Here is a 125,157-nt window from a genome sequence, read left to right on the forward strand (position 1 = left end):
GAGAATTATTTTTTATTAGTAAGTGCAGTATCCGTGCAGGATTATACAATGATATCACGGCCCTTTTCACTTCGCTCCTGCTAAGCTCACTTATCTAGACCGCCAGTTTGTGCATTGGCGCTGCAGGGGGGATTTTGTCTGCCTCTCCAACCAATTTAAACGTGAGGTTGCAGATATTTTTAGCGCTTAAACACATTATTCTTAGTCAGCACTCAACCTGCTTTTCAAAATGTACAGAGCATGATGTAAGGGACTCAGCTATGATGATCTAAGGCTGCAACTGAGTTTACACTGTACCTTAGGTGTGGACATGACCATGACCTCGCTGACTGGATGCAAATCTCATTTGATTTTGACAGTAATATAAGATAATGGCTGAGGATGTAAAATCCAGGAGTCACATAATTTTACATGTGAAATCATGTTTTTCTCAACAGTGGTGTTTCTGCCCTTTTGTTGTCGTAAGTTTTTTATAGGTTGTTGGTAATCTTTAATGGTTTGGTCTTATTCTGTATATAAAACTGAATATACATACAGTACAAGGCATGCTTGTAATGACATTGGGTATGTCATCAGATAACATGTTATCTATTTGAAGCATGTATGTATTTCCATATATTGCTGTTTTATAGACACATGTAACACATGTGTAATGCACGTTCCATTTTCTTCAATGAAGTATATATATATTCATGTGCTTGTGAAGTTTCTTCACATTCCACCCAGACAAAAAAGGTAAATCCAATAATGATGTAATCCAATCATCCCTTTTCTGCTTCCTTTCTCTACAAAACACCCAAACCTTACCCAGCAACACAAACACCCGAACATCATTCACGTTCCACCGCTGACACCTCACACACATTCCAGAGCCGTCCTTCTCGCACTATGAGACACAGATTGTTAAGACGTGTGATTGGCAGGAAGCCTCCGGGGACAGCTGCAGGTGGGCTAGAGTGTCATCGGGTGGCAGACAGGCTCTCTGGCATGTGAGCCTCAGGTCTTCCCTCATGCGCGACCACTGTGCCATACTGTAAACTACGTCATGTCTGACTGAAATGACGGAAGGTCACCTGCCTCGATGCCTCATTCGTATGATGAGAGTGCTTTACACACGTTTTTCCCCCAAAAAATAAAGAATGAGGATGTTTGTTGCACTAACACTGATAATCAAAGGCAAAGACACCTGAGTCTGGTCACCAAGGCATCCAGGAGTCTGGCTTTTTCAGATTTATGAGTGTGTGAGCAGGACTTGTGAGGAAATGCTGCGTTAATTCACTAGACCCAGCTGTTGGCCAGGAAATTGCTTCTGCATAAGCTACATACAGTAACTGCTTTAAAACAACATTGCGTTTGCAGCTTCTTCTTTCTGTTCTGAACAAATGAAAAAGAAATCTTTGATAGTGTTTGAAGGCATTTTTAAGCAGTGACTGAGGCTAACTGTTCCCCTGTCTTCCAGGCCTCGAGTTATCTCTTTACTGCCTGCAAAAAGATGGAAATGGAGTATGTGCAGCCTGAGACTTCACCTCATCACTACCATGACACGCCAACTGAGAAGAGTGCAGAGGAAATTCTGACTCACCACCTGTTCCTCTGTAAAATGTCCATCAGTTACTTTCCACCGGCTCCTGTGAATAATAAACAGTTTGCCCTCCATATCTACTTTGTCACTTTCATCTGATGCATTGCTTTTACCTGAACTACTTTTCTGTCTTTTACTTATTTCGCTGCACTGTTCCTCATTTTAAATGCCATCTGCACCTTCTGCTGCCCCAATTATGCCTGATTCATGACAGCTCCCATTACTTATTTAGGCCTTTTGAATGAAAAAAAAAGAAAAAAGGTAACATTTTACGACAGAGGTTTTAAAACAAAAGGATATTGGACTCTGATAAACCCTCAGATGCTGACTGGTCATTGAAGTCCACCGTAGATCATCATGATTTCTCTCTGACCGCTGCAGCAGGCTTTGAAAAGAAGTGCTCATTCAGTAACCCACATCCGCTGATATTTTTCACTTTTTATTTTTCCATGTTGATTCGGGTCAGGGAAGAAACGCAGACACTTTACACGAAGGGCATGTTCATGGTCCAGAAGGTAGCCTGTCAGCAGTTTTTTTTTATCGTTGCAGTCCTAAATGAACCCTTGACCTCCTGGAAATTTGGGATTTTACAACCGAACGTCTCCAGCGGCCCCAGACAGGCGAGTGCGACCGAGCTGCCAAGTTTACAGGGAGGCCACATGCTAGCCAGGTGTTTGGGTCTCACTTCTGATTGTGGGTGGGTGTGTTCGGGACTTTTCAGAGGAGGAAACTTTAATCATCTCAGAAGGGCCTTTGGGGAAGTCTCAGCTGCTCATATCTGGATAATTACAAGGATCTATTGTCTGTCGTTATATCACAAGACTTATCTCTTTTTGGATTACCTCTGAAGGCCTTTTTGACAGCTGCGTCACCTGGTACGTCTATCTATCTATCTATCTATCTATCTATCTATCTATCTATCTATCTATCTATCTATCTGTAATTTTTATTTCTGATATGGTCAAGATGAAGGAAAGAAAAGGTGATTATTAAAATTAAAATATGTTTATGAACTGTACCAGACCTTACATAGTGAAGAATATTCTATATTCAAAAAAAAAAAAAAAAACAGAAACAGATGGTGAAAATGTAACAAACAAAATACAAGGAGCAAGTCATAAACTCCAAAAGCATGAGTAAAAAGAAAACAAGTCAAGTCAAAAAGCTATAACCAGTGTGGAGGACATATCTATCTATCTATCTATCTATCTATCTATCTATCTATCTATCTATCTATCTATCTGAGTCATCTGTATAATGCTAATGAGTCAAACACAATTTGTTAGTCAGCCCTGTGGAAGCCATGTACTGACAGCAGAACAGCAGTGACTACGTAGAATTTGCATTTTGACCCAGCTTCCTTGACCTACATGAGATGAATCATTATCCCATCTGAGGTGTTTCTGCTGGACACAGATATAAATATAGGCCTTCTGGAGGATAGGTAGTCACGCGAACTTCAGGGGAATGAAAGCGATGGAAGGGCGGGAGAATTGCAGGAACAGACATCCGGACCCCTCCGGTGAAAATGTGAAATGATAATGAAGACTGAATGTTAATGATGCACCCACACTCAAACAGGGGAAATCCTTTACAGTAACCAGCACAAGACTAGTGTTGGTAACCCTCCTCGACACATGGCGGCCTGTCTCGGGTCTAAAACTAAGAGCGATGACACAGTATCTTACAGGACACTGAGGGAGGCTCATCTGAACCTAAAATTAAGACCATGCCAACAATTCCTTTAGCATGACAGTTGTCAAAAGGAAAACTGAAGCCAGGGTGTGTATGAGGAGTCTTGGGTTTCAGGATGCAGTGACGGTGGGATGAATCACTTGGGGAAGTTGTGTGAATGTCGGTGGTGTCGCTAAGGGGAGGAAGTTTGACTCCTTGAAGTGGTCAAGTACAGAAGGGCTAGACGTTTAAGGAGAGGGAACAGAGTGTGTAGGAGGCCAGAGACCCATCTTCAGCCCCCGAGGGAAGCACCGAGCACATAAAACATGGGAGTGTACAATGAACAAGGGTAAGATTATTAATCCTGATGTAGAGCCTCTGTGCTGGTATGTTTAAGAGGTGTAAAGCTGATTATGAGGTGTGTTTTCCATCATTTGAATTAATGAATCATCTTGTGCGTAATTGCTGCAATATAGTTAGCACTTGGGGGAAACAGTGTGAGGTGATGTGACCGTGCATCATGTATTATACACAGTGATCAATGAAGTCATCTTTGTAAATCCTACTTCAAGTTCGTAGTTAATTCTAAATGAGCATGTTAATGAACACGGGGACCTAAAATTTTGTTCTCATTTGTTGGACATTTCTAAATTTGCTTAATGACAACATTTGCTGAATAGTTCCCTTGAGAACAAGCCGTGACCTTGTAACCACTGCAATTTGCTCATGTCTGCTCTCTCATTGTATGTTTTAGGGCAGCCCTGCAGGAACCAGTGCCCCGCCATACACTGATTAAAGAGAGGAAGGGAAGGTCCCCCCGCCGTCGCCGTATGGCAACCCCCCTCTCCCTTCGCAGACAGCTCAGCAGACTTCCCCCCGTAGACCTCAATGACATGATGTTTGTGGGTCAGTGGCTGCACTGGTGTATATCTGTCGAGCAGAGTTTTGTGATTTTGGTTCAAGAGTCCCAGTAATCCAAGACACTGAGACCAGAACTGAACCCGAGGAAGCTACACAGAATGTTTTCTGCAAAAGAAGGCCTATTTTTGATCTACCTTTCATTAAGTGAACAAATTAGTTTTTCATACCTTTCCTGTCCAGCTAAAACTGAGTATCTCCAAATTTGGTGATTTTGAATTTAAATGTTTCTGATAAACTGAAAGATTATGTGTTCATTTTTTTTTCTTTTTTCTTTTTTGCTGATAATACTTCCATGCTTTTATACACATTGTGGAGCATGTTAGCCAATCATTACAATAGAGGGACCGAATCCATGACGCCTGTATAAACTACATCTTCGTCTAGAGGATTCAGAACAACCGTGCATCCCCTCCATGCAGAGGCTGACGGCATGAATCAGCCTGCAGGTGCAAGAAACTGGGCACACAGAGCAGCTCTGCAAGGACGGGATTACATACTGGATCAGAAAAATCAGCCTACAGTGCTTAAGGAGACTGTTGATCATATCTGAGAAAGGGAGGGAAGCTGGGGACTTAAAATGCAAAAGGTAAACCACAGTGGAGCCCTCAGTGCCTTTAGCAGAGAAAAACATACAGACAGAAGAAAAAGTAAAGGACAGACCATAATAACTGAGTGGAGAAACAGGACAAATGTAAATGCATGGGTGCACTGAATGTCGGATGAGTAGAAAATTATGTGAATCAAATGCTATGGCCTTCGCAATCAGCAGATCTAAATTCTACTGAAAAAGAATGGGAGATTTTGCACCACCGTGTTAGACAGCCCTCTCTACCACCATGATCAAAACCCAAAATGAAGGAACACACTTTGGAGGAGTCCCAGAGACTTATCACTTCTCGGCCAAAGAGCGCCGAAGCTGCTCCGGCGGCTCGTGGTGGCCAAACACCTTACTAAGACACTTAATGTTGCATTTTTCCTCTAATTTGTTACCCATCTGTGCATTTGCAGTCTGATAAATTACTCATAAGTTTGAGTTCACTTTGGCGTTTTTTCACTTTGCTAGATCACACCTCTTTCTGGCAAGGATCGCCATGGAAGCCAGTCAAAACAGCTCAATACTATTGGATCTTTGCCTAAATTTGCCTTGTTTACTGCTGCTACTGCATATAGAGAAAGGCAAAGAGTGAGATATGATAGAAAAGAAGCCAGAACAGGAAGTCCTGTAAAAGAACATTTTCATGAAAAGGGCATCTTTTTTGCTACTGTCTGTTGTGGATTGATGTTAATGACATGCATTTTTGCAGTTTAAATATTCTGTAAGAAGAGATGTATTTTCCCTTTATGGCAGCACCATATAGGAGATATGTTTAGATGAGAACTGCAATAAAATAACGAGTGTCCTGTTTTGTTTGGTAGTCGGGGGATGGACCAAGGAGGACCCATCCTGTTTGGTAGAACAGTTCTGTGCTGAGTACAATGAGTGGAGAACAGCAGCACGCATGGTCAACAATCGTGGCAACGTGGCTGTGGGCACACTGGATGGCAAGATCTACACAGTGGGTGGAGAAGATAAGGTCCGATGTTACAGCAGTGTGGAGAGGTGAGAGCCAGCAGTGTCAAAATGTCTTGCACGGAGAATCTGTGCTCAGGGGTCCTCAGTTTGCAATCATTTTGTATCTGAAAATGTCACACTGTGGAATAAGTTCAAATTCTCTCCCATTAGAGTTTCACTTGATGCTTGTAGGATTTCTCGCTGCGAGAGCCTCACACGTTTGCTTTGTCACACGCTCCGTTGAATTTCATATCCCAGTTAAATGCAAACATCCAACTTTCACGGGAGGCCGTAATTGAAACTGTTCCATTTGGTTTGTGTCGATTCTCTGGTGACATTTCATTACCTCACACCAGTTATCACAGCGTGAGAGAATGGGAGCAAGCATGCTGGCGCTGGTTTGAAATACCAGTCATGTCAATAAGCATGAGCTACTTGGCTCTGACAGTCAGAGGATTCCACCCAGGTTGAACTGTGGAGGATGAAGTCACGTAAATGTAACTTAGATGCCTGTCAGTGACTCGTGGCCTTGGTGCTGAGTGCTGACACTGGGATGGAGGGTGGCGGTGAATGTGCTGTGGCTTGAGAGAACCAAGGAGGTACTGTACATGGATTGTACCGTGTTTGTACAACTTCATCTAACTGGGAAAGGAGCCTCGCTGAGATTAAAAATCTATTTTTCATGAGAGTTCTGACCAAAATAGCAGCAGAAAAAAAGGCAAGGCAAGGTTTTATGGCACTTGGATGAGTTCCCACAGACCCAGACTGGAAAGGGATATCTGTATGTAGAATGTAGACATTTTCCATATTCCTGACAGAGAAGAATTACAGATATGTTCAGTGAACACAGAGGAAAACATTGTACAGGAGGCATTTCATTTAACCCAAATAGACATGAGCAAAAAGACCCCAACAAGACGTTTTAGCTGATGGTGAAAGCAGTTCTTTGAGCTTACTGGCCTTCATCACCAGATGCGTTGGAGGAAGGAAAGCTCTGTATGTATTTGTTGTTGTTTACATCACTGAACAGTAGAGGTCAGCCTTAAGGCAGAAATTAGATGTGGGCCTTGTGACATTAAATCCAAATTCTAACCTGAAGCCATATTATTGAGCAACAGACCACCCAACACCTACACTTTATGGGATTTCCCTCATCTTCGCATGTTGTGAAGCTCTCATTTTGGTTACCTAAGCTCTGAAGGGCAGTTGCAGCGCTGTTGTGACATTTCAAGGGAATTTCTGACATCCCACTCCTGCAAAGATTTGCCAATTAGCTGAGAAGTGTCGCTTTGGGGGATGCGGGTTTTCATCTAATGGCCTTGAATAGAGAGAAAACAGTTTCTAATGGCCTTCCGGTGGAGAGGATGCACTCTGTGAGACGTTTACACAGATGCCCACATGTCTCACATACTTTGTCCCAGTGCGAATTGTTCCTCAAAAGCACACAATACAAAACACTTGAAAAACGTATGTTTCTAAAGAAGCTCGTGTCTGTGTTGGCTCTGCTCAAGCCGTTATTACCACCACCGCATTTTATTTCCACACTCTGACATCCCCGCTCCTTGACCACAATCACGGCAGGTACAACCCAGACACAGACAGCTGGAGTACAGATGTAGCACCCTTGAGCAGCCCCCGCAGCGGAGTGTGTCTGGTGCCGATGGATGGATACCTGTACGCTATTGGAGGGCACGACGGCATTGCTGCAACAAATACTGTGGAGAGGTACTGCAGCGTGAGTGATACAAAAGATCAATATCTGACATTAACTGTGACTCCTCTTAATACATACTGTAATCAAATGAGACTTCAAGCCTTCAAGATATTAATTGGCATGCCTATTTATTATTTTCCCAACGAATTCCCACAGTCTTCCATTCCTTCCACCATCTGGTGCAACAGAAAAGCTTTAGTGTACTTTGATGATACAAAGACAAATCTCCCTTTAAAAATGAACATTGAATGAAAGTGGAACGAGTAGGCTGTGTCTCTACATACATCTAGAATGAAAGTATTAACAATCTTACTTACCTGACATCTCACATTAATTTGAAAGCAATCTGAAGTGGCTGACTCAGAGGAAGGAACAAAGTAATGGTGAACTGAGTTATGCAGAAACATCAGTGATTGACAGGCCATTTGGTAAATTGGACTCGGCAACCTTTGTTTCATTGTTCAAGGTACGATCCAAAAATGAACGCGTGGAGCAAGCAGGCACCGATGCTGGCCAGACGCACCAGAGCAGTGGCGGCAGTGCTGGGGGGTCACATGTATGTGATCGGAGGGAGCGACGGTGATATGGCTCTGAGCTCAGGTGAGGCTGTCGATCCTCAGGCACAGACACATCCAGCCAGTGTTTCACAAAAGGCTGTAACTGCAGATTACTTCTGTCATCCATTAATACGTCAATTCATTTTTAAATCTGTGGTCTGTGGAATGTAAGGAAACAGTGAAAAATGTCCATCACAAGTTTAGTATTGAATCTGCGATGACACAAAAACAGAAAAGCCCAGCAAATCCTTGTTGTCAATTTTTCCTCCTTCAAATTTTCACTGGAAAATTCAATTCAGGTTGTAATTACACACGTATCCTAAATGGGCTTGAGGTGCTTTTTGTGTTTTTGTGTGACAGCATGACTTGTTACAGCTGGCACAAATTATACCAAGAAGCACAACTTTAAAAAGAGTCCTTAACAAAAGGCGTCTAGACAGATGCTGATCATTTATTTACATTGGAATATATCTTACCAATCGTGAACCAAGTGTTATTTTGTGCTTGCAAGCATTTTGTGAATTGACTTGTTCCCACCACTATTGGAAAAAAAAAAACTCAGCTTTCTGTGACAGCTTTTTGACGTGTGACAGGATTTAAGTCACTCATAGCGACGAGCTCGACCTTTTATTTTGTGCAAGTAGCCCATGTACGCACACACACACACACACACACACACACACACACACACACACACACACACATTCTTAAGCCCCCTGACCTTGCCAAAGATAAACAAGGGTTATGTTGTGCTGACACTTGTCACAGACCATTTTAGTCCATGAGAAGTGCACGTCAGTAAAATTCCCACAACCTTTTTTGGTTCCCATCAAGTCCACGGTCCTTGCTTACGAAAATGGTTGGAAATTACATTATTTTTCAACAATTCCCACCAGATTTTTCTTAAAACATAAATAGAAAATATATTCCTGTCATTGGTGTGTTGCTTTCTTTTGTCTCTAGGTGTTTCTGTACATCTAAACATGCAATAGATCTATACCCTGGACATTTTTGCTTATAAATATAAACAATACCTGTCTGTAAGGTAGTGTTACTCATACAATAGTTGTGTATTATATGGTGTACATGGCCTTTTCTGACTTCTGCTATCCTCTAAATGTCCCCCAGTGGAGCGATACAACCCTGTAGACGGTACCTGGTCGATATGCGCCCACATGCTGAGTCCCAGGGAGAACGCCGGCTGCGCTGTGTACCTGGGACACATCTATGTGGTTGGGGGCAAAGACGAGCTAAACCTGGAGCTCTGTGCCGCTGAAAGGTTTAACCCGGACACCATGAGGTGGGCTCCTGTCAAACGCATGAGGAGCAAGAGGGACAACGTGAGTAATGGATCACTGTGATACATCAGATGTTGGGCCTCCCGGCTGATTTAAGGTCTGGTTTATTTTTGCATCCAAATGATAAGAACAGGAATGACGGAGAGAAGAAATACTGCTGACGTGACTGAGGGAAGGACATTACTCTCCTTGACACATTACCTTAAATATTCCAGTAGAGATTTAGGGTCTCATTGTTATTTTTGGATCCCCTAGTCTAAATGCTGTTTTTGTTTTTTTTTTGTTTTTTTCAAAATCTTGTCTACACAAGAATATATTAATGAGGGAAACACTGGTAACTTGCTTTTCCTCTGGTTGCCACGGATGGACGGGCAGGTATGATGTTTAACGTGTTCAGCATCTTACTTACATCTTAAATATTTATGTATTTATGAGTTTGACCTGATGATGGCGCTAGATGAAACATTAAGGGGTCGCTGAAGTCATTAGAATTCATCTTCACAGTGATATGAATGTCTGTACCAAATTTTATGGCATTCTGTCCGGTAGTTATTGAGACATTTCACTCAGACCTCATGGTGGTGCCAGAGGGAAAGTCAGGGGATCACCAAAATCACTGCCTGAGCACCATGAACATCTATAAAAAAAAAATTAAAGGATTTTCTTATCTTAAAATGTCAGGCAATCAGGATGGCACATTGAAATTGTTTCACTCATTAAGGAAACCCCACTGGGCTGGTTTGCAATACTAAAATAATAAAAATAGTTAAACATGTAAAATGTATTTCATTCAAACTCATTTATTGATGCAATTTTAAAGAATTCTCTGACACCTGCTCTTGTTTATTATCAGATGTCCCTTGTAGTCTTCAACGGTGCCTTGCTGGCTGTGGGGGGCTCTGATGGCATCACCACTCTGAAAACAATAGAAGCGTACTGCCATGAAACCAACACATGGAGGTAAGAGGAGACGGCGGATGCTGTGGCTTCCTCGATGCTGCCTGGTGCTCACTGCTGTGATTGCTCATCACTCACGTAATGCTCAAAGCACTAACATATTTTTGTTTCCACTCCCTGTTAATGTGGTTTGCAGGAAGCATAAAACGACTTTAGGCTTTAAGAAACGGGCTTTGAATTGAATCAATATTGCACTGCATCAATTAACAGTAGAGAGCCACGACGCGGAAATGTATTCAGAGGGAAACATTTTGTACTTTAAATGCTGAACTCAATGTGGTGCAGGGATAACCAAGCCTTTAATACTGTAGTGCAAAAAATACAACATATTGTATGTATCCAGACTTACAGTCAATACAATCCAGTAATTTCCAAAAAAGGTGGGACACTGTGTAAAATGTAAATAAAAACATAATACAATCATTTGCAAACAAACTGTTGACTAGTTTTATGAAGTTTTCCTGAGTCAATGTAGTAACATCCTTTATATAATCATGTGTTCACAAAGTGGTGAACCTCGCTCCATCCTCGCTTGTGAACGACTGAGTCTTTCCAGGATGCTCCTTTCATACCTGATCATGATACTATCACCTGTTACCAATCAACCTGTTTACCTGTGGAATGATCCAAACAGGTGTTTTTGGAGCATTCCACAACTTTCCCAGTCTTTTGTTGCTCCTGTCCCAACTTGTTTGAAACATGTTGCTGCATCAAATTCAGAATAAGCAGACATTTTTAAAGAATCAATGAAGGTGATGACGTAAAACATTGTCATTATGCTGCTAGAATTAGCAAATGATCCCATTGTGTTTTATACAGCGTCCCAACTTTTTTGGATTCAAGGTTGTACTTTAGAAACAGGGTTTGGGTCCACACTGTGATTTTAACAGCAAAAAGGGGCTAAGAGTGAGTTTAATGACATGAATAACAATCGGATCAAAAGTCACAACCAGTTCCAGTCATACTTAGTGTGAAATTACACAGGGTGCCGTGCGGTGCAGACTCTAAAAGGACAAAGTGTTGACTCTGTGGTCAAAGTCATGCGAGACATTTACTAAAAAGCGATATGGTGCACAAAGAAAAAGAGAATAGCTTCATTATCCAAGTAATTACTCCTACTCATTCAAACTTAAATGTGCTGTTATATTAATTAATGTTACAGATCACCATTATGATACAGTTGTCAAATGAATTTCAAGCTTAGGACAAAAATACTCTATATCAAGAAAGTCTGCTGCTTGGAGCCAGACAAATACATAGAGTCACTTTGTGATTCATGCACCATGTAAGGCTCCTATACATTATATATGCCTTCAGGCTGCTTACTGAATCTGAGCGCTCCACTGTCTGAGTCTTTCCCTCTCCATCTGTTTTTAGACACTTTGGAAGCATGAAGAGCAAGCATCCGGGAGGGAGAGTGGCTGTGCTGTGCTGAGACTCGACAATGTTCGCATTATATGAACAGGACAGAGGTGTTAGAGAGAACTGGCCTAATGGATGTACGCCAGCCTCCAGGACGCATTGTTACACGGTTCGAGTGAGGCAGCGTAATAATTGAATAATTGAAGAGTTCAATCCAAAATGAGACATTGCTGCATTAGTCAAAGCTGGCAACTGCTGTTGCAAAATTACTGCGAGCATTACATTATAGACTACTGGGTTACCATTAAAGTTATGGGTCTTTTTATGTCTAGCTTACAAAACAGACCTCTTTTGTGGACATGACTCAGTGGCAGATACATTTCAGGCTGTACCCCCTCCCCCCAAACAGATATAATGGATTTTTGAGTGCGACATTGAGACACTGACGTAATATTTGGGAGTTTTAAAAATCAGATAATGATACATTGGTATGGTAATCCTATACATGGAAATAACGCAGGTGTTTGGTTGAAGAAACAGGAGGATTTGCAGGTGCAGGATTTGTAAATGACAAAATATTCATTTTTTTTGTCATTTATCACTTTCTGATGAAAGTAGTAGTTTTAACCTTGATGGGTTGTACAAGGAGGTGAGGAACTCAACTCAGGTGGCTGTTGGAAGTGGAGGAAGTATACTAAATGTTTTTCAGAGTAACACAGTAATATGTCCTGATAAAATTGCATAATGGTATAGAAAACTTATGTGTTTTACGTGTTATGAGCTTTAATGAATCGCTTTAGTCCATTTATGACATCTTACAGTATTTTTTTTTCTTTGAAATGTTCTTGTTCATCGTGTAGCCACATTTGGTGGGTACATCAGCCTCTGTGAATATCTGCGATGCTATCATACTGTACCTGTGAGCATTGACTGTAAACAAATTATTCTGTGATATTTCATTATTTAGCCTGCGTAAACATCATCAGCAATTTGGCACTGCAAACACAGAGCGGGTTGTGCAATAACAAAATCAGCTGGATCAAGTTGTGGAAAAGGAATATGTGGGAATCAAGATCCTGGGTGAGATAAGCGAGAGAGCGAGTTCTGACTGCTGGCATGGGAAAGCATAAGTGGCTGTGTGGGCTTTAAAATGATGACGCTCAGAGCTCGATCCCCTGGAGAATAATGGGCTGAGCACAAGGAACGCACACAGAGCAACACGTCTTTTTCCAGAGACGCACACGAGCCAGCGGTGTCTCCCATCCGCCCCTCTGAGCACACACAGAATGAATATTTTTTTCAATTTGAGGGGGACCATGGTGAGGCAAATAGCAGAGGAGAGAGCAGTACCAGGTATGTTTTCACATAAAAAGAATAACATCTATTGCCGCATGAGAGACTGTGAATTTCTAGAAGTTGCCAAGACTTTGCATGTGCTGTGTATGCTGCATCATTGATGTTGGATTCTGGGAAATTCTGAGACAAATGAATAAAGACTGTTGTGATCTAATTTAAATGCAATGTTTTTTTGTTTGCTAATTTGTTTATTTATTTTAAATGTCTTCAATAGCCATTTTAATCCTTGGTCTGACAGATTACTGTGTTTACTGACTGATATGTAGGTGTTACAGCTACGCCGGTTCATTTCTTAAGTCACAATACAGCAGCAAGGTTGCACTTTCCACCTTTTACCACCAGATGACTCTGAGTGATCCAGTGTGCACACACTGGATCAACACGACCATTTCACACTGTTACATCGCTTATGAAACAGAAGAAGCAGTCTTAAAGCGTGACACATTTATTTGGCAGGGGCGCTGTGCAAAATCATGACGATGCACATTTGCAAAATCTGTTCTAAGATCATTCATTTCTCTAAAAGCCTTTTATTTTAATGAGAAGTTTCTGTCAGCATCGAACCTGTGATTCCGGAACGTTTTCAAAGTTGTCCGGCAGATGGCGAGGCACCCGTAGGTGACTCCAGGTTGAGCGCCCTCCTCCTGCTCGTTCTGGGGAGGAAAGGATGCTGATGCTGACAGGAAAGCATGGAAGCCAGCGGGGCTTAGCGGCGCGATGTCCTTACTTTAGACGCGTTAGCCAGAACAACACAGCCGAAGACAACAACGGAGAAATGAGAAGCGTTACTCACAGTGACTGCAGACCGGGGGCTTTGATGGAAGAGCGGCTGAAAACGGTACGCGGGGATGCCAGCTAATTAAAAAGAAGAAGGCAAGAGGGAAATCAAGTTTCTAATCGACAGCGTCGGTCTAAAAGAAAAAAAAAGCATCTTCCCTCCGCCAAGCAATGTAGTTCGTCAACACTGGCAAACAAAGTTGTTGCTAAGCGACAAGGAAAAGTATCGTAGGGGTGCCGGAAGTGGGGCATTGATATTTATATACGATATGACATTTAAATCAACGGTCATGTGTGCGATAAATGAAAACGCCGTCGAAGGCGTGTCACCCAATCAGCGCTGAAGACCGGGACTAATTTTTCCTCATCAACCTAAATCAACTCCACGCGAGCCTACAGACAGCGAAGTAGTACCGTTTGAAAGCTAGCTTGTCCGGAAGTGTTTGTCGCCAAGACGACCGCAGCGGGCTGACTTGATTGACCCGAACGCTTCAGCTAACCCCGTTAGACTCTTGTTCACCCCCCTGGCCACTGCAGTCGACTTCCCACCCTTTAAGTACCATGTTTCAATGATGACCGAGTTTACGCAGGCGCGCGTTGATGGGAAACATCCTCTGTCAGAGAAGCAGTGCCGTATGGGCAGCGTATGGAGGGTCACGTTAACTAAACCGAGCCTGTGTTCACGGTGATGGGACCTCGGTCTGAAACAGGAGCACAGGTAAACGCACTTAAAAAGAGGTCTACAATGCAGCGTGTGTTCCTTCAGGAGGCCTGACTTTACTCAGAGACTGTGTGTAAATTGACTTTACATGTGTATCTGTTTGTTATTATATCTCCAGGCCATGACATAGCCATTCAATCCGGCTGTTCAAAAGGGAATTGGTATTTGTGGTACTCTTACTGCCTTAATGTTGACTCAAAGTGGAAGTTAAATGATACCACCAAGGATGTGGTGGAGTTTTGAGGTCTCTTCCATATTTACCAGTAGGCCTATTATGCTATAGCCTTATACTTTTTAGTTGTTCAGTGACGCTCATATGGGAAATAACTGTACTTCCTGTCCCCTTGCTAATATTTATGATGGACATCATCGCAAATGTTTTGCTTGAAACTCTCCCGACCATTTTCTTAGAGAGCGCAAGTGAAGCTGCACTGAAATATGCCTGTTTTACATTCAAAAGTAGTCTTTTCTTTGAAAATGATGGCTGTTTTTCAGAGATGGACCCTTTTTCAAATGACTTTTTGTGTAACCATTAGGAAAACTTGCACTGCCGCCATTCAGAAGTTGTATCGTCAGAACATATGATTAGATACTGGTGATGTTAACTGGTCTTTGTAATCTGGTGTACACTAAGTGTGACATCTACCTTGATCCTTCTGTAATATGTACAGAATTTTGAAGAAGACTGCAGATATTCGCAGGCCATTTTGATTCTGTTTATTATTCTCACTCTTGGCTCTCCTATGTTTTTCTTTTAGAGACCAATTTTATCTCTGCCCTGTGTGTATTTTGCTTCGCTCCATCTGCTCTCTTTGGTCTGAATCTGCAGCATTCTCTCCATTAAGTGGAGACTGTCTCCTACCGGGAGCAACTCTCTTCCCTATTATTGTGGTCACTTTGCCTCATCCATTAAGTCAGCTCTCAAAGGTTGCAGATTCTGTATTTTAATAGAGGACAAGGAGCATTTTTACTTTCATGGTTGACTTGCAGCATCATCTCTTCTTTTTTTAATCCTGTTATCTGGTTTTCCCGAACTTCTCCTGTCCCCTAAAGTAAAGGAAACATTGAAGACAATGTGTTCTTTACACTTTTGCACTTGCCTCTTTATTTCCTGATTTTCCTTTCCCTTTCTCCCTCCTCTCCTCTCCTCTCCTCTACTCTCCTCTCCAGCACACTCATTTGTCATCTCCCCACTCTCTTTCCTATCTTTGCTTCTGAGGGTCTGTTCTTTCACTGGTAATCAAGGAGAGCATGTCTCTGGGTGCCATTAGTCCACTCAAGGCTGCCCACACTATGCTATGATGACCACACACAAATACACAACCCTGAATTACCCACTTATTATTCCCTCTGTTGAGGCTTCAGAGGGAAATCAAAGCTGTCTCAACAGGATACACATATAAATCATGTGATCGGACCTGTAAGCCACCTATGAAATATGCACAACATTGTTTCACTCAAGTAGAAACACACACCTGAATGAAGCCCAACATGTCCAGAAGAACATACAGGCAGGAATTGTACATTATAGGTGTGAAAGAAACTTCAGTGTCCTATTCTGAAATAATTTCCCTCTCCCTGTGGGGCTTTGTCGGCAGAAAATGGATTTAAAATCGCCTCCCTCACCTTGGTTGCACACATTAAAACCCATACTCCAAGGTGCCTTCAATAAACACATAGGTAGATAATAGCTAACTGACCCATCTGAAATACTGCTTTGCACTTAATCAGAATATACACTCTACATAATAAAACACCATCAATTGTGCTTGTGTGAGATGGTGAGCACATTAATATTTAACTGCACAGCTGCATTAAAGTGTGTCGGAGTAATCCTGCTCTGTTTAAAGAGCAGCGCAGAGGTCTCGCTGAACTGAACTGAGCGGAGTTAAGCTGTGGCACAGGCGGTGGATGTTAACACATTACATCCTCGCTAAGTCTTAAAGAGGTGAATTTTTAATAAGTGTGTTTAAACTCCCTCCTTTCTCTCCTCTCTCTCTGTCCTCTCACTCTCTCCCGCACTCTCATATCGCTTGAACCCCCCACAAGAGACAGCCATGAGCCCTCCACGCCGATCATCGAGTTCCCATGGTGACAGGTAATCTCCTGAAGCACTTAATTCCCCTACATATGACACTGAGTGACAAAGTGGGAACACATGTCCATGTAAATACTCCAATATGTAGCCACTGCTGTATGCACTAGACACTCAGGAACACATGCACACATACAATACTGTTATCTGCAAATAGGTTAGATTTTCCTATTTGTCTCTGCAGTAAGCTATTCCTTAAGTCAAACGTCAGTTTTTGTTTTTGAGCAATTCCTGCGATTTGTAAATGTTCATCTTGTTTTGTTTAATAAAGCATGATGCGTGTGAAGCAGGACAGTTACGTCAAATCATCTGGTTCAGTCTTTAACGCATGACTTGCTTTGACTCAGTAAATCAGGATCACTTTTTGTCATTTCTTTAAAAAAACACACCATTTATGTTGAAGCAGTTTTGCACAGCTGTGTTTGACACTGTAGACAGAACAGCTCAGGAGGAGGATAGAATCTCCATTCGAGTGTTTGCAGTGCTCAGATGGCCCACAATGGAAACATTAGCGGTTATTCTCACTCTCAATAAATGCTTGCAGTCAGTATTCATGGAGCAGATAAGAAAATGAGTCTATTTTCCTTGCGGTTCTTTTTCTCTGCACTTTTGTTTTTCATTTCTGTCCCAGATGAGCAAATTGGCATCTGGGGAGTTCAATACAACATACAGTCCCCCTGAACATCGATTGTTTTGATTGCAAACAATCTGTCACTTTGTTAGTTATTATAAAACCCTTTAGCTGCCTACAGATTTCCCATAACATTAAATCTCCTCCATAATATTGGGCCTTTCAATCAATGCCTCGTTTTCTAATATGTACAAACAATCTCAGGCGCCTCATTGTATCTGTTATGTTAAATTGTGTTCTGATGTCATCTTTGCAATGTGACCGGCTCTCTTTAGCAGAATAGTGCAAAAGCTGACATGTTGATTAACAGATGCTGCTTCCTCTCTCGTCTTGCAGGCCCTCCACTGAGACCCTGCAGAGGAACAACAGCGGCAACTCTGGCGTTATTCTGGATATCTCGGCTCTCAAGATGGCGGAGGTGGATACAGAGGTGCCTCCTCTTCCGCCTCGCTATCGCTTCAGGGACTTGCTGCTGGGGGACCAGACATTTCAGAATGATGACAGGTAGCATGGAAAAACACTGATTATGTGCTACAGTCTATGAGGGGCTGCCCAGGGATATTGCTGGAGGGGTTTGTGTGTGTGTACGTGTGCGTGCATACATCTACTTTATGTTCAATATCACACTTGGAACACTGTTTTCAACAGTTTATCATATTCAACACATTTCAGGAGTGCTGATTGTTGTAGTTTATGTTGCTGTTCCCACTTTCCCTACATTTCCCAGAATGACTTCTCACGACAAGCCCCTAGAGATGTGGCGGGGCTTGTATTCAGCTGTTAGTCTTATGTGTAGGTGGATACAGCAATTGAAATAGAAACAGTGCAGTGAGAGGTTTTGTAGGGAAAAAAAAGTCTCTCCAGTTGCTCAGACCTTATGGCTGCGTTGCCCTGTGGACCTTTTGGACTACTGCCAATTGCCACGTCTGCCTCTTCAATGATGAATTTGACCTTATTTAATTGTCATTAGTGCAGTTTAGAAAAAAGTCTTTTCTCCTTAATTTAAAGGGATCGACGGCAAAACTGATACTGTGTGGGGCCAGTTTTCCACTAAAATAAGAAAAACACACAATATAGGCTTAGAAATGAAAGTGCAGAATTGTTTTCTGTTTGAATCAGATTTCAGTTGGTTTGAGACCGCAGTTTCATCTTGCTTCTGATCTGAGCATGAAATAGCTCATCCCTTGGCTCTTGACTGGTGCTACAGTCGTTAGAGTGCTGGGGTGTTTGGGAGTCTCCTAAGAGTTCAGTTATTGCTGCGGATGGAGAGGCAGACCAACAGATGCTGTTGGTTGCCCAAGAGTGGAAGAATTAGCCGAGCATCAGCCACAGCTGAGTACTGGGGAGCTCTCCGTGGTGCTGAAATGAAGCCATCTCACTGAAGGATCAGCAGTCTCTTCCGTATTGGCTTGCAAAGAGCAAATGGAGAACACCGCTTAATTGTGGGGCTTTGTCAGTAACTTTAAATCTAATGTTAACATGTGATTCTTTCCTTGAACTTCACCACGTAGTCACATCCACTTCCCTCTGTTTGTTAAAGGATCTTCTCATGATTGTGCTGTATTTGTTGAGGTCCAGTAATGTCAGCTGCCGCCTGAGGGTGTTTGACATATCAGACATGGTTGACTTATAATCAGCCAAGACTGTCGCCTTAAGGACCAAGGCTAGCAAGCTTATTTTCTAAGAAGCTGAAGGAAAAAAGCAGCGGTCTCACAGGAAAAACTTGGCATTTGACCTGAGGGCAGTGCCTTATGTCCTACTTCACACAGAGTATTTGTGTGCCTTACGTGCGTTCTCATCGGCTCACATTGGGTTGTCGGATAAGCAAAAAAAGGTGTTTGTTAATTTATATTTGCTTTTTTAACCCAAAGATTAAACCTACAGACACCTCACACTTCATTGTAACTGGAAACGGAGATGATTTTTTTAAATCGATTTATTAAGCTACACACTACACACAAGATCATGCTGTAAAATATGTAACTGAATAGTATTAAAATATGTTGACGTGATGGTCCATCAGCAAAACTCTGCTCAAATGGGGGGTCTGTTTTATCTTATCAATGTAGTGTCTCGCATCAATACACGCCCCACTCAAACGGGCTTAGAAGACAGACTGAAGACATCAGTTTCCATGTATGTAGGTGTAAAACCAAATATACATATTATAGGTAACCATAAAAAATGTATATTCAGTATGCCTTCATACTTGACATGCATCAAATAAACTGATCTCATATTGCATGTGTGTTTATAATTCAGTCTACTTTTCTTATTTTTCTGAGCTTTAGAAATAAAACTCGTTCATACTTTCCCACTCAGTCTAACTTTACCTTTTCATCAGACCAAAATAATTCAGGGTTCACGGTGCATACAGGTTATCGTATAAAGTAGCCTACAGTAAACAAAGCACAATTTATTTCCATCCATTTAGCATCCTCACTCACAGGCCGAGACACTCACAGAGCTTGCTGAAGTGTGCACTGCTACGTCCTGCTAAACCACGTCCACGAAAAAAACCCCCACGTTTTTAGCGAGTCCTGCTGTCTCACCGCTGGTGATTTATAATTTTATCAGCGGTCGAATCTGACGGACGGCACATTGTGTGTGTTATCTCTGGACTCCAGGTGATCGGTTGTCTGGAGCAGCAGCCATGTTTAGGATAACCTTCCGTGGATGGCGTTTGTGTTTTCCAATTAGCTCATTGATATGTATCTTCTATGAATGGGCAGTGAACTTAATGAAATTTCATTTTGAACCAAGAATTTTGTATGAAAGCATGACATTCAGTTTTGCACCATCCTCTCTCGCTGTCTTCATCTTTCTGTTCACACAGCCTCTGTCTCTGGGGTTCCCTGCAGTAAATTGCCGTCAGTATGTTTTATATCAATGCAGAGCCGTTTGTCTACACATAGCATTAGAGCAGGGGTCCGGTGTTTGACCATTTCCCCTCTCTGTGCTTTCCCAAGGGACATAGTGATTTCTTGGTATTCCACTACAGATGCTTATGGCTTTGTTCTTTTTAGCTGCATGCCACTTTTATCAGTATTATTGACATGAGCAGTAACAAATGGTTTGAGCCAAAGGCAAAGTTAACTTAAGTGGCTTACATTATTGATTGGAAATGCAGTCAACACACAATAACATCTGGAATATATTTTAACAGACTATTACTTGTATACTGCATCCTGTACTGTGCAGTGCCAAAGGGTAATTACAGTCGTTGCTGGGCTACACATGTGTGTTTGTGTGTGTGTGTGCTTGTGCGTACACTAGGTCTTGTTACAAAGCTATTTACAGTAATTCACAGATCCTGACATGAAAAACGCGACAGCCTTTGTTTCTTCAAAACAAATAGCAGCTGTAAACTGCAGCTTCTCACACACACCTCTGCACAGTGTGCGTTTGGAAATGAATGAATATGCAAAAGAAGGAAACACCATTATTGATTGCATGTTACGGTGCTGCTCTATAATTGCTAGTTTCCGAGCTCTGGAGTGGAAACAGAAGCAGTCTCTGTCTCTGGGCTTTGGCGACGCTCCGTTTCTTGGTTGATGATCTGCGTGCTTATGGTTTGTGATGTTGATTATTTCCTGTCCTTATGCCTTGTCGAGTGTTAAGCCTCTAAACAAATTAACCCCCAGAGGGAGAGTCAGAGCCCCTAACCAACCCCCCTTGCGGCCCTGATGGGCTTTTGCATCTGATTCCTTGCCTCTGTGGGAGCAAAAGGCAGTGGGTTGAAGGACTCCGGCAGTGATAACTCACTAAACATAATAACAATGCTAGGAGGAGTCTCGTAAGGCAGCAACAAGGCCAAAATTATCTAAACGAAATATGATTTGACATTGGAAATAAAGGTGTGCACTCCATTACCACTGCACACAAATGTGTTCAGTACAAAAAGTTGAATTTAAACTAGGAAGCTCTGCAAAAACAATTGCTTACAGCAGCATGTCCTGACACCTTTTTGCTTTCACGTCCACAACGGAGTGGGCGATATGGGAAAAAAATCCTCCATCATGGTACACTGTATGTAATTTTATGTTGCAGTTCTGTGATATAGTGAAATTTCTGGAAAAAAGGTTGAGAAACTGCAGCAAAATAAAGGCCCGACACACTGAGCTACTTTGTGACATTGATCGAAAAATCATACAAAATGCCTTATTTCCACGAAGTTGTCCTACTTGTTGATTTGCAACATTGCCCACAATGGTCGGATACAGTGCCTCCTGACTGTTTTGTCTCCAATCAAAGGTTTGACGACTTAAAACTATACTGTGTTTCACAAGAAAGAAGCAGAGGTTAGAAATGAGGTCTGAAAACTAGTCAGAACATTGTGTAGCAGAATCTAGTTTTCTTATATCCTGTGGTGGTAATGCTCGTTAAGGAATTTAAGGATTAAACACTTCAAGGAACAGCATAAACAGTATGGCAAATCTTAGCAGGCTGACAAATTCATGAAGTCTCATGGTATGTTTGTCATTGTCACCCAACCGTACCACCCAACCTCTCGATATGTAGTTTAGATAATATGGCTGAACTGAGACTTAACCCTGCCTCATGAAGTGAAAACAAAACTAGGAAAACAAGAGTGGGCTTTTCCTTTGCAGCAAAGTAAGATAAATGCACTCATTAACTGTGAAGTCCATGTGACCGTGTCTCTTGGGCAAATGCACGATTCTCAGTGTGTGTAACTCCAATACCATTAAGGCAATAGGCCAGTTTGTGCTGTTGTACTGAGCGTGTGGGTCCTTGTATTCCCGTTCATCTTTGAGTCTGTGGTGTGGATGTGGGTGTACGGTAGGGGGGAAGCTGGGGGGGGTCTCCCTCCTGAGCTGTCATTATCTTCAGGGTTGGGTGTCAGAGGGCCATAATGACTGCTCAGCTGTGTGGGTGCTGAAGAGGAGCAATCACGCTGAAGTCATTGGTCTGACAAGCATTTGGTGTGTGTGTGTCAGTGAGTGTGTACTGTCCTTGCAGGTGTTCGTGTATGTGCTCGCCAAAGAGAGTGTGTGTGCACCTGTGAGTGTCTGATTATACATCCGAGTGTGCGTACGTGGGTTTATTTCTCAGTCTGCCAGCTAGTGTGTGTGTGGGGGGAGGGGTGGCAGCCTCAGTCAACATCAGAAATAGAAACAAACCACCAAACACTTTTATACATGCCGACAGGATTTAAAAGGGAAAGAGAGAGCAGGGAGAAAATTGGTTCTATCTGTCTTTCCTCTGTGTGTCTAATCTTGTTGGGTTTTTTCTCCAATCAAGACAGAATGCTGATGGGAGTCATGTCGACTGAGGGAGGAGTGTTAATTGGTTACTAAATCAACTTTTAACACTAGTTGTGAGTCAAGTAGAGGCTCTTGGACTGGTGACCCAGCATTGACGCATGTTCTGCTGTCAAGCAACAGCTAGCCTCAGACATGGATCGTTCACTCATTGCTGTGAAAATGTCCAATATGACAGCTTCACAGCTATCTTGTTGCTCGTTTCTAAGTTGATCTGGATTGATTCTGGTAGATTTGCAGTTGTTTAAGTTTAGGTTGTTGGTGTTGAACTTTCTGAAGCCACAGGTTTTTCTGGCAAATCAAAAAATGTCATATTTTGATATGAGGAGAGGGGTTGCATCTCTCTGAGGCCTCCGTTTATAGATACTTTTCTGTCCAGATAGACATGACAGAACCAAGCTCGGAATGAATTGTCCTGAGACAACAATTGTGAACTGATACTGGCAGCAGCTGTTTGTTTGCACTGACTCTGTGGCAGAAGTGACTGCTGGGATTTGATGCCTGGGTGATTTCCATCTGAGCGGGTTTGGGAGACTGATGATAAGATAGAGCAGAAGGAGCACAATAACCCAGAGGAAGAGGAAGTGTAGGCTGGAGGAGATGACAGATAGGAGGGAAGACGAGGGAGGAGAAAGGAGGCAGGCAAGTGAAGAGTGACACTGATATGATGATGATTGGGTCCAATAAGTCACGGAGGACTAACAGCCTGAATGCTCTCAGGATATGTTCACACAGCACGCTCAAAACCAAATTCCTGCTCACTTTAGATTGAGGATGGCAATTCATATTTATCAGATACCTGCCCAAACTCAAAGCAGTGTCAGAAATATGTTTGTATTTGTAACAACAACTAAGATATTTTCATATGATCCGTCGTACGGCTAGTTCAATACAATCTTTTAGTTTATGGTATCATTCTACAAATTTCTGTTGATGGCGACAGCTGTTCCCGGCAGATTTATCAGCTGTTATGTTAGCTCCATGGGTTGGTTGAAAATGCTGTGTACAGCTGACTGTTTAACCCTCCTGTTGTCTTCGGGTCAATTTTGACCCGTTTTCAAGTGTTTGCATATCATAACTATGGTTTTCTTTTATATAATTGCTTGAAAATGACATGGATGGTTCCATACTATGCTCTTTGCAAGTAAAATTAATTATGACTATATTCTTTGAATTATGTGTGTTTTATTAAAATTTATAGCATCTGTGGTCTTCCCGGGTCAAATTTGACCCGGCCACAATAAGTGGTATAATGGATCATACTATTGTGCTTTCCAGTACAATAACCACACACACATGCGCACACACACAGACACACACACACACACACACACACAACACACACACACACACAACACAACACACACACACACACACACACACACACACACACACAAAGTTACTAATTTGTAAACTTGATTCCATGACAACTTTTGATGCACCACACACTTTGATGTGCCACACGCTTCAAAGCAACAGGTGTTACTACTTTGCATTATGCCTCCAAATAATGCAATCATCACACCTTTGATATGCCTCAGCTCCCTCAGAGCATTTCACATTTCATTTTGAGACAGCACCATGAAGAGGAGCTACAACTTAGCACAGGCTCTTGAGCTCATTTGGAGCCCTGTCGAGGAGGAGATAGATGAGGAAGAACCTGCAGAAGAAGAGGAAGAAGTGTCAGAGGAAGAGAACATCACTGAAAATGATGAAGATTATGCTCCAACTGACGAGGAGGAATCATCTGATGAAGAGGAACCTGCTGACACTGAAAATCATTTCCAATCCAAAAATGGAAATGTAGTCTGGTCCTCCATTCCTCCAACTGACCGAAGGCGTATGTTGGGTGCAGAGAGGGAGAGAAGTCCCAGAGGGCCAACAAGGTATGCTATTTCTCGTGCTGATAGCATAAAGTCTACATTTCACTTGTTTATGTCAGAAGAAATTGAAGAGGTGGTACTACAAATGACGAATAAGGAGGGGCGTCGTGTGTATGGTGACAAGTGGGACGAGATGGACAAAACTCAGCTAGAAGGATATTTGGGTCTTCTTATTCTTGCTGGCGTCTACAAGTCCAGTAAAGAGAGTACGTTTAGCCTATGGCATGCTCAATCTGGGAGGGCAATTTTTCGTGCCACCATGCCACTGAAGACATTTCACATCCTCTCAAGGGTAATTCGTTTTGATGATCGTGACACCAGACCAACACGCCGTGCAAGAGACAAACTTGCTGCCATCCGAGAGGTGTGGGATAAGTGGTTGTGTCGCCTGCCGCTCATGTACAATCCTGGTACTGATGTAACAGTGGATGAGCGCCTGGTCCCATTCAGAGGTCGCTGTGCTTTCAAGCAATACATGCCAAGTAAACCAGGAAAATACGGCATCAAAATCTGGGTAGCCTGCGATGCCCAGACCAGCTACGCCTGGAACATGCAAATGTACACAGGCAAACCTGTGGATGGCCAGCCGGAGAAAAATCAGGGCCAGCGGGTAGTTCTCGAGGTGACGGAGGGTCTTCGGGGACACACCATCACCTGCGATAACTTTTTCACCTCCTATGCCCTTGGCCAGGAGCTGCTGAAGAGGAAGATGGCCATGGTGGGAACAGTGAGGAAGAACAGACCAGAGCTTCCCCCTGTACTGCTGGCGACAAGAGAGAGGGAAAAGTTCTCTTCCCAGTTTGTGTTTACTGACACGCATGCTCTGGTCTCCTACTGCCCCAAAAAGAGAAGGAATGTGCTTCTCATGAGCACTCTGCATCGGGACACTGCAGTTAGCTCCATGGAGGACAAAAAGCCCCAGATCGTCCTTGACTACAACAAGAACAAGGGGGGAGTCGACAACCTCGACAAGGTATTGAACTTTTTTCATGTAATATTTATTGATATTCATACAAAGCTTGTGTAAATAAGCAAATAATAAATTTTGAATGATTTGTTGTTTATTACTTTTGCTGCAGGTCACCAGTGTATACAGCTGCAAACGGATGACAGCCCGTTGGCCCCTGGTGGTTTTCTATAATATGCTTGACGTGTCTGCATACAACTCCTTCATCCTGTGGAGAGAGATCAACCCAACCTGGAATCAGGGGAAGTGCCACAAGAGGAGGCTGTTCCTCGAGGAGCTTGGGAGAGAACTTGTGACACCACTCATTAATCGACGCCAGGTACTTCCCCGCACACCAGCCTCTGCCAGCTTGGTAATGGAAGTCCAGCAGGGTGCAATGACCACTGCAGCAGCTCCCCCTCACAAAGCTGCTCCTCCTCTTCCATCACCCGCAAGGAAGAGGTGCCGATTCTGCGTGGGTGACAAGAAAACGAGCACCACGTGCCACAAGTGCGGTGTATATATTTGCAAAAGACATTGCATCATGACCATACACTGCCATTCGTGCAAATAGGAACACACACACACACACACACACACACACACAGACACACAGTTTTTCTCTGTTTATATGAAGTTCATAATAGTTTTAGAAATAAATGTTGTACTTGATTTCATGATTTTGATGTGCCCCTACCTACATGTTGACACACACACACTGACACACACATGCACACGCACGCACACACACACACACAGTTTCTGTGATTATATGAATTTCAAAATAATTTTGGAAATAAATGTTATACTTTTGAAATCACATTTGTTTGTTATTTGTATCAGTCAGTTTTGACCTGGGAATGTCCTGGCTAATGTTTGACATATACCAGTGAGTGATTATCCAAAATAACCTTTTTTTTTTTTACTTGAAAACATAATACAATAATATAATATAATTTCATGTACATGTGGTATATTGTCCATAATTAAAAGTATAGTGAAGTATAATAAAAGGAATAAGAAGTGTAAAAAAAAAGTTAAAAATTTGTGGTTATGAGTTAGACTGAAATTGGCTAAAAATATGGAACACAGAATTGTGTGATTATTTTATAATTTATGCTTCATAAACAGTCAAACCACACCGGGTCAATTTTGACCCGGGAGGACAACAGGTGTGACTATTTGCTGCAATTAAAAAAAATTACATTGTTTCAAAACACTATCCTGACTAAACTTTGACATATACCAGTCTGTGATAATACATCAACTTATGTGCCTCAGAACATAACTATATTCAAAATAGTTCAGTATTTCTGCTTTTTTTAACTCAAAAATGACGTATAATTTTATGTAAATGAGGACTATTATACCATATAATACAAAAATGAATGTAAAATTTGTGGTAATTGGTTGGAAATAAGTTGACTAAAAAGGTGCAACACAGAAATGTGTGATCATTTTATGCTTCATGCTTTATAAACAGTCAAACCACACCGGGTCAATTTTGACCCGGGAGGACAACAGGTGTGACTATTTGCTGCCATTAAAATATTTTACATTATTTCAAAACAGTGTCCTGACTAAACTTTGACATATGCCAGTCTGTGATAATACATCAATTTATGTGCCTCAAATCATAACCATAGTCAAAATAATCAGAATTTCTGCTGTTTTTTTTTTATCAAAAATGAAGCGTAATTTTTTATAAATTACATCTATTATATCAAACATTACAAAAATAAGTGTAAAATATATGTTGATGTGTTGGAAACAAGTTGACTAAAAAGGTTCAACACAGAATTTGATGATTATTTTATACTTCATGCTTTACAAGCAGTCAAACCAGACCGGGTCAATTTTGACCCGGGAAGACAAAAGGTGCATAGTAAATGGGAAGACAATACGAGGGTTAAGGTCTCTAGCTGACTTGTTTTAATAATCTTATAGAACTGGTCTTGAATACTGTATGCACTTCATGTCTGCATGCATTACTTTTAAAAAAAAACATTTTAAAGTCTGAGGCAACTAAGTCTGAGTATAGTAACATCAGAGTCATTGTGTTTGAACATATCCCTTTTGGGAAGCTTTGTAAAATGCTAATCCTTTTTTGACATACACTCAACTGAAAGCGCTATGAAGACAATGTATTTAATGCTATTTGCCTCATCAACTTTATTGATTTGATGTCAGCAACATGTTTCAAACTAGTTGGGACAGGAGCAACAAAAGACTTTTTTATATGTTTCACACAGTGTCCCAACATTTTTGGAATTGGGGTTGTACTTGTTTGGATTTCAGCATCTATTTACTTTTAATGTTACAAGAAAAAGCTTTTAGGGCGAGGACTGACGTGTTTCCGTACCACATTTCCACGTAGTGGAAAAGATAAGACTTTGTAATGATAACCTCTACATCTCAGTCAAAGGAGGAAAAACAATTTGGACTCTTGACATATTTTACATCTCAAGTTGTGACCCCACAGTTTCCCAACATCATCTCACCTGAAAGTCTGACGCGCTTGAAAGGCCGAGTGTTGTTAGCGGTGACATGTACGGTTCCACTTAGCAACCAGAGCTTGCAGTTTATACCATAGGTGGTATGAGTCACCACCATCAGCACAGAGTGGGTGGGCAACACTTAAGGGCCGCTAGACTTGTTCTCATCAGCAGCAGAGTGGCTGCGTGTCTTTGATGTGCTGCTGGTTTAAGGATTATTGTTATTGTCACAATGAAGCAGAGGCCCCAAACATGTCATCTGTTTTTTTCACACTCTGCCAGAGCAAGTTCCTTTAAGGATTTGTGCAGCCAGTAAGTAGAAACTGGAAAGTGAACAAGTAAAGGGTAAAAATGAGGGGAGGACTGAGGCATCGCACTCCTGGAAAGCTAAATCTGGACAGCGCTCCATTTCAGCAATTTCCTCTCAAATTTATTTCCCCTTAACACCGTGGAGGTATTAGCGAAAGTGGCACAGCATGCTTACCTGAACGTAGCGAGCATCCAGTTAACCTAGAGTGCTTTTTTTGGTCTTCATATGAAATCACGCAGTAGCTCAGTGCACAGCCTCAGAACGATAGCTCAAATGCGACGGACAATTAAAGGTAGGCTGTAACGAGAGAATTATTGTGCGGGTTTTGCTCAGAGAAAAATAAGATTTGTTTTGCCCGTCAGAATTTGTTTGTCTTTCTGGCAACTGTGTCTTTGTGCTTGGAAATCCCTGGTGTATTTGCCGTTTAGCCCCCATGCTCCGTCTTGCCAACTTAATTAGCATCGGCAGAGTTGGCTTGTCAGGCTTTAATAAGCAGCTGTGATGATGGAGGCATTTGGATGAGGTTGTCAGCACTGTAGAGGGGGCTCCAGTGTTGTGGGTGAGTGTCAGACGTACAGCGTCGCATGGAGGATTATTCAGGAATCACAGAATACAGTTCCTCCGACTAGTTCAAAGAGTTTCAGTCAAATATGCAAGGCCTATAGACTGAAGCTGCGTTTGAATTCAGAAATATTCACATGGGTTTGTGAACAGTTAAGAATGTGTACAGTTTCTGCCTTGATTATAATCAGCTTAAACAACAACTAATTATGACTCAAGAATGTCTCTTATTTGCATTTGTGTATTCGTAAATGCTGTGAGATGATTTTAGCTGTACTTATTTGGCCGCTTGAGTTCTGCCTGGCCAAGGTAATCAGCAAAATGTTTCATAATCAATATAGCCGCTGTGGTTCACTGATCTCGGATTTGCAGAATGATTTTAGTAAAGAGCCCAGTGGCAGCCTTTTCTAATAACACAACTGACTGCCAGTCAAATGATGTGTTGTTTTTTTTCCCACCTACTGTCTGTTTACTTAGACACTGTTTAGTAATTATCTCTCTGTTCATTTAAATACAATCTTTGTCCTCCCTGCTTCCAATATAATATTAGCTGTAAATACAAAGCAGAATAAAATATGCTTCATTTTTAGATTATTATTGTTTGTGTGCCTTTTTATCAGGGAATTGTGGTACAGTATTACAGTATTGCTCTTGTATAATTCTTGCATGCCTTGGAATTCCATAAAAGTAGAGCTGCACTTTACACAGGTTACTGAACTGATGCATAATATCAATGCTGTTAAATAAGATATGAGATTTTGGTTGTTACAGTTATCTTTAATTAGCCCAGATTTGCGTTTTCCTGGTCTTATGTGTACAAGGACAGCTTATCTGGCTGTTGGTGCTGAATGAAAGGGACTATGAAAAGCTCCATTTTACTCTTTCTAACAACATTGCTAATGAGTTATGTATGTGTTAATATTCAAAGATAAAAAAAAAATGCATGACCTTAAATCTGGATTTTTAATTTAAATGTAACACTGAAGTTCATTAACCTGATTTACCATCTTGACAATCCAAGATTGAAAGTCAGTTGATAATGAATAAAAATAATAAAAATGTATTGGCACAAAGCATTGAATTTGATCCAAGCCAGCACTGCTGATTTATGTAAGAAATGTCACCATAGCTTTTTGGGAGACAGTGATTAGACCTTTATTCAACAACAACTGAGGTACAAGAATTAATATTGTTCAGACTTCAGTTATCACTGAAGAAGAGATGAAAAGTTTCAGCCAGTGTCCAATTAGGAAATTCTGCAGCTGTTCACTTAGTTAGAAAAATTAAATATCTGTCTACATCTGTACGCACAGGCTGCCAAATAACAGACGATGGTCCTTTTTTTATGCAAACGAGGACAACACCACCACAGCTTTCTGGCACAGCATCACGCTGCGAGCAATTGTTTTATTCATGAAACTGTTGAACATGGCCTGTTTGCCTTTAATGTGGCCTAATAAACGTGCCTGTATGTTTTCAGAAAGGTTTCAAAGGGAAATGGTAGTTGTATCTGAAAACCCCAAAACTGAGTTTATTTGGAGGCATACTTTGAGTAAATGCTGCATTTCTCTGCACATGTTGAGGTAGCATTTCTTCCTGCTCTCTGATCGAAAGCACTGGTTTACTGGTCCCACTCATGGGCAATTTGAGGAATAGATTGGGGCTTTTTGTTTGTTTGGTTTTTTTTGGATGAACCATGGGTTCTGCCAAATTCATTTTACACAAGTGAACATTCCCTCAGACATTTTCATTTTTGGAGGTGAGCATAAGGTTATGACCAGTAAATGGATAGCAATAGCCTTTGGCAAAACAGCAGTCGGCCAGCAAAAGCGTCCGTGTGTGTGTGTGTGTGCGTGCGTGCGTGCGTGCGTGCTTGCGTGCGCGCGCACTTCTGCGTGTAAGCCTGCCAGTGGCATTGGCTAGACTTCTTCCTCCTCTCTGGCTATGCTGCGCACAGACAGACAGCTCGCCCACAGCAGCGCCAGCTCACTGCCTTAATATGTTTTGACAGAGGAAGCTTTATCACAGCTCTCGACACCCATCTGCAGCACGGAGCATGAAGCTGAGGCGTGCCCAATGAGCTCACCAAGACTTTTTTTATTGGGCCCATCAACAGCTTTGGCGTGTCCTCGCAGGCAGAATGTAGCTCATAAAGAAAAGAAAATCTGTCACTTTAAATGAAGTTCTCACCATTGCACATTAATAAATTATCATTATATGTAAATCTTGTTGGTACCTCTTATGTATTAACATTTTTTATCCACCAATACGATCACACGTTCTTGAGCAATGCCCTCAGCTGCGTTTTTCTGTAACTCCAAATGTGACAGCAGTGGCACTTTGTCACAGCCTGGTGTTGCATTTATCAGCTCTGTCCCCCGAACCCAGTTTCCTTTTTTCCTCGTGTCTTTTTCATCTCAGTGGCTCGAAGTTACTCATCTTGCAGAATCTGGAATTCATTCAACTTTATGTGCCAGGCATTTCAGAGTGGAATGCTTTACCAGCTGAAGCCAGTACTCGTCTAATAGGCTTCTCTGCAGCTTTATATCCCTGCATTTTTGCTGCCCCCTCAAAATCCAGCGTGAACCTAAAATAATGTATGTAAATATCCTGAATCTGAAGCCGCTCAGTTGCCTAATCATGCTGCAATAGTCCCAGAGCTCTGGGTACAATAGGAATAAACTGCAACCAGCAAGCACATGCCTGTCAATACGCCTGTCATGGCGTATTGTCATTATATTTAACCAGAGATGAGAAATATTAACCATTCCTAAATAGCTAACTGTATTCTGTATTCATGTCTGGCAAAAGGGAGTATGTGAAAAGGAATGTAATTTTGAATCATGTTTAAAATTTGAAAATCATGTGAATCCCTGAATTAGTCTTGGTTTTTCCAACTGAAAAAACAGAGACAGAGGATCATCATTGCTATAGATTTGGTTTTCTACACTCAAATTTGTCTCTTGTTCCTCAGGTTGAGGTGCAGGTTCCCCCCAGGTTTTGCACTGTGCCAGAAGCATGTAAACAGGTTAAGCATCTTATTTAATGGTGCTGCTGCACTAGTACAGATCACAGGAGATGATAAACCCAACGCTATACTGCCATCTGTGTCATTAGATCTACAGTACATTAGGTCGGCACTGGCTGGTGTCTGGTTCTTGTACTACAGCATGTTTTCGCCTTGCTGCTGCTGTCAGATCGGACTCACACAGTCTGCAGTTCTCTGTTTCACCACAAAGTGTCTCTGTGCTCAAATCTGTGCTTGTACACCTGTTTCTGCTGCCGATGAACCTGTCTGCATCCCTTTCTCTGTCATGCCCAAGTATATGGCAACTTTCTTCCTCAATACACTCATTTTCCTCTTCTTTTTATCACTTTCATTTCCTTGCACTCAACTGAAACCAGCGCACACACCCGCAAGCACTTACAGGACTGACAGTCTCCACAAGAGCAGATTTGTTTTTTCACATGATTAAATAATACCCCATTGTTCATTGATCAGCATTTTCATTTCCCATAAAATGCATTACAGTTATAACTGCTGGATAATGCGTTTTTGCAATTAGGATATGAGTGAGGGTGCAGAATACCCTTACCATCAGTTATACAGAGAAAGTTGACTTAGAACACACACATACAGCCATATACACACACATGCACACACACACACACACACACGGACCATTTGGAGTTAAGTACAACCAGAATCTGTTTTTTGTCAGGGACTGCCGAGCTGCTCCCCTGGTAGTTAAGTAGCTTGCGCAAAAATACTTTTTTGTTGTTGTTGTTGTCATCTCACCTCCTTAATTTTCCTATGCAGTCAGGATTAAATAGTAACTCTCTCTTCACAGGTCCTCCTCTCTAATCCCAAGGTTACTATCAACAGCTAATTTAATGTGTTTCCTGAAGGCTGAACTCAAAATGCCATGAGCAGTGAATGTAGATTGCATTATGTGTTTCCTAACCACATTACTAATGAGAGCTCAGCTCTTGTGGCTGCTCTGGCTACAGTACAATATAAACTACATCCTGTAAGCACATGACTGCAAATAGGCCTGTAGATTACAATAACGAACACGGGGTGAGAAATGTGATTCGATCTTTACAAATATGTTCTGAAAAACAGAGAAACATCAGAATCAGCCATGTTTTGTCCCCTGTTCTGTACACCTGACCTGCTGTACAACCAGCTTCCTTCATAATGTGAAAGTCACCTGCTAGACTACTGACCCATTTCAGCTTATGAGCTAAATTCAGGATTTATCTTAAGGTTCTCAAATACTTATTCACTGTTGGCTGATTATAAAAGGAACCATGCACAGTGGCCAGTTAACACTGTCACCTCATAGTACAGTGGCATGCAGAAGTGTGGACATGCCTGGTCCAACTGTCTGTTACTGTGAGTAGGTAATTGAGTAGCAGATGAACTGACCTCCAAAAGGCATCAAGTTAAAGATGAAACATCCTCTTCTACATTTTAAGCCAGATTAGTTTATTAATTTTGATTTGTACAATTTTAGAGTAACAAGAATGAAAGTAGCACCATGCAAAAGAGATTCAGGCTCTCAGATAGCTTTTATCAAGATCTCAGACCTTAATTAGCTTAATAGGGTTATGGCTTGTTTACAATCAGTGTTAGGAAAGGCCATCTTTATAAATACTCTGACTCCTCAAACTTTATCTTCAAAAAACACAATCACCAGCTGTGGCTTCCTCTAAGCTAACACTCTGAAGATGTAAAGCAGGAGAAGGCTAGAAGAAGGTAGCAAAGTGTTTTTCTGGGAGGTGGTTGATAGTAATGGTGGAGGTCAATGTAAAGTCTGGAAGACCAAGTCAATTTTCAGAGTGAACTGCTTGTTGGACTGCTAGAAAAGGCAAATCAAACCCTCTGTTTGACTGGAAATACCTTTATGAAGATTTACCCAACTCTGGAGGGATGGTGCTCTGTTCTACTGTGCAGCAACACCTGCATAAATATGAGCTTCAAGAGTCATCAGAAGAAAACCTTTTACTGCATCCTCACTGCAATTCACCATCAGAAGTTTGTAAAAGAACACGCCTGATGCATTTTGGAAGCAAGTCCTGTGGACTGATGAATTTAAAACACATTATTTTCACTGCAAAGAGCAAGTGTATGTTTGGAGAAAGAAGAACTTCATGAAAAGAATATCTCTCCAGCTGTCAAGCATGGGGGTGGATCGATCATGCTTTGGATTTGTGTTGCAGCCAGTGGGCACAGGGAGCATTTCAGTGGATTTAATTAAATACCAGCAAATTCTGGAGGCAAACATCACAGCATCTGTAAAAAGATGAAGATGAAAAGAGGATGGCTTCTACAACAGGGTAATAATCCACAATAGTCTACCTCAAGAGGATCAAGCTGAGGGTTTTGCCATGGTCCTCACAGTCCTCCGACCTAAACATCATTGAAAATCTGTTGCTGGACCTCAAAAGATCAAGACGGCTCAAGAATGTCACAAAACTAGAAGCCCTTTGCAAAGACAAACGGGCGAAAATACCCTAAACAAGAACTGAAAGACTCTTCACTGGCTACAAAAAGGCTTTACAAGCTATGACACTTGCCAAAGGGGGTGTTACTAAGTACTGACCATGCAGGGTGCCCAAACATTTGCCTCTGGCCCTTTGCCTTTTTTTGTTATTTTATAACTGTAAAAGATGTAATTTTAATCGAAAATGATTTAAAAATTATTTTACTTAGAATATTAAAGAAATGTGTCATCTTTAACTTTATGCTACTTTGACCAAATGTGCCCAAGCCTTTGCTGGCCCCTGCGGTACTGGTCATGGCCCTATCTTTATGGGTCAGATGGGTTAGAAAACAAATGAGCCATGGCTTTTTAAAATGCACCAGTGACACTTTTGCTGCGCTTTTTTCGAACATGGGTCATGGGGTTGGGGGGCGGTTGCTGAGTCCACCACGTGCTTCATGTAGGTTTGTACTCTGGGTGTGTTTCTATGTAAACCGGCCTGATCATGCCATGGAGTGTGTATTTAGACCATTTGCTCGTTTGTATGCGGCATCTTATCATTCTGGTGATTCGTGTGTGTAGTCAAAACGATGACAATAAGATGAACAGTGATGATCTTTGGACAGGAAGGACGATCATCGGGAACCATAACAATGTAGACCAGGTGATGGAGGTGAATGACAGGATGGCACGTTGGTCTGATCAATAGGAATCGCTGATCATTACGTTTGACCATCGCGGTTATGTAACCAGCTGGGGAGCCCGTTTGGGTTGGCCGAGCGCTTGACGTTACATCGTGACGACGAGTGGATCTCGCACACGCACGGGGACCTCACGTCTCCATCAGGGATGGAGGAGCGCTCGATAACCAGGAGACAAGCTGCTGCGCGCCTCAGTGTGTCTGAGCACCCCGTGATGCGACAGGGAGGGAGACGCTCCCCCTCCGCCCTCGTGCAGCACCAGTGAAACGGGGGATGCGGTTTTCCGGTCGGTCTCTGAGCGAGCTGAGCCCGTTCTGACACCAGGAGGAGGAAACATATTGGCCGCTCTCTGCTGGAGGTAGCACTCGGGGAGGCGGAGAGCCATGGCAGGCGCTAAGCTGACGCCCTCGCCCTCGGAGATCGACCCAGACGTCAAGACCGAGGTGCAGAAAACCCCAGAGCCCACCTGGGTCAACCCCTCCAACCCTCTTCGGACCATGGGCTCTTTTGGGAGCGATGCCGGCCAAAGGTAGCTGCCGCAGATCCGCACCAAAGTCGCATGTTTCTAAATGCTGCTCGTTTGCGCACATGCGGCATCGGCGAAATAACATGATGCTGAGAGCGCAAGGTGCATAAAGTCTTCCTAATAACTTAGCTCGCAATTATCCTCAGGCAAAAGTTGAACCGTAATCAATACTCCATTACCATTAAATCTACCCAACCGTGAATTGTGACATTATCGTTAAGCACCGGGTGGCACAGGCTTTCCCCACTGAGGATTAAGCATGAGCACAAGCAGTGCGCCTGTTTATGACTCAGTTTCATGACAAATAGCTGAATGATTGCAAACGCTTCTGCCGTCAATCATGTTTCTCTCAGCATCACTGGGGCTCATTTGATAGCTGCAGTGTATAGTGATTACATAATTTAGAGGATGCTGCATTCCCATTACAATTTTATGAATCCTGATGTTTTTATAGGATGGCAAATACCGTATTATACCACTACATTCAAAACTGAAGTGATATTTGACATGATACAAGCAGATTGGTGGATGAAATAAAAATGCAAACCATGGGGGATTACGTTGACATGCCTCTTTTTATATTTGGATAAAAAACCTACATATTTCTGCACGTCTGCGCCACTCATGTGCCTGCAGACCTCCAGAGTCAGGACACTCTCCCAGCTTTTGGTAGACAAATTAGACCGTGGTTTGTGCGAGCCGGGCTGAACCGTAACAACTGAGGGGAGACTGTGTGTGTGTTTTTTTTTTCCCCTTTCAGGAAGACAAAAGAACTTGAGATCTATAAAAATGCTGCAATTAAAACCCGGATTGGCACTCTTATCTTCAGGTTATATGAGGTTGGCTTGCCTGAAAAAAAAACAAAACAAAAGATTGTTCCTGTTTGGCAGTTTTTCAAAGACAGCGCAGCCAGTGTGCTGGTGGTGCAGTGTGTTCTCTCTCTCAGTATTCACAACACTAATTTTTCATGTCAATATTTACTTGAGGGAATTAATATTTTTGATATGATCAACAGGGGCATGGGGAAAGCATTTAAACATGTCACTGAGGAATTCAGTGTTGTCAGTCTCTTTGAATATTCATAAAATGTTTGCTCTTCCTCACTATAATTTCCCATCAATAATAGAGACCTATTAAGAAATCTGTCCACCACAAATATTGCAGTTTTAAATGTTGTATGTATTGTATTAAGCCATAGTATCCCCCAGTAAGTTAAATACATGCACCTCTGTAAAGTTTTCCTCTGGGTTAGGACACTGTCATATTATGGATGACAGACCTGCAAAGATGTCATGATGTATTACAGGGTTGCCAGTGTTATCCCTTTTTGGCTTTAAAGATGGCTCAGGATTACATGAGGTTTGAGATGACACTGGTTGAAGACAGTCTTCCTCTTCATTCATTTATTTATCATTTATTTATGTATTTTTGTTTCATAATTACCTCCTTGAGGACATTCATTGTGGTGATGCTGATGGCCCAATTTGAAACAAGTCTTGTGCACTTTTGCCAGCGAAGGTTTGCAACGTCAGTAGTGTGAGTAAGGTTTGAAACTGTATCTTTCATCTCAAGCACCTTTAAATGTGCAAAGGAGGCACTTCTAAAAGGTTGCTCATCCCTCTTCACTTTCTGATGTGTTTAATTATAATAATCACCGGTATGAGACAGCCTTAGCTCGGAGCGTTTTCGTAACACTAACAAGAACTGCAAATACTGTTGTGGTTCAGATAATGATGCAAAAAATGATGAGTACAGAAAAGATGATGTTTACTTACCTTGTACTTGACTGCTGATGGGAATGATGAACATAGGTTTGAGCTTTAGATGACAGAACAAACTCGTTTCTTTAGTTATTATCAACTGTCAACTAGTAGGATGTATAGATGGATAAGTAGAGTATATACACTGAGGATGATAATGGAGCAAAACACTAAATTCTGTTAAAAATCACAGTGATGGATGTGAAAACAGCAATGTTAAAGAGGTTTAAAGGTTGATACTTGTGAATGGAACAGCTGGTCATCACTGCTGTCAAATATATGCAACAATTCTGACAGCGATTATGAAATTGGCAGACAGGGATGATACTGACATTAATGCAAGCGATGAATGAGTGTGACAGTGGCAAAGATGGCAATGACATGTAGCCGCAGCTGCAATGATATCATCAAAAGTGAGCAATGATTAGTATGGACCATGATCAGTGCAAAGATGACAGTGATGGAGACAAAGCTTGTGGCGTTGCTGGTGTGCTGTAGGTGGTTAGAGCAACAATTGCACATCTGTTAGAGTGATCAGCCTCTTAGTCAGCTGACAACTGGTCTGAGAACAGATTGGCTGCTAATCAGTTTGAGAAGCTGAAAGATATTGAGTATGGCTATTGCAATGCTACAATGTTTGTATTGGGATCTAATGCACAATATCTGCAAATGGCTGAGGCTATTAAACCTAATGCATCAGTTGGCCAGTTGCCCTGGGCAACCAGATTTGGACCACCATCAACCATTAAGTAGAGTTGGTTGCCACTCTTGGCAATAAGTCGTTGTGTACCTTAAATGGATCAATAAATGCTTAAAAATGTCTTCCTGTCTTATTACTTTCAGAGATGACAAAATAACAGGTTTTGACGTATAGTTTAAAGCCTACACAAAGCCCCTGCATGTCGGCTGCAGGCTGACAGGATGTTGTCAGAAATCAGAGCGCTTTCTAGGTCATGAAATGTGATGCGTCTGGCTGACTCCAGAATGAGAGGATGTGGAGAGGGTGTGACAGAATCAATAATCTAGCCCATCGTACGACACTGCCTATAAAAAGTTAATCTATTTCTGCATAATTTACAACACCTGGGAATCCTTTATTATCTTCCTATCTATAGGATTCCATATACAGTATTGACAGTTAAATACTGTGGGCAGTGACAAGACTAAATAGGACTTGGAGGATTTTCAAGAACAGAGCCATTGACCATCTTTTAAACACAGGATGTGGTCAAAACAGACAGACTCACGCAGATTTATTTTGGCTTCATCCAGCTTTGCCACCACATTGCCTCGCCATGACAAATCATTTGGTTTGGTCTTTTGGTGTGCAATGAATCTGAATTTTAGAGCCCAGTGGGAACAGTCATATTCTCATTAAGGCCACACCAGTATGTTACGCAGGATGAGTTGAGGTTTTTACTGCATATAGGCCAGCAGAGTAGCGACTTGATAAAAATCAGAACTTTTGATTGACTGATATGCAGCATGGACTTCATACCCTTTGCTGATGTTTCAGCAGCACTGAGCCTTCTACAGAGTGTACATGTCTGTCAGTCTTCCATCCAGTTTTAGTACTTGTTACTGTACATTTTCTGGTTTTCATCTTTAAGTCTTGTGCAGTCAGCAATGCCTTGTCAAAGCCGATGCTACACAGTAGATTTTGATTATTGGCCATTCATGTTGTCCACTGTTTGATTGATGCTTTGATGAAGTCATTCATTATTTTTTTTATAATTTCCTGTTTTTTGCATTTTTCCTTTAATTCACAGTTAAATGGCAACAGAGTTATTACATGATACAACCCTCTGTGTCCCAGATTTTCCTTATCCTGGCCTTCTGAAGGATATGAAGCCACCTAATGGGTATATGATATGGGCTTTAGATAATTAGCACTAGATCGAGCAGAAGAATGGATTAGTGTAGGCCTGGAGGAAGAATAAGGAAGAATCTCTGTGATTTCACTCCAGGAGAATAGTCATATTTGGTCAATGGTCAATCATATTTAAAAGCATTTGTTGTCAGCACAGAATATCAGTTACTGGTAACATAAATCAATATTGACTAAAAAGATAACAATGGAACTGTATTTCTATAATTGAGGTTTATGGCCTGTGGACTGTGCAGATATGGGAACCATGACCGAATTTCAGTGAAACTTCTCTTTTAAACCTTAAAATAATTTTGTGTGAATTTCCCTCTCAGTAAATTGAGCTTTCAGGCAGATTTTATTCAAATAAACCTTATCTCATTTTTTTTGCATTTCTTCTGTGCACCAAAGCTGCATCTTATTTAGGTTCCTCCACTCCCACACACCTTTTTGTTATCCCAGCAGACACTTTGATCCAGTTACCCTCCTCAATTGGTGCAGTATATTATGTGCCTTGTACAATATCCTAAATGTATCTAATGGTAAAAAATGAACTATGAATACGCTGTAAATTAATCCAAATGTTGAGGTTCCACCCCAACATGGTAAAGTACAAGCTGCCCTAGTAGATCTTCATCAATCTGCAGCAGTTAATGAGAATCTCCTTTGGTGTAAGCAGTCGTCAGTTGGGAAATAGAGGGAAAGCTAATACACATGAACACTGTCTCAGTACTAAGATGAATGTAGATGTAATAAGGGAAGCTAATATTTCATCTTCTGTTCATCATGTTGGCCTTATTGTGGTTTCTTGGTTAATGACTGTTTTTATTAGTCCTTCATCATTAGATGTTTTGTTTATCAATCAGTTTTCCAGCTAATTGCTTTTCACAGTCTTTTCAAATTGCTGCCCAGTTACACTGTGATTGTAAATTATTGTTGAGCTTTTCTTTTTTTTATTGCACTGACTGCTGAAGTATGTGTCCTCCGCCCATATGTCTTATGTGTATTTATAGCGCCCTGCTTTCATGGAACAATTAAGCTTTCATTTTGATTTGAGTACCCAGAGTTTAATGATGGGTTGTAATATGGTCCTTGGGGTAAGTTACATGCTGTCCATCTTTGTTGTTCATTAAAAAATGAGGATGAGATCTCTCAGAAATTGACTTGAGAGTTGAAACTGGCAAATAATGAGTGCCCTGGTTGCTATGCATGCATTTAAACAAAATGAAGTTTTAAAAAGACCATCGATGTCAAGTGTATCCATCTAAACGAATGCTAGTGGCCTTGAATTGTGTCTGTAACAGTGAGATACTGTGCATGCCTGGCTGTGTATTGTACGTAACAAGTGTGCACTTTATGAACATAGCATTGTGTACAGGCATTGGCCAAAAAAATCAAACACAACCATCGTCTTACTTGCCTCCTCCTGCTTCTCGAGAGCGTTAGTTAGCTATAGAATCAATTAGAGGGCCTGAAGAATGTGGGAATGAGGGATAATTTTAGTGAAGCTGCCGAGCTCAAGAGCTTACACAGTCAGCTCTGGATGTCAGCTGAACTCAATCTGAGCCGTGCTCCAGAAAGCGCTCCCAATCTGGGCTGTGCAGAGTAGCACCAACATAGTTGTTTACAAGGAAAAGGACAACATATGCTCGGCACAGAGCTCTCTAGAATGCTGTTGTCACTCCATAATTTCTCTGAGAAAGCACTTGTGCACACTCACTCAGTAACCAGAAATTAGTATTCTGCAAATGATAGAGCATCAACAGAGGGTGACACAATATCATGAGCGCCTTTTCTCTCAATATATATCATGATATAATTACATTTCTGGAAATTCTATTGAGAAACTACATATGGAAAAATGATCAGTAATCTGTTCAGTACAGAGAAGTAAAAAAAAAAAAGTGAAATACTCTATCTGTGCTCAAATTTGGGCAATAAGAGGCACAAGAAACACAAAATAACCTGACAGGGAATGTGTAAATTAAATACCAGACATATAAATTACATGATAACATTGATGCATTGATGCTTCTTTAAATCATGAGTCATACATTTCCAATTATTTATCCATCCTTCCATTTGTGAAGGTTGGCTGTTGTCATTTTAAAGACCTGGTTGGGTCAGTTTTAAAAGTGGGAGTTACTTTGGCACAAGAGGTACAGAGGTACTGTTGCTATGGTTACCCGCAGTTTAACATACCTGTGGTCTGATTTAGAACTGAGGTTCAGCTATTGACCAGAACTATCTGTGAGATCGTCTATTATAAGGTTTTAATGGACACTTGCCAGCCAGGCAGAAATGGGTGTTTTCTGTGAGCATGGAAGAATAGAGTATGTGGGTGTTAATGATGCTGTGTCCGCCAGCTGTATGTACAGATCAGTGCTTTAACACATGCTGTAGGTCATGGGCAGAATAATTACACTACAGGGCAGTATCTTCTGGTTTGACTGCGTTCTCCTTCTTTTTGTGTGTAATGCTCCCGTTAAGAGTTCCCTCTTAACCAGGTGTTTTGTTGCTGTATTAGAACCACCCAGTCATGTTGTTGGAGTGGATAACTTGAGCTGCTTGTGTGGTATGTGAGGAACTGCATGGGAATTGTAGTTTATGAGGAAGTGTTGGCACGTTTCCTGCTGCAGGTGAACGCATTGAAAACTACAGATCCCATTTTGTCCTTGAAGTTGCTGCAGAGATGGGGTATGTGTGATAGGCCCTCCCACTTTATATCAGCCAGTCCTTGAGGCAGTTCTCAGTGAATCCAATTGAAAGCACACTTTGAAAGTGCTGGTCATTTTGCACTTGTTGTCTCAGTAGCTCAGCTCATGCTCCTGATTCCAGATCTGCTGCAAAGAGGTGAGACTCAATTTGCTTCTTCGCTGTGTCCGTTTTAACACAGTTAGACTTGAAGGGCAACACGATGCTAACTGCATGAATATTAGGATTTTTTAATTTCTTATAATGAAAAAACAGTGGAAGGAACTGAGTTAAGTGTGTTGAGTGTATCAGTTGGATGGAAGCAAAGGGAGCCTCTGTTTATCTTAGCTTCTATATTGCTAAAGCTCTTAGCAGCCAGATAGCATCTTTATTGCTCATTAAAGCGCTGTCAAATAGTCACCAAATGGACAATGAGATTGCAGGAGAGGAGTTGGTCTTGTTGTTATGTACAGTGTCCCTGAAAAGCAGGCTAATCATTTCCTAATTGCTTTATTTATTATTGCTTTATGCTTTATTTTTTACCCCCTGAATTATTTATTATTTCTTTATGCTTTATTTTTTACCCCTGAACTAACTTTTTCAAGGGGCATTTGGCATGTCATGAATCTCACTGGAAGCCTTTTGGTACAGTATTACCAGTAAAATAGGTGTTAAATAAGTGAAGTTGCTCAGTCACATATTGTGCATCAGTCTGTTACATATTCTTCAAGCATTTCCAAAATGCCCAGCAATCCATCGTTTTTGTATCTTGTATCCGTCTCTTAAATGCACTACAGATCCAAAGTGACTTGAATATATTGAATCTGGCTTTTAAAATGTGATTTTCTTTCATGTGATAGGATTGATAACTAAAACCTTTTCAGTTCAGTCAAGGTCCCTTACAGGTAACTTCAGATAATGATTATTTTCCTAACACTGAGCGTTTTGAGGTCATCAGTATATTCATGGTAGCATTACTAGAAAGTTACAGCTGAATGAACAGTGAGGACATGTTTATTTTGTCAAAAAGCCACTTGTCTGTCGTGGACACATCTGATAATTTAATAATCGACTGTGCTCCATTGTTGAAATGGCGAAAGGTTCTTGATCAATTACTGGAATTATACAGGTCCTCTCTTGTGACCTAGCTACTTCCTGGGTTTAATGGACACTCCATTAGACCTTTCAGAAGGCGTAAATGGTTTGATGATGCTCAGCGTGTGTCAGAAACTTTTCATCTATGGCTGGACTGCCAAATAATGACCTCTTTACAACACGGATTCCTTCAGCTTCTCTTCTTTTCTCTTTTGACCAGCAGACAGGCTTTGATCATTCAAGCTTCATAGGGATGTCAACCTAAATTATATTTTTATCCATCTACTTTTCCTGAAATTGATATTTTTAGATGTGCTTTGCGTTAGACATTGAAGGTATCTTACTCGCCAGAGTTACATTTATAAATTACAACAACAGTAGAAACCTACAGACATAATGGTACATGACTTAATTCAGTTTAGAATGGATTAAGACTGTAGGTTGCGTTGAATGGTGAGAAGCTTAGTTTATGCTGTAACATTTTACAGTTATGTTGAACAGCTACAAACAGAACTGTGGTGGTTTTTTAATTCGTCAGACTAACTGAACTGTTTGCAGATAATATATATGAAATTGACAACATGAGTCATAGCTTTGGAAAAATATGGATGAATATCGATATGGAAAACTAATTTCTATACAGTGAATGCAAGTGTATTTGGGTCATGCAGTTTTGATTGTACTGTATAGTACAGTATTGTACAGTAAAGATTGACTCTACTGTCCAGTTGTGGAATTACTATGAATCTGAGTGAACGGTATGCCTCTTGTTAGTGAAGCCAGACCTACATTTAATGACAACTAATCATAAAACCCTGTTGTATCGTTTAAATGAACCTCAAACAAATCAACAACAATTTTTGAATGCCATAAGATGATATGTTCAATTAAATGTGCTATTAATGATACTGGTCTAAAAGTTAAATCAATAAAAGTGTATCAGAACTGATGGGTTTTTTTAAACAGTACAGAGTAGAATCAGATGTTTTTTTGAGGAGAGTGCATAAAGCAAGAACTGCTGGCACAAAAGCTTTGCTGTCTATTCTTGTGTATCTTACTTACTGCTTTCTATACATTCTTGCAAAACTTTTGTTTTCTTTTGCCTTTACTAGACCTTTTTCACCACAGACGTTGGACTCATTGCAGGAACGGCACAAATGTAACCAGTAACATTAATTATGGCTCCATTTCATTGGCGTGCACCAATACCAGACCTCTTGACCTGGAGCACCGAAAGGGAAGGCAGCCCTAATTAATGTTCTTCACCACAGCTCTTATAGTTTCACCAAGTGAAGTTGTCCACTGTGGTGAAGTCTACTCCCTGAATCACAGTGGCTCTGTGGGATTCTGACTCAGTCGTCCTCATTGTGCTGTGTTATCTGTTCCTGTCAGGTTGATTTCATTTGCAATTTTGAAAATTTGAGATGAATGTGTGTATCTAACTCCATGCCATAGAACAAATCCTTCCTTGGTTCAACCTCAGTAATTGGTCTCCAAAGGAAGTCGTTGTCACAGAGTGCACGAGTCAATTTGTTCTGCATCAGATCAAACTGTGTGTGACCCTGAGCCCATCACAAATGTCTATTCATCATTCAAATCAATAGCTGGGTACGTCTCCCTGTCTGTCAGTTCCCTCAGTGTTACACACTCCCTTTCTCTCCACGGTCATCTCAATGTGGAAAATGAGATTGACCAAGAGGGTGTGTCCACTGATCCCCTGTGGTTTGCGTTAATTGTTCCATCTGTTCTTTAGCCAGCTGACGCATTGTTTTTGATTAACTTAATATGTAGTGTTTTCCTGCATGCGCCCTGTGAATTAGCTCAGAAATGCATTTTGTATTTCCCGTCATGCTCAGACACAGTCAGTTTCCATTGTAAATGTTTATATTTACTTGTGTGAGGAGTTTGAAGGTGACACTGTGAAGCCTTGGTGGAAAAGTCTTGACAGTAGTCCTTGACTGTGCAATAAGAAGCTACTGCACAAATATGGGATCTGATGCAACTTTTGGACACATTGAATATGTATTTAACCAATGTACCCAGTATTTTGCATGGTCTAGGTTTTTTCTGATATTCTAAAAGGAATATCAGCTCGCTAACATTGTATCAGATCACATGTTGTATCTTCTTGCTGCACAGAATGTGTTCAGATCCTCCATCAAGGTTAGAAAATGGTTGCATTCCCACTCGAGATACAAGTGAATGCACAAAAAAAAAAAAAAAAAAAAAAAATGCAGCTGCATCCTGAGTGGCAACGTTTTCTTGCTCTTTCCCCTCTCCTTCCCTTTCCTGCTTTCTCAGCCTCACTGTCTCCTAACCTGTGCCTATCTGTGTTCATGTGTGCTGCGTCCAGGTATCAAGAGGAGTACAGTATGGACTCCACCAATGCCCAGTAAGTCCCTGGCAGCATCATGCTTGCATGGCATGGAAGTTTTGGACTTTTTTGAGAGCACCAAAGCACATATGTAACACTGTTCACTTTGGATTTTGCATAGACTGGATGTGGACATACTAATGCCTTGACCTTGTCTGGAGGTTGTGTTAACATTACATGTATCAGTAAAGTGGGTAATAATTGTTGTAATAATGGTGCAGAATGCCGGGAATAATTCATTCATTTGTGGCTACCTTTTCAACAATTGCTGTGGCAAAGACTCAAAGTAAACATTTAGCTCAACACAGATTTTTGTCACATTCGATCACACCACAGGAAATGCTGAAAAGGCAGTTTGTGTGTTTTTATCAACTTATTCCAGGTGTGTTATCTGTTTCTTGAGAGAATGTGCACAGCAGTCTTCCCTCGATGTAAGATCAAGGCTTGAAGCATTTATCACGTCAGTGGAGATGAGAGTCTCTAGCCAAACTAAAATCTGCGTGTTATATTGATGAAATAGGTGCTGAAACTACCAACATGTCAACCGTTTGTGCTGTACTTGGTGTGCACTGTGCATGCTGCAGACTCTGATCGTATGCAAGTTTATAATGGAGTTTCAGATGCTGTGATATTTGGAATATTGGGTTTTTACTACTAACACTTTGAGAGGATTTTCTGAAATACCCAAGCTGCCACAATGTGGTGATAAAAGAGGTGAGGCGTGGAGGACGCATCTGTGAGTTACAGTAAAATGTTCTTTTTTCTTTTTTTTCTGGAAATAATTCTTTAAAATGCTCTTTTTAGTTGTCACCTTTCGCCTGGTTACATGTCTAACGTGTATTTCAGCAAATAGGTCCATTCAGGTCCACCAGAAAACATCATTAATCATTATCACAGAGGCCATTTTGCTTTAAAACACGCACACAGTATGTAATTTCTGCCACAAGGGATCTCTCAATCAAAACGATCACAAAAGAAGACAAGTTAGATGATGTTGTGAAGTATTGTGGGATTATGGGAGTTGTTATCTTGATTGTTAAACAACCACCATTGAAAATTTCTCCAAGGTGACTCGGGCAGAAATACATAAGTTTACTTTTTCACGATCTGACGTATCATCTAGTGTTTGCTGGGTCGCCATTGACGAACAACCACACTGTTGCCTTATATAAAATTATGGATTTCTATGGCTTTGAATATTGTTGGATACATTTAAGTGCACAGCTCTACAAAATATATAACGTAGGTCTAGTCATTTTTAGACATTTTAATTTGGAAATTTTACATATTGTGCATTTAAGTCCTAAAAGCTTGTATATCTATGACAGAATTGGTCTGCCCCTTGGTGCTCTGGATTTGATAAGTGTTTGAGTGCAATACATTTAGCCACCAGGCAGGACAAGTAAGGCATCTCTTCCTTTCTCAAAGGACATTTTGAAGGGATCGGTGACCTTGGCTGTTATTGAAGCCACAAAATCCCAGTTGTGCTTTGAGCCAAAATGAGAAGCGCAAGTCACCACAATCAGCGCTGACTGTCATCCTCCAAAACACGAATCTGTGATGTATCCTAAACAAAGCTAATAATCCTCAGAATTGCTACAAAGATGTGCATTTTTTTTCTTAAATTATATTCAGGTTATGCTGGTCCCAACCTTTTTAAATGCTCTGCTACTCTACACAGTCTATGATGTTTTTTCAACCAGCATGTGGTCAATACATGCTGGCAGTTCTTCATGTCAGTAGCAGCTTTCCCCCTGCAGCTATGGTGGGTTGCAGCTTGAGTGTAGTTTGTTGCAACTGTGCTGCTGTTGGAAAATGGACCATGATCCTTGGGGATGTGCTAAGTGGAGAACTATAAACATGTGTTGACATGTGAGTGTTCCCTTCACCACTGGTATGGTAAGTAGAAAATTCAGGCTGACACTCACACGCGCAATAAGGCTCCCTCTTTGTTTCATTGTGTGGCACTTTAACCTCAAGGAACTGCATGTTGATACATTTTTAAAGGGAATAAGGCACATAAACATTGTAATGCATATTCAGTTACAGGTGATTGACCTTGTTTCTCTACAGCAATCGTTTCTGTTTTATTTGAGTATCCAAAAAACAAAAATACCCGACATAACATGAGGTGTTTCGTGCAGCTGCACAAAAAAACTAAGCTGACTTATAAGATAACAGGAAATGTCGTTTTGGTTTCAGCTAATCAAAGAGTAAGATCATCATTGCATGTTCAGAATACCACAATGTTTGGTGTAAGCACAGTAAAGGGTGATCTAGATGCTTTCACAGTGGGTGCTTGAACCTCTCATTATGGAGGAGCCTGATACCGAGACGTCCCTGAGCAGCTACTCTAGGTAGGTAGCAGGTTTTACAACAAAATATTTCCTGGAATGCACATCAGAATGGTGATATATACTGTGCAATAGTGAAAGTGTGTAAAGGTGTATATTTTTCTTCTGTAACACAATGTGAAAGAAATGTTTATGTGACACTGCATGACCTTGATTTCTCAATCCTGGCTCCCTGCTCCTTTTTTCAAATCTCATGCCATTATTATCAAGCTGTCTTCAGAGGCTGATGTGACTTGAGCACCTCTCCTCTCTTCCTGAAAGTGGAATTTATTGAAAAGACACATTTTCCTGACAGTTCATAGAAAGTGAAGCTAATTGAGCAGTTGCAGTCAAGTGGGCTCTCTTGTGAAGGACAGAAGGTGCCATGTTTACCTACATTGGTTTCCATTTATAAATGTGGAATGGAGTTTCTTTTAAAGCATCAATATGACATCTGCATTATTCCTCTCTGCCATTTTTCTTACTTATGTTGTTGAATGTTTTAAGGTTACTGTTGCCGTACTTTCATTGCTTTATGAACAATTTCATTTTCAGGGGAGAATCGCTGCTGTCGTCTCGTCGACAGAGCAGACGATGGTGAAGGAATCTTTCAATATCAGCGTTATTTCATTGAGTTTCTATTAAGTTCTTTCTAAATGTCCTTGCTCATCAAAAGATTTTGGAGTGCAGGCCCGTGTCCTGGAGGGTTTTAGCTCTCAGTTGACACTGCTGCATGCTTTGTCATTTTCTGACACAAGGACGTGGCCTGTTGGGCTTTCTTAGGTATGATACCTTTTTTACTCTGTCTAACGGCCCATTTCTCTGACAGAGTAAGTCTAACACCTGCCGTCTAATGTAGAATCTGACAACATTGTACTTTTGTTCTTCTAACTCTTTACTAACTTTTTACAGTGCTGAGCCCTTAACCAAAGGGGGTCTCCACACATGATTCGGATCAGTAAAAAGTCTCCAAGAGCTCTAGTAACGAGGAACATCTCTTTTAGGAGAATTTGTCTTACTCAGGGACTCATGGAGTGTGATATCCAACCGTTAAGCAAATTAGCGTGCATGCTCTTGAGATCTCCACTGCAGTCAACAGGATGACTCATTTGTTACACACAAACAGTGCAGTCAGCAATAAAGTGAGCAGCACTCTTATTATAACCGCACATCATTGTGTCAGAGCGCCTCAACAGACCTTGAACGACATGTGACAACTGCTTTGAATCAGCATCTTTGGGATGCTGATTCAAATCTGAGCTATGATGAATTCTGCTGCAGTGCACTCGCTCTCGCTCACAAAAAGTGATTTAGAACAAAAAGCTTCAGGGTTGTCTCTGTCCTTGAACACATCATGTGCACATACAGAGTAGCTAGGACCCTATCCGGAACTCCCACGCACACATGCAGAAGCATATAGAGTGTATGGATGCCTCAGGAGACCAGAAATGACCTCTTCATCGTTCATGTAAATCTTGTGAGTCCACAGGCCACACAGCTCCATTAAAGTGATTATCCTCCCCCCGGCTGATTATAGCAGAGACTCTGTTACATTTGCCTCTTGAGGTTCCTGCCTTCAGTGTCCATTTGACAAAGTAATTTCAGAGTTGCCATAGTCCATGTCTGGCCTGAAGCCCATTCAACTATTTTTGCGCTGTGATGAGGCTACTAGAAAAGTACCACACCGTGGGAAGTTTTAGATGCAGCTCGGTGGAACAGAATGAGAGAATAACAAAGATGCTTCAGCTCTTGAATATTCATGTCCGAGTGTAATATTTTTAGAATCCCTGCAGCTTTTATATCAGGCCCATGTCTGAGGTGCATTGTGAGAGGTGGGGACAGAGCAAACCTGAGATCTGAAAATAAAACAAAATTATATTCCGGGTGTGATGCTGCCATCCTGTTGATAAGACAAGATGCAGTATTGGTGTGTGTGCTGCCTCTGTGCCCCAAAGCCTTGATCTTATTGTAAACCACAAATACAACGTGTAGCTGAACTCTAGCAACCTGATTGGTCACCGATAACTGGGCTGATAATTTACAAATTTTGATAGTAATTAAACAGGAAATGATTTCTGCTTACATCTGCAGCAGCAGAACATGCAGAAGCATCAGTGTAAGATTGTCCTTGCAGCTCCCACAGTCATTTTTTGCCCCAGGTGATGTTGCATTTGGCTGACTGGTACTGCTGTTCACCAGTGCTTTCCCCTGCAACACTCGGACAAATATTCCATATGGAGCAGAACACCTGGCAGCTGTTTGGCAATATTTTTTTCCCATCACTAGAATGAACGCAGGCGTTTGAACAACTCTGTTCGGTCAACCAGATTGTCCCGAGGTCAGCAAGCTGTTTGATGTTTATTTACAGAGTCTACAAAGCAGATGTAGTGTGTGTGTGTGTGTGTGTGTGTGTGTGTGTGTGTGTGTGTGTGTGTGTGTGATTATGATCATGAACTTGTCACTGACGCTCTGTCACATGTTCTGAACGGTTGTAATATATACAAAAGGCTCGACATACCATGTAGACTTGTTAGTTTGGGACAAAAGGTCATGCTCCATCTATTGTGACTATGTGCAAACACTCCTGGCTCATGCCTTGCCTACCATCTTTTAACTTGAGGGACGTGAAGTACCAACTTTCTGCAGACGCTGCCTGGCTTCTTGGATACTCAAACTGCTCATGTTTACATTTGACAGTCTGGCTAATGTCCATAGATTGGTGGTGATGCTTTGCAGGCTACAGGGATGCCAAAGAAAAGAGCGTGAGTACTTAAAAGGTATTGCCGCGGGTCTGAAGTCAAGTGTGGAAGAGGCGCTATTTGTAGCCTTTGTAGCAGCATGCCAGAGGTTTTCATCGCTGTTTATGTTCTAGGGCTTAAAGATCTCAAGGGCTCAACTTTGCCTCGGTGGTCACAAATGAAAAAACTTAACACTGTGGTCCATTAGTGTTTGACAGACACGTTTTTTTGCAGCTCTGTACTCTAAACTTTGAGGACAATTTGAAATCAAATGACTATGAATTTGTACTGCAGACTTCATGGGTGAGGGTGTTCATGTGTATATTGACTGTGGTGGGGGAATTGTACCCATTTTTATACATAGTCCCCCTGATTGTAGGACATTGAAGCTAGATACTGATCTTAAACAACAAAAAAAAAAACTAGGAGCTAAAATAAATAATTTTTAGTATAGACTGTGGAACTGAAGCGCAATGTAAAGAGCAGATCCAGACACTAGAATAAGTTGCTAACATGGTCTTGAAGTTGCGGTCACCAACATTGCAGACATTGCCATCCCTAGAGCCATGGTGCTAGCATGGCTAAAAATTCTACAATTGCAGTACCACTCGGTTCACCCAGTATGGATGAAAACGAAATGGCTCTAAGTCAGCACTTCAACCTCATATTCATTGTTCCATTTGAACTAAAATGTGACAGAGCACAGATGCAGCATAGCAGAAAATGTGTTTCTGTCCAAACACTCACAGACTGAACTGCGGGCGTCTCAGCTTACATTCAGAGGAGCAGGGAAACCCTCACATTGAAATATCATTAGAAGAGAGGACATGCTGCTGCACGGCTGTCATCTCTACCCATACAAGCACACACCAGGCTCATCAGATTTTCGTTGTCGCAGTGTTGTCCAGCAAATGCCAATGCAGTTCTTATATGACAGCACAATTAGACTTGCATCACTGAGTGTATTTTGGAGTCACATTTCAGGTTGTTTGATGTGCTCATGTTTCCTATTTGAAGTGTAATTGCAGGTATCTGCAAACAAGCTGAGAAAACATGAAGTCTATATGGCAGCTGCGTCAGTGTGGACCGTCTGAACATTGATCACCCGACTTGCCGCCATCAGTCTTTACGACAGTCTTTTGGTGGTTCTCAAGTGATAGAGAAATCAATGCACGCGGTTTACAGACGTATAGCTGTGTGTTTACATATAGCTGTGTGTTTGGGTAAGGTGGAGTCACGGGCGATGCGGTTGGTGCCTATAGATAAGAACATGTCGTTCTGTGTGTACCTGTGGCTAATTCACTGCAATGGAAACACATAACACACAAACACGTGAGTGAGTGTTCCCTGCCTTGGAAGCTGTCTCCATGGCGATACAGTGAAAAGAGGGAGAAGGGGGAATCGCTGGAGGATGGTGCATATCTCATGTTATTTCTTCCGCCTACACTCATTATCTACACATATATAACTTCCTTACGACATGGCTGCTGTAATTACCCTCCTGCTCTCTCCTCCCCTGTCTTTTTGCACCCTGTGCTCATCTTGTCAGACAAGGTAGAAGGCTCTAAGGGTCCCTCCTAGAACTGAGAGGCCATTATTCCTTCTCCTCCATGCTCATTAAAGACGACAAGCTCTCTACATTACAGAAACTGTTAATAGGCCTTTCTCACTACCTACAGTAGCTACATCATTATTTGTGACCCCAACCTATTAAGGTTCATTATGTCTGGTCAAACCTTTAACAGCTTCGGCTTTATCATTGTATGCATCATAAGTGAGAAGACAAGACTGTTTGATTTGAAATGCTGTCGTTTTTTATAGGAGGTGATTGTCAGTTATTAATGGACGCCGTTGTGTTCGTGCTCAATATGAACCAGGCTGTCCATTCATGCCCTCATTCATTAATGTGAAGAAAATAATTAATAACAATTGGTTTTACCCAAGTGGTACAAATTTTTTCACGAATGGATCAATTTGTCTCAGTAGAGCAATTAAAAAACCCTTACCTTAGCTCAAACTTACTATTGTGTCGTGTCTCTACAGTATGCATATGCATCACAGCAAGTGCACCATTAAGAGAATGTCAACGGCTGAAAAAATAGGTTGTTTATTTAATTATCCGCATTATTTATCAAGTACCAGTGCTGCACATTAGGATTCAAGCTCACATACATTTGTGGATGATTTTGTTCCACTGTGAGGGGGAGCTGTGAATAATGACTGGCAGTAAATGGATGGTAACAAAATTAGTCAGAAGGGAGGTGCAGCTTTTTCCATCGCTAGATTTGTAGAAAGCACATGCTTTGTAGTCCGTTTGTACTGGAAACCTTCACCAAACACAATTATGGCAATGACACAATTACATTTACTGTCTCCTGAAACTGGCAGAATGTGCCATTGTAAGGAAAAAGCTGCACAATAGCAGGATGAAAACTCACCTCAATACTTTTTAGGCACTGCATCAAGTATCAGCATTTGGTACTGAATGCTTGGTCACCTTCTCTTGTTTGTCATTCTTTGATATTTTCTCATCCAAATCCGAATTTGTGCTTTTGCAAATTTTATCATAAATACTCTGTACTCTCTGATTGTTTCACAGGACAAGGATGATGATATTGTGTTTAATTTGAAAAAAGGATGGATCAAGTCATAGCTGGTTTTGGTCTTTTCATGGGTTTCATCAAGAATATGAAAAATATAAAATATCAACAGATGTCATAATGAATATTGTCCACATACTCCCAGCATCTCAGGGCTTTGGTATTTAATGTAAAGTTCGTCTAGCACATTTGGTTTAATATAAAAGTTGGCTTTTGTAGCACAAAAGCCAACTTTTGGACCACAACAATTGTCACAAGTTGTTGCATTTACAGTAAGTGATGCTGATATCAATAAACCAATTTCACCACAAACATACCTGATTACATAGTCCCATGAAAATATTTACACTGTGTGGGCAAGTGTTTTCTGGTTTTTGTGTGTGTGTGTGTGTGTGTGTGTGTGTGTGTGTGTGTGTGTGTGTGTGTGTGTGTGTGTGTGTGTATGTTGGCAGGCGGTGCTGTGTGCATGCTCACCTGTATATATTCACACTGACATCGTGTCACTGTTCCCCACAGGGTGCAGGTGGAGTTCTATGTGAACGAAAACACCTTCAAGGAGAGGCTGAAGCTTTTCTTCATCAAAAACCAAAGGTCAAGTAAGTACAGCCGACAGGCAGCATCGCGCCGGTCTCTTCGCATCCTGCAACGCTAATGGTAACAGGCCTGCTGCCGCTAGTTATGCTGAGAGCTAAATGAACATATAAAAGCATTATGTAGGAAATTGCAGTTAGTGACGCATATCCAATTTCTGGCTCAGCTGGGGTTTCTTTATCTAATTCGGCTGCCTCATTGCAAAACATTGTATTTTTGTGGGGCCCAGCAAGGAAAGAAGAGCGTGGCTCATTTCATGAGAAACGAGGCAGGGCTGCAGTGTTTTTCTCAATAGGAGATAAGGCTGGCAATGCCACAGCAGCCCTCGAAGAGACATTTGTGCAGCACAGCAGTGTGGTGCATTGTGTCTTGAAGCCATTCATTTGTAGCTAGATGTAAACTGCAGGAACCCTGTGTCTCTGGTAGAACACGTCTTTGACATCCTCAGCACCGACACGTCTCTGCTGTCTCAACTTGTCATTGTCACTAAGCCAGCACAGCTTTTGACATAAAACAACAGAGTCTAATGAAAATGTCACACTTGGCTGCAGGGGTCTCTTGGTCTGTTCCGTTGCGGCGCTGTTTGTTTGTCCTGTCTCAAAATCATTTTACCATTGACGCTGGCTTCATGTGAAGAGGTCGCGTCAAGAGAGATCAGCTGCAAAGGCTGATTAGAAACGAGGAATACGGCTAGCACCACCCTCTGGCTAGCAAGCGTGCCTGCACGCAAGTTTCTGTTCCGCTCATTTGGTGATGCAGGTCGTGTGTGTGTGTGTGTCTGCTTATCAGCTTAATTATGCCTGTACTCACCCAAACAGGAAACCCTGATTCCACAAACATTATCATCCCTCTCGTCTGTTTCTGTGCAATCCCACCAGTTTTTTTATCTTGCTGTGTAGTCCTTTGTCATCTTAGTAGCCATGTTAGACAGAGGTGCCTGTGTTATTTTGTGTCATTCTTGAAAGTTATGCGCCAGAGGAAATCAGTTGTGACAGGCAGCCAGAGCAGCATGGAGCTGCGTCAGTCACGCTTCAGGGCTTCGACCGATAAAGTCCCTTTAGGCCGACCACAAAAGGCATTTAATGCACCTAAACAACTGGCGTTAAAGCAGTTTCAGCTTCCTAATGAGGAGAGATCTGGCTGCATCTCTCATCAGCAGCAGACTCGCAGTCACAGCAGTGGTCACAACACTGGAATGTGTGAAATTTAGAAAGCAGGCAGTGTGAGAAAGTGTGAGGGTGCAGAGCTTTAAAGTAAAGCCTATGACCAAAACAGCTAAACAAGCTCATTCCGAGGGGGTCATCCCAGTGAAATGATATGTCTTTTTTGGTCCACAGGCCTGAGAATCCGCCTGTTCAACTTCTCCCTGAAAATCCTCACCTGCGCCCTCTATATAGTGAGAGTCAGCCTGGATAACCCCAGGGAGGTCAACCCATGGTGAGAGCCGCACTCTGCAGTTGCCACACAATTCATCAGTTATTCCCTGTTGCAGACGTGTCTGTATTTTCTGTGTAGTTGCTGTTTATTACATGACTTGCTGTTGTCTTTTTTGTTTTATGTAATATGTTGGCAACATCTTTGATGCCAAGTAAAGGCAATGTGACATCTTTTGCTTTAGAAAAAAAATGTTTTTTGTAGATGCAGCTCTTTTCTTTCTCCATCTTCTTACACTTGTAACATTTCTATCATTTTCTTCTTCTGCTAATTCCAAACCCACCAGATGACTCACCGTATGCCAGAGGATTTTTCCAGTAATATTTTCCTGCTGCCGTGCCATGTGCATGTGCAACAAATATGAAAGATATCATGAGAGCAGAAGAACAGATTTTGCTTTCAACACTTGGAATACGTCTCAGGCATTTTCCTCATTGAGAATAACTCCTTAATCTAAAAACTTAAAATGCAAGTCAGTGGTTGTCAGACTTTTTCTGTCATGCGCCCCTTCACAGGCCAAAAGGGTTCATGCCCCCCCCACTCCACAATTTTAACAATCATTAACAGTGATAGTGCAAACAACAAATAAATAAAAAAAGGATCCAGGTTGAATTTTAGTGAAATAAAACAGCTTTTTTTCACTCCATATTTTTCCCCTGCTCATCCACGCCGCCCCTGCAGTGGCCCTATGCCCCCCTCAGAGGGGCCCGCCCCGTAGTTTGTAAACCACTGATTTAAGTCAATGACATTGCGTGGATATGATAACAATGAGATCGTCATTTTATTTGTCTTAAACACAAAAGAGCAAAGCTAAGTCGCTCCCTCTGTGTGGTCATATTGTAGCTATAAATTGCATTGTGCTCGCTGCTAGCAGCTTTTAGAGACGCATTGGGCTTGTTCTTTATGGCAACATACCAACTGATAGAAATGGTTCCCAGTGGGTATGTTTCCACTCACGCACACACATTCGCACACACCTTCACGGTCTTTTCGTGTTTCCTTGTTGCTGTTCTTCCTCCACAGCGCAACATGTCGGAACAACAGCATGACCAACGGGACTGCTGCCGCAGAGTCAGCAGAAATCAACTGGTATGTTTCGGTCTTAACGCCATTTAATTGCAAACTGAAGCATGTTCGTTGTCTGTGTAGCAATTATACGCACATGAGCTGAAGAGTGAGGGAACTTTTTCATGCTTTTTGACAGGGACTTGATTTTCTGGGTTAACAGACGGGTTCCTGTATGGGCGATACAGGTGAGAGTAATAACACTCCAATGGCAGCGCACATAAATCTCATTCCACTGTATGAACTGAATCTCAATGCAGGATTCAGCCCGAGCACAGTAGCAGCCGTTTGTTAGATAAAAGCACAGCAGAGTGCAGTAGTTCTTCTGTAAAGGTTGAGCAGCCAGGAGAGAGAAGTTTGCAGTTGCTGGGTTCATTTATCTCCCTCTCCTCCTCTCCGCTTCAGGTGACAGTGGCCTTAATCAGTTTCTTGGAGACCATGCTTATCACATATCTCAGCTACAAGGTAAGGGCCACAGTGCACACTTTCTCTATTTAATCCGTGCTGATGTCTTACAGCTGTCTGATCAAAGTCCAGCACGACCCGTTTGTTCTCTCTTGTGGACCTACAGCCTCTAATATCCAGTCCAAGTGCCCGTGCCAAGGCACCTATCAAGACATTGGGCCAGAAGACTTTTGCCAATAATTTTAGACTCAGACATCATGCACTCTGCCCCAGAAACAAGTTGCATAGAACAGGTTTGCAGGACAGGAAGGCCTTGTATTTTTTTGTTATTGTGAGAGTCATATAAAGTTGTACTTTTCTCCTCAGTTCATATACATTTAAATGGAGGATTGTGTGAGACTCCCCCCATAACATGATGGGTTTTGCCCTTCATATACAGTAATATAGAGTATGTAAATGAGATGGACAGCATATTCAAACACCTTACAATGGAAGGGAGTCCACACATTAAGACATAAAAGAAAAGCTCATCCAGTTTGCACCTGAATACAATAAGGCTAAGTTACCTCGAGATTTAGGGATATGGGGACCAAATACGCAGAGAACACCTGTTGCTGTGTAAACACCTAAAGACCAAGTATGCATCTCACCACAGTCCAGCCTCCTCAAAGTACTGCTAGTCTTTGCTTGGAACTATTAACTTTAGCATTGCTGCTCTGAAACCGCTAGTTTCAGGTCATTCCCCTGTGGTTTTTGGCTAAATTTTGGTGTTTGTTGATCCTTTTATGTCTTGCAGTGTCTTGTTTTTCTCACGAAGTTGCTTAGGGACTCCTTCGGTGTGTATTTTATGAGAAGCAAATGCCCAGATTTTATTAAATTCAGTTGGTGTTGAAATGTAGCCTTGTAAAATGTTTCTTTAGTAGCCTTTTTCATAACTCCATCATAAACTAAATCCACCACTGAACTACACATTGTAAACTCTGCTGGGCTCTCTATGTTTGATTAGTATTCAGTCCCTCTTGCTGGTTGTGCAATTAGCTGCAACCATGCTTTTACTGCTTGCATGTACTGTATTATCTGGCCTTTTGAAGATAAAGTACATCTTGACAGCGTCCACAAAAAGCACTAGTTAAAATAAACTAGTGTACTCTCGTTTGCCGTTTGGAAATAGCACAGCTTTTCTTCATTCAGTCCCTTATTGAATGCATAATTCAACATGTAATAATGCAAGGATACTATTAAACTTAATAAATAACACGTGACTGAAGCAGGAGCAGAGAACGCAGCATACTGTAGTTTACGAAGTTCAAAAAGTCACAAAATCCGCAAGAATATAGTTGTGATGAAGAGATTTAATTATAAAGGGTTATTATTATAATGATGCTAGTTATGTTTCTGTATATAAAGTGTTCCACAGTAGCTAAGCGTCATTAACAGGCTCCTCAAGCAAACATGCTTTGAATGCCTTAAGAACAAGTCAATGTGCTGTCTTGACCCAACATTAATTACTGCACCACTGCATTCCAGCGCTGATCAGCCCAGATCAATACTAAAATAGTTTTTACCAAATAAAGAGCATTTTTATTTCAATTTTTCACACTCTTTAAATTGCAGCTTGTTCTTACAATGCACGGTATACAAAACTGTTGCTCCCTTGCCTCTTTTACACTATTTTTGTTCTCCTAGTGTCCACTGTTAATGGAATTACACCTCTCTAAGAGGATCTGCGCCTTCACTGGTTCATTCAATTATTTCCCATGTGTTTCCTTTCTAGGGGAATATCTGGGAGCAGATTTTCCAGATATCCTTCATATTGGAGATGATCAACACCGTGCCATTTATAATCACGGTAAGTAATTAACTTAATCAATACATCAGTCGGGGTCATTTTGGTATTGGATGGTTCTGAGCAATCCAATAATCAAACATTAATGCCCCCTTGGCATGTGTTCTGCATCCTAGACCATCCTATTACCCTTAATGAAAAATAGCCATTGGCATATGAATTATATATTTCCCCCTGTATTGAGGATAATGATTTCCTGTCTCAGGTATGTCAGTATTTCATCTGTTTTAACCTCTTTCTCTCTTTCTCAAGATCTTCTGGCATCCACTGAAAAACATATTCGTTCCTGTATTTCTTAACTGCTGGCTAGCCAAAGGGGCCCTGGAGAACATGATTGTAAGCATTTTTTAATAACGTCTTTATTCTACTGCACCAACTGTGGCTCTATGTTATAGAAGCCACTGAGGCCTTTCCAGGAACATTATTGATCCTGCCATATCGAAGGTCCTCAACTCATGAGTTACACTAGCTATAAGAGTGGCTTCATACAATTTAGTATGAACAGATTCAATTGAGCAGGCTGATTTCTTTATTTCTGGAAAGCGTTTTTGCAAACACATCTGATTTGTTGACTAGTTTTTTGTAGCCAGTGTTATTAGCTACATGAGTTTGTGTAACATTGTTAATCTGCTGGCTAATTAGTTTGCTATTTAAATCAGCACCAGACGTTTTCTTGAGTTAACTGTGCAGACTCGTGCTTGGAGAAAAGGTAAGAGGGGCTGGGGATAGAAGACATTTGTTTCACAATTCCCCTGAAAAGCTGAATGAATCCAACTCAGGCTGTTTACTCTCAGTTTAAGATGGTCTGTATCTTGTGTGGATGGTTACATAGAGAACTAGCTGTTGCTCACCTTCATTCAGTTGATCTTTCCAACCAACTGCAGTTGTTGGGGGGGTGGGGATGCAAAGCACGCAAATACCTAATATACTGGAGACTGCAAATGAAAACATTTATTGGAGGACCACAGGCCATGTTTTACAAAAGCAGAAGCAACAGCAACATAGGCAGGCCAGCTGTCCCGTGAGCATAGAAGCCTGGTGCTGCAGCATCAGTATTCTCCAGGATTTGCCGTAGGTGCAAAGTGAATGGTACATGGAATTGAAAGCAATTAAAAGATGTCGGTGTAGTGTGTGCGCTGTCGCTGTGATTCAGATGAGGGCCTCATGCCAAGGCAGTAGTTGGGCAGATGGTAGAATCTGAGGCCAAGCAGAGCAGGACATGGAGAGAAAGCAGCGACAGTTCAGAGTGGCAATGGGGGGCAGAACATGCTAACAAGGTGCAAATGAAAATGAGTTGCAAGCTCCCATATTTCGGGACAAATGGAGGAGAAAGCGCAATATTATGTTAAAATGTTCCAGTAGAGAGGAGATACAGGCTAAGGTAAAGTTTATGTACTAAGACAATAACTGTTTTTTGTTTTTTTTTAAATTGAGACCTTAACTTGGTAATCCAGACAATATATTTCAGTTCACACAGTTTATGCACAGCAGGCCAACAGATCCATCTCATGTCTATCTAATAATCTCTTTTCCCATGTCCAGAATGACTTCCACCGTGCCATCCAGAGGACCCACTCTGCCATGTTCAACCAGGTGTTCATCCTCATCTGCACCTTACTGTGTCTGGTTTTCACTGGGTGAGTGAACCTCTGTCCCCGCAGTTAGTCACAGAAATTCATCTCCGACCGTTGAGGCTTTCAGGCATCTCTGCAGTGTCTGTTGCCTGAACTGTGTACCACCCGACTCAGAACAAGCATCATCTGTAGCACAGTTGGTAGTGTGCATGTCTCGGACAAGTTATTCAAACCTTTCTTGTACGCAGAAACTGTGAGCTGTTATTGGCGCAGTGGCGGGGCCAAAGGGGCACAGTTTTTCTGGCAAGCTAAAATTTGACTAAAAGAGACCCTGAAAAAGCAGCAAAATGTAAAAAGTAGGAGTAAGTTAGTATCATGGAGCCAGTTATCTCCTCTTACTGGTAAAAACAAATAATAACCCTGGCATTTGTTATCATGAGTTTGAAGTTCTTACCAAAAATAGTGATGAGCAGCAGGGAAACATGCAAAAACAGCCCTTCGATATGAGGTAGGCAGTCAGTGAGACAATACTGTGACAACAAGAAAACACAGCAGGGGAAAAGCCTTCTTTTTTCTCATTGATTTGGACTTTTTCTTAACACCAGTTTATCTTAATCAAAGCTGTCACTTCTTGAAGCTTCGCTCTTTGGCGTCCTTCTTGTGCCTTGGCCACAGCCCAGCACGCACCGTTCCAGCTCCACTCCACCCAGTTAGACATCTCCTCATTCCCCTCTCCCCTCAGGGTTTCATTAAATCTCCAACTTATCAATGAAAAACACAAATGAATTGGCACAAGCAGTGAGACAGAACCGACAGAGCAATCAATAGTGTCATTTTAAATGACATACTGAGCAGGAGCCTTAGCTGTATTGACGCTAGTGCCCTTTGTTCTTGGGCAAATTGGATTTGATATCCAATCCAGCAGGCTAAAACATGATGCTAAAGCAGAGTACCCTCCTAAAGTCTCTTCAGACATGTCTGATGTAACCCCATCAAGTTGTTGTATAATTCCTCGTCTTTCTGCAGAGCTTGCGGGATCCAGCATCTGGAGAGAGCTGGGAAGCAGCTGTCCCTGTTCGACTCGTTCTATTTCTGCATCGTCACCTTCTCCACCGTGGGCTACGGGGACGTCACGCCACAAATCTGGCCCTCCAAGCTGCTGGTGGTCATTCTCATCTGTGTCGCTCTGGTGGTGCTCCCGCTGCAGGTAAACTAACAGGCGTCCTTTCTCAAAGTGCACTGAGGGGTTCAGTGCTTCAGTAAACATCGTCTTAGCTCCTGTCTTGTCATGAGGACGTCTTTGATGTTCTGCTTCTAGTGCTGACCTCTGCGGGGTTATCATCAAGTATTAAATTACATTTTCTTGCAGCTACAACAGGCCCGACAGCATTCTCCCATTTTTGGCTGCAGGGGAAGTCGGCATATCTCACTCAAAATTCAAGCCAAGTCATGCTGCGTGATGAATCTGACTATTCAATTAGAGTTAGTTATTTTTTAAAGATCACAAACAGGTTCATCACCTCAAATGCTCTGATGGATTTGCCATCTCTCCAGAGCAAATTGGGCGAGAAACAGAAATGAACTCTTGCTGCTGACAGAGTACCGCATCAGCAGTTTTATGCTTTCGCCCTCTGTGCTCAGACAGCAAACCTATCCTTCTGTCACTATTGGTTTCATTCTCGTGGCATCTGACATCGTGTCGTTTTTTTTGTGTTCGATGTTTTTTGTCATCGTGTCAGTTCGAAGAGCTAGCGTACCTGTGGATGGAGAGCCAGAAGTTAGGAGGAAACTACAGCCGCCACCGGGCGCAGACAGAGAAGCATGTGGTGTTGTGTGTCAGCTCACTGAAGATCGACCTGCTGATGGATTTCCTCAATGAGTTCTACGCTCATCCCAGACTACAGGTCTCAAAACAAAACAGTGCTTTTTTAGGATGGATTATCAGAAAGTATGTAGTAGTTTATGGTTAAGTATAAACATTTTTTACAATTTATAGTATTTTTTTAAACTAATTTTAAACCTTTACTGTGCAGGTAGCACACTTTTACCCACATGCAGTATATAAAAACTTGTGATTTATGTAAAAGTATTCATCATAAAAAATGCCCTTGTTTTGCAGGACTACTATGTGGTGATCCTGTGTCCAACAGAGATAGACATTCAGGTTCGCCGTATCCTCCAAATCCCTCTGTGGTCCCAGAGGGTCATCTACCTTCAAGGATCTGCCCTCAAAGACCAGGACCTGATGAGGGCCAAGTAAGTGAAAGCGTGACATGCATCAGTTGATGGTGGTTCTAGACCTCTGAATCGCTGCACACATTTCAGTTTCAGTTCATTCACAAAATTATTAAACTACAAGAACAATCATATAAGACATAATAGAGATATGTGAAATTGGACACCCTGATAAGTTATCTGTGTGTGTAAGTTGTGATTTTAATAATGAAATGAATGGAAGGCAAATGTAACCTGTGTTTGGCCCCGTGTTAATGTCTGAGTGTTAATGTTTGAGCTTCAGTCCAGCACATAATCTATAACTCCATTATTTTAAGAACTGCATAATAATCAAAATGCAAAGTTTAAGTCCTCCGCTGGAAAATCACAGTCCTTGAAGTGCGAGTACAGGCTGAAATTCTTCAGTCTACTTGGCTGCCCTCTGCTTGCACTTTACTATAATGGGATTTCTCTCTACAGTACATTGATCATCTGCTCACATCTTAAGCCACGCACACAGGCAGCAATAGAAACTGTGATAGATCGCATTGGAATATGTTTGACCTTTTAAATTTGTCTCTGTACCTACAAAATATTGCAGCAGCAGCAGTGTCACCATTTATGTTTTTACTGTTGCTTTTTATTGCTTGCGTTGTTATGACTTGATACCAGTGAAAAGGGCTCTAACTACTTCTCACCCATTCAACGTAGTGTGAAATCCTGAATTTATCCAGGAGCCCATCCCCCTTTTTTCCACTCTTCGATGTGCAACGCCGTGCGGGTGATTAGACGGCAATTTCACACACTGATATATACTGAATAAAATCACCCAGCCAGATAAGCCTATTTTCTTGTAGTCATTTCACATTGTCCCTTTCTTCACAGAACATGTGAGCTTTCTGTCACGAGTGAATGATCTTTTCCCCTCATGTGGCGCCAGCACTGAGCTCTGATGTCAAACAGCAGTTTTCATGCTAGCATGCGGCTGCAGACCTTTTCAGTCATTGTCGCGGAACATCAGCTCTCACCCCAGCCTAGCTTTTCTTTAAAGGGCTGATCTCCTTAAATAATTAATTTTACATTTGCTTGATTGTCCTCTATGCAGTCACCAACCTGTGATCATGCCTGTCTGTGTTTCTGTCTCTTTCCTCTCGTCCCTTCGCGGATCTGCAGGATGGACGACGCCGAGGCCTGTTTCATCCTCAGCAGCAGGAACGAGGTCGACCGAACGGCTGCTGTGAGTCACATCAGCAGGAATCAGTAGAAGTGGTCGTAAAACTCCAGTTTCCAGTAAAGTAAACACTCAGAAAAAGAATAATGTCGCTGGAGCAATTTCCCCTTCACACTTAACTTCCCTCATAAATTAACAGAGCGAGTTGCAGGTATCCAGATCATATTGTGATGCTATTGGAACTGCCATTGAGTATTGAGAGCACATTGAGATGCTGAGGCAAAAACTCCAGTTTCCAGTAAAGTAAACACTCAGAAAAAGAATAATGTCGCTGGAGCAATTTCCCCTTCACACTTAACTTCCCTCATAAATTAACAGAGCGAGTTGCAGGTATCCAGATCATATTGTGATGCTATTGGAACTGCCATTGAGTATTGAGAGCACATTGAGATGCTGAGGCAACCTTCATGGTCCATAAAATTCAGAGTGCGTTTACAAATGAGTCACTGTATGAGTGAAATAAAATAAAACCATTTCCTCTCCCACAGGATCACCAGACTATTTTGAGGGCTTGGGCCGCGAAAGACTTCGCACCAAATTGCCCTCTCTATGTCCAGATTCTTAAACCAGAAAATAAATTCCATGTTAAGTTTGCAGGTAAGCGCAGGAGAACTGTCCACTTACAGAACTACAGTTAGTTTGTCTGTGTTGTCTTACACATACACTTCAAGTCTAATGTACTACTTTATCCATTTCACTCAGATCACGTGGTATGTGAAGAGGAGTTCAAATATGCCATGTTGGCGCTGAACTGTGTGTGTCCGGCCACATCTACCTTAGTCACACTCCTGGTTCACACCTCCAGAGGACAGTGAGTACACGCTTCTATTTAACTAAAAGTGCTATGAGCATGTATGGATTTCCACTGTCAGGATCTCCTTTCATCACTGTGTGTGATGTGGCCATTTCTCACCAAAGTCATATTTAGAGATGTATTGCCCTTGAGGTGATTGAGGTAATGAAATGCATCAAATATAATAAAGTACCCAAATAAATTAATTGGTCCAATTAGACCTTGATAACCATTTTTTAAAAGGAAAACATCTCAGGAAATGTGCTTTGCTTTTTTGCCAAGAAATCTGGATAAGAAGGTGGATACCACTGTGATATCTGTTCATTATAGATAAAGCTATGTTTATCTTAGCTTCTTAACAGCTTTATGAGCTTTATGAGCTTTAGAGATGCTGGTAGGTGGATTGGATTTTGTTGTCTTATGACAGGGCTGTACTGTTTTCCACTCCATCTCATAAATTAAGATAAGATCGCTCCTTCAGGTTCTTTTGGACTGCACAGACATGAGAGTGTTATCAACATTGTCAAGTAACCCCTGAAACAGTTCTCAAATTGTTGAGCTGTTTAAGGTTTTTTAGGGTTCCAGTCAGTTATCAGTCAAACCTAAGATACTTAGTGACCCTAGATCACTTTGTGTCATCCTTAGATTAATAATCCAAACCTAGTGTCGTACTCTGCTTCTGTCCATTAAGATTGAACTGAACCAGTGACATTATTTCTGCTCAACTTCCAAGAACTGTTTTCAATAAATAAATTTTCAATCTTTCTAACTTTGAGCACTGTCTTAATGTTAAATAGTCCTTTGTGTCGTGACTCATGTGGACAGATTCAATCCCCCATGACTAATATTGGAGAAAGATGAATGATCGTCTTGCAGCAAACTGTAGCTGTCTTCTGTCTGCAGAGGTAACCACTGCACCGTCACTGTGTTACAGTAACTGTAATGTTACTGTAACATTTGCCAGTAAATGGAAACGTAACTAATTACTTTCTCAAAATAAATAACGCAAAACAGTTACTGAAACATAAATGGGCTCATTGGTCGAGAATTTTGTGCAATTTGAAAATAGAACCGCAGAGGAACGCAGACAAATGCAGCATGTTTTTCATTGTAATGCTTCTAAAATAAACTGAGGAGACTGCATCAAATATTTATTCATGATAATAATTTATTAACTACGTGAAGCATGGTGTGGGTTTTCTGCTACCAAACCCGACTGTGTAACCAAGACAATTGTACAAGAGATGCCCTCTGGTGCTCAGGAGTATTAATAACACCTCGCTACAGTGGTGGAAAATGACAGTTAGCTTGTCCCACACCGTGCCACAATTACACTAAATTAATATAGCTTGTGTGCATTAATAAAACATTTGAAACAGACACTTAAAAGTAATGCAAAATTTACTTTCCCTCATAAAAAGCTTTATTTCTATGCACGCAGGTATGTATTTTTAAAAAAGCGTTTTTCTTACCCACCTCAGGTCAGCTAAATGTAAGGTATGTGTGTTTTATGATACATGAATTGCTGCTGCAAAGTAGCAATTTCTCTTAGGAGATCAATAAAATGCCAACTCTATACTATCTATCCTGTCTATCTATCTATTATACGCAGTAATAGGTAAACGAATGCATTCACTTTTGAGAGAAGTGACTGATTTTACTGACTTGCACAACACTGATGGTCACCACTGCAGTCAGTAGTGGATATTGTAAGGCAACAGATCTGGCTGTGTTTTTCATATTCTGTGAAAGGTTACCACCTTATATTTCTTCCCCGCTGTCCACAGCAGAGACGGCACATCCATTTTAATTTCCATTATTGGAACTAGTACCGGCCTGGGGCCGCGAAGGTGACAGGAGAGGGAATGGATTCAGGTGTTAATTCAGACATCATCACGTTGATTAAAAGCTATGAAGTACATGAACTGCCTAAATATAATGAACTCATAGCCTTTTTATCTTTCATTCGTGACCTCGTGACCAGAATTGAGGAGGAGGGAGTCATTAAAGGTCTGACCGATCTATCAGCCTCTGGGGAAATGAGGGCTGTTGAGCTGCAAATAGTCAAATAAAAGTCAAATTTGATTTAAAGGTGCGTTCGTCTGCGAATTGAAATGACTCTTGAGTCATAGTTAAAAAATACTGAAAAATGAATGGCAACCTAGTTATATTCTGATGTTTAATTCAACAAGGTGACAAGGCTGCTGTTTGCCTGCAGTCCATCAGTCCATTGTGGACGTCTGAAACTTAATGTTTCTTGAATTTAAGTAATAGCTATTCTGGTTATGCTGTTGCAGGGAGGGGCAGCTGTCACCCGAGCAGTGGCAGAGGACGTATGGACGCTGCTCAGGAAACGAGGTTTACCACATCCGCTTGTGTGACAGCAAGTTTTTTGGGGAGTATGATGGAAAGAGCTTCACTTACGCCTCCTTCCACGCCCACAAGAAGTAAAAACATCCACTAGCTTGAATCTTGACACACTGCAGCAGTATCTAACCTCATTAGAGCAATTGTTAATGTCTCTGGAAGCAACACATTTGGAGCTGAGGCCCATTTTGAACTGTGCAGGTACGGTGTGTGTTTGATCGGCGTGAAGAGGGAGGACAACAAGAGCATCCTCCTGAACCCCGGCCCCCGCCACATCATGGCTGCCGCAGACACCTGCTACTACATCAACATCACCAAGGAGGAGAACTCAGCCTTCATCTTCAAACAGGAGGAGAAGCACAACAAGGGCCTGCCCGTCACCGGCCTCTACGACGCCCCCTCCAGGCTGCCCGTGCACAGCATCATCGCCAGCATGGGTGAGACCGAGAGCCAGACGCAGAAAGAAAGAAAAGTGTTTGGAAGTAGGGGAGCTGGAGAGAGGAGAGAGAGAACAGGAAGGATTTGTGGTGGTATCAGTGGAGATATTCAGGTCGCAGGCAGCCTTACAACCGTTGTTTGGTTGAGAGTGTTTCCATGTCAGGAGAGAAAATGGATGCTTTGATGTTTGTTTACTCACACTGAACATCTCTGAATGGTGGCTGCCTTGATGACGCTGGATGCTTTCGCTGACTTTCATGCATGAATTTTTTCTTACATGCCTTTTTACTTTCTTGGCTGACATTATTGTGTTGTGCTTTTTCTTTGACTTGTGAAAGTTGATCAGGCCACTTCATTTGGTAAGTTTGTGCATGATGCATCAGTTTTTTAACCTTGTTCAGTAGTCCTGTAATTTGATGGAGCACAATTCTTACTATTAACGGTATGATACCCAACCCCGATTCCATTAGAGTTAGGACTCTGTGTAAAACGTTAATAAAAACAGATTGCAGTCATTTGCAAACAAACTGTGTTCACCAACAACGATTATATGATGATGATGTTCCAAAGTCCATGTAGTCACATCCTTTATCCAATCATGTGTTTGCAAAGTGGTGAACCTTGCTCCATCCTTGCTTGTCTTTCAAGCCTTTCATCCCCAATAATGATACTATCACTTGTTACCAATCAACCTGTTTACCTGCGCAATGATCCAAACAGGTGTTTTTGGAGCGTTCCACAACTTTCCCAGTCTTTTGTTCCTCCTTTCACGACTTGTTTGACACATCAAATTCAGAATAAGTACATATTTACAAAAATCAATGATGCTGATGAGGTCAAGCATTTAATATATTGTAATATATTAGCTGAATGGATGCCAAAAAGGTTATACTGACGCAACAAGGTTTGGTAGTTTTGAAATGTACAGTGTGTCTTGTCTCGTGTCAGTAGAAAAGGGAAATGTCCCCCTAGTGCCTTCTTGATTGATTATACACAGCGTTGCAACTTTTCTGGATTGGACACTGTACAAAACACAATGATTTTTCATTGTTTAAATCTTATTTTAATTCTTCTTCTTTATTTCCTATATAAACGGTGATACATATATCATGTTTCTAATATGTCTCATACATGTAGCTATTGTACATATATCATATATCATATTACACACAGCTAATATGATGTATGTTGGGGACATATTTATTGACAAACCCACAATGTCAATACCATTCACGTGATGTTTGTGGTAGCTTGAGAAAGCTATACATTTTCTCCTCAAGGTCAAAGTAAGCTGAGCTAGAGAGGTTGGTAGGATTGTCGGTGGCTGGGATGCTGAGTGAGCTAAACATTAGACCTTATTACTGTGTGTCCAATATGAGGAAGCGTTTTCCAGGACCAGAAGAAATGGTTGTGGGGTCACTGTGGCGTTTCTGTGCAAACATTCACTATTGGCTTTAACAACACACTGCAGTGAAAGTGCTGTGCATGCCGTTTCTGCTGTAAATAGCCATATTGTTTGCTGCGGATACCTTAACCAGATGTCATTTTCAGGCACTGTAGCCATTGATCTGCAGAACCCCGATCCCCCTGAAGAAAACAGCAAACTGACCCTTCCGACAGAGAACGGCGCCGGAAGCCGCAGACCAAGCATCGCCCCTGTCTTAGAGATTGCAGACTCCTCCGCCATTCTGCCTTGCGACCTCCTCAGCGACCAATCAGAGGATGAGACCAACCAATCGGATGAGGAGGGCTCTGTAGGGTCAGAGTAAGTGACGTGGCTGTGATTAACCTAAGAAAAACAGGGCTTAAGGTTAACTGACGCGAAGAGGTTTGGTTGTTTTGAAATGTACAGTGTGCCTTATCTCGCGGCAGTAGAAAAGTGAAATGTCCTCATTGTGTGAGCGTCCTTTGATTGATCTCCCCTGTCCTCCTCTTCCTCACGTCTCAGCGGTCGTAAGAGGGGAGATGGATGGGTGTGGAATAGGTGTGTAATCTGTATGTCATAATGCAGTAAGGTGCAGACACGGCAGTGATAGATGTGTATGTCGTGACGGGAAGGCCATCACTTTTCCTCTTGAGTGAAGCTCATGTTGTGTGTCCTCACCTCGAGCCTCACCCTTCAGCGCTCATCTATCAGCCGTCCAGACAGACAGTCGCCATGATAGCAGCACAACACGTCTGAGGAATTGCTTTATCTCTGCAGCTTTCATCTTCTCTTTTCTCTCTGTATGTGGTTTCATTAGATGGAGATACATTTAGGATAGATTGGCTGCTTCACAGTCACCCTAGCCCTTGCAAGTCAACAGCAACTGTTAGACCCTGACATCAGTGGCTCTCATAAAGTTGGACATAATGCAGTCCTCCTAACCTCTGAGCCTCTATTACTGTGCCCCATGACTCTGGAGTAGTTTTCTTTCTTTAAGAGTTGTCAGGCACAGTCATTTGGGAGATGGAGGGTGCTGTATTGTCCACAGGAAACACGCCGGGTAGCTTAAGGTGCCACAGTGCCATCATGTGGTGATCAGGTTGAAGATGCACCTCTAAACAAACTTCAGAATCTCTGTTATTGGCAAACCAGAGGATACTATGGAACTGATGAGTTGATCATTTCAGCAGACACATCACAAATCAGAGGACACAGGACCAAATTCTCATCCTTGTTGCAGAACAAAAGGAGACCCGATACACGATAGAAGGGCTGCAAAAGCACTGTAATTGTTGATGGTAGATGGTTGATGGTATTGAACAGGAATGAGTCATTCAGGCTTGTAAACGGCAGTAATTTGAGCAGCTGCAGAATCTAATAATACGCTGAAAAGCAGACAGGCTGTTATTCATGGTAGGATTTAGTATCATGAAATAATGATGAGAATAATGAAGAGGGATGCAGTGACTGTTTGCGAGGTGGGAACATTTTGTACCGTCATGTATCAGTACATTCTTCAATTAAAGTCTGTGCTGTTTTTGTGGATTCAGAGAAGAAGCAATTTTAACAGACTGATTTCAAGTAACTGTGCAGTGAAAGAAAACTCCTTGTTCAGAGATGTGCAGCATCCCTGGTAGATATCTGACACTCTATTAAAAGCCAGTGTCTGCACTCAAGCTTTTAGTCCAGACACAACTTTGATGGGACTCAGAGATATTTCACATGTTGTTTTTCTTCCTTCAGTTTTGTGAAGGGCTACCCTCCCAACTCGCCCTACATCGGCAGCTCTCCAACCCTGTGCCACCTCCTGCCACAGAAAGCTCCCTTCTGCTGCCTTCGCCTCGACAAGGTGAATTCACATGCAGCACAAGACTGAAGCAGCACAGAGCACAAACACCCTACTGTAAAACAGGCATTAACCTTTTTTACGCCATCTTTTTGTAGTAACAGAACTGTTATGTGTGTCTCCTAAAAGCACAGTACAACTAACACCTGCCTGACTTCCTGTCTCCATCCAGGGCTGTACACATAGCAGCTTTGAGGATGCCAAGGCGTACGGCTTCAAGAATAAGCTGATTATAGTGTCTGCGGAGATGGCGGGAAACGGTCTCTACAACTTCATCGTCCCTCTGCGCGCTTACTATCGGCCCAGGAAGGAGCTCAACCCCATAGTGCTGTTGCTGGACTACCCGTAAGACTCCCTGCCGTCCTTTTCAGCTGTTTGTTTGTTTCTTCTTACTCCTACTGTGATGTAAAACCACTGACGCGTTCATAATTTGTAACATCAAAAGCTGTATGTCCAGGTGTGTAACACATGTACTGTCTACTCACAGTACATACAATAGAACACAATAAAGATGAGATTGTATGTTAAATCGCTACCGAAAGCAGGCTTTTATTCAGCCTTGGATAAAAATCATCATGTGCTTTGATATAAGAGAATTTTCAGAGAGCCCATTCTGCAGTATAGTTTCTAATTATATTTTGGAGTATATGGGTTGCCTCAAGATATGGAAAAATAATAGTTTTCCATTATAAATAAGAAACTATTTTTGTCCATACAGAGTTGGAATTGAAGCTCAAAAGGTGGAAAAAAAATGGATCTACTTGTGCCTGTTTGTGTGGTAGAGCGTATTTGCATTTGTTTGTCGACTCATGTGGGCTTTAGATAAAACAGAGTGCTTCATATGTTTGCAGTTTGAAACGACCAGATTGCCTCCAGAGAATTGATCACGACAGCTGAACTGTGGATAAGCTTTGCTTCAAGATAAGGAAAAAAGTAGCTTTTTTCCATTATTCATAAAGAACAGTTTTCTGTGTTAGAGCATGTCCACCTTTGTGTGTGTGTGTGTTTGTGTGTTTGTGTGTTGCAGTGATCCGCACCTTTTTCTGCTCTAACTCACCGGTTCTTTCATTAACTTCGGCCAAATCTCTGCAGTTACTGAAACTGGAACTAAACAGGCAGAGCCAAGAAAGGTCTGGCTAAGTGACAAGACCAGGGGTTTCCATAGCAACCAGTTAAATCCTCCCATTGCATTGAAGAACTACACATACAGGATATATGTGTGTATGATATATATAATAAAACATCAATTAATGCCGTTCAAACTGGGTCTGCCCCGCCCTGATCGGCACACACAGAGACAGTGTGATAACCTGTCTCTGGGGTTTTACTGATTATAATTAGTGCAGGATGCTCATTTCTGATGTTTCCTGTTGCCCACAGACCAGACAACCACTTCTTAGAGGCCATATGCTGCTTTCCAATGGTTTACTTCATGGCTGGCACCATCGATAAGTACGTGTTTGGATTATTAAAAACCTGCTCATTTGATCAACTAGTTTAATGATTATGTTCATCTCAGTGTTAAGAATAAGGGGGAAACAGGGGCAGTTATGTATCAAACATATTTATATATATATGTATATTCTTGACATGCCACAAAGTAATAAACACTGTTGGTTTGTGAATTGACCAGCTTGGACAACTTGCTCCAGTGTGGGATCATCTACGCCGACAACTTGGTGGTTGTGGACAAGGAGAGCACAATGAGCGCCGAGGAGGACTACATGGCAGACGCCAAGACCATCGTCAACGTCCAGACTATGTTCAGGTAACCCCGAGAGAGCATTTCGCTGTGTAGAAACGTGCAACAAACCGCTGGTACCATCATGGTTGTTTTTGTTTGAGCTTGGACCTTCAGGTTTTGGATCAAATGTGCACCAGACTCCACTTGATTAACCTCTCCATCTGTTCTCAGCCGCAGGCTGGAGAATGAATACGTATTGTCCCGATATTGCCAGAATAGTGAATGAGTTCATCTCAAAGAGGAACTACAGTTGCCAGACCTCTGAAACTCCTCTTTCATTTAACAACCCAAATTAAACACATTTATCACTGCCACGCTGGGTCTTCCCCTCAGCACAAAGCGTTTCACCTCTCCTCTAACATCCCCCTCTCTTTGTCACGCTCAGGTTGTTCCCCAGCCTCAGCATCATCACTGAGCTCACGCACCCGTCCAACATGAGGTTCATGCAGTTCAGAGCCAAGGACTGCTACTCGCTCGCTCTCTCCAAACTGGAGAAGGTGAGCTGTTGAGAACCAAAAGAGTCTTACGCTGTTTTCTTTTCTGGCTGAAGGTGACTGAAACTCTCATAATCCATCCATGATTTCAAAAGACGGACCGTAGCTGCATCATAGCAGAATGTCTGTAGCAGTGTAATGTTTAAAATGAAGATAACTTTCGTCAGCTCCTGTGGTAGGTGAGCGGGGGATTGAGGGTACATAGTTTATTAAGTGAAACTTGTCACTGAATCCCACCTAAGCAAAGTCTTGTTGAATGCTGATTATTACATTTTGTGTGTTTCGTGCTGAACTCTTTTCTCTCTCCCTGCATATTTCAGCAGGAGGTTGATGAAATGGATCTGTTAATGTAATATAAATAGAGCTGTTTCACCTTAACAGAAATAATGAATCTTGCTGATTTATTAAGGTTTGTTTTTTCAAGCACAGACAGTGCATGGAGAGAATAAAATGCACAAAAAAGACACACAAGTGCGAGTGCTGAGACAATGAAATATACTTTAATGTAGATCAGATATGTAGAGCACAGACAGCAGTATAAGTATGGATACTCAATAGGGCAAATGTGTACAGTATGGACAGTGGTGTGATCAGTATTGGTATGTGACAGCATGAATGGTGCAGGTAAGTGTATGTGCAGTAGTGTGACAGTGGTAATTTAGGAGCCAGCAGCCATTGAGGCAGAGGCCGCCATCATGCAGGATCCGATAAAGAGTTCATGACTTCTGGTAGTATCTGAATTCTTGATCATAGTTGCTGTCTCCCTTCTGAATCTTCTCATGTGTTCTCTCCCACCCACAGTCACAGCTGTCACCTTCACAGTGCTTTAAAAACGTGTCTCTCGACCAACTTGTAAGTTTTCAGAGGTGAAAGCTTACAAGCCTTTTTCAATTTCATACGAGTTTTCTTAGAGATAGAAGCAAAAGAGCATTAGTTCAGCAAACATACAGGAAAGAGTAAGATTTTAATGTTGGTCCGTGCTGTTCCTCCAATGTTTGTGTGTTTGTCTCTTCAGATAGAGCGCGATAAGGGCTCCAACCTGGCCTTCATGTTCCGGCTGCCGTTCGCTGCAGGCAGGGTGTTCAGTATCAGCATGCTGGATACACTGCTTTACCAGGTGGGATAACAGAGGCTGCCTTCAGCCTTGAACATACAGGTGTATGTCATGCACACATTTCAAAGGATGATTTCATCAGTCTTAGCTTTTTGTGCTGCTACTTAACCTCAGTACTTTCTAGTAATGTTCAGTATCTATTCAGCACTTTTTTTTTAAAGGAAAGAAAATCACCAAAATAGGTAGACATAAAAGGAAAAGTGATACTGTCGCAAAGTAATTCCAGGTCTGCAGTGAACAGTGCAGATTTATGTTTGAATCAGCGAGGGAGCATCTGATTGTCTTTTTAATAATGAAATAGGATTGATTAGCCCAATATGTTGGGAGGCACATGGCCATAAATGTCAAGCCCTAATTGCTTTATAAGGTGTTTGCAGCTGAACTTCTTTGCTATAGTTGAAACCTTTTACATCTCAGTATATATATTTATTGCTACTAACATCTCAGTGTATTTATTTTACTGCCTGTCTATAAGCTGTTTAGCCATCAGAGTATAAATATTTATTTATTTTTATGTTTTATATCAAATTTTACTTCTATATTTTAGCTGCCGCACTATTTTACGTCTCAGATGTCTTTCAGTGTCAATGGCTGCTTCACTGTAGTTGTTGTGCAAAGACAACTCTCTCATTCTGGGTTTTGACAGTCATTTGTTAAGGACTACATGATCGCCATTGCGAGGCTTCTTCTTGGACTGGACACCACACCTGGCTCCGGGTACCTGTGTGCTGTAAGTAGGAAAGTTCCTGCTGCTAAGCAAGTGATTTTTAAGTTTCAGTGAACGATTGCCTGACGGCATCTGCTTGATTCTCGTCCTCAGATGAAGATAACAGAGGAGGACCTGTGGATCAGGACTTACGGCAGACTCTTCCAGAAGCTTTGCTCCTCCAGCGCTGAGATCCCCATTGGCATCTACCGCACCGAGTCACACATGTTCTCCACCTCAGAGGCAAGTTCAGTTTGATCAGATATGAAAGATCTGAGGCCTCGCTTTAGGTTTGGTCCCAGCTTCAGCTTCTGGTTTGGCTTCAGCTTCCTTCCTTCATTCTTTCTCATTTCTTAGCTACTTTCTTCTTCAAATATTCACAACGCCCTTCCTCCCTGGGCAGTCTTTAAGATTTTCTCCATTCTCTCTTCCTCTTTTTGGCCTTTAATCTTCCTAACTAGCTGCTTTTTCATGTTCAACACCTTATTGTTATTCAGTCATTGTTTGCTCTTATATACATTTCTCTCTTCTGTTCATTTTATGCCAAGCAGGAGAAGGAAATTAACATTTTTTTCATGAACACTACAGTTTTTCGTGCATCCTGCCAAAAAGTCCAAAATACTGTCACTATTTTAGTAGCCACTTTGATTATTGAAATACAATTTAGGCTCTCAGTAGTATTTGGCAGGTTACATAAGAGACAAACTCTCCGGATGGTGTTAATTTCCCTGCATTTTAACAGTGAATGATAAAATAGTAAATACAGAATATTTACTATTTGATGTGCTGACTTTTGAGGCTTTAGGTGGTTTTGTTTTGCTTTGGATGCCCCCATCTTTCATTGCAACTCTTTTTGTTTGGATGTCTGTTTGTCCTTCTCTTGTTTCAGTGCAAAGACAGTTACGCACAGGTAAGATCCAAATGTGCTTATTTTTCATTTGGATATTTATGTAAAGTTCATACCCATCAAAGCTTGATAATGCAGGCTTCTGGAAATAGCATCTTGAAAGGCATTAAAGATAGAAGTTTGCTTGAGCTGCCACACAGAAAGGTGTTTCTTTTAACAAATGTAACAAAAATAACGAAACAGGATGACACGGTCAAGCACATAACACCGGCGCCTGCTCTTCCAGTCTCAGGTGTCCATCAACGTGGATCAGGGCATGGAGCACCGCGAGCGTGGAGAGTCCTGGAAGGAGAAGACGGCCCACAGGAACTCCACCACGAGCGACCAGTCGGAGCACCCACTGCTGAGGAAGAAAAGCATGCAGTGGGCAAGGCGGCTGAGCAGGAAGAGCACCAAGCCGTCCAGCAGAGCGGAGCGTATCTCACAGCAGAGACTCAACCTGTACCGGCGCTCTGAGCGTCAAGAGCTGTCTGAGCTGGTGAAGAACCGTATGAAGCACCTGGGCCTGCCCACCGTGGGATACGGTGAGTGGAGCAGCTGATGACAGTTAGAGAAGTGATAGACTGTCCATGTGTTTGCTTTGTCTTGAAGAAGATGACTAATGGAAAGTACTTTATATATTACTTATTGTATAGCCAGACTAAACACAGTGTAGCAGATTATTAACAATTATTTTATTTTATTTATATATTTTTATATTTGATTAATAATGATTTAATCATAATCAGTCATAATGTTACTGAAAATGAATAATAATGCAAATTATAATGTTTGTTGCAGATTGGAGTCTCAGTTCTATAAACACTTCTTTTAAGTGCACAGCAGCTCTGGAGGCAGAAATAACTGGTTGAGTTCAAGGACCAGTGTGAGGGATTTAGTGGCATCTAGTGGTGAGGTTGCAGATTGCAACCAACTGAATACCCCCTCACCTCAGCCCTCCCTTTCCAAGTGTGTAGTAGGAGAACCTGGTGGATGTGAAACTCGCTAAAAACATGAAAGGCGCTCTCTAGTGACTCTAGAGTTTCTGTAGATATAAACAGCTCATTCTCAGGTGACATACAAACATACGTATGAATATTAAATTTCATTTCTGCCATATTGTGCCAATAGAGCCGCCTAAATCTTACACACTGGTCCTTTTAACCTCAGTGGGTAGAGCCCGAGAATCTCAGTTTTACTGTGAGAAAATGGAGATTTTTATAAGAACAGTCATGGATGGTCAGCCGGCTCTCTGCCAACGTCGCCTGTGTCACTGTGGGCTTCTACATCTAGTTTGAACTTCTAGGTTGACGAGTTAATCTACATAAATTGTTCAGGTTAGATTGTACTTTCTCTTTAAGCAGCAAGAGCGTCATAGTAGGCAACCATTTCAATAATCAATTACCCATTTAAGTAATTTTTTAAAGAGAAAAATCCCCATAATTAACTGGTTCTTGCTTTACAAATGTGAATACTTGTTTTTTATGGATTTTTGAATATAAACTGGACAGTAGGTCAGACAAAAGATATTTAAATATGTCATCTCAGGCTGTTAGGAAATGATGATGGTCATATTTGCTTCTCTTTTTTTTATTACATTTTATAAGCTAAGCAATTAATCAATAATATTAATGAATAAATAATGTAAATAGCTGCAGTCCTAATGACATTATCTTACAAGAAAATTGTGGTTTTGTGACTGATCTGACTGATCAGCAGTGTCGTATAATGTGTCATGCCACATTTGTTCTACTCAGTACAGTTAGAGTACTTTGAGGATATCTCTATTTTTACCAATTTCTTTGAGGATGTTTTGAGTTAAGTTATCTGCCATGAGCCATGGACATCAAGTTGCACAAAGCATATTTGTGTCAGTCTGAAAACACTCTGAATTTTGTTTTCGAGCATAACAACAGTTCTAAATTGACCATGAGTGGCGCAGGAGGCTCCGCTTGCATGTATGGATTGGATCCTGTGTTGCTACAAAGGTTGTTAAAAAGGCAAATCATGTCCTTTAGTTTGGTTTTGTATTGTGTTACGTTGTTTGGATAAGCATCCATGTTATCAGTGGACGCAAAAAGGACCGAAACTTCTCACAATATTACATCATGAAATGAAATCATAGAAGCAAGGATGCTACTTTTTCCCAGAAGAAAGCATTGGAAAGTTCAGGTGATCCTTTTGCTCTGCCCACTCTCAACCAGTTAAATTATTTCTGCTGCGACAGGAGCTGCATTTGAAGAACTCAAATCTGTGTTCCAGTCATTTTTTCTCATCTCATTACCTATTAAGACCTGATGCTGTGGGTCTTGATGGCGCCGATCATTAACATCACACCACATCATCACTGACCTTCAGAAAACCTCATTTTCTCCCATCAGTTTCACACTCATCAAACTCTTTGTCCATGTGCCATAACACACACACACACACACACACACACACACGCACAAACACACACCACTACATATCCATGATCATTCCAAACATGTGGATGTGAACACGTCATGCATGAAGATGCAGGAGCACCAAACCTCGTCTCAATTGCATTTGACCACAGACTGCAATTGCCTGCATTCTTTATCTGCTCACTTCTCTTTTTTTGTTCTTCAGCTCTTTCTCTCCTCCCAGCTTCACGCTTCAAAACAAAAGCAGAATCATGCTCCAGATGTGTTGCCCCTGCAAAACATTATGTAACGTGTTGATTGAATACGTTTCAGGAAGAACCCCAAAAGCTCAAGATCTCCTTATGAACCATGAATGTCAGTGAGGATTACTGCAACAGGATCATAACATGTGACAGACGAATCATTTGGAAGTGATTCTGTGCACACACTAATGCATGGCTTCTTTGCATCGCTCTCACCTTTTTTCAAGGTTCTTTTTGAAACTGCAATTGCATTCGCTGCCTGCCTGATTTTTTTCTTTTTTCTTGTTTTCCCCCCCTCCTCTGTTCCTCTCCTACTTTCTCTCTCTGACTCTTCTGTCTTCCCCCCTTTGGCTTGTAGAGGATGTTTCTAATCTCACTGCGAGCGATGTCATGAATCGAGTAAATCTAGGATATTTGCAAGGTAATTTGTGTGCTGTTTATAACTCTTTTACAACATGTGAGTGGTTACGTCCATCTTGTGGAGAAAGGAGCCTGTCCTTTCACCAGCATCCATTGAAGATAAGTGAACTGAATTTATCCACAGAGCTAGATGTGTCCATTTTTAGACGATGTTTGTTTTTTTTCCCCACCCTGTGATTTTTTTTTTGGTTCATCTGAAATTTGCAGTTAATTGTAAATGAACAAATCAGGCCATTAACAGTGAATGCCGTTGCTTAGAGTTGCAGGACATTTCAGAGCACCCGTATACAGAGGGGACCAGGCTGTCAGGTTAGCTGGTTGATCACAGTACTACAACTTTACTGCATGAGTGTGTGTGTGTGTGTGTGTGTGTGTGTGTGTGTGTGATTGGGTGTGGGTGTGTCCTGCCAGAATTAGTTGTAGATCAGCAGCCAATCTCTCACTTCCTTGCTCTACTACCTCTTCCTCTCTCTCTCGCTCACTCTCTTTCTATCTGTCTGTCTGTCTGGTCTTTTCTGCATTGTGTTCCCGTGAGGTGACGTCCTAAACGGCTAGAGTACTGCAGGGCATCAGAGTATGGCTTTAAGAGTGGAGCGGAACACATTGTGTCTGTGGATGGAAGGTTAGATGTAGGTGTATAAAAATGCCCACCGTTTAGATAGCGTATGAAGAACAGTGTGTATCCGAGAGGTCCTGGTGTAGAAAATGAAGAACTCGGTGGAGGAAATGTGTTCTTCACCCCCGCCTTGTCTGTTGTTTTCATACACCGGGACACCTCAAAGTGTATTTTCACACTTATACCATGGCCACTTAGCCACAGGCAAAAACAGAAGCAGTATTTAAATTGTCACTCGTTTGTAGTTTAACCCCTGATTTGGTCTGTTTTGCAAGTTAGACTTAATGAGTATACTGTTGTTGTGGTTGCCTGCAGTTTACTGTAGCTTTAGAGTGGTGATTAACCTGTCAGGAAGTAGATTACAGGAAAACACTGGCTCTGTACTCCAGCACATTGGATATGAAAGGAAACACAAAGTCAAAGTGCTGACTTTCAGCTGGAGTTTAAAGCACAACCTAAATCAGCTGCAGGTCTTCTTTTGCTGACCTCTAGTGGTCGCTGCACTGATCTCAGCGTGCCTCACAGGTACATTATGAGGAGAATAAACACGCAAACAGGATTACTGAGGCCGATCTTTAGTACTTTCAATCTCACAAAAAAAAAACTACCGGCCACTATAGGCTGACTGCACAGAAGAGGCCTCCCGCCAGCCTGAGTCAGATGTAACACCACCCGCTGCGACAGAGAGCGAGTGAAAGCTCGTTAGCATAGCAAGCAAGCAGAAAGTGTAAATGGGTAGCACAAAGTTGATAAATGGCTGAAAGTGTTGAGTGTTGAGTTACAGCCAATAAATTGTGTGTAATCATAACATATCATTTATAACATTGAATATTGAAATGAACACATTTAGAATCAGACTGACGAGGACAGACGTAGGTGAAGAGTACAAGGAAGTTAGACAGTGCAGGGATTGTTCTTATTTTTATACACGACTGACTGAAGTCTAGACCGTCTTTATTTCTTCCTTGTTTGAGTTTTTTTTTTGCTTCAGTCTGATCTTAAGAACGACTGGAAAAGACTGTCACCTCACCTCCATCCAGCTGTGTGATTAGGATCAATAGTCTGCTGCAATGCCTGCACCCCACCCATGCGTTTTTCTCTGCTGCTGTGATGGGACGCATGTGCAGTGACAGATGGATACAAGTCCTAAGAAATAGATATGTTTTTAATTAATGACCGATTCAAATTCAGCAGAGGGAGGCTTTGTGGCTTGCAGCAGCCACAGCTAAGCAATAGTCAGGAAGCCTCTGGGAGGGGACGTCGAAATGAGCTAATAGGACTTCACTCATAGTAATGCCGACGAGTTTGCTCAAATATTGGCAGGGACAGTTTTGTCCTCCCAAGTCTACATACAAACCCGCGCCCTTGGCAGTGTGTTGATATTGAGCAGCATAAAAAAGTCACTGCTGGATTGTGCAGAGCCACAACAGTAAACACACACCGCTGACCGAATGCTTTCTCACTGCACTCTATGTTTATACGTGAGGTTCTGTTTTTCCAACTGCCTACCATGTGGCCATGGTATAATCCATATCTAATACACTAAGTAGTACGATAGTGTGGATGAGAGGAGACCACAAATTGATCCGGTCTTTCACATCACTCATTTAAATCCTGCATCTTTTCTCTCCACTTACAAAGGCCTTTTTTTTCTAGTAGAACTGGCGATGCAGCAGCAGCAGGTTGACCTCTTCCACTCTCACACTCCCGATGTGTTCTGCTTCGCTCTCAGTTTGGTTTGAGTCGCTCTGCGTTTGGTCCAGTGTGACGGATGCTGGAGCATGTCCCGTGTGTCTGTGGGGTGTGTCACATGCCACTCTCGGTGGGTTGTGGGGGCTGAGTGTCGTCCGTTGGCATGGCAGCCTGCCGCCTTACCAAGCCTGCTGGTCCGGTGTGGAATGCGCAGGAGAAAAAAAAAAAAAAAGGAATGCGATGGAGATGGATTTGTGGCGTAGCCGCGGACGCTGTCTGCATGCTGGCTCCGTTCTGAAGCTGCGCATGGGGGTGCTGTTTGAGTCAGCGGGCAGCATGGGTCTCCCCTTGTTCCACAAAGTGCCCTGTCAGTAACGGTTAGCCCTTCTCTCTCTTGCACCCCGCCTGGCTTTATAAAGGGCCACAAGCAGGTGGGTTGTCATGGAGGAGACACATGTGCCCTCCTTTCCCCTTCCTCTGTCCAACACGCAAGTAGGAGCCACCGCCAGAGAGCACTCAACACACACGCACATACAGATGTAACACACACATGCACACACTCACACACACACAGATATGACTCATCTGGAGATTTTTAATGTTAAACTTTTATGTTTATTGATTCTTGATCAAATACAAGACCTCCATAGTGCAAAACTGCTTCCAAGGTTAAATACACTGTGGAAGCAATGACAGCATACTGTTACAACTGTTAATGATTATATAATAAACATCTAATGCAGGAACAATTTACAGGCAACTAATTATACAGAAGGCTAAACAAGTTCTGCTAAGAGTAAAGCTTAAAGCAAGTTATCAATTTATTTTGTGTTCGATGAAAAGATTATTTTAAAAAACGAATAAAAAGCAGTCTTTAAATCAAATAGAGCGTTTTTTATGTTTAGTTTAGTAGAACAGAAAATATATATAAGAATAAGGGAATAAAACAATTGATTATATGATATATGATATAATTGATTATATGAATTCAGAATTGTTTAATGTCAAAATCAATAGTAAAAATAATACATTCATTTGGTGTTTATGTCAGTTTCAACAAAAAGTTGCAGTACAGAAATGTCAGTTGTGGTTTGAGGTCATTTGACTGTTTGATACTTTGAGGTTGTCATTACACAGTTTGTCCACCAGAGGGCACTAACTGTTAAAAGCTCTGCTCAGTATGTGGCTAATGGATAATAATTTAATTTTTTTAAGAATTAAAAATCGAAGTAATCCCTGTCACCACAGTTTGTTGATGTTCATGTGTAGAAAAAAACAATCTGATAATAATCAGCAGAGAGTAATTTTTTTAGATATTGCTGCCAGTATTGTCTCAGTCAGGCTAGAGTCGAAATACTCATTGAATGAAGTGGAAATGTGATTGTAAATTCTGTGTTAAATCCATCTGGTCACTGCAGCTTTTAAACAGTGGCACTGTAAGCACTGACAGTTGTAACCAGCATGTCTTGGATTAGCAGCCAGAGTAGGAAAAGAGCATCCCCACAGCTCTGTGTGTCAGGCTCGCTCTCGTTCTGACACTGTAGGTGGGTCACTTTGTCCTCCGCCCGAAGGTTAAAAACGAGGGAGGCTCATATGTTCGGTGGTTAGAGGGCTTGTTACCTGGCTGACGTACTGTAAAATGGAGGAGGATGTGGGAGGGCCACGGAGCCCCTCTGAACGTCTCTTCTGTCTCTTTCTCCAGACGAGATGAACGACCACCAGAACACGCTGTCCTACGTCCTCATCAATCCCCCTCCGGACACCATGCTGGAGCTCAACGACATTGTGTAAGGCGCAGAGCGAAGGAGACGCCCCGCTCTTTCTCTCCCTCTTCTGTCCAGGAGGCTTCACTTTGGTAGCAGCAGCAGCATTAACTTAGAAAATCCAGTTCCCTGGGTGTCAGTGCGCAGCCTGACCATCAGAATGTTTCACTTCAGTTTGCACTGTTTGAACACGTTTTTTGTGTTTCTACATATACGTTAGACTATTTTAGCTCCCTGGCTTTGATAGATGGGTGTCATATCCCACCTGTGCCGTTAAATTGAACCACTGATGTCGGCTTTGTCTTTCCAGGTACATTATCCGCTCGGACCCGCTGGCACACATGCCGGAGGACTCGCAGGTGGGGCAGGCCCGCACCACCAGGAACCAGCAGGAGTTCTGCACAGAGACGAGGGACGAGACTCACCTCTGAAACCCCCCTCGGTTCCCGACACCCTGACCCTTAACCTCGAAGCCCCGCCTGGGCCGCCGGGGCTCGTTTGTCTCAAGCGGATGAAGGCTGGTCTCGGGCCCGAGGACAGCAGCCCCCAGTGAATGTGCTTTATGAGTCTCTCAGACCCGAAATAATCAACACGACCCTAAGAGAGCGAGAGCTGCTGTTTCCCACTGAGCTGCTACCGGAGGATGCATGAAGAGTGCCTCGTCATCGACCCCGACCCCCCCTCGCGCACCCGCAGTACTAACACGCGCCACCCTCGCAAAACAACCTGAAACGGCCTCCTGCCTCCAACCCAAAAGGACTGAGACATGTGATGGATGTGAGAGGTCTTTGGGCAGTCAGAGGGGGGTCTTTGTGCACATACTGTACAGGATATCAACGCATCATTTCACTCAGGGGTGGAGCTGCCCTCGTGCCATCACTCAGGCTGACTTCTGCTACGCCTGTCGCTGCCGAAGCTCAACTGAACCCAACCCTCGGGGCAACTACACCCTCCCCCGCGTCTTAACAGTCACGTTTTCTACGAGGAAATGCTCTGAATTCCCAGCAATTCAAGCATTTGCCATGAAATTCCAGTACATGTGCACTTTTCTTAATTTATTACAAATGTCCTTTTGGTTTTTGTCTCTTTCTAATCAGACGGGATTTACATTTTCTTTACGAGCACAAACTTTTTTACGACAGACTGTCATCTGTGAATATACACACTGTAGTGGCACTTTTATCGGCCATATTAGAATAATCAGCATTTCTCTCTCGGTTGTGTTGTTACAGACACTGAGCTTCATTATGGTTATTGTTAAAGAGAGAATATTGTTAACTTATTTCAGTATTTTAGGTGTCCCGAATCATGTATGTGCCATTCTTTTGTTTACTCTCTTGTTTTGTAAATATCTTCCAAGTGATTTATACCATTTTACGTCTGTTTTGTGATATCAGTGTCTAGTTTTTTTTTCAAGCCTGATCGATTTTATCAGCTAATTTTTACCTCGTCAAAGATGTGCCAGCCAATACGTAACAAGACATTTCTGTTCAGAAATGCTGAAGCGAGTAGTCGTAAATGAAGGCTAAATTCATATAAAAGATGAAATAGTCACGGTGGCTATTCTAACTATCAAAACTTAATTTAATGTGCATATTTAAAGTAATGTCTATTATGATTCAGTATAGTTTGCTGTGTTTCTGATTTCTCACGTGGTATATGCTGCATTCTTATGTATCAGTCTTGTTTTTCTCAGCTAATCTTAAACATAATCTTGTCTTCGTCACAGCTCTTTAATAACCAGATTTGAAGGAATAGTGTGAAAGTTGGGCAAATGCGCTCACTCGCTCTTTTGCAGAGCGCTGGATGAGAAGCTTGACACCAAATAAACATGAACCTAGAGTCGGCAGGCGATTAGCTTAGCTTAGCATAAGGGCTAAGCGAATAGAAGCAGGGGGAAAATGGCCAGCAGCGCCTCTAAAGCTTGCCACTGGAGTTAGCATGTTACATATTGTTTGTTTAAATACAAACAAAAACACGTAAATGACAATTTGTGGCTTTTACACTTATACTTTTGTATTATTGGATTAAACAAACTTTAAAGTGTTACTTAGTGATCTTAAGAGTAGCTGCCAGGCGGGTTTTGGGGCAAACCAGGCTAGCTGTTTCCACCCTGCTTCCACGGTTTATGCTAAGCTAAGCTAACAGTCTCTCCAGGCTGTGGCTTCATTATTGACAGACATGAGAGTGGAATCAATCTCATCTAATTCTCAGTAAGAAAGCGAATGAACAGATTTTCCAAATTGTCAAACTATTACTTTACATCGTCCTAATCAGAAATATGTTTTTAAAAAAAAACAAATAATAGCCGATGTATCATTATCAGATTGCTTTGATTTAAATTATAGTATTTCTTGTTATTTTCATCTTGTCAACTTTGCACAGCCTGCGACAGCCACGTCTGTTCCTGAATCTGTTTGGATGAAGCCCCCCCCCCTCTCCAGATTGTACAGGCCACACCTTGTGTATAAGGCAGTGTCAGTGTGCAGTATTTACTCCTGATTTATCAGTCCTCAGCGGTGTGTTCACTGTAAATAGTGACTTTCTGCACTCATTGTTTGCCACCCTGTTCTTCTGTTTCCGTCTCCTCTGTGTGAGAAAAGTGAAAGAGGACTTGAACTATTTTTGCACTAAGCTCTGCGTGGATGTCTAGAGCATAACAGCATGACCCTTTAATCTGAATCTGTACAACGCGGCGGACAGTATTCAATCACTCTTGTGAAGCAGACAGTCAAATGTGCAGTAAAATGTCATGCATTTCGTTGTTTTGATTTACCCTGCCAACATCTGGAAAGCTTATTTTGACTGAGTGCCATTCTTGCCTGCGAGAGAAATATGAAGCGGTTAGTAATGACGATGAAGTAACCTCAGAAGGATCGTTTTCTCTCTGAGATCTTTTGTTTGTTTGTTTATGAGGAATCAGCATAAGTTTTTTTTTTATGTTTAACACTGTAGGTATTTTGCAAAGAGTCCCATTGAGATGTACTGTTGATCTTTGCTCAGCGGCCCCTCGGAGGTGTCAGTTTACAGGGCAGGAGAGCTGGGGAGTGAAGGCGTGAGCGACCACGATGGAGGATACGATCGGTGTTCAGATCCATTCATGCAACATCGTCCTAGGTCTTCACTTCTATGAAATCACACGAGTTCACTTCAGATCTCTTACTGTCCATACTTACAATACCACAAGGGGCATGTAAACACTAAAAAAGCATGTTTTGATATACAAGCTTGCCAAGAATGATACTTTTGTACATTTAGCAGGACATTTAGTGTGATGTCCCATGGCTAGAGGAACCCATAATCAAATCAACTGCTTGCAAGTTGGAGCCATTATTTGATACTGTGTATTTATATGAATGGAACCTGCATGTTGTCTAGGTGTTATCAAAAAGCCTCCGTATTATGTTTACCTCCACTTTTATGTTTTTAAGTCATTATCAAAAAGGGGTTGATCCATTTTGTACTATTTCTTATGAGAAGCAAGTGTACTTCTCGACATATAAAATATGAACAAATAAATGCTGCATGCAGCCAGATAAACTGAGTGAAAAGACCTTTTTATTTCTCACACCTCCAACTGACGCCTTGATTAATATGATGACGGTCGCATGTAGATAAATGTGTGATTTAACTACTTAATCAGTTTGTCTTTCATTATTGTGCTAATATTCATCTGCAGTTCAGTAATGACTTACTCTTACGATAAGAATTTAACAAAGATTCAATTCAAACTGCAGCAGCAGGTAAAATAATAATAATAATAATAAATCTTGCTAAGAGTTAGATGAGAGGATTGATACCGCTCTCGTATCTGTATGGTAAATATGAGGAGACAGTTAGCTTAGCTTAGCATAAAGACTAAAAACGGGGAAACGGCTAGCCTAGCTCTGTACGAAAGTACCAAAATCAACTGACAAGCTTTCTAATAAATTGTGTCTCATTTGTTTAATTCGAACATAATTAAAGTGAAGCTTTAAACATTTCTTTTTTAGTCTGTTTCTTGTGAGGTCTTTATGGATGCACCTTAAAAAATCACTGGACTGTCCCTTTAACAGACAGACACTCTTGGCTGGGAGTAAGATCAATAATTCCACTTTCATAAGTGTATTTCCCAAAATGTCAAAGGGTTCCTTTAAGCGTTGACTTTTTCTTGCACAACTATAGCTTTTAAATGAACTAACTGAAATATTGTTTAACGTTGGTCTCTGAGCTCGTCCGGTACCTCCAGCCTAACGCCGCTGCTTGTTGACATGTGTCTGCCTCCACCTCTCTCTGGTCCAGCGGCCGTTGTTCTGCACCACCTCATGCAGCAGGTCCATGAAGGCGTACTCGTTGCCGGACAGCAGCGTTGCGTCATCTGGCGAGGCCCCACCAGAGGGAGCCTTTGAGCCCGTGCTCCTGTTTCCTGCCCTCTGTCTGCTCATCGCAGCTCGTTTTGGTTCTGTCCTGCTGCTGCTCTTACTCTTTTCTGCAGGTTTCCGGGCTTGAGTTTGACCAGGTCTTTCCTGATTCAGATTTAGTTCTTCACTGCTTGTCTGTCTCACAGTGGCAGGGTCCTGGATCACCTGCCTCTCCTCTTGCTTCCTGTCAGTGTGGGTGTGAGCCTCGCTGATCATGGTGGTCTCGTCAGCTGGGTTTGAGGACTGAGGGTGTCCCACGTTCACCTGAGTTATTTTTAGGTCACCGTCCATCGGATTTTTCTCAATTTCATCTCCACCAAATGGATGCTCCACCTTTTTCACCTCACCTGGCACCTTTGGTGTCCAGACAGTGGAGCAGTCAGAGCGCTCCTCCTCCTCCTTCTCTATCATTTTACATCTTGCCTGCCACTGAATTGCAGTCGGGGGCCAGGTGGAGATCCTCTCAATAACCTTTCCGGTCTGTGATCTTTGATGTGGCTCATCAGTGGACTGTTTGTTATGAGGTTTACTCTGGTTTGTACCGATGCTCAGATAAGGAACAGTGTCAGTGTTTACAGACACACAGTGGGGGTCTTTGTCTGGATTTCTGCCTTCAGCAGCTTGTTTAGCCTTAACTTCAGTGGTTTTTGTTAGATTCTTAGTCTCAAGTCCTCCATCTGCTTCAGTTTCCCTCCCCAGTCTCTGCCTTCCCTCAGTTTGTGTTTCTGTCTCTTTGGATTGAGCCTCTGTCTCAGTTTGTAAAGTCACTCGATCTTTCACAGGTGCACAAAAAGGAGACGTAAAGAGAACAGCATTGGCTGACTTTGCTCTGACTCCAGTTAAGGATCTCCATCCTGTCTCTGAGTCCCGGTGATTATTCTCTGTTGTCTCTGAGTGTCTTGGAGACGCAGCACAACTCGACCTGCTGCCGTCTTCTTCTTCCACCTCATTTCCGTTTTCTGTTGGACATCCTGGCATCACAGTTTTGGTGCTGCGCTTCCTCCTATGCAGCACCGCCAGGAAACACACCACGAACAGGAGCAAGGACAGGACCACTGCACAGGAGCGAGTTGTTAGAGAGGGAATTATTTTCATGCATCTTTTTGCTTTCAGAGCAACCAAACAGAAACCTGCAAGAGAGGAAGTAACCATACCTATCACAAGCACGAGTGTGCAGACAGTGTTTGTGTCTGACGATGGTCGTGATGTCGCACAGGTTTCTAGAAGGAACAACAGACATATGAGGCACAAATTCTGAGAGGTTCAAGTATCCACAGAGGAGAAGAAGCAGGCATACCAGCCGTTCCAGTGGGTGGAGGTATAATATGTGAGGGCAGGTCAGAGCGTGTAGGATGGACAGAGATCTCTGTCACTGATGGAGGTGATGTCATAGAAGTTTCTACAGGAAACAAGCAGAGGTGGAAAAAGTACACTGATCTTAAGTAAAAGTAGCAGTGCCACAGTGTAGAAATACTCCATTACAAGTAAAAGAATAATGTAGTTATATCATCGCATTATAATGTGTTCAGCAGTTTAATGCTGAAGCTGGTAAAGTTTTTATTTTAATCTATAAAATCATATCAGAACTTATTTGTTGATTAAATTATTCAACTAAATGTGCAAAGTAACTAGTAACTTAAGTTATTTAAAAAATGTAGTGGAGTGGCCTGTGAACTGTAGTGGGGTAGAAGTATAAAGTAGCATGAAATGGACATACTCACGTAAAGTACAAGTACCTCAAATGTGTACAAGAGTACAGTAATTGAGTAAATGTACTTAGTTACTTTCCATCACCGGAAACAATGGACAAGCCACTCAAGCTCAATCTGAATATCCTACTCAATTTTTTATAAAAGAAATGCTAATAAGTGTTAATGTGCACCCGGATACAGCTCAGCATTAACACACATATAGTTAGAGACAATCAATCTGATTGGCTGCCTGGATGTGTGAGAATTACAGCTCTGCAGGAGGACGAACTGAGTCACATGACCACTGAGTTATGGTTTAATGAATTATGTTGCTGTGGCGCCATCTACAGGAGAAAACCCATCAACGTTTCAGGACGACTCAGAGCGGCTGTGCATGTTGTAAAGAATAAAACGTTTTGAGCAGGAGGTCCGCTCACTGAATTTCAGCCGCATGGTCACAGCAATGACTGAGCTGAACTAAAGCCAGCATTTATAAGAATAAAGTCACAATTTATGGGAAAAGATCTGATACTAACAGATCAGTCTTGACTAAAGGAATCCCAAATAAATACTACATTTAGCCTCTGGGCCTCACAGTTTGGTTATAGTGTGCATGAGAACGTGACATTATAAATGTTGGGTACAACAGTATATCATACTACCAGACAATGAATTGAAATGCATTCATGCGATGAGCTGTCAGTATTTTGTATTACAGGAAATATAAGATTGAGATTTCAAGAAAAAAGTTGAAACATTATGAGAAACGTTTAGAAAAAGAGTCATAACATTACATCAATTCTGTCACTCTATCATAGGTCAGGTGAGATGATTCTGCCAGCTTGTACGTGTCAATATATCATGACCTCAAGTTCTAGATTTCTAGGTTTCTACAAATTCTGAGAGGTTCAAGTATCCACAGATGAGAAGAAGCAGGCATACCAGCCGTTCCAGTGGGTGGAGGTATAATATGTGAGGGCAGGTCAGAGCGTGTAGGATGGACAGAGATCTCTGTCACTGATGGAGGTGATGTCATCGGAGTTTCTACAAGAAACAAGCAGAGGTGGAAAAAGTACACTGATGTGAAGTAAAAGTAGCAGTGCCACAGTGTACAAATACTCCATTACAAGTAAAAGTTATGCATTTAAATGTTTAAGTACAACAGTATCAGCATCGATTATCAGAATAATGTAGTTATATCATTGCATTATAAAGTGTTCAGCAGTTTAATGCTGAAGCTGCTAAGATTTAAAAACTGGACATGTTGTGAAGCAGCATCGACTCTGAGCCAAAGAGTACAGATAGAAACATAAATCTGTCCCTGATAATCTCTGGTGATAGTCTCATTCTATTGGTAAAAAGATGAAACATGACAAAGACTGAGATGAGATGGAGCACCAGTCTTTCCGGCAGGCGGAGGGGACACCGTGAGGACATCAGTGGGTCTGGACGGAGCTGAGCTGTTTGTCTCTGATGTTGGCCACCTTGGAGCCGTCGCTACAGGCAACAACAAAAACACTGAGCACAAATTTCATGTAACTCCGACAGTAAAGACATTGAAATGAAGAAGAACTGCGTGCACCTGCGCGTGAGGAGGTCATCGAAGCAGCATCCGTGGGTTTGGGTTGGACTGAGCTGTCTGTCTGTGATGTGGGCCGTGATAAAGGTGTTGTTGCAACTTTTGGGAATGGACAGAGATTATAATGATCATCAGAGTTTAATGGACGGAGTAAACGTCCTGACTCATGAAGAAGTTCAAGTATCAAAACAGAAAGACCCAGACGTACCGGCGGGTGGTGGGACTGCTGTGGGTTTGGGTTGGGCGGTTTGGGTTGCTGTTGGTGGTCTTGGAGGAAGTGACGTCACACACACCGACACGTTCCACACAGGTCGACCCCTCAGAGGTGGAGGACTCTCACAGGTCACCTCCACCTGTCTGTCAAGCAGGGACCTGCTCTGCAGACCTGAGAGGAGAAGCAGCTTTAAGATGTCTAAAAGTTCCTCAAACACACACGACTATTTGTCTCATATTTCACAGACCTTTCAGAAAGTCAACAAAGTCTTCAGCATCGCAGGAACAGTCCCAGGGGTTCCCATCTAGTCTCAGTACAGTGGACCCGAGAGGCCTGAAGACCCGTGGTGACACCCGAGTCATCCTGTTCTCTGACAAGTCCAGCACAGTCAAGGCGGTCTGAGAGCTGAAGCTGTTTGGATCGACTGTTCTGATCCGGTTCTTACTCAGACTGAGCCTCGTGAGGCCGACGAGCCCGCTGAGCATGAACTCCTCCACAACTTCGATGTGGTTTTCCGTCAGGCTGAGCTCCCTCAGCACGTCAGGGCGACCGAACCATTTCGGGTTGATCTCTGTCAGCAAATTCTGGTTCAGACTGAGATTTGTGAGGTTCTGGAAGGAGCCGAAGGCCCCTTCGGCGACTCCAGTGACTCCGGCGTTCTCGATCCGGAGCCTGGCCACAGAGGTGAGGTCGTCGCTGCGAAACACGGTGGAGTTTATCTCCCCGACGGCCGCCAGAATCATCACCAGAGACGAATAACCAGGCGTGAAAGCTGAGAGCAGAGGATCATAAAGACGTGTTGGTGTGGAACAGAAGAAGTCAACTGCGACACGAGGGCAGCTTTTATGTGGAAACAGCTGCATTCATAGCATGCTTCATGAGCCTACCTAACCCTGACCCCTGTTCTTTTCTGTTACACTTCATTCTATTAGAGAATAAAATGCCTGCAGTAGTAATGCAGATGTAAGATGAGTGCACTAAGGGGAACAGTGACCTGTGTAAGCAGGTTTCTGAAAGCCACTACTTTGATCTAAGTATGTTAAGCCTGTATTTTGTGGCGTCACTTTTTTTTTAACTGAGCAAAAAAAAAAGTCCTGCTTGTGCTGCCATCTAGTGGTGATGTTGTGCAATGTAACATCACCAGACCTTGAAGCTGGCAGAAGCTTTTCTGTCATTAAAAAGTTTGTGTCTGTATTATTATTCTATCATTTTCTGTACTGTCTATATTATTGCAAACACTAGGTGTCATTTCTTGATCATACATTAGGCTGGGTCTGCTGTTTACATAGACTTATTTACATCGACAGCTGCCATTAATCAAACCATGGTCACTTCACCTGTTATTTTGTCTCCTAATGCTCTTTTATAGTTTCTGTTTTGTATTCTATTATTCAATTTTGCTTACTTCTATTATTTATTTCCCTTACTTTTTAGACTTGGCATACCCGTGCTTACAGTATTTTTCTTTTTTCATTTCTTTTTGAGTACAACAACACTTTTCCTCAATAAAATTTCATGAGAAATTATCTTGGTAAAAAAAATAAAAATACATTTGTCTTTGAAGTTCTACTTATTTAACATTTCATTAATTTAACATTTCCAATCAAACTTGTAAGTCCTCACCTGGTGGTATGTCCAGACAGAATAAAATTTGTCCCTCTACGAAACATGAATGGCTCAAACGCAGATTTATCAGCAACAAAGCCAGAGCAGCAGCAGCAGCAGCAGCAGCTGTGGAGGTACAGAGGAATCTGATCAGCTTTGACTCCATCGTCTCCTACATTCAGTTTTTTAGCATGAAATACTTGCGCTTACCCTTCATGGCGACCAATCTGATCAACCCAGGATGCAGGTCTACAGCTTGGACTCCCCCCTGGAGTGACAGTTGACCAAGTTTGAAAATCTCGTGGTCAGCAGGTGTGAAGAAGAAACACTGCTACCATGGAAGAGCAGAGGTTGCCATGGTTATGAGCATTGGCATTAAGGTACTGAGGCCACTGTTCCAGCTGGGTGGTGGAGTGTGAGACAGTTAGCAGCACCAGGGGAGGCCTGGAGATAATTTGCTACAATTAGAAACCACAGTGTCATGTCGGATGACTGTGGTTGTGAAAACTACTGATACTTAAGTAAGTTTTAGGAATTATACATTTGATAGCGTCAAACGTACTGAAGCTATAAAAAAAAACAGATCTACAATCAGATTTTCAACAGAAGGCTGCACAAATTAAGTAAACGGGATCAATTATTAGAATTATTTCTATCTAAAAATTATTATTATAAATGTGTTGATATGTGTTCAGTGACTTTTTATGTACCATCACTGAATTCAGGTTGTAAATTCACCAGCAACCACTGGAACCAGCAAATGTTTTAGCTTGAATAAATGAAATGATTAATCAATTAACAATTAACAAAATAGTTGGCAATTAATTTTCTTTCAATCAACTAATTTTTTTATACTAGCATGGTATTGAAGTTTAAAATTGTTGTATGTGACACCGTCATGGATGATGCATTTTGCTTCCTGCTTTGAGAAGAATCAGTTTGAAACAGGGCAGTGAATGAGTGCAGCATCGCCTCTCGTGAAAAGACAAACAAAACTACATTTCGTTGAGCTGTTAAGATTAACATCAGTGTGCTGACATAAAACTAGCAAAAGAAAATTAATAGTGAGTCTCACAAATGGACAAATCAAGCAATGAGAAAAGAATAAAAATGAAAAATGTGAATTTTATTCACTTGAAAATTTATTCCGCTTCAGTGCTTCCACATTTTGAAAATAAATAGATGGCATGGGATCAAAGATAAAATCAACAAGGATGAAAATTACACTAGTGTAACAAAAATGGTGACCAAATGCCAGTACAATCTTTGAGTGAACATAAAAATACACTCACATACAAATAAAGATCTGCCACCTCCCCCACCCAAATGCCCCCAAAACAAACCAAAATGCAGCAAAATGAGAAATCAAGTATTCTGTTTTTGGAGACAGCAGTAGTATATCATCTTAGTGTTTGGTTTAGTTTTCACAATTTACGGCGCGCACAACAGCAGTGTTATTGATTAGTTCTTAGTTTTTATGCCTGTTCAAAAGGTAAAATTCCCCAAACAAACAGAAAGTAAAGTGCTCGTGCAACACTTCTGGTTGTTCTCGAGGCCAACAAACGGTTTCTAAAAAAGCACTTCTGATGATTTTTGAAAGGACAGAGAGAAAGAGTGAGACGATGTGGCAGTGTTTGTCAACACCTGGGAGGAATGTTCTTTAATGTTGGTACATAACTGAACCACAGCCCCCCACCCGCCCGCACACAGAAACCCCTTTGCGAATATATCAAATACTGTCATTTGAACCGGTTACAGAGCAGCACGAGAACACTCTTCACAACAAGAGTGCGTGTGTGCGTGTGTGTGTGCTGCTCTCGTGGTTAAAAATGGGACAGGCCGACAAAAACACTTAGGGAGGGGAGTTTAGGGGGGGGGGTTACATTGCATGGAAGAAGCCATCGACAAGTGTTCATGAGTGCACCTTTATACAGGACAATTCAAGAGTGCCCAGTGGAGAGAGAAAACACAACTAAGCTCTAAACATCAGAGAATTCCCGTTATGATGAAAACACATAACATCAGCTCAAACTCTATACCACATTGCTTTAATAATAATAAAAAAAAGCTAAAACAAAAAAAGCATCATTTGTGTACCAAAATCATCATTCACCCACTTTTGACACCCTCAAGAATAAAGGATGTTTTAACAAATAAAAGTATTTAAAATGACCGTTGTTAACTTTTTTGTTTTGTTTTTGTTTTTGTTTTTTTTTGCTTTACACATATCCAGTGCTACACGATCAGCGTCTCGAATAAAAAGCGGTTGAATAAATAGACGATAGTACCACGATGCGTGAAAGGCCAACGGATGTCTGAGGGAGACCTGAGGAGGAGCTCCCCCGTGACAAAAGAAGAAGACAGTTCAGAGCAGCAGGTTTTTGGATCCCTGGTGAGGCAAAATCGGCAATGCCAGCCTGATTCGACAGATTCAACAAATTCGACAGTCCACGCAGGAAGAGATTGTGGTTTTTGTCAAGACAGCAAAGCAGTCCGACAGGCCTCAAGGGTTATACAAAGGTCCCTTGCGTCGGAGTTTCTGACAAGAGCACCAGAAATCCCCCGATGTCGCCGCTCCTTTTGTCCGAAATTCTTCCAAAGGAGAGGTGTTTCCGGACAGAAGGAAGGACTTTAGTGCTGCAGCTGAGCTCTCAACCATGACAGTGCTGAACTAATAAATAAATACATCCATCACATATGAGAGAGACAAAGAAAAAAAAAGCCACATGCTTGAGTCGTGGTCGTCGTAGAAAAACAGAGCCGGGCAAAAAAGAAACCTGAACAGATCGCACTGAGATCACAGGGAGAGGAAGCAGATTTAGCCAGCGTTCCTATTTCGTTGCAAGCACCAGTTCCTCAGACCACCTGTGAGACACGCACGCACACACACACGCACACGCACGCACACACACACAACTTTTCCCTCGTTTCCCTTGGTCCACCTACAGGCGACCACGTCCATAAATGCAGCCTCTCCCGAGCAGGCTTCCACACCAAGCACGGTGGTGAGCTTGGCTGTTGGCGTCAATGCAGTCTATTCAGGAAACAAGCAAGGTGGGGATAAGATGATCTGCATGACAGAGGATTTTCAAAACCCGGCCTGCTATTTTCCGCTTTTCTTTGGCACAGCACTCCTCTTGGCCTGCCACAGGTGGTTGTGGATGGTCAGTGCGTCCACGCTGACCGACACAGTCTTGGCGGGGATGACGGTGAACTGCTTCCGGTCTGAGCTGTACTTGTACAGCTTGTCGATCATCTTCTTGCTGATGCTCTTGGGTCCTGTGCCCGTCAGCTTTTGTATCTCTTCGGTTTCGGGGAAGTACGAGTAGAGAGCCCGGAACTGGCAGCCGCCGTCGCGAAACAGGATCATCATGTGGTTGGACTCGCACTTCTCCAGCTCCTAGTGGGGAAGGAGGTTAAACACATGCGAGACAAGATATTAATATGGCATTAATGTAACACTGAGGTACAATACATTGGTAGATTTTTCAGAGCAAGGCTGCAGGTTCAGATCTTAAAAAGACAGAAAAATCAGATCAAAATCAGATCTGTAAAATTGCAGAGAGCAGATATAAAGCTGGTGCATGTCTGGTAAAGAGCAGACCTCTAGGATCTGGTTCTTCTGTGGCTCGTTGACTTTGCCAGCCAGGCAGCAGTGGGAGATTGCATTGTGGATGATTGGCTTATTCGACTTGGCACTAGGCTCCTTGAATAATTTGGGACCTAAAAGAAAAGTCAGTTAGACCACGGAAGCATCATGTAACACATAACAAGAGGGGAATATAAATTAACTGCAGCTAACAAGTCTAAATCATAACAGTCACTTTGGCTGAAGATGACAAGCAACACAGTGAAAATGACCATGGCTGTGGATATTGTTTCATGCTGAAGGCAGGTGTGACATATTGATCTTTTCGTCACTGAAAAAACACAACACAGGTCTGGCATCAGTGTGCACTTATATTACCAGTATATTCAGCCATGGAAGTGATGGACGATGCAGTGGAGCCGTTGTCCCAGTCTCTCTCTGCAGTGCGACTGTTGTTACGACTGCCTGGAAACGACTCCACAGAGTCACAGCTGGAAGACATCATTAACAAAAGGGATAATATGGTGACTGCCTTTTTTTTTTTTTTTTTTTAAACAGAAATGACTATAAATACTACAACTCTTAAACATAAAAAAAAACCAATTTGTGAGTGATTTACCGCTGGGAGCCAGCCCCTCCAGAGTTGACGCTGTCGGCCTCGTTGGTTGCAGCAGAGGCCAGGGACAGACTGGAGCCTGATTGGGCGTTGCTCAGGTTGTCAGCTAATTGAAACAGAGAGGGTACTTAAAAATGTTTTGTAAAAAAAAATACAGTGTCACTTAAGAAGCAACAACTACATACACATTTAGGCCTCCACAGAACACAAATATAGACTACATACAGTAAATGCAACTTTAGAACAGGAATTAGATGCCTATAAAGTAAGAAAATATCACAGAATGTATCCAAAATCTATAAAACCATAGTAATCATAATGATAAAGTATGGAAAGATGAAATTCTTTTCATAAGCTAAAATTATGGCAGTGATAATAAAGAACATGTACTCCTGTACACTGTGTAGTTGAGTTAGTTTGTAGAAGTTTGTTTCATTGCATCTAATTGTTGATTTTCTGTATAAATTTATATGATGTTAGCAGCTCAAAGAGAAATGAATCCCAGTTAGTCACTTTGAACGTGGCATTCATAACTGCAGGACATGTAATTATTGTGGTACAATAAAAAAATAACTGGCAGTCAGCCAATGTGGCCCACAGCTCAGATGGAAAAAAACAAATGAAGCGCACCGTGCTGAGACATGCAAAGAAAATGGTAACAGCTAAATGTCAAACTAGTGATCTCACATGTGGAAGGGCCCTTGGAGAAATTATCGCTGGAGGATTCCTCTCTGAAGACAGACTTGGGTCTGTGTTTCTGCTTCGGCTTTGGGGTTTTGGGCTTGACGAGGCCTTGTTCCTCAAACATCTCCTGTTGCTTCCTCCGCAGATACTCCTGCTTTATCAGCTCCCGCCGTGTCTTTTCCTCTTCTTTACGCAAGCGGTCCTCCTCAGCCTTCCGTCTAAAAAAGAAACCAAACAGCTGAATTTTAGTTTTAGTTTTTTTTTGGAAGATAATATCTGAATCCAGCGCTAATGTCAGTAAAATAAGTTACCTCGCTTCGTCTCGTTTGAGCTCAGATTCTGCTTCTAGTTGTTGTTTACGGAGTCGAGCATCCTCAGCTTTCTTCTGCTGTTTCAGCAAGAATGCTGCTCTCTTCTTAGCAAGCTCATCCTCTGCCTTCTGCTCATCCTGCAACATATAAAAAAATTGGAACATTATTTGTATCTTAAAGCATTTAGTCATCTTGAATTTAATTAATACAATAATTCTGTCTGTTCGCCGGACCAACACAAGTCAGAAAATCATCATCACTGGAATAAAAACTAGATATAGATAGAATAAATATTTGTATTTTAACGCAAAAGAATTACCTTGAAGAAGAAGCCCATGACTGACTTCTGTTCTCCATCACCTCCTTCTGTCGTTGTGTCCTCTGCGGCCCCCTCTTCCTCAGGGGCTTTCAGCTCTGACAGATCCACCTCAATCAGGTGGGTTTTGCTGCGCTGCACCTCGTCCGATGGTATGTTCTCTTTCCCTGAACCGTCTGAAGAATTAAGCTCAGACTCTCTCAGGGTGCTGGACAGGCACTCATCAAAGGACACTTCTGAGGCGACCACTGCCGTCAGGTCCACCCGGGTCGGCAGGCGCAAGTTCGCCTCGTCCCGAAGCCGGAAGGTGGCACTCCGAATGTGGCCAGAGCCCGGCCTGTCGATTGTATCCCCTGCTGTGGCGTTTCTGGGGCTGTCGGGGTACTCCGCCCTGGGGGACCTGCCCCCAGCTAACTGTCTTGGGTGTGGTAATGTCTCTGACCCACTCTGGGTGGGGGTGAGGGTCCTCGAGGACTGCCGGCCCTGCTCCTTGGCTATCTTTAGCTCTGATGGCTTGGACCTGGAACCCCGGCCTGAGCTTAGCTTGGGGGGTTTCCTGGTGGGGGCGGTGCTGGTGCCGGAGAGGTGCTCCACAAAGTGAAAGCTTGCCCCCGCCTTAGAGTCACTGTTTTTGTCACCGGTGAGAGGAGGAGGTGGAGCTGCACCAGGGGGGGACTGTACATTCTGTTTCATCAACATCTCCTGCTGCAGTGACAGCTGCATCATCTGCTGCTGGATGCTGCCGATGGCGTCGTTCAGCAACTCGATGGAGCGGCTGCACTCATTCAGGTCCAACTCTTCTTCGACGTAGAAGCTTCCGCTGTTCCCTTTCTTGTCTCCTTCTAAGGCACCTGACGGGGTGGTTCCCTCCACCTCCTTGTCCCCCCTCAGGGCATCCACACACATATCATCTTTACTTGATGGTCCTTTCTCTCCACTGAGCTCATCTTTAGAGATATCAGCTTTCAGTGGGTTTGGTAATGTGTCACTCTTGCCACCACCTTTCTTTACAACATGCAGGAAAGCTGCCTTTCCCAGCTTCTGCCTCTGCCTCGCCGACAGCACCTCCATCTTTTTCTTCTGGTGCTCAATGGCACGTCGCTTCTCCTCCAGCTGCATACGAAGCTGGACAAGTTCAGAAGCCAGTACATTGGCACCCCCGTTTCCATCGCCTGTACGAGAGTATCCTCCCAAGGGTGAGGAGGGGCTCTGGTCTCTTTTAAGCTTCCAGGAGGAAGTCAGAGGCCCACTGCTCTCTGATCCATCTGGCGTGGTCCTTTGGGAGCTGGAGGCACTGGAGCGAAGGTCGTGGTTGCTGCCAAAGCGCTGCTGCTGGGCTTTGCGCTCAGCAAAGGAGGTCATGCGCACACTGCCGCTGGCCATGCTGCTGGCCTGGGAGTGAGCGCTGAGACAGGGGCTGGACCGACCGCTGCCACCGTTCATGTCTTTGTCCTCGTGCTCTTTCACATTCATGTCCTCTTGGAGTTTGGCTGACTCTTCTTCTTCATCTTCCTCAATAAAAGCTTTCCTGGGCCAGTTGGGGTCCTTAGTGGTAACAGCTTCATCCAAATCCTCCTCCTCTTCATCCACATCTTCCAACTCAGCGTCCAGGCACTGGCCAGACTTTGGTTCTTCAGAATCTGAATGCAGGTAGAAACCCCCGGGTGGCTCTGTGGACGAGGGGTCTACACTGCTGGTAACAATGGGCCTGAAACCTGTCTGACCCTGAGGAGGCTCCTCTGACAAGTCTTCCTCCTCACCTGAGGGGGAAAAGGTTTGATTCAGGCTGCAGGGAGCTTTTCTACGAACGGCCGATGTAGATCCATCCCCTCTGCGTAGAGAGCCTCTCCCTGAGGAGCGTGGCCCCTCACCGCTTTCCTCCTCCTTATTTAGGCATACAGACTTCTCTTTAGCCGTTTTGAGCACGGCAGGCATCAGTGGTTCTAGGTAAAAGCTATCTGTTGCAGGTTTGGCCTCAGAGGAAGGTTTGGGTCCCGCTGTGGCAGTTGCTTGCGGCCCGTCAACCCGTTTAGGGATGACGGAACCATCAGTCCTGGCGACTGCCACTAGAGTTTCTTCCTCGTCCTCAATGTTGACATTTCCCAAGAGGCCGTGGCCGTTGACTTTGCGTATGGCAGCCTGTGATGGCTGGTGGGCAGAAGTCATGTGTTTGGGTGTTACGGCGATGACGTTGGATGCCAGGCTGTCCTTACTTATGGAGCGAGCCAGACTCACGCTGTCGCCAGAAGCTACGTCTGCATCACTGTCTGTGGCTGAATGAAACATGTAGGGGCTCAGTGTGGACAGTGGTCTGTGGAAGGTGAGCATGAAAATTTAAGTCAATATGATATACAGCTTACAATATGTGGTATTTGAATACTTCCACCAACATTAATTCAACTTCTAATTTCACTAAATTTCTACTACTTGGACAAGGTTACTAGTTCATGGCAAAAGCAAAAAAACATTTTGTGCATATCATATCTGGTCAGAATCTGCCTTATAAAAACAAAGGATAAGAAGATCCACATAGTATATAGATGGATAGTGTATTACACATCCAACTCCAGTTGGATGCAGTTGCAAACATATTTGGTGCCAAAGTATAAAGGGTCACCATCAGTCTTGACATAAAATAAGAAAAGTGTATTTGCCATTTAAATAAGAAATATGTAAATGTTTACAAATAGACAAACATAAGTAACAAACATGCAACCCAAGAATATTTGCATACATTGCAATTAAAATATTTAATTATCAGCTTTACAGACAGATTTTAAACAAAGCCATATGAAAAACAATTATTTTTTCAAAACCAAACATGAGTGCCAACATTTGTTTAAGATTAGATTTGGAAAGTAAATTTTTAAATACATTAGGTACCTCTGCCTTTTATCGGGCCATGCAAGAACAGAGCCTCTGGGTTGTCCGTCCATCTGAGTCAGGGAGTTGGAGCGGTTTCTGAGACCTGAGAATATATTTACAAAAATCAAAGAAGTTAATGAGGTAAACCCTTAAATATGTTGTCTTCGTACTGTTTTCAATTGAGAATATGTCAAAAAGAAAAGAAGCACCCGAACTTTTTTGGAATTGAGGCTGTATAATGACAAGTTGAATATTTAAGGTGTAAGGAGTGCTTTCCTTACCGGCACCATCCTCTCCCTGCTGCTTTTGCTGCCTCTGTCGGAGGGGCAGGAGTGGATGGGAAGGACTGAAGGTCGGTCCCCCTTTACTAAAAGCCATAAAATCATTTTTTAGCACATATGCAAAATTAAAACTGTCATTCAAACACTATTAGCAGTGGAGATATGAAGAAAGCTTTCAGTAGAATAGCCCAGAGAACAAGTTAGGCCCAGGACATTTTTCACCCCAAACAAATGCATTCAGGTATCGTCCAACACAGACACAGTAACAGCCAAATATTTTAGCACACAACAGACAAGCAAGTGGCATGAAAAACTCTTAACTGATGGTTCTGTACCCTTTAAGATAGCTTAAGATAGTTTCAGCCTCGCACACAAGTGCTAACAATGCACACACAGACAGAGACAACTTTGTGCAAATCATTATTGAATTTGGTGAGGAAGAAGACAAAGGGCTGGAGGTGGAGGGCACATGATAATAAGGTCAGACACTGCTGCATATCCACCCATCCTTGTAGGGGTATTGTAACTGGTAAGGAGACAGGAACATGATGAGGTGGAATGAGAAGGAAAGTGAGAGAAGACTTACAGGGGGTCAGAGTCTTCAGGGTGCAGGAAGTACCTGTTACAGACTTCTGGGCTGCTCTGGTTATCGGCCACACCAGGGCTGGCCAGGAAGCTGCGCTTGGTGGCGTTGGAGATAGGCACTGATGGGCGGGCACTCTTGGGCTGAGCTATGGCTCGAGCTGAGGAAAGGAGGAAGAAAGAGGTGTTGATCATGTCAATACACATAGTGACTGATGTTGACTGTCATTAGAAAAGCTCAACCTGGGACACGAAGACACCACAATTTACTACAACTAATATGGGCATTTTAAAATCTGACAGTTCAAATGCTACTTCAAGTCTTGTAAACATTACATTTTGCTCAAAAGCACCCAAAAATAAGGAAGTATACGTATTTATTGATCAATGAGTTACTTAATAAGTTCAGTAACGTGCCACTTCAAGCTGTTTCTCAGTAACTACAGTTATTTGATCCACGCTGAAGGACTGGGAAGGGTGGGCACAAACAGACATGGTTATGCATATTTCCAGCTTTGTGTACTGTATAAATTGAATGGTTAAGTCTATGTTTTGAGTAACACTAACAATGCTAAACTATGTGGTTTAAATATACTGCGTATTGTGCAACATTAAACATTAGTTGTCAGTATTTCACCAATGTGATATTTTCACTCATGTTTTCAGAGTGTAAGAATCACACAATCAATGCTTACCATCTTTAAACTCTTGGAGATCTCTAGGCTGGACAAACTCAGGCTTGACAGTCTCAAACCACCAGAAGAGTTCAGCAATGAACACCATCACATTGTGCTACATGGAGGGCACAAGAAACGTTAAAAATACCCACCACCTCACAAAAAATCTGTTAAGCAAGTAAAATACAGCAGTTTCTGTTGTAGCCTAATATCCTAATATACTGACTAGCTTCTTGTGCTACATGATTAAAATGTACATTTTATTCCTAATGTGTATGAAAACACACTATATTCGTGTCAGTACCTTGAGCACAAGCGGCGAGTACAGCATGTCCTCCGTTGTCAGATAGAAACTTTTATTAAGATACTCGTTGGCGAACTCTCTGAGTAGCTGGATGTTGTACAGGCTATCAGCGATGGAGGGTACTTCCTTCAGGCAAATATCTGATCAGACAGGCAGAGAGCAGGTCAGACTAGGACACAACTCAATGACATGATGGCTATAAATGTCACATTGGCTTACTGGGACAGTAAGCCATGTGCAAGTGCCAAAAATAGTATCACACATGGATATTAAATTCAATGGGTTAGCAAAGAAAGCTTGGTGCTCTTTATGAAAAATAATCTTCAAGGGCAACTGATAATCAGTCAGATGCAGCTACTGAACATGGGCATGTAGATGCAAGCACAGCATACCCTCCAGCTTCATGAGGTCTGGGCAGTAGCAGTGGACCACTGTGAGCAGTGCAGCCCCGTCACAAACATCCCTCATCAGGTCTTCCAGTAGTGGGAAGAAGGGCAGCTGTCGGCCTGAGGCATGCTCCCGGCGATACCGTACCTAACCACCAGGGGGAGAGAATGAGCATTTTGATGAGAAGAAAAGACATAACAACACAACACCCACCACCATGGTACGACCATCACTGACACATCATAAAACATCCTAAATGCAATGACTAGTGTCAAACAAGTACAATTCTCTTTTTCTGTGAGATTCCCTTCTGAACTAGTCAAAGCATATATTGGTCATGGATGTTTTTGGCTCCAGTTAATGTTTTAGGTTATCAATTTAAGCAGTGGATCAAGGTTCTCCCAAGGAGCTTCAAATCAAAAGAGGTGGGTTTCGTTATATCTCAACAGCAGGTTTAGTGTAATTTAGTGAAATTTCCAAAAGAAAAGAAAATAAAGCTGAAGACAAAAACGTGTTTAGGGAGAACCCTGAAGACCTGATTAACTATAAGGAGATGGAGGTGGAAGTGTTAAAGCAGTGACATGAACAACACAGAGTGGATGGTCAGCCTTCCTCAGGACTTGGGTAGGCAGCTAGCAGTGGAGTCTAGTCAAATTAGGCAACTTGAGCCAGCTGACTGAGAGGGAAAGTGGGGTACTCACTGGCCCACTTATTGGAATGAGTCTGTGGTTAGTAGACAAAGTCACTCACCCCAGATGCATTAGTTTTGGATATATACTCTATACAGCTGGCAAGGGTGGACATTTTCAGTATTTCTTTCAGTTTCCACAATTCATTGAATAAGCACAAATTAACTAAAAACAGACTAAAATCAAAAAACGGTGTTACACAGTCAGGTAGATCCATTGTAGAAGCTAAAAATGGAGATTACAGACCTACATATAATTTGGAGCAGCATATGTAAATATAGACCGCACAGGATGCCAAAGCAGACTGTACTGACTGGTACTGCTGCATCTAAATCAAAATGCTTATGCATGACTTACAGATATCCACCTCACACTGGGAACACCGCTCCCTATGTAGTGACTAACCAATCAGATATTATCTGTGGCACTAGTAAAAAAGGCATACAGAAAATTCGAAGAGTTAGTCAGAAGTGCAGATCGAGTTGCAGTCTCTCCAGTATGGCGAGATGTTTGTATCACATGATGCAGTGGGAATGCCTCCAGTAGAGCTGATAATTATCTTATTGATTAAATATCGGTGTCAGTGTGTATGCTGTGAAGTAATTAACAAAAAAACTTCAATACAGATATATCAAACCAGGTTTAGAAACAGTGTCACTATTATATGGTTTGCACATTCGAGAATACTGACAAGTTGATTTTTTCAACTGTAAAATGTTACGGTCAGTATGCATTTTGGTTTAAGATTCTTTAAAAATCTGTATCAAGATTATCTGTTTATGTTATGCATTTAAGTAAAAAAAACGTTACTATCAGCCAATATATTATTGATGTTAAACTCTCAAATATTAAAATCAATATCTGACTCAAGAATGCAGTATTTATTGGCATATATATCAAGGAGCCAATATATATTTCAGTTATAATTAAACCCATAGGAAAAGGTTTAAAGGCAAACCGATCAAACGTGCTAAATCCTAGCACAGGTCTTGTGAAACTATGAGCCACCATGCACAAATTAAAAAGGTCACAAACAGCACAAGACAGTCGAGCAGCTAAATAATTAGAGATTTATCCCAATTACTTACAGCATGACATTTTGTTAACACTCACTCTGGAGCATCTACAGTGTGTCAGGAGGCCATTCGATAAAATTATACCAACTGCACTGAGGCAGCTTCTGCCACAAGTCACAGGTGAAACTACCAAGCAAACTTCAGGAGCTCTACTGCAAAAAGAGATCTACACAAGGGAGTCTTCTCCTGAGTAAGAGGGAACACTGTACCGCTTCGGAGAGCTCCTCTGGCTCCAGCATGCAGTGGGCCAGCTCGTGCATGACATCAGGCTGACACACACACACACACACACAAAGAGCAGAGACACTGTCAGAGGGGACCGTTGGCACAGAGGAGTGTGTGAGAGCAGAAGAGAGAGACCGGAGGGGGAATGACAAAGCAGATCAGTGAGAGGAAGTGGCCAGGGATGGGACTGCAAAGCAAAGGAGAGGTGTATGCATGGATTTGCTCTTATTCTCACTGGGCAAGCAAATACCACACACACGCACAGCGTATCCACATGGCCTACTTGAGCTTGAAATGAGATAGCACACATTGCAGAGCTAAAAGAATGTATTTGAACACTTCACAAAGGTCGGAATAACCTTACACCTGTGTGGCATATTTGCCACAAGGGAAAAAACTAAACAAAAAAATAACTGTCAGCTTTCTCCCCCTTGCTGACACACTGGCTACAAGCAGCACAGAATGAGCCTGAATGAGCCATGGTGGAGTGTGCGCGCACATCAACACAGAACTATGCGTGCAAGGGGGAGAGGGCGAAGAAAATGGGGTTATGGGGAGGGTTGGGGCTGTCATCCAACTTACAGGGACTAGCTTCCAATACCATTTGGAGGGAGACTATCCAGTTTGCAGGGATAAGAGAGGGAAGGGAGGGCAGATGAGGAACAGGAGCAGAAAGAGTAAAAGGTCAGAGGTCACAGACAAAGGATTGGATCTGCTTCCGGTTTAAACAGAGAAAAAGAAAGCAGGGTCAAAACAACTCCAAAATGCCATTAGGGAGAAACATTCCTTGTCAAAACGAAGGATCCTGCCATAGTCTGGAACCATGTTTTTGCTTGATAAAATTTAGTGGTGATGACGCCTACCTGGATAAAGCTTTAATGAGGAAAATGTTTTCAATGGAGAGGAGTTACCTCCAAAAGCCAGAAATATGGAGATAGTGGCAGAAACTATTTAGCCAGTTTGGCTCTGCTATTAGATTTTTCTCCTGTAAAAGAAGCAACTGGAAGACACTGTGGGTGGCTTTACCTTTTGGTGGCTGGGGGATTCAAGGGGATGGTGCTTGACTTTGTGTTCCCTTTCTGTAATCTCCCTCATCTTCATGTTCACCTGCAAAGGAAATAATGACATATTCAGGATGTTTACATGGACTCAAGAAACCAGGTTGTGCAGATATTTGAAGAAGGCATTTACATGCTGTGTAGTGACCTTGTTACTGTAGATCTGCATATACATGCAACAGGTCAGTAATCAGGTTTCTCCCTTCCCTCAACTGTGACTTTTCCTTTCATGTACACACTCTGCTGTTACTTAGCAGATAAGTAGCAGTTATATATAGCCCAATACATGGCAAAGGAATCATGGTTCCCCAGGAGAGACTTTCCAGAGGATATCATGTTTCTTAATCTACTACCCCAATTACAGTAACCAGGTTTTCTTCTTTACATGAAATTTAAGAAATTCCCTGTTATCCAATAACTTAAGTGCATGTAAAGGAAAGACTGTCTTTGGTCAGTGACACTGATTAGTCAAGCAAAAACTGAATTACAATTCTGACAAGTGATTAATCCTTTAAGTAATTTATCAAACAAAAATCGGATTCTATCTTCTCACTGTGAGGATTTGTTGCTTTTGTCATCGTCCATTATATTAAATATCTTTGGTTTTGGACTGGTGGTCAAACAAAACTGGTGACATACAGACCTTGAGAAAACAAGCCACATATGTTCTTAGTGTGAAACAGCCTAGGATTATTCTCATCTACACATTTAGGGTATAAAAAGGTTAGGCTCAGTGTAACATGTATGGAACCTTGTTGGTGTGAAAAGTTTTTTAACATGTGCTGCTGTGTTTCTTTATTGTTTTGTATTGCACTGCTTATGTCTGTGTCTTCAAACCTTGTTGATCCAGAAGACCATAGCATCCTCCAGGTCAAAGGGAAGCTCCTTGGAGGCACTGAAGGTGGAGAAGCGCTTGACAGAAGCCACCACTTTCTCGATGCTGATCATCTCCACTGTGTACGCCATCATCAGGGCATCGATCATGGGCATGTGAGCACTCTGGGTGAGGGAGAAAGAGAAACAGAGGACAATTCAATCCCATTGGATTTTTTCCCCCCCGTTTCCAATGCAATCAAGATCAAAGCTGGAAGCAAAGAAGCTGAGATGGCAATCTAATGTTGATTTACCCCAACAGCAAAAAACACTGTGGATCTAAATGTTGAATATGATCTAACACATGTGTTGACCCTATAATTCCAACAACCAATGAGGGCAATGCTAAAACAGTTAAAAACGGGTCTTAAGTACACACTTCCTGATATATGTACCCTGTGAAAACTGAGAAATTACCACCAACTGGAGACCACATAATTTATCAAAAAATCTGATTTTCTGCAGCTCCCTCTGAAACCACAAAAGGTGTTATTCATTTTCTTTTCAGATAAATATTCTTGTCATATAAGCTGCAATACTTCCCAAGACCTATGAACACATTTTGATGCATAAAATTAGCTGTGCTTACTTAGACATGTTTGGACGACACACAAAGCATATTGTAATCATTACTTTTGCAGGCAATCTAAAAAGTAATATCAACATCTAAAGGTCATATTCTTTTGTCAAATAGTTTGTGACCAGTGGATTCTTGGACATAACAGCCACTATGGGGTGTGGATAATTAGATGACAATCGATAACAATCCACAGGTTCCTAAACAATTGTACAGCTTTAAATAACCTACCACAATTTATTCAAATGTGAATCTTGGGAATTAACACCAGACAAATACTGCTAAATCTGCAGGCAAAAACAACCTTTTTCTAAATTTCACTGTATGTAAATGTCTAAAATTAAGGGGATTTGAATGCATTACAGAACAAATATATAGATATATGCCATTGGTGCAGTCAGTGCTTTGTGTAATGTGCTGGTAGCATAATCCAATTGGTGATGGAAGTGCAGAGATTAGGCTCGTTAACATAACGAATGAGAGCTATTCAGAGCTTTCACCAGAGCATGACCTACATGGAGACAGACAACAACAGTGAAAAACTACTTCCCAGTCATATATAAGGAAGGGAAAAGTTCATACATGAAGAAAGGATGGTGACTATGCATAAAGGAAGCTAAAGGCTGCTGACGTTCTGCTGACTCACTGGATTCACTCAGCACAGTAGCTCAAAGACATGTTAAGCAGTAAGGCCTTGTTCGTTATGGGCTGGCAGATCTGACCATAGTTTCTATCAGTTATGATACACAATAATCATGAAATTAATTTTTGGGATCTGAGACAAAGGAACGCAATCATTTAGACAATCAAAACAGTCGTAACAAGCCCAAAGTTTAGTCAAATACTAACAAACAGCTGAAATAATAACTGAATCATTCAGCTTCGCTTTTTCCTCCAAGTGAGATAATTTAACCAAAGAGTTTGATCAGCCAGATATTATATTTAGTTTTTTTAAATATCACATATTAGCATTGTCTTGAAAAAAATCCACCATGTGTCAGGCTGTAGTTTTCATACAGAAATATAAAATAATTAAAAGTTTCAGTTAAATATGCAATATAAACAGAAGTATGTATGTGCAACATGATAAAGCAGCAATCAAAAATATTGAAGGACTCAACAAAAGGTGCACTGCATTTACCACTAAGTGTCAAACAGTAGTGCTCAATAAATAAACAAAAGGGCAAATACAAAAGCATGATGTGCTGTTCAATCTATTGTTCTCCTCAAACACTCATTCTGCCCTTCATCAGCTCAGCGAGGAGCCCCATGGGGAGCAGGGGCTGCTGTTGCCCTGAGCTGTGTGTGTGCTCCTAACAGGCAGACAACATGCACATGCACACACAGGAAAGTTTAAGTGGACTCAAGAGGATGGCTAGCTTCTGAAGGTTTTACAAGCCCCAGCTGTTGCCCCAACCAGAGTCAGACAAGGTGCAGAGGACCTGTCTGCAGGTACAGAAACAGTTTCTCTCACACAGACACACAAAGACACACAAAGACACACGAACACACACACACACACACACACACACACACACACACACTATGGCTTGCAAACTGGGGGGGGGGGGGGGGGGTGATAGAGACACTGCTTGTCTCTATCAGAGACAAGCAGTGTCCTGCTCAGGATTTTCCATCCCCTCACCAAGGCTTTATGTCTGTTTGCCTACACACAGGCCAGTGTGGATTATTTTGTCAGGCCGCTAGCCAGAAAAATCAGACGCACATCCCTGACTAGCCAGCCCGCAGAGAGAAGGCTCAACACCACTGCTGGTATCCATGGTAACAATAGGGTAGGAAGACAGCTGAGAGCAAGTGAGCTGGTTGGTGTTCATTCTATCCTGTGTGACTTCCCGCTGGAGAAATTGCGAGACATTGGATCTCATTGCAACAGAGGGCGGGGGCTGCTCTGTACTTCATTCATTGCAATGTGACATAGTGCTGTTGATTTAGGTGATGACCAATAGGATGTAGGCTGAGGACATTTGACCTGTTTAAAAGCTGATCTGTGAAAATATTATAAGCATTACACTCACACTACACATATGATGACTACAACAAGGGTCAGTAGAGCCAAACCACCAGTTTCCTAAATAAAAGGACAGAGCTTCTGTCAAAATATTTATGTTTTCCCCAGAAACAAAATAATGAACAGCAGGGAAGCACAGCTGTATTTAAGACATTTCAACTGGGCACTCAAGGACAGAAGGGGAACATTTTCAAGTGCCAGCAGTCATCAAATGCTCTTAAGAGATTTGCAAAAATGTAAGTGAGAAAAATGTCACAGACAAAATCCATTCTATGAAGTATTAGCGCAAGAGTAACCCTCTTAACACTGATGTAACTGATTTAACTGTTCAAAGAGTCCCTGTCCCTCAATTTTTATCAATTGTCATCTAATTCAAAGATAGTCTTCTGGAAGGCCATGGTACTAATACAGCTATGCATTATAGGCAAAATTAATACTATGAAAATTGTAGGAATTAACAAATATTTGACGATGCAAAAACCAATATCAGAAGACCAGACTAATTACCAACAAAAAACATTGTCAGTTGTAGCCATAAATGAAAAGCAATTATCAGTATTACAAAATTGTGGTCCACACCAACCTCCTGCCCGTGTTTGTGATGTAAAAACATGCATTGATAATAAGATGTAGGAAAAAGTTCTGAATTGTTATTAAAAAAGTCAGAATGGAAAACTATATTAAGTGTTTTTAAGAGTGAAAATAAGTATGGCCAAAAACCTCTCTGAGGACAACACTGCTATAGCACAAACACACCACAAACTCTAATCACAGTCCTTTATTGCATGAAAGCCCTCTCACGACTAGCATGAGTAACAGTCAAATTTCACCTCTTAATTTGAATGAAAACTGATAAGGGTTCAGCCAAATCCGCTGCTGACTGTTCCACCAAGTCGAGCAGCAAAACACGTCTGAAACTCACTTAAGCAGAGTGTATGATGGGAAACAATGGCAAATAACCTTTACGCCTATTCACAAGGTTTTAAAGTTACTCTATACAGTAGAGAGATTCCCACTGTCCTGAATGCCTGTGGCTAAGAATGATTGTCCTGCTGAATAAGGATAAAAGCAACAGCCTCTTCCACTGATTTCACTGTGGTCAGATAATACATCAGAACCAGGAAGAGCCGATGTTACAGGTAATGTTCAAAGTTGTTATAGCTCTGGCCTGGTTTCCTTCTTCCCTGACAATCAATCTGTGCTTCAAGTTACATATTGCAAAAGCTACTGCAAAATCATGACCTGAATGTGTCTTTGAACAGTAAGAGTAAAAACATATCAATTCATTCATTCAATTATTCACTTTTAATTGCACCAAGAGCTACAGCTAAAATTGAAAAGGGTCAATTCTTGTGCAGAGATTGAAAAAATGTAGGTTTAGGATACCCACCACACCAACATGTCTATCCACACCTCAAGTCCATCCACTCACCATTTTGATGGGCATACAGGCCAGGTCCCCATCTGTGACAGGTGTATCATCACTTTCCACGACATATATGCCTTTCCTGGACAGAGCCTGGATAACAGACAGGTGGGACTGAAGAGACGCTGCCTGCTCTGACTTGAGGATGAGGGCGCAGACACGGCAGTAGAGCTCACAGGACAGCAGCAGGCGGATGACAGGCGGCTTGATGTGTTCCTGGTCATACTGGTCTGTGTAGAACGGGTCCCGTAAGTCCTCTGGAATATGGTCTACAATGGAGAGAGGGGACAGGTGAACCATGTGGTGCTGACATGTAAAACAATACGTGCATATTCGCTTTTAGGTTGTGACCTAGATTGAAGACAGACATGTGGCTTAGCTGGTAAGATAGCATCATCATAAGATACTCTATGATGAAGCAGGGAAGCCATGGTGGCTGGCAAGCACCTTTAAGGCCTCCAACATCTCTACCTGTATTAGCCAACACCCACTAGCATCAGCAAGATCCAGGAATGCTACCAAGCACAACGCTGTCCACGTGACATTTGTTCTGCTTCAGTTTACTTGGAGCAAACATGGCCATTTGTAGTTGTAAGTCACAGCTTGTTGCCTCAGGAGCACATTGAAAAGAGATCCTTACGAGAGTCCTCAGTGAGAGCAGGATTCTCAGGTGACACAGTGAGCTTTGCCAGCACTAATTTAACAATACTGGAGCCACAAAAATTGAAAAGAAAACAATGACCTACACATGAGATTCTGTTACTTTCGATGTGAAGTCACTCTCAAAGCCAGAAACCAGAGCCATACAAGGGCAAGACTTGAGGCATGCACAAACCAAATACATACTGCAAGTTAAACCACACATTAATAGGCCTAACATGATGCACAAAACCTGTCCAAAATCCTGCATTGCACAAACCGACGTGGTGATAGAAAATAACGCTGTTCTGTTAAATCTGTTCTGAACTCTGCTTAAGCTCCAGCAACACAGCATAAGCCGTATGTGTGTATGTGTATGTGGGGTGTTCTTAGTGTCTGCTCTGACTGACGGGATAAAGGGAGCCACTCATCAGCAATCTCCTGCTCACAAAAACAGGAAGGCAGGCAGGCAGCTTCTTCCAGCAGCTGCTTTTGTGGATGTTAATATACTTGAACTGATAATCTTGAACTGCACAAGTGAGGAGGCAACAGACTAGGTTTTGAGAAGTATCTAAAATATGTTGGCAAAGAATAATAAACTATAAAACATGAACTAGCAAAGACAAATCATAGATTCAGATTTTCAGTCAAAATTACTGGAAAAACATATAGCCTTGGAAATTCATGTGCCTACGATAACTTTTTGAGTAGGGAGATACACTTGTTTTTGTGAACTTCATCGTATCATATTTTGTGGTGATGCTCCAATTAGCTGTACAAATTTGTGGTGTTGCCCTGCATGGTGCTGCAACTCTTGCTTGTAAATGGTGCTTTTGTCTACCATTATTTCTGAATCCAGTGATACAACAGAATGTGACCATTTATTGAGAACATGAAAGTTTTGTTCAGAAGTAGGAACGGGTAAGATCCCAAACACAAACATTAAGGGGGAGGTTTCCTAGTTTCTAACACGTTTAGTCCTTGATATTGCGATTCCTCCAAGGCAAAGTGTTGCTCTTCTCTCTCCTGACATCAGATTTGTTTTTGTCTCTGCCTTTTCCCAGTTCATCATGTGGTATATCACTGTCTTATCACTTGCTGATGCAATTTAGGAAGTTGGAATATCCCAATCAAGGTTTTCTGGCCCCGATCCCAATCAGAGTTCTATAACACTGAGTATCTGCGATACAGAGTCCAGTTCAATACTTATATATTATTATTATTCAATTACCATATTGCATTTTAAATGCTGCTGAAATTAGTGCCACTTTGCACTGTAGGCTCTGAACATTGCACATTATCCTGTAATTTAAATGGGTGTATTAATAAAATAATAATCGACTAGCATTTCTGATGCTGACTCATCAAGGATAGTAATGTTTAGTCAACTTACTGCGCACGTCCCTACTTATATTTATGCAAAAGTTGATTAAATATGTACACATCTAACACACTGAAACAATGAACTCCTTCATTCAAATACTGGAGATTGTGGTTCAAAATCTGTAAGCTGATAAGTTTAAATTTTGGCCCATCATCAACTACCAATTACTGACGGAATTAACATTAATTATCAACAGCTGAAAAGACCTACCACTGGCAATGTTTGTCATTCTAACTGGCACTGATACTGTGAGTGCCAGATGCATTTAGCCAAACTTAAACAATGTTTTACATTCACACACTCCATTTTCAATAGCATTGAAAAACTGCATTGCAGAGCCCGGTTGGGATAAAGGAGTGCAGCGCTGCAACACTAGCAGGCTCAGGTGGATGAAACACAGCTAATTTCTGAAGGATTCTGAAAGGACTGGACTTTGACCGTCAGTTTTTTAGCCAAGACTGATCCAGTAAAAGTAGGAGACAATTGGGAGGCAAATAAGAAGCCTTTGTTTTGATACATCAAATCTCATGCAACCATGAAGATTTGTTGTCATGTATGAATGAGACTGCATGAAGGTATGAACTGATATTTAAACATGCAGCTCTTATGTCAGTAGCTGTTAATGCTCAGGTCACATCGATCCTGTTTACTGCATTCCACATGCATTACAACAACACACGCCTCACCAATATGCTGTCTGCCACCATACACATTGGTGCAAATAAGGATGTCATTGTACAACAGCATTAATCTATTCGGCATAACACCCAGCAGTGTGGGTCATTTGTGGAGACCTGTGTCTGAGTATAGAAAAGCATTAGAACAGTGGGAATGATTGTGCATGAAAACAAAGGGGTCTGGCTGGGGCGAGACTTCACGTTTGACTTCATTCCACAGACACTGATGTCGTGTGGCAGCTGCCCCCACCCTCCTGCCAGCAGGAACCAGGCTGCAAAATTTATTAACTGGGATGGGGAGGAGCATGAGGAAAGACCCAGGATGGGATACAGCAGCGTCAGCCAACCATGATCAGCACCACAACACAATCATCTCAAGTAGGGTAGAGCAGAGAAGGGACCAGCACTGGCCCTGCAACCTAGACAGGTGCTCTCTCCCTCGCCAGTGTTGTGTCTGGCTGTCTGTCGCTCAGGCTGGGAGCAGCTGTGGCACATGCAGAGGGCAGTAGGACAGGAGAGCATGTACACAAGCACAGACATGCAATCAAAGACTTCACAGGGAACCCGTGCTGATGAATACACACCAGATGCACCTGAATACCTGACAAACACCTTCAGCCCGACATGGCTGCACATACTTGAAAATGGGACTACATCATTTCAGCTGTTTGTGTCTGTCAGTCATTGCATGAGCCAAGCAAACAACTGTGAAGACCTAGCAAGGTAGCGGACACCATATGAGCCATAGGGTGTAAATCAAATGGGCCTAGTTCCCATGGGAGAAAGATTACTGTCGCAGCATTTGAGAGTTGCCTTCTTCTGAGCCAACAGGGCTTTGAGGCTAATGTATGCTTTCTGTTGTAACTTAACATCTCCACCCAAGTTGTTCTGTAATGCATTGTTTTTGTTTGTAAAGAGATGATGTATTCCATCATAAGCCAGGGCCAATGATGGCAGAATGTGAACTGACAAGGCAAATGCCTATAAACCTTGGTATGAACTCTGAGAAAATAGGAGCACAAAACACTGGGCTGTTAGAAAAAACAAACAAAAAACAACAATACACTTCCATCTACAAACTGGATTACTAGATTATTAGTGTCATTTGTTTAAAATGAATGCTTCAGTGGCATTTGAAAATCTTTGTAATGACCACATGTACATACGAGACCCCAGAATACAAAAGAAAGCTTGTATGAGCCTCTGAAATAATGACAGATGATTTGACCAGGGACAACACTGATGCAACAGACATGCAAAACAGTGAATGATGAGATTCCTGCATCAGATGGATGCTTACACTGACTCACTGACTAAACGTAACTGTAACAATATGAAAAGAAAGTAAATCGAAAAGGTAAATACAACAGCAGTATGCTGTGATTTCATTCCTGATGTTAACATTTTCCGACACTGATGAGTAAACATCCGCCGAACAGTTGGGATGCTCTCCATTGCCACGTCTGAGTATATAGGTTAAAAATCTATTATGTAAGTGAAGGCTATCAGAGAAAAATTAAGCCAACATTTTCACACATCATTTTTTTTCATGGTTAATGTAGACAGTAGGTATGCACAAACACGGGACTACACAGCCTATAATACCTCTTCAGTACGTCTAATCTGTAAACATGCCAACACTTCGCTGGCTGGAGATATGACAGGCAGAGTTTCACCAGTCAGACTATTTCACCAAGAAATGAGTTCTTTTTCTCCAACTGGAGCTCCTGAAAATGACCGTCTTTCAGCAAACTCATTGGCTAGAAAAACAGAGCAGCCAACCATGTCTACTTCCAACAGCTATCGATCTGCGTTTTGCATCTTTGTCCAAGAGGAGTGTCTAATGTTCTGTCCAACCCATTTATTTCAATTAGGGCGGTGAAAAATATCTCACATATCTCTCAATATGATGCAATACTATTCCAACAGCACCACACAACTACAGCTACCAAAATGAACATTAAGTTGAATCAAGACCTCTCTAAAGCATTTCAATAGCTAGACTGACTGCCTCACGGTTGTATGCGTCCACCAGCCAGTCAAGTTGCAGTCTACATCCATGTCTGTCCAGACTCAAAAGAACTGAAGACTTCAAAGGAATTCAATTCAATTGACAAAATGGAACTGATGAATATATTGATATGTATGATTCCAGTGAGAAACAGGCTATCTTCACTTAGAGATTATTTTTGCAGAGGAGCACAGAGGACTGATGAGGCGTCATCATCACCTGAAGCTCAGTATCAACAAAACAAGTGAGCTTGTGTTGGACTACTATGGTTCCAATATGGAAGTTGCTGCAAAGAAGCTTCAAATTGTAAGACATGTATGCTTCACACACATCTTAAACCAAGCCGCAATGATGACCTATACCAGGGTGCCCAAACTTTTTCCCTAGCAATGCCAAACTGTTACTTCATGGTGGGCCATGGGAAAAGAAAACACCTATTTAAAATTGTTTGGGGTTGGTAATATACAAAATGGTACCAGGATTCCAAGTTTCCTTAAATTTCTGAGCAAAACGCCACTATGCCTACTGTGCTTGGTTTATGATAAATCATAAATGACCAAGGATCCTATATTAAAGCAAAAAATTAAACTGCATAAACAATGATTTATATTATAGTATGTTTTATTAATTGTCACCAGAAACATCTGGCAGGCAAATCAAACTTTACAACAATTTTGACCCACAGGCCTCATTTTCAAGAGCCCTGATCTTTACAATCATAGGCAGTGGTGGCCTAAGGCTTAGAGAAGTGAATTTGGTTGCTGGTTCAATCCCTGGACTGGAATGATGAATCCAGGTGAAGAAAGTGAAAAACCACCACCACTTGAGCAATGCTCTCAACCCGACACCATTTCAGTGGAGCTGCTCAGTGGGTTAGGGTTAGGGTTGGTTGTACTGTACTGAATGTGTGTGACTGTACAAATCTGATTAGGACATTCCTTCAAAAGAGAGGCTTCCTCCCAGTGAAACTTTCCTCAATGAATAAAGGTATAAAAAAAAGTTTCTAGGTGGGTCCCCACAATTACGTACTGCCTAACTCAGACTGCTAAATCCTCATAAAAACTTTGAATAAACTTCTGAATACATTTTCACACGGGGCAGGGACGGTGTAGTTTTGTCACCCCTCAGTTGCACTGAAAATACATTTGGAAGAGATCTTTTAATGGCTATTATTAACAGGAAGAATGAGCAAGCAAAACCTGTTTCACTGTTTATAAGGGCACCTGGCTGTTTTTAAGACAGACTTGAAAAACTGTGAACCTATCCTTTAATTTGTTTAGCTAAATGTACTTAATAAACTGGCAACTTATTGGGCATGCCTTCAAAAATTGTGACTAATAGCTCTCCCCATCATGCATTGACTGGCTTTGTCCAGAAAAAGAAAGCAGACTTGTGTATATCAACAACACAGCGGAAGATAAGCAGTGATAGTGCTGGGGTTTTAAAAAGTAGCTAATTCTACAGCCAGAAGGAAATGGATCCTTAAATGCCATCTTAAAATTCATACAACTCATCTCAGTCCTGAAATCTATTCAAATCTTGCCTGTTGCAGCCACGGAAAAGACAGGAAAATCTGAACTAAAGGTCTAGTTAATAATGCTGATACTATCTTAACACAAGGAGTGAATGACTGGCAGTGCAGATCAAAATGTTCCATGCTCTGAGTACAGTCTAACAAATATGGCCTAATCCTTAGTGCCTGTCACTCAGCCTGATTTGGGTTCAACCTCACTGGCCACCTCTACAAGAATGGATGGATTTGGTGAGTCAGTGAGGAAGGCTTTAGTTGCCAAGTGTCATGGGGGAATTAGTGTTGGCTCGAGTGCACACATCCACAAATATTTCTTTCTCTTTCCCTTTTCCTATCAATTTTTCACTACTGAAGCGCAACACAAGTTGCTGACTGTCAGCGTGTGGACAAGAGAAAACCATTGTTGCAACAATAACATCTGAAATAACTTTGAGAATATGACAAAAACATAATGCATACAGTGCTACATCAGGTTCTAGTAAACTCTCTGCTCACAAATGTGCTACCTATTTAGTCCATAATGTTAGATATATAAATATTTGTTAAGTAAGCCATGCAGCCAACTGTAAATCGAAAAAGATACATACTTAGCATTTGTGTAGCGTGAATGTAAATGAAATTACTCACCAATGCCATAGGCTTTGGCAAACAGCCACCGTAAGTTGGCAGCTATTTTTGCTCTGGCAGAATCATACATCTCTAATGGTACGACGTCCATTGTGCCTTCTGCAACTCCAGTCAAATCCCCTCTTCTCCTGGTACTGTCCCCGCCAGCACACAAATCAACGTCCATCCTTAAAAGCAAAAACAAACATGATGTTACAGTCAAAATTATACTAATCATACTGCTGAGTGAGGAATACAGCCAAATAACAGGAATCTACCCATCCCCGATCTGCCAAGTCGCAGTTCTCATTGGCTCGGCTTGTGTGAGTGGCTGGATGCTCTATTAGTGATTCTTCAATAAATAATTAAATAAAATCCTCATAAGGCATTTGTTGATCATCAAGGAAAATACTGTTTTGGGTGCCGCTGTTAATCCTCCCTTAAGTGGTCGATTAGGCTTACATCTGGTAGTTGAGACCTAAGTACCAATGTAGCATTCTCACAGGCATGATCACACTCATTATGTCAAATGCTTGATGACAGAGTGCAAACAGTGTCTCTGCAGTATCTAGTGCTTAAATTAACCTAGAGTGAGGCCATGGTGACTGAAAACAGTGCTGGCTACAACAATAAAACTTGCTGGTCATTATGCATATTGTGCCAAGCACATTAGGTACTATACTATGACTTTTTCCTAGTCTGAATACATTTACATTAGTTGTTTGGGCCAAGACTGCTTGCAGAAAGCACATTTTGACCACAAAAAACAAGAGGAATCTCACTGATAAAGCTACCTACTCACACTCATACAGACAGAAAACCTCAAACACTGCAACAAAACTTTGAAAGCAGTTGCTCAGTCTAAACTCAAAGCTAAAGAAGTTAGTATTTGCTGTCTCAGTGACTTCCTTTAAATCTTTTGGTCCATTGGTTTTGCATATTGCAAAATTGTTTGGAAAAAATGTATGGCAACTAGAAAACGAGTTAAAGACCGTCTGCACCAAGTCAAGCAGACGTATTAATCAGTGACTGCATCAAACTCGGAGCACGTTCACATTTAATCGTTCCTTCAGGCTGATGTTTTGCTAAGATGTTCCCATTATTTTGGCCACTTCTCTTGCTAGACTTCAACGCGCGAATTTCTTACTAAAATGTACAATTTCAAAAACATTAAGAACATCTCTAATTAATTGGTAAGATGGCGAGGGAGGAAAAGCAAGTGCAAACCTCTTTACACATAATAACCCACCAAGATCCTAGGGAAAGTTTTCCGAAAACTCATCTGAAAGTTAACCTCGGTGAAGTAAATGTTAAATTACCTGTAGCATTAACCCAACGTTACCATTTCGCCTTACCGTCATCTTCGGCCCAATGCTGGATTGTTGAACAAGCTAGGTAACTGCTAATTAACTACATTATATATGATTATAACGTTGGCATGCTGATGTCATTATAATCTCATTAACAAGGGAACACCATGGTACTCTTTTCCCTAACATTAGGTTAGCTAAGCGGCCACACATGCAAATGTGAAACAGGACCGGCTAACCGTTAGCTTGCTAGTGTGTACTGTAACGTTACAGGAGCAGCACTGCATTCATCGGCCCATGAATGACGTTAGCTAGCTGGCAAGACATTACCTTGAAAGGTGTGGTGTATTTCCAAGTCACCCTTCAATTCTGTCGGGATAAACAATTAACCAAGGACCTGCCTCGCTTTACAGTGGCCTGCTGTGTAGAAAATACACCAGCAGCAGCGACGCATCATAGCCAGCTAATAATGCTAGCACGGAGGCGAGTCTGAATGGTCCCCTCCCAGCAACAACACCCGATTCGCGGCCTGTGAGACAAGAGCTCCACGGCAGGCTTTCAGCTGAAACACACGCCAGGCAGAGAAGGGAGGGCTCTCCGGTGAAAAAAACACGACGTACAGAGGCGTTTCTGTTTAAAAATCTATCTCTGTACCAGACGCCTCATGTTAGTTAACAAACATACACATATCTAACTGACTCGGGCTATGCAGCGAGAACCGGTGGTGTGTTCGCGCTCTGCCCATAGAAATGTAATTATCATCCCCGTCCTCGTCTAAGCAACGACTGCGCATGCGTGATTAACTTCCAGACTCTTACTAGTAATACTGGCAATAACTGTCAGTATATACCCACAGGAACTCATTTACCCAACTATATTTCTTTAGCATTATAAGCTAAAACACAGACCTGGCTCGGTTTCTGCTATTTTAGCAATCTGCCTAGTTTCGATTTATCTCGACTTGTTCTAACCGCTGGCTAAATATGTGTTCAACCACTTGACTGAAACCACAAGCATGTCCTGTTGTTCCTTCTCAAATTACGTCTTTATTTCAGTATGAACTTGTCACAATATGTGTACAGTACACGTTTTAATTATCATATTCATGCGTTGTCCTTGTGACATTGACCAATGATGCCACCTAGTGTTGAAATATGATTTCAAAATTTGAAGATTTCCGTGGTTTTTGTAAAGCAGCATGACTTCCAATACTGATTTGTATGCAAACAAACCAACAAACCAACAAAAAAGAAAACAAAAAACTGTTAGCAACAGGAATAAGTGTTGGTAGTCTAATGACCACAGATGGAAGCAAATCATCGAAATAGAAAGGACAAAACTGAGACTGTAAACTAAAAGGGGGCCTGGAAATCTTGTAGTGTTGTACTATTAAGATAATATGACCTCCACTTCTATTGCATTGGGCTATTGCATTTCATCATCATCACTGCCAAAGCAGACATTTCTTATTTAAATACAGTTATCAATGAATTATGATGAAATGCCATTGTGGTTTTGTTGCAGTTATCACCAAACTTTTGTTACTATATCCTGAATGGCTCACAAAGCATCCCGGGGCAGAGATAATTTTAATTTCATCTTCAACTTATTGTCGTCACTAAGGCATGTAAACACAGACAGATAGGTAAAAAAAAAAAAAAAAAAACAGTGATGACATTGAGATGCAGCAATCTGTAGTAAAAGACAGCAATAGCAGATCAGGCTAAAGATAAAAGTGTTTTTAGTAACCCATGTAAATGAAAAAATAAAGTGAAGTTCCACTTAGGGTAAAGTATATGAGTGAAAGTATCTGCATTAGAGATTGAGCCTTTGAGTGGCTACAGGTTGCCTCAGTCAGGTCCATACCAAGGTCGTCCTCCCATCCAGTTTTTAATTTTGTTCAGGTTTTGATTTGATGAAGACATCAGTTGTGAGTATAATACAGAGATAAATCCTTTAACAATGAATTTAAGAGTGAGTTTTTCAATGCTGTGGCAGCTGGGACATGAGGTAAAGAGAGAAAAGATTTCCTTGACATAGTGCTGGATCTGCAGATATTTAAAGAAATAAGTCTATTTAAGTTTAACAAAAGTTCTGGAGGAGATACAAGACTTTCACAAAGGCATAAAGTGAAAACTGAACAATATTAAATCTGAGGTCATCAGCAACAAAGAATAGAAGAGGCAGGGACACAAATTTTAAAAGTGGAAGATGGCTTTCACAACACCAAAAATACGCTGAGCAAGATGACAAAAGTGATGAACTTGCAACAAAAGAAACAGCTTGGCCAAGAAGGATGATCCAGATGGGAGAATTTTAGGACTTATAATGTTAATAATATAAGGAACAGAGGGGTCATCTAGCTATATCTATGAAAACTGAAGAGAATGAGCTTCACTAGGCTGCTTTTGTCCTGTTGTATTCTAGCAAGGAGATATATAGATGGGAGTTCAATTACTCTATAGAGTAATTCAATATATTAAATATATACGCATGCCCAGAGAGTGATATTGGCTTGTTCCAGAAAGTCATTAATATCATGGTAATGGAATCAGAAGGTTTTCTGTTATGTGGGGGAAATTTAAATATACTCATACAACCAAAGTTGGACTTTTCCAGTAGAAAAACGGCCCAAAGTCCCTATACAAGAAAATGAAGACACTGTTTCAGGATGTCGGTTTAGTTGACACATGGAGAGACCTTTTCCCTAGCAGAAGGAATTAGACTTACTCTGCTCCTCATTCTCCGTATACAAGAATAGACTATTTTATAATATTTAAAAAAGATAAAGATAAAATGAATACCTGTGGAATTGAGACAATGGACACAAGTGACCATGCACCTACATACCTATCTGTTGATTTCAACCTACAACCAAAGAATACTACATGGGAACTAAATTCAAGTCTAATGATTTACATTTTAAGGAACAGATTAAAGAAGAAATTAGTCTTTAATCAGACTTTAATGACAATGGACAAGTTTCACCCTCAATCTTACATGATACTTAAAAGGCTGTCTTGAGAGGGAAAATTATAGCATCTTCAAGTACAGCATAAAACATTAGAGTAATTACAAATTAGATGAAGTAATTAGAGAAAAACAAACCAAGTTTGGCACAGGATACATTAAAAGACATTAGGAATATTAATAGTTTGGCAAAAATCTAATGTTTCTGAAACAGACACACAATGAAAGGGGATCTAAGTCTATACAAGTGTTGAACAAGTGATGAACTAAGAACTGGAATTTGTAGGCTTAAATTAAGTAAATCACCAGGATCAGATGGTTATATGGCACAATGGTACAAGGAATTTAAACACGAGTCAATTCCCGTTAGAACACGGTGTTTATTTCTCGACAGACGTGCAGCTGCTCAGGAACTCATAACAGAGACTAAAGGGGCAATCCCTTAATGTACCAAGCTCAATAACAAATCGCCATCTAATTTGAGTGGCAAAATATGGAGCATTTTCCGGACATTACTTTTAATTTGATTGGGGAGGACAAAACACTTGACCTGTGGCTGGAGAATGATGTCCCCAGCAAAGTAAAGAACAAGGCTGGACCGTCAGGTGAAGCAATATTAAGGCACAAGCGACTTGAGGACACCGAGATTTATCAGATTGAAGCGGACAGACACGAAAAAATTTAATCAATGATGCTGAACGCCGAAATCAGCTGCTGCGGGACTTTTATCCATCAGTACGAAATAATAGCGGTAAACTAAACTTCAGCTACGTCTCTCTCTGTTCTGGATCGTCCCGTCACTTCTCCACATTTGACATGATTTCGCTGAATAACTGTAAAGAAATAAGTTATCCTGCCTGCTGGCCTGCGCACAGTGACGGGCGGTGGGCTTTGATCTAATGTGGCTTTGATCTAACGTGGCTTTGATCTAATTCAACTACTCGCAACTTATGACTTGAAACTGGAAACTGGAAACACACTGTTGACATTAATAATAATAATAATAGTCTAAGTAATAATTCAGTATTTTAAGATAGCCACTACGAAGACAAATTATCATGGAGAAGCAGTCATTTATTCAGCATAAGGATATGCATGACCTGGGCTCCCCATGGAACCCAGCTGTTGAAGAGGAGATTGAGGAGGATATTGAAGAGGAAATCATGGAGGAGGAATGGGAGCTTTCACAAGAAGGTTTGGAGGAAAAGAGTGAGGACTTTATAATGTATAAGTCTGATTTTGAGTACGTTAAGAAGGAGGCCAATGCCTCCAGCATTGCTCTTGAAGAAAGTGCTAAAACTCAACAGGAAGAAGCTCTGGAAGGAATGAGCAAAGACTTCGAGGAGCATGAGTATGAGTATGATTTTGTGGACTATGAGATGGAGTTCAGTATCTCCAGCTGCTCTCAAGAAGTACTTTATGACTATGATTTTGATGATGTTGAGAAGGAGCAAGCTGAAAGAGACACTCTTGCACAGACTCTGAAGAAGGAGCAAGCTGAGAATGACTCTCTTCTGAAGACTCAGAAGAAGGAGCAAGCCGAGAAAGACTCTCTTCTGAAGACTCACAAGAAGGAGCAAGCCGAGAAAGACTCTCTTCTGAAGACTCTGAAGAAGGGGCGAGCTGAAAAAGATGCTCCTGCAGGGACATTAAAGAAGGAGCAAACTGAAAAAGATGCTCTTGAACAGACTCTGAAGAAGGAGCTAGCTGAAAAATACGCTCTCGCAGAGACTCTGAAGAAGGAGCAAGCTGTCTCTCTCTCTAAGTCTGATTTTGAGTACGTTAAGAAGGAGGCCAATGCCTCCAGCATTGCTCTTGAAGAGAGTGCTAAAACTCAACAGGAAGAAGCTCTGGAAGAAATGAGCAAAGACTTCGAGGAGCATGAGTATGAGTCTGATTATGCGGCGTATGAGATGGAGTCCAGTATCTCCAGCTGCTCTGAAGAAGTACCTTATGACTATGATTTTGATGATGTTGAGAAGGAGCAAGCTGAAAGAGACACTCTTGCACAGACTCTGAAGAAGGAGCAAGTCGAGAAAGATGCTCCTGCAGGGACATTAAAGAAGGAGCAAACTGAAAAAGATGCTCTTGTGAAGACTCTGAATAAGGAGCAAGCCGAGAAAGAAACTCTTCTGAAGACTCTGAAGAAGGAGCAAGCTGAGAAAGACGCTCTTGCAGAGACTCTGAAGAAGGAGCAAGCCAAAAAAGACGCTCTCGCAGAGACTCTGAAGGAGGAGCAAGCCGAAAAATACGCTCTCGCAGAGACTCTGAAGGAGGAGCAAGCTGAAAAATACGCTCTCGCAGAGACTCTGAAGGAGGAGCAAGCCGAGAAAGACACTCTTCTGAAGACTCTGAAGAAGGAGCAAGCCGAGAAAGACTCTCTTCTGAAGACTCTGGAGAAGGAGCGAGCTGAAAAAGATGCTTCTGCAGAGACATTAAAGAAGGAGCAAACTGAAAAAGATGCTCTTGCACAGACTCTGAAGAAGGAGCTAGCTGAAAAATACGCTCTTGCAGAGACATTAAATAAGGAGCAAACTGAAAAAGATGCTCTTGCACAGACTCTGAAGAAGGAGCTAGCTGAAAAATACGCTCTTGCAGAGACTCTGAAGAAGGAGCAAGCCAAAAAAGATGCTCTCGCGAAGACTCTGAAGACAGAGCAAGCCAAAAAAGACGCTCTCGCAGAGACTCTGAAGGAGGAGCAAGCTGAAAAATACGCTCTCGCAGAGACTTTGAAGAAGGAGCAAGCCGAGAAAGACGCTCTTGCACAGACTCTGAAGAAGGAGCAAGCCGAGAAGGACGCTCTTCTGAAGACTCTGAAGAAGGAGCAAGCTGAAAAAGACGCTCTTGCAGAGACCCTGAAGGAGGAGCAAGCCGAAAAAGACGCTCTCGCAGAGACTCTGAAGGAGGAGCAAGCCGAGAAAGACGCTCTCGCAGAGACTCTGAAGGAGGAGCAAGCCGAGAAAGATGCTCTTCTGAAGATTTTGAAGAAGGAGCAAGCCAAAAAAGACACTCTCGCCAAGACTCTGAAGACAGAGCAAGCCAAAAAAGACGCTCTCGCAGAGACTCTGAAGGAGGAGCAAGCCAAAAAAGACGCTCTCACAGAGACTCTGAAGAAGGAGCAAGCCGAAAAAGACGCTCTAATGAAGACTCTGAAGACGGAGCAAGCTGAAAAAGACGCTCTCGCAGAGACTCTGAAGGAGGAGCAAGCTGTCTCTCAGGAGCAGAACAATGCAGAAGAACTGGACCACCTGTCTCTGGAAAACCAACAACTGGCTTCTGAGAATAAAAGGCTGCAGGGTGAACTTGAGGCTTCCCTAAATAAGATGAAGCAGCTACAGGAAGGCAGAGAACCTCCCAGTAGACTTGAGGAGGCCATTGAGAAGGAGAAGGCTCGATTATTGAGAGCGTATAAAACGATAGAGATCAAAGAGAACGAGCTCTCTGAGAAGACTCTGGCTTTAGAAAGGAGTCTAACCACAGAGAAATGTTTGAGGTACTGTCTCAGAAATGAGCAGAAGCGCTTCGAGCAGGTGGTTTTACAAAAGCAGGCTGAAGTTGATCCTTCAATCCTCAGGAACATACAGAAAGAAAAATCTGCACACTTAGAGCACCTGATGTACGACATGCAGACATTAAAGATGGAGAACGCAGATATCAAGGCTAAATTCAAGGCTGCGGAGACAGAATATGACAGAATGAAAACTAAACTCTCTGAGCGTCATGAAAATATTATATCAAAGAAAAATGATACCATTTCTCAGAATCAACGTACCATTGACAATCTCCTGCACCTGATAGATAAACTCAAA

The 125,157-nt window shown here is 41.9% G+C and overlaps 4 protein-coding genes across 6 annotated transcripts; 2 read left to right on the forward strand and 2 right to left on the reverse strand.

The window, feature by feature from the left end:
- Nucleotides 1-17,606: 17,606 nt before the first annotated feature.
- kcnt1b (potassium sodium-activated channel subfamily T member 1b) lies at nt 17,607-85,655 on the forward strand. Of its 2 annotated transcripts, XM_041936572.1 has the most exons (28): nt 17,607-17,701; nt 53,368-53,447; nt 54,780-54,879; nt 56,081-56,129; nt 56,347-56,406; nt 58,121-58,195; nt 58,445-58,528; nt 59,735-59,829; nt 60,793-60,973; nt 61,506-61,670; nt 61,886-62,022; nt 63,154-63,217; nt 63,700-63,808; nt 63,914-64,022; nt 66,302-66,451; nt 66,573-66,808; nt 68,361-68,574; nt 69,979-70,084; nt 70,254-70,426; nt 71,462-71,533; nt 71,715-71,849; nt 72,211-72,322; nt 73,335-73,436; nt 74,080-74,163; nt 74,254-74,382; nt 75,273-75,570; nt 82,106-82,190; nt 82,477-85,655. In XM_041936572.1, the coding sequence occupies exons 1-28, from the start codon at nt 17,607-17,609 to the stop codon at nt 82,595-82,597; spliced, it is 3,420 nt and encodes a 1,139-aa protein (XP_041792506.1). In that variant the 3' UTR covers nt 82,598-85,655. The 2 variants fall into 2 exon arrangements, with proteins under 2 accessions (XP_041792506.1, XP_041792507.1); XM_041936573.1 differs by lacking the exon at nt 71,462-71,533.
- On the forward strand, nt 23,943-26,067 carry LOC121606332 (piggyBac transposable element-derived protein 4-like). The gene is made up of 2 exons (XM_041936574.1): nt 23,943-25,335; nt 25,442-26,067. The coding sequence occupies exons 1-2, from the start codon at nt 24,061-24,063 to the stop codon at nt 25,880-25,882; spliced, it is 1,716 nt and encodes a 571-aa protein (XP_041792508.1). The 5' UTR covers nt 23,943-24,060; the 3' UTR covers nt 25,883-26,067.
- A 314-nt stretch (nt 85,656-85,969) lies between the features above and the next one.
- Nucleotides 85,970-87,828, reverse strand: LOC121607204. Its single transcript, XM_041937918.1, has 2 exons — nt 87,721-87,828; nt 85,970-87,621 (listed from the first exon to the last, which is right to left on the reverse strand). Exon 2 carries the CDS (start codon nt 87,542-87,544, stop codon nt 86,396-86,398), a length of 1,149 nt encoding a protein of 382 aa, XP_041793852.1. The 5' UTR covers nt 87,545-87,621; nt 87,721-87,828; the 3' UTR covers nt 85,970-86,395.
- A 4,978-nt stretch (nt 87,829-92,806) lies between these two features.
- camsap1b (calmodulin regulated spectrin-associated protein 1b) lies at nt 92,807-119,107 on the reverse strand. Of its 2 annotated transcripts, none has more exons than XM_041937030.1 (18): nt 118,709-119,107; nt 117,090-117,256; nt 110,227-110,489; nt 106,153-106,314; nt 105,284-105,364; nt 102,273-102,414; nt 101,881-102,020; nt 101,595-101,691; nt 100,937-101,060; nt 100,318-100,403; nt 100,055-100,139; nt 97,175-99,482; nt 96,856-96,992; nt 96,548-96,762; nt 95,864-95,966; nt 95,623-95,735; nt 95,260-95,378; nt 92,807-95,055 (listed from the first exon to the last, which is right to left on the reverse strand). In XM_041937030.1, the coding sequence occupies exons 2-18, from the start codon at nt 117,253-117,255 to the stop codon at nt 94,759-94,761; spliced, it is 4,638 nt and encodes a 1,545-aa protein (XP_041792964.1). In that variant the 5' UTR covers nt 117,256; nt 118,709-119,107; the 3' UTR covers nt 92,807-94,758. The 2 variants fall into 2 exon arrangements, with proteins under 2 accessions (XP_041792964.1, XP_041792963.1); XM_041937029.1 differs by having other exon boundaries at nt 100,904-101,060.
- Between the last annotated feature and the right edge of the window lie 6,050 nt (nt 119,108-125,157).

This window comes from Chelmon rostratus, chromosome 5 (assembly GCF_017976325.1).
Source record: "Chelmon rostratus isolate fCheRos1 chromosome 5, fCheRos1.pri, whole genome shotgun sequence".
NCBI classification, from domain to species: domain Eukaryota; kingdom Metazoa; phylum Chordata; class Actinopteri; order Chaetodontiformes; family Chaetodontidae; genus Chelmon; species Chelmon rostratus.

Coding starts and splice junctions, on each gene's coding strand:
- LOC121607204 (XM_041937918.1), bottom strand. CDS start 87,544: ATGCCAGGATGTCCAACAGAAAACGGAAATGAGGTGGAAGAAGAAGAC.
- camsap1b (XM_041937029.1), bottom strand. CDS start 117,255: ATGGACGTTGATTTGTGTGCTGGCGGGGACAGTACCAGGAGAAGAGGG. Junction 110,490..117,089: donor TGCCAAAGCCTATGGCATTG/GTGAGTAATTTC, acceptor TCTCCATTGTAG/ACCATATTCCAGAGGACTTA. Junction 95,967..96,547: donor CTCCAAGGGCCCTTCCACAT/GTGAGATCACTA, acceptor TGTTTCAATTAG/CTGACAACCTGAGCAACGCC.
- kcnt1b (XM_041936572.1), top strand. CDS start 17,607: ATGGCGGAGGTGGATACAGAGGTGCCTCCTCTTCCGCCTCGCTATCGC. Junction 59,830..60,792: donor CTGTGTCTGGTTTTCACTGG/GTGAGTGAACCT, acceptor GTCTTTCTGCAG/AGCTTGCGGGATCCAGCATC. Junction 63,218..63,699: donor AGGTCGACCGAACGGCTGCT/GTGAGTCACATC, acceptor CCTCTCCCACAG/GATCACCAGACTATTTTGAG.
- LOC121606332 (XM_041936574.1), top strand. CDS start 24,061: ATGAAGAGGAGCTACAACTTAGCACAGGCTCTTGAGCTCATTTGGAGC. Junction 25,336..25,441: donor GAGTCGACAACCTCGACAAG/GTATTGAACTTT, acceptor CTTTTGCTGCAG/GTCACCAGTGTATACAGCTG.